The sequence below is a fragment of the Ornithorhynchus anatinus genome, chromosome 5, assembly GCF_004115215.2.
Source record: "Ornithorhynchus anatinus isolate Pmale09 chromosome 5, mOrnAna1.pri.v4, whole genome shotgun sequence".
In the NCBI taxonomy this organism is placed as follows: domain Eukaryota; kingdom Metazoa; phylum Chordata; class Mammalia; order Monotremata; family Ornithorhynchidae; genus Ornithorhynchus; species Ornithorhynchus anatinus.
In genome coordinates, this window is record NC_041732.1 from 108796755 (window position 1) to 108940933 (window position 144179).

The 144179-nt window shown below is 48.7% G+C and overlaps 1 protein-coding gene across 5 annotated transcripts; it reads right to left on the bottom strand.

Annotated features, from left to right (window-relative positions):
• Positions 1–18138: 18138 nt before the first annotated feature.
• PPP2R2A (protein phosphatase 2 regulatory subunit Balpha) lies at positions 18139–102859 on the bottom strand. Of its 5 annotated transcripts, none has more exons than XM_029065561.2 (10): positions 102755–102859; positions 99958–100032; positions 48401–48498; positions 26211–26376; positions 24942–25054; positions 23917–24094; positions 22236–22400; positions 21168–21337; positions 20723–20814; positions 18139–19213 (listed from the first exon to the last, which is right to left on the bottom strand). In XM_029065561.2, the coding sequence occupies exons 1-10, from the start codon at positions 102759–102761 to the stop codon at positions 18934–18936; spliced, it is 1344 nt and encodes a 447-aa protein (XP_028921394.1). In that variant the 5' UTR covers positions 102762–102859; the 3' UTR covers positions 18139–18933. The 5 variants fall into 5 exon arrangements, with proteins under 5 accessions (XP_028921394.1, XP_039768096.1, XP_028921393.1 ...); XM_039912162.1 differs by lacking the exon at positions 102755–102859 and adding an exon at positions 101829–101958; XM_029065560.2 differs by lacking the exon at positions 102755–102859 and adding an exon at positions 100741–100816.
• Between the last annotated feature and the right edge of the window lie 41320 nt (positions 102860–144179).

Sequence of the window (144179 nt, forward strand, 5' to 3'; positions counted from 1 at the left end):
CAGGGAAGGTCTCTTAAATGTGATTTTAATAAGACTTTGAAGGTGGGGAAAGTGATCGTCTGTTGGATATAAAAGGGGGATGGGGTGCCAGACCTGAGGGAGGACATGGGCAAGAGGTCAGCTGTGAGATAGATGAGATCGAGGTACAGTGTATATAGGTTGGCGCTAGAGGAGAGAAGCGAGGAAATGAGGATTTATCTTCTGCCGGTTACAAGCAGACCCAAAGTAAACAACGGATACTTTTATGAGGAGATTTCCAGGAGGGAAAACAAAAGTGATAAATCAATCCATAAATGGTATTTACTGAGGGTGTACTGTGTCTACAGCACAGCACTAAAGGCTTGAGAAAGAACAATACAACACAGTTGGTAGACGATAGCCCTGCCCACAAAGAGTATGCAGCCTCGAGGGGAAGAGAGACATTAAGATAAATTACAAGTAGGGGAAATAGTAGAATATAAGGATATTTTTCTGAAAAAAAGTTCAGTCCATATCTCCACATTCCTCAAGAACTTCCACTAGTTGCCTTTCCACCTCCACATTAAACAGAAACTCCTTTCCATTGGATTTAAATCAGTCAATAAGCTTGCCCCCTCCTACCTCACCTCACTCCAGGCCCAGCCCGCACATTCGATCATTTACACATTTGGACTTGTAACCCTTGGACCTTTGATATTCACCCCACCCTCAGCCCCACAGTACATATGTACTTATCTATACATTTATATGATAAATCATTTATTTATTTATATTAATGTCCGTCTCCCCCTAGACTGTAAGCTTATTGCAGGCAGGAAACGTGTCTACCAACTCTGTTGTATTATACTCTCCTAAGTGCTTAGTAGGGTGCTCGGCACACAGTAAGTGCCCAATAAATATGATCGATTGATTTATTGATATTGATGTAAGTACTGTGGGGCTGGGGTGAGTAACAAAGTGCTTAAGGGTCACAGAGTCAATGCAGGGGGGCACAAAGTAAGTGCTCATTAAATATAACTCATTAACTGATTGAGTAAAGGCAAATAATGGAAAGAGCACAGACTTGGGAGTCAGAGGACCTGGGTTCTAATCTTGGCTCTGACATTTTGTTTGCTGTGTAACCTTGGACAAGTCATTTAACTTCTCTGGGTCTCAGTTTCCTCAGCTGTAAAATGGGAATTAAATCCTACTCCCTGCTATTTACTTAGGACCATAAGTCCTAAGAGGGTCAGAGACCGTGTTCAACCCTAGTATATTACATTTACCCTGGTGCTTAGTACAGTGCTGGGTGCATAGTAAGCACTTAACAAATACCATAATTTTCTTTTTAAGGGGCAATGTGGGCTTAGTCAGGAAAGGACTCTTTTGGAGATGTGATTTTTAGAGGGCTTAGAAATGGGAAGAGGTGGTTTGTCTGATATGACAGGCCCAAGGGAAGGTATGGTCATGGGCTTGGCAGCAGAAAAGATGAGATCGAGTTACGAAGAGTAGGTTGGGGTTAGAGGAGCGAAGTTTGGAGGCTGTACTGTACTAGATCAGTGAGGTAAGGTCAGATGGGGCAAACTGATTGAGTGTTTTAAAGCTGATGGTAAAGACCTTCTGCTTGATGTGGAGGTAGATGGGCAACCACTGGAGGTTCTTGAGGGTTGGGGAAACATGAACTGAACCATTTTGTAGAAAAATGATCTGGGCAGCAAAGTGAAGTATGGATTGAGCAGGGAGATAAGGGAGGCAGGGCGGTCAGCAAGGAAGCTGATGGAGTAACCAAGGCAGAACAAGGAATAGTGATTGGATGAACATAGTAGCAGTTTGGATGGAGAGGAAAGGCTGGATTTTAGCAATGTTGTGAAGTTGAACTGACAGGATTTAGTGATAGATTGTATACTTGTGATGAATGAGAGAGGAGTCAAGGATAATACCAAGATTATGGGCTTGTGAGACTGGGAAGATGCCTGTCTACAATGCTAGGAAAGACAAAGGGAAGACAGGGTTTGGGGGGGAAGATGAGCAGTTCTGTTTTAGACAGGTCAAACAAGTGTAATAATGATAATTCTGGTATTTGTTAAATACTTTCTACGGGCCAAGTACTGTATTAAGTGCTGGGGTGGGTAAAAGTAAATCAAGTTGGACACAGTCCCTGACCCACAAGGGGTTCACAGTCTCAATCCCCATTTTACAGACGAGGTAACTGAGGCACAGAGAAGTGAAGTGACTTGCCCAAAGTCATGCAGCTGGTGAGTGGCGGAGCCCACGACCACTGACTCCTAAGCCCGGGCTCTTTCCACTGAGCCACGCTGCTTCTCTTCACTCCTTCTCGCTCAGAGAAGGAGCGAGGTCAGGGCTGGACAGAGAGATTTGGGAATTAATTCATTCAATCATATTTATTGAGTGCTTACTGTGTGCACAGCACTGTATTAAGCGCTTGAAATGTACAATTCGGCAACAGATAGAGACAATCCCTGCCCAAGGGGCTCACAGTCTAAAAGGGGAAGAGAGACAGCAGAACAAAACAAGTAGTCAGGCATCAATACCATCAAAATAGATAAGTAGAATCATAGATATATACACATCTTTAATAAAATAGAGTAATAAATAATATATATAAATTGACACAAGTGCTTGGGGAGGGGAATTGGGGAGAGCAGAAGGAGGGAATAGGGGCAATGGGGAGGGGAGGAGAGCCAAAGGGAGGGCTCAGTCTGGGAAGGCCTCCTGGAGGAGGTGAGCTCTCAGTAGGGCTTTGAAGAGGGGAAGAGAGATAATTTGGCAGGTTTAGGAGGGAGGGCATTCCAGGACAGCAGTAGCACGTGGGCCAGGAATCGAGAGCAGGACAGGCGAGAACAAGGCACAGTGAGGAGGTGAGCGGCAGAGAAGCGGAGTGTATCGACTGGGCTGAAGGAGAGAAGGGAGGTAAGGTAGGAGGGGGCCAGGTGATGGAGAACTTTGAAGCCAAGAGTGAGGAGTTTTTGCTTCATGTGAAGGTTGATAGGCAACCATTGGAGGTTTTTGAGGAGTGGAGTGATATGCCCAGAGCATTTCTGTAGAAAGATAATCTGGACAGCGGAGTGAAGTATAGACTGAAGCAGGGAAAGACAGGAGGATGGGAGATCAGAGAGGAGGCTGACACAGTAATCCAGTCGGGATATTATGAGAGCTTGTACCAGCACGATAGCAGTTTGGATGGAGAGGAAAGGGCGGATCTTGGTGATATTATAAAGGTGAGACCGGCAGGCCTTGGTGACGGATTGGATGTGAGGGATAAATGAGAGAGCTGAGTCAAGAATGACATCAAGGTTGCAGGCCTGTGAGACGGGAAGGAGGGTCGTGCCATCCACAGTGACAGGGAAGCCAGGGAGAGGACAGGGTTTGGGAGGGAAGATAAGGAGCTCTGTCTTGGACATGTTGAGTTTTAAGTGGAGGGCAGACATCCAGGTGGAGACGTCCTGGAGGCAGGAGAAGCTACGAGCCTGAAGGGAGGAAGAGAGAACAGGGGAGGAGATGTAGATTTGGGTGTCATCTGCATAGAGATGATACTTGAAGCCGTGGAAGCGAATGAGTTCACCAAGGGAGTGAGTATAGGTGGATGAAGCCACGGGAACAAATGAGTTCTTTGAGAGAATGGGTGTAGATGGAGAATAGAAGGGGATCAAGAACTGAGCCTTGAGGGACCACCTCAGTTAGGGAAGGGGAGAGGGAGGAGGAGCCCACAAAAGAGAGTGAGGTGGAGCAACCAAGGAGATAGGAAGAGAACCAGGAGAGGACAGTATCAGTGAAGTCAAGGTTTCATAATATTTCCAGGAGAAAGGGGTGGTTCACAGAGTCGAAGGAAACTGAGTGGTTGAGGATTGGAAAGGAGTAGATTTAACAAGATCAGGTATTGGTGATCTTAGAGAGGGCACTTTCTCTGGAGTGAAGGGAGTGGAAGCCAGATTGGAGGGGGTCAATCCAGGCACTCCAGTCCAGTTGATCAATTAATCAGTGGTCTGGCTTGCTTACTATATGCAGAGTCTTGTACTGAATGCTTGGGAGTGTACGATAGTTGGTAAACGTGATCCCTGCCCTTAAAGAGCTTACAGTTTAGAGAGGGAGCCAGATATCAAATAAATCAATCAGTAGTGTTTATTAAAATAAAAAAAAATTGAAAAATGAAAATTTAGATGTCAAAATAAATTACAGATAGGGGAAATGACATAGAATAAGAAATGAACATCAGAACTGTGAATGGGTTGAATTTCAAAATGCTTAATGGATACACAGCCAACTGCGGCCAAGTGAGAAGAATAAAGGACTAATGGAAAGTGCACAAACCTAAGTGTTAGAGGACCTGGGTTCTAATTCTAGCTCTGCCACTTTCATCCATTCATTCATTCATTCAATCATATTTATTGAGCGCTCACTGTGTGCAGAGCACTGTACTAAGCGCTTGGAAAGTACAATTCAGCAACAAATTGCCTGGTGTATAAGTTTGGGTAAGTCACTTAACATCACTTAACATCAAGACTGTAAGCTCACTGTGGGCAGGGAATGTATCTGCTTATTGTTGTATTGTAATAATAATAATGTTGGTATTTGTTAAGCACTTACTATGTGCAGAGCACTGTTCTAAGCGCTGGGGTAGATACAGGGTAATCAGGTTGTCCAGTTAATCCCCATTTTACAGATGAGGTAACTGAGGCACAGAGAAGTTAAATGACTTGCCTACAGTCACAGCGGACAAGTGGCAGAGCCAGGATTCGAACCCATGACCTCTGATTCCCAAGACTGGGGTCTTTCCACTGAGCCACGCTGTACTCTCCAAAGTACTTAGTACAGGGCTCAGCAGACAGTAAGTGCTCAATAAATATGAATGAATGAATGAACTACCCATTACTCATTTTTTTAGACAGAGAGCCCTCAAAACAAGAACTTAAGAAATGACACAGACACATATGGCCATGGGTTCTGTCTACAACAGTGGCAATGGGAGGCTTGGAAGTGTTTCAATGGTTTCCAGTCAATCAATCAAACAGTTGAATTTATTAAGCCCTCACTGTATGCAAAGCACTTTACTAATCATTTGGGAGAGTACAGTGCAACAGAGTTGGTACATAGGCTATCTGCTCACATGTAACTTACAGTCTAGAAAGGGGAGACAGACATAAAATAAATTATATACACATACATAAATGCTTTGGGGTTCAGGGTGGGGTGAATATTCATTCATTCATTCATGCAATCGTATTTATTGAGCACTTACTATGTGCAGAGCACTGTACTAAGTGCTTGGAATGTACAATTCGGCAACAGATAGAAACAATCCCTGCCCAATAACGGGCTTACAGTCTAAACGGGGGAGAGAGAGAGCAAAACAAAACAGAACAAAAAAAAATAGGTAGTCTGGAGTAAATATCATCAAGATAAATAGAATCAAAGATATATACACATCATTAACACAATAAAGAGTAATAAATAATATATACAAATATGCACAAGTGCTGTGGGGACGGGAAGGGGGAAGAGCAGAGGGCAGGAGAAGGGGGAATGGAGAGGGGAGGAGGAGCAGAGGGAAAGGGGGGCTCAGTCTGGGAAGGCCTCCTGGAGGAGGTGAGCTCTCAGTAGGGCTTTGAAGAGGGGAAGAGAGTTAGTTTGGTGGATGTGAGAAGGGAGAGCATTCTAGGACAGGGGTAGGACGTGAGCCAGAGGTCGACCGTGGGACAGGTGTGAACGAGGGACCATGAGGAGGTGAGCGGCAGAGGAGTGGAGCGTACGGGGTGGGCAGTAGAAAGAGAGAAGGGAGGTGAGGTAGGAGGGCGCAAGGGGATGGACAGCTTTGAAGCCAAGAAGGAGAAGTTTTTTTTGGATACGGAGATGGATAGGCAACCACTGGAGGTTTTTGAGGAGGGGAGTGACACGACCAGAGCGTTTCTGTAAGAAGATGATCCGGGCAGCAGAATGAAGAATAGACTGGAGCAGGAAGAGACAGGAGGAAGGAATATCAAGAATGATGCCTAAGAGAGGGGTAGGAGAGGAAATGAGTGCTTGGTTGGGAAAGGTGTCTTGAAGGAGATGTTATTTTAAAAAAGCTTTGAAGGTGGGGAGAGAGCTGGTCTGTCGGCTAAGAAGGGGTTGAGTGCTCCAGGACAGAGACAGAACAGGGGCAAGGGGTCTGCAGTGAGATAGATGAGATTGGGTTATAATAATAATGATGGTATTTGTTAATCACTTACTATGTGCAAAACATTGTTCTCAGCACTGGGGGGATACAAGGTGATCAGGGTGTCCCATGTGGGGCTCAAGGTCAAGCTCACCTCCTCCAAGAGGCCTTCCCAGACTGAGCTCCCCTTTTCCCTCTACTCCCTCTACCTCCCCCCCTTCACCTCTCTGCAGCTTAACCCTCTTTTCCCCCCATTTCCCTCTGCTCCTCCTCCTCTCCCGTCCCATCCCCTCAGCACTGTACTCGTCCGCTCAACTCTATATATTTTCATTACCCTATTTATTTTGTTAATGAAATGAACATCACCTTGATTCCATTAATTGCTATTGTTTTAATGAGATGTTCATCCCCTTGATTCTATTTATTGCTATTGTTCTTGCCTGTCCGTCTCCCCCGATTAGACTGTAAGCTCGTCAAAGGGCAGGGACTGTCTCTATCTGTTACTGATTTGTACATTCCAAGTGCTTAGTACAGTGCTCTGCACATAGTAAGCGCTCAATAAATACTATTGAATGAATGTCCATTTTACAGATGAGGTAAATGAGGCACAGAGAAGTTAAGTGACTTGCCCAAAGTCACACAACTGACAAGCGGCAGAGGAAGGGTTAGAACCCATGACCTCTGACTCCCAAACCTGTGCTCTTTCTACTGAGCCACACTGCTTCTCATAAGAAGGGTATACCAAGTAAGCTGACTTTAGAAGAGCAAAGTGTGTGGGCTGGGTTGTAGTAGGAAGTCAGGGAGGTAAAGGTAGGAGGGTCCAAAGTGAATGAGTGCTTTAAAGCCAATGGTAAGCATGGGGAAACATGGATTGAATTTTTTTTAGAAAAATGATCTGGGCAACAGAGTGAAGGATACATCTCAGTGGGGGAGAGACAGGAGGCAGGGAGATCAACGAGGAGGCTGATGCAGTGATCAAGTTGGAATAGGATAAGGTATTTGCATCAGTATAGTAATAATAATAATAATTATGGTATTTGTTAAGTGCTTACTATGTGCTGAGCACTGTTCTAAGCGCTGGGGTAGATAAAGGGTAATCAGATTGTCCCACGTGGGGCTCACATTTTTTTAATCCCCATTTTTACAGATGAGGTAACTGAGGCACAGTGAAGTGACTTGCCCAAGGTCACACAGCAAATGAGTGGCGGAGCTGGGATTAGAACCCACGACCTCTGACTCCCAAGCCTGGGCTCTTTCCACTAATCCACGAGTGGCACTTTAGATGGAGAGGAGAGGGTGGATTTTAGCAATGTCATGAAGGTAGAACCAACAGTATTCGGTGACAGATTCAATATGTGGGTTGAATGATAGAGATGAGTACAGGATAACACCAACGGTATGGGCTTGTGAGACATTTATTTATTCATTCATTCAATCGTATTTATTGAGCGCTTACTGTGGGGAGAGCACAACACAACAAAAAACGGTGACATTCCCTGACCCCAGTGAGCTCACAGTGTAGAATGGGGGAGACAGACATCAATACAAATAATTAAATTACAGATACTTACATAAGTGCTGTAGGGCTGTGAAGGGGGAGGGAAGAGCTAAGGGAACAAGTTAGGGCGAAGCAGAAGGGAGTGGGAGATGAGGAAAAGTGGGGCTTACTCTGGGAAGACCTCTTGGAAGAGATGTGCCTTCAATAAGGCTTTGAAGGTGGGGAGAGGACCTGTCTGTCAGATTTGAGGAGGGAGGGCATTCCAGGCCAGAGGCAGGACGTGGGCTAGGGGTCGGCGGCGAGACAGGCGAGATCGAGGCTCATTGAGAAAATTAGCACTAGAGGAGTGAAGTGTGCAGGTTGGGTTGTAGAAGGAGAGAAGCGAGGTGAGGTAGGAGGGGCCGAGATGATGGAGTGCTCCAAAACAAATGGTGAGGAGTTTTTGTTTGATAAGGAGGTGGATGGGCAATCACTGGAGTTTTTTGAGGAGGGGAGTGTTGTATACTAAATGTTTTTGTAGAAAAATGATCTGGACAGCAGAGTGAATTAGGACTGGAGTGGGGAGAGACAGGAGACTGGGAGGTCAGAAAGGAGGCTGATACAGTAATCCAGGTGGGATAGTATTAATGATAATAATAATGTTGGTATTTGTTAAGCACTTACTATGTGCAGGGCACTGTTCTAAGCGCTGGGGTAGATACAGGGTAACCAGGTTGTCCCACATGAGACTCACAGTTATTCCCCATTTTGCAGATGAGGTAACTGAGGCACAGAGAAGTTAAGTGACTTGCCCACGGTCACACAGCTGACAAGTGGCAGAGCCGGATTTGAACCTATGACCTCTGACTCCCAAGTCCGGACTCTTTCCACTGAGCCACGCTAGTATTAGTGACTGTATTAACGTGGTAGCAGTCTGGATGGAGAGGAAAGGGTGGAATTTTGCCATGTTGTAAAGGTGGGACTGACAGGATTTGGTGACAGATTGAATATGTGGCATGGCTTAGCAGATAGAGCCTGGCCTGGGAGTCAGAAGGTCATGGGTTCTAATCCCAGATCTGCCACTTGTCTGCTGTATGATCCTGGGCAAGTCTTCTCTGTGCCTCAGTTCCCTCATCTGTAAAATGGGGTTTGAGACTGTGACTGTGTTTGAGACTGTTGGACAGGGACTGTGTCCAACCCGAGTTGCTTGTATCCACCCCAGCGCTTAGTACAGTACCTAGCATATAGTAAGCACTTAAATACCACAATTATTATTGTTATTATTATTAATGACAGAGAGGGGTAAGGATAATGCCCAGGATACGGACTTGTGAGACAGTGATGGGAAAGTTGGGGACGACAGGGTTTGGGTGGGAAGATAAAGAGCTCTGATTTGGACATGTTAGGTTTGAGGTTATGGGAGGACATCAAAGTAGAGATGTCTTGATGTGAGACTGGAAAGAGGGAGAAAGATCAGGGCTGGAGATGTAGATTTGGGTATCCTCTGCATGGAGGTGGTAGTTGAAGTCATGGGAGTGAATGAGACAGGAAGGATGAATGGACAGTGATGGGAAAGTCAGGGGGAAAGCAGGGTTTGGATGGGAAGATAGGAAGGTTGGAATTGTTTGGAGGGACATTCAAGTAGAGATGAAGGCAGGAGGAAATGCGAGACTGCATAAAGGGAGAAAGGTCAGGGCTGGGGAGGGAGATTTGGGAATCTGCGTAGAGATGGGAGTTGAAGCGGTGGGAGTGAGTGAGGTGTCTGAAGGGGTTGCCCTCACTGACATCTCCAAGGTCCATGAGCTTCCCGTGAATAACCCTTCATGGATCCCATCCATGAATTTATCCCAGCTCCTCTGGACCCTTCACATGCTTTCCAGTGGTCATCTTCCTCGGTTCATCTTCCAGGTTTCTCGGTGTTGGGTAGAGAAGTGGTTCCTTTGCTCTGAATCCCCACCCTCAGGCTTCCACGAGCAGCAGCCCCAGAGAATGGCCAAGCTCGAAGGCCCCATTTGCCCTCTCTACATCCTTCATACTAATGATGGTATTTGTTAAGCGCTTACTATGTGCCAAATAGAGAAGCAGCGTGGCTCAGTGGAAAGAGCACGGGCTTGGGAGTCAGAGGTCTTGAGTTCAAATCCCAGCTCCGCCACTTGTCAGCTGTGTGACTGTGGGCAAGTCACTTAACTGGGCAAGTCACTTAACTTCTCTGTGCCTCAGTTACCTCATCTGTCAAATGGGGATTAACTGTGAGCCTCATGTGGGACAACCTGATTACCCTGTATCTACCCCAGCGCTTAGAACAGTGCTCTGCACATAGTAAGCACTTAACAAATACCAACATTATTAAATACTGTTCTAAGCAATGGGGTAGTTACAAGGTAATCAGGTTGTCTCATCTGGGGCTCACAGTCTTAATCTCCATTTTACAGATGAGGTAACTGGGGCTCAGAGAAGTGAAGTGTCTTGCCCAAAGTCACACAGCTGACAAGTGGTGGAGCAGGGAATAGAACCCACGACCTCTGACTCTCTCTGGCTCTTTCAACTAAGCCACATTGTTTTCCCTGAGTCTGTAAGCTTCCAATTCAGTCCCTCAGAGTTTGGGTCTTTCCAAACTAAAACCCTAATATTCTACTGGTCTGTGCCAGACTGATACTGGTGAAGGAACCAGACTATTCATTTGGCTTGAATCAACCCCTGCTCCTGTTCCTTCTCTAGACTGTAAGCTTGTTGTGGGCAGGGAAAGTGTCTGTTATATTGTTACATCATACTCTCCCAAGCGTTTAGTACAGTACTCAGCACACAGTAAGCACTCAATTGTTTAGACTGTGAACCCATCGTTGGGCAGGGATGGTCCCTATCTGATGCCGAATTGTACATTCTAATCACTTAATACAGTGTTCTGCACATAGTAAGTGGTCAATAAATACGATTGAATGAATGAATACATACAGGTGACTATCCTTCATTTTTGTAGTTTTATTTGTAGTTGTCAAAAGGGATCCACAGACTGGGCAGAAATCCGAAGTACCTTTTGCTAAGTCTCTTCGCTCATCTAAGTAAAAAGACTTTAGGCCATCACAGCCCTTTCAGACATTCCCTAAGAACTGTAAGTGTCTACTCTATAAAAAGTCAGTCTCATACATGCTATTTTCAGAGGCCAACCTCAAGTTAGAGATGCTTTCTGCTGGGCACACTCCTTCCTAGGGTTAGAAACTGGGCCTGAGTCTGTTTTGGGAAAGTAAAAAATATTAACTTCTTAGAGTTAACTAGAAGCAGGGTGGCCTAAAAGGGCACAAGCCTGGGAGCTCAAAGATGTAGGTTCTAATTCTAGATCTTTCATTTGCTTGCTGTGTGACCTTAGGCAAGTCACATCCCTTCTCTGTGCCTCAGTTTCTTCACCTGTAAAATAGGGATGAAATGCCTGTACTCTTTCCTAACCTAAGACTGTGAGGCCATGTGAGCCAGGAACTGTGTCTGTGGGTCTTACCGTTTTTTTTAATGCATTTGTTAAACATTTACTATGTTCCAGGCACTGAAGCAGCATGGTGTGGAGAGAAGCAACATGGTGTGGTAGATAAAGCAAGGGCGTCGGAGTCAGAAGGTTATGGTTGAAATTCCAGTTCTGCCACTTGCCTGCTATGTGACTTTGGGCAAGTCATTTCACTTCTCTGTGCCTCACTTACCTCATCTGTAAAATGTGGATTGAGACTGTGAGCCCCATGTGGGATAGGGACTGTGTTCAATGTGATAAACTTGTATCTACCCCTGTGCTTAGTAAAGTGCCTGCCACATAGTAGATGCGCAATGAATACCACTACTATTATTATCACTGGGGTAGATACAAATTAATAAGGTTGGACACAGTCCAAGTCCCACCTGGGGTTCACAGTCAAAATCTCCATTTTACAGATGAGAACATGAGGCCCAGAGAAGTGAAGGGATTTGCCCAAGACCACACAGCAGACAGGTGGCAGAGCTGGAGCTGACCTGATTATTTTGTCTTTACCTCAGTCTTTGGGACAGTGCTGGGCAGGTAGTAAGTGTTTAACAGATACCACCATTAGGATTCTGTTGTATTCTCCCAAGCGCTTAGTATAGTGTTCTGCACCTAGTAAGTGCTCTATAAATATGATGGATTGATTGATTATTAACCTCAACTCAAGGACTGAAGGACAACTTTTCCTATTTATGCATTCCGCAGGCCCCCGGCTGCTGCTCCTCCCTCCAGCTGCTCTTTTAGCCATTTGGCTGCTCATCAATCAACCAATGAGTAGTACTGACTGAGCACTTACTGTGTGCAGAGTACTCTAAAAACCTACATCTCCTCCCCTGTTGTCTCCTCCTCCCTTCAGGCTCGTATCTCCTCCTGCCTCCAGGAGGTCTCCACCTGGATGTCTGCCCACCACCTAAAACTCAACATGTCCAAAATTGAGCTCCTTATCTTCCCTCCCCAACCCTGTCCTCTCCCTGACTTCCCTGTCACTGTGTACGGCACAACCATCCTTCCCATCTCACAAGCCCGCAACCTTGGTGTCATCCTTCACTCAGCTCTCTCATTCAACCCACACATCCAATCCGTCACCGGATTGGTGAAGTGTCACCTTCATAATATCACCAAGATCTGCCTTTTCCTCTCCATCCAAACGGCTTTCGTGCTGGTACAGGCTCTCATAATATCCCGACTGGATTTTTGTGTCAGCCTCCTCTCTGATCTCCCTTCCTCCCGTCTCTCCCCACTCCAGTCTATTCTTCATTCCGCTGCCCGGATCATCTTCCTACAGAAACGCTGTGGGCATGTCACTCCCCTCCTTAAAAACCTCCAGTGGTTGCCTATCAGCCTCTGCACTGGGGTGATACAAGGTAATCAGGTTGTCCCATGTGGGGCTCCCAGTCTTAATCCCCATTTTACAGATGAGGCAACTGAGGCACAGAGAAGTGAAGTGACTTGCCCAAAGTCACACAGCTAACAAGTGGCAGAGTGGGATTAGAACCCATGACCTCTGTTTCCCAAGATCTAGCTCTTTCCACTGAACCACACTGCTTCTCTATAAAAATGATAATTATGGCATTTGTTAAGCACTTACTATGTGCCAAGCACTGTTCTAAGAACTGGGCTAGATACAAGGTAACCAGTTTGTCCCACATGGGGCTCACAATCTTAATCTCCATTTTATAGATGAGGTAACAGAGGCACAGAGAAGCTAAGTGGCTTGCCCAAGGTCACACAGCAGACAAGTGGCAGATCTGGGATTAGAACCCATGTCCTGCAGATATGTTCCCTACCCACAAGCAGTTTACAGTCTAGAAGGGATGACAGACCTTAAAATGAATTAACGATATGAGCTCTTTATGGACAAGGTTCATATCTATCGAGAAGCACAATGGCATAGTGGACAGAGCATTAGCCTGGGAGCCAGAAGGCCATGGGTTCTAATCCTGCCTCCACCAGTTGTCTACTGTGTGACTTTGGGAAAGCCACTTAGCTTCTCTGTGCCTCAGTTACCTCATCTGTAAAATGACGATTGAGACTGTGAGCCCCACATTGGACAAAGACTGTGTCCACCCTGATTTTCTTGTATCCATCCTAGTGCTTAGTACAGTGCCCGGCATAAATACCATAATTATTATTATTCTCCCCAAGCACATAGTAGAATGCCCTGCATTCAGTAAGCACTCAATAAATACACTTAATTGAAAATTCAATTGATAAGTGCTGTGGGACTGAGGGTGGGTGAATATCAAATGCTTAAAGTGTTCAGATCCAAGGGACAGGAGAGGGAGTAGAGAAAATGAGGGCTTAGTTTATGCTTTCATTCATTCAATCATATTTATTGAGCGCTTACTGGGTGCAGAGCACTGTACTAGGTGCTTGGAAAGTACAATTCAGCAACAAATAGAGACAATCCCTATCCAACAACGGGCTCACAGTCTAGAAGTTTTAGTTGGAGAAGGCGTCCTGGAGATGTGATTTTAATAAAGTTTTGAAGGTGGGGAGAGTGGTGGTTTGTCAAATATCAAGGGGAGCGAGTTCCAGGCCAGAGGGAAGAGGTGGGCAAGGGGTCATCGGTGGGACAGAAGAGATGGGGTACAATGAGAAGATATGGGGGTTCAGTGAGAAGAGATGGGGGTACAGTGAGAAGACATGCGGGTTCAGTGAGAAGAGATTGGGGTAGAGTGAGAAGAGATTGGGGTACAGTGAGAAGACATGGGGGTTCAGTGAGAAGAGATGGGGCACAGTGAGAAGAGATGGGGGTACAGTGAGTAGGTTTGTTGGCCATAGAGGAGCCAAGTGACATTAGCTCTTCTACCATTAGGTGGCGCCAGGGAAAGGGAAAACAATGTTTTTGGCCATTTTAGCAGCTCAGAAATATAGGTAGTGAAGGACGAAGGTTGAAGGGAACAGCTAAAATGATTTTTTTTGGATGAAGAGGGAAATCTGTACACCTCCATTAGGCACGCTATCTCTGTCCCCCTTTTTACCATAGCCAGAAGTTAAGTGGAGGAAAAATCTTATTTTTACAGGCAATCCAATCTGTCGGCTGGGCAGGGAACGTGTCTGATGATTCTATTGTACTGGACTCTCCCCAAGGACCTAGTGTGCTCTGCACAAGGTAAGTGCTCAAAAAATACCAGTGACCAAGAGGATATAATTAAGCAACTGCAGCAATCAATGGTATGTATTGAGTACTTGATGTAATAATAATAATAATGGTGGTATTTGTTAAGGACTTACTGTGGGCAAAGCACTGTTCTAAGCGCCGAGGGGATACAGGGGGATCAAGTTGTCCCACGTGGGGCTCACAGTCTTAATCCCCATTTTACAGATGAGGTAACTGAGGCACAGAGAAGTGAAATGACTTGCCCAAAGTCACACAGCTGACAAGTGGCAGAGCCGGGATTAGAACCCATGACCTCTGACTCCCAAGCCCGGGCTTTTTCCACTGAGCCCTGCTGCTTCTCCAAATAAATGGTATTTGTTAAGCGCTTACTACGTGCCAAGCACTGTTCTAAGTGCTGGGGTAGATACAAGGTAATCAGGTTGTCCCACGTAGGGCTCAGTCTTCATCCCCATTTTACAGATGAGGGAACTGAGGCACAGAGAAGTGAAGTGACTTCCCCAAGGTCACACAGCTGACAAGTGGCAGAGCTGGGATTAGAACCCATGACCTCTGACTCCCAAGCCCGGGCTCTCTCCACCGAGCTACGCTGCTTCTCATGTGCTTATCTCAGGTGTGCAGATAAGCTTGTTGTGGGCAGGGAAATATGTCTGTTTATTCCTTCATTCAATCGTATTTACTGAGTGCTTACTGTGTGCAGAGCACTATACTAAATGCTTGGAATTTACAATTCGGCAAGAGCTAGAGACAATCCCTGCCCAACAACGGGCTCAAAGTCTAAATGTTTATTGTTATATTGTACTCACCCAAGGGCTTGGTACAGTGCTTTGCACAAAGTAAGCACTCCATAAATACGATTGAATGAATGCAGATCAATTGTATTTATTGAGCGCTTACTGTGTGCAGAGCACTGTACTAATCTCTTGAAAAAGTACTATAATGATAATAATGATGGTTTTTGCTAAGCGCTATGTGCCAAGCACTGTTCTAAACGCTGGGGTAGATACAAGGTAATCAGGTTGTACCACATGAGGCTGCTATACTTCATCCCCATTTTACAGATGAGGTAACGGAGGCCCAGGGAAGTGAAGTGACTTGCCTAAAGTCACACAGCTGGTAAGTGGCCCAGCTGGAATTAGAACCCACGGCCTCTGACTCCCAAGCCCGGGCTCTTTCCACAAAGCCACGCTGCTTCTGTGCAATACGATGAGAGTTGCAAAACACCATCCTTGCAGTCCATAAGCACTCCCATTATCTCTGTTTCTAACCCAGAAACCACTCAATAAATATGATTGAATATGCCCAAGCCCTCCTGTCCCTTCAGTACAGATTTTACCGGTGCGATTCAGACAGATGGATGCTGCACGAGGAGGCTCGACATGAAGACATCTCTTTCACCCAAGGATACTTGGCCCTCAGAAGCAAAGGGCAAAGGGAAGCGAGACACACAGTAGCTCTGTACAACCTTAGCCACAGCAGCCTCTTGCTTTTTTCTATTTTTTTTCCACTTCACAGCATTACAAAAACCTTCCTCCGCACCCCCAACTCATACGAGCCGGTCTCTTCGGCTCCTTTCCGGAACACTTTTTCCAGGGGCTGGGGAGTGGGATGAGTGAGAGGGAAGGGGGCGATGATACAGGAGCCAGGGGACACGGTTGGAGGTTTATTTTATTCCACGTCTTTTTATTAAGGAAACTATTCAGCGGGGCCAACCACAGAAACCGAGTGGCTGGATTTAGCGTCTGAGACACCAAAGAAAATAAAAATAAATCCATTTGAGAAACATGTTACATTGACCAGTCAACAGCAGTCCTTCGAGGCAGCATATTGATTTTCTTCCTGGTGTTTCGGGAAACATGAAGTTTCAATCCAAAGGATCGATGATGGCAGTGTCTTCACTGACACTGATCAATCAAAACCCAATATCCAAGAACCATTTTGTTCGCTCACACTCTCGAGCCTAGGAAGGAGGCAGTGGCCAGGGAGAGAAGAATCCTTCTGGAAACAGTCCTGATCTGCTCTACTGTAATATTAATCGCGGTATTTGTTTAGCACTGTGTGCCAGGCACTGTACTAAGCGCTGGGTGGGTACAAGTAAATCAGGTTGGACACAGTCCCTGTCCCACACAGGGCTCCCAGGCTCAATCCGAGCCTGTCACTGGGCAGGGACTGTCTCTCTCTGTTGTCGAATTGTACATTTCATACAATTGCACATAGTAAGCGCTCAATAAATACGATTGAATGAATCCCCATTTTACAGATGAGGTACCTGAAGCACAGAGAAGTGAAGTGACTTCCCCAAGGTCACACGGCAGACAAGTGACAGAGCTGGGATTAGAATCCAGGTCCTCCCTTTTCCAGGCCTGTAGCTCTAGCCATTGGGCAGTACTCTCCCAAGAGCTTAGTACAGTGCTCTGCACACCATACGGGCTCAATAAATGATTTGATTGATTGTGGACCTTAGATTGTGGAATTCCAGACCCTTCTGTGCCAAAGATTTTCCCCAGCTCCATGTTAAGGGTAACAACCCCTCAGTCTTAACCAATCTGTTCCAAGAAAACCTTTCCGGCCTTGGGCTGCGGACTGGATCTCCAATATTAAGCCTGGGCTCTACTAATCCTCCTTCTGACAAGAAGTGGCACCAGGAAGCCTCCTCTCTCTCTCTGCCTCCACCACCCTGGTTTCCCCATCCCTTTGTCCTCCCCCCTCCTCCTGGTCCCCCATCCCCCGTCTTCCCTCGCCCCATTCCCCCCTTACCCCCCAATACTCAAACTCGTTCCCTCCCAGACATCATAGGAGAGAGCTAGTGAGTGAACCAATGAGAGGTGTCAGGGAGTGAAATGAAGGCAATTCTGCAGCCAGGTGACCTTGAACATTCTATTTTTCACAATCCAAAGGCTAAGTTTGTTAATGGGTAATGAGTAGAGGACTGTATTGGCTACTGTCCAGCTTCCCACAAGCACTCAAAAATCATGATTGCTCCTCCTAACCTAAACACATTGTTTGCATCCACTTAAATACCTAAAATATCTTTTTTTTTAAAAAAGTCAAAATCCTTCCATTAACGCCTCTGGCCAGCTCCCACTGAAACAGTATTACATGGAGACACACCAGGTATAAAATGTTTACGTTTCCCTATTCACCTATTTGCTTAAGGAAAGGAATTCCTATCCCGAAAATTACTAACATTCCATGCAATTCCTAGACTCCACAAAGCACTTACCCAATGCCCACTGCAGTTTGTCTTCAAGTGTAAAAGTCTCGGGAAGCCGGAGAAAAAGAGAAACGGGAATGGCAGAGACCGTTAAGGAAAATACAGGCTTCCTAAAAGCAGCAGTAGCAGCAGCATTTTTCTAGCGTACAGAAAGTGACTTGCTATCTGTTGTCTGCTACAGTCTGCTACAGTGAGCCTGAACCACTATGGGCGGGAGGGTGTCTGCCAACTCTGTTATACTGTACTCTTCTCAGTGGTTAGTAAATATAACCGATTTAAAAAAAGTTATCCCTGGTGGTGAGCCTCTAATTAGCAGGACCCCGAATGCCAATAAAATGAGATTAAAACGAGTTAACGAGCAGCCCGATCCAGGCAAGGTCGCAATCAAGGCCCTAGTTACCCAAAGGCTGCGGCCGGCAAACCACGGCCACCGACACCCCTTCGTCCTCCTTCTCCTCCTCCCCCAAACTAAACCAGGGAGCCCCTCAAAGTCTCAGAAAAGGGTCAACAAACAAGCCGTCGCTCCCTCCCTCTTCCCCCCTCCCCGGAATCCCCCTCAACCGGGAGGCATTTAGTTAAAATCACGTCCCAATCATTCACCCTCCACCCTGCGGCCCGTGAGGAAACGGACGGCTGGGGTTCTTACACCTTTACTGTCCAACAGAAAACACTGGTGTGAAAAGGTAGATTAAAAGGGGAAAAAAAACCCAGATTCTCCATTCTTTGTCACTTTTATTCAGTAGTTTTTTTTTTTTTCGGATTTTTTTTTTTTCGGTTTTGGTGCCAGACATGGCAAGGAGTGATCACAGTCAACTGTTATTAAAACATTTGTTCGCAACACATTCCCCCTTCACCGCCGACCCCAGCTGACCCATTTCATGTGCTTTCTTTCGGTTTAAAGACCACCACCAGGCCTGAGGTGGAGGGGGCGGGCGGGGGGGAGGAGCGGGAAGAAGAGGAGCCCAGGAGGAGGAGGAGCGGGAGGAGGAGGCGGAACGCTACAAGCCACAGTAAGAATGAGCTGTATTTAATAAAAAAGGGCCACAAATGATACAGTAATGAAGTTACACAATTAAATCCCATAGCATGACCGAAGGCTTTCACTGTGTTTGACGTCATCACAATGGAAGGCATAAAAAGTGGAGTAAACCAATGTTGATACAGTCCAATCTAGTCCATTAGGCAAGATGGTGCAAGTAGTCATTTAAATTAAAAAGTGCCCTGCCCTACCCTCACCTAACTGGCTGGCAGACATGGAGAACAGCATGGCGATTAATCAATCCCCGGGGCTTTCTCCATGGAGCTCGAAAAGTGTGTTATCACATGGCACATTTTTACACACTTGGAAAGGGGAGCCTCAGTGAGCCTGCCTCTCTCTGCCTCTCTCTGTCTCTCAGTCTCTCTCTCTCTGTCTCTCACTCTCTCTCTCTCACTCACTCACAGATACAAATGCTAGATTCAACTATCTCAACTATGCCGGACGTGGACTCTTCTGCGTGGGACGCCAACCCTAATTCACTTTGTCTTGAAATATATACAGGTTGTTTGTGGTGGCCACGGCGATGATGTTCTCCTTGGGGTGCCAGGCAGTGTGCAGGATCTTCTTGTTGAAGTCTAGGCTGTCGACGCTGATCTCGTCCTTCTTCCGCTTGCCGCTGGCGCAGACTTTGCGGGGCTTCAGGACGGTGCGCGGCTTGTTGTTTTCTCTTGAGGCTTCTAGGGTGATGTCGCGCTTCGTGTTTCTATCGAACATTCTGAAGAAATTATTGTACGAGCCCGTCATCACGACGCTAAAAGGGAAAGGAGAAAAGGAAGTCGATCAGCATGGTTAACTTTCCCAGAGATTACAAAAGGCTCCTCCCCTCCCCTCTCCCGTCCCAAACTTAGTTTCCTTCCAGAGCGTGAGGCCGGAGGCCTGGTGATTCGGGGGCTGATGGGCAGAGCTCACATCTCGGCCTCGGCCGCTCCCATCATTTTGGGCAAGGTCGACCCCTGCCCCTCCTCTAATGCTAAACTTCTCAGTGTACCTCCATCTTTTCTATCTCGCCACCGATCCCTCGCCCACATCCTGCCTATGACCTGGAATGCCTTCCCTCCTCAAATCTGACAATTACTCTCACTTAATTCAAAGCCTTATCCAAAGCATCTCCTCCTCCTCCAAAGCATCTCCTCCTTCCCTAAGTCCTCCACTCCTCTTCTCCTGTTCCCTTCTGTGTCGCCCTAACTCACTCCATTTATTTATCCCCCTCCCAGCCCCAGAACAGTTATGTCCGTATCTGCAACTTATTTATTTATATCAATATCTGTCTCCCCCTAGAGACGGTAAGCTCGCTCTGGGCAGGGAATGTATCTATTTTTATACTGTTCTTTCCCAAGCGCTTAGTACAGTGCTCTGCACACAGTAAGTGCTCATTATACATGACTGAATGAATGAATCAAGTGTGGAACAGGAACTGTGTCTAATTGCCTCTACACTGTAAGCTTGTTGTGGGCAGGAAATACTGTTCTCTCCCAAGGGCTAGTACAATGCTCAGCACACAGTTAGCACTCAATAAATACGACTGACCGACTGATTTCCACCTGAAACGTTTTCCTGGCCCTCAGGACAGTAGTCTGCGCACAGTAGGCACTTAATAGATGCTACTACCATCCCAGGTGTGCCCATCCCACCTCTTCACCGAGCTACTCTCAAAGGGGCCCTGGTGCGAATGTGACCCTTGTGGAATTGGAAACAGGAGTCCGGGGTGAGGACACTAAGGAAAAGCAACTCCCATACTGCATGGAGGACACAAGAGGGAGATTTGGGAGACCCAGGACTAGGATGCTTTCCCTAAGACTTGGGGAAGCAGTTTGGCCTAGTGGAAGGAGCCTGGGCCGGGGAGCCAAAAGACCTGGGTCCTAATCCCGGCCCCGTTAACTTGTCTGCTGTAATAATACTACTACTAATAATGATTATGTTATTTGTTGAGCACTTACTATAAGCCAAGCACTGTTCTCAGAGCTGGGGTAGATACAAGGTAACCAGGTTGTTCCAGGTGGGGCTCACACTTTTAATCCTCATTTTACAGATGAGGGAACTAAGGCACAGAGAAGTGAAGTGACTTGCCCAAGGTCACACAGCAGACAAATGGCAGAGCCGGGGTTAGAACACACGACCTGACTCCCAAGCCCAGGAAAGCTTATCTGTCAGATTCCAGCCACTCCCCCCTCCACCTGACAATCATCAACCCCTCTAATGCCACTTCCTTCCTCTAACAGAGTTCACCCTGTGACAAAAGATCAAAAACAATATCACGTACCTGTCAGACCCATTCCAACAACACTCAAATTTGTCAAAAATGCAGTCATTTTCATAAAGTGAGCAAAGTTTGCTTCTGAGGTATTCATGCACCTGGAAATGAAAAAGAAAAAATCACTTCCATTGCAGGGACTGTCACTGGGCTTTATCTGAGAGCAGCTAGCTAGTCCACATGCAGTGAATAAATGTTACTGATTCCAGAGACCCTAGGCATGGAATTGGGGAGAAGCAAATGCCAAGGCCGGCGGGATATGACGATAACGTCTCAAAGGGGGAAAACGCCCAAGAACTTGGGCCCGGGCCCATCCCTGGACAGCCAGGCCTCAGAGTGGTCAGGAGCCAGACAGCTGTCATTTTGGGAGCTGCCTACACCAGGGCTAGGGGGGAGAGAACCACCACTTCCCCCAAATGTAGACAGGCTTGGCGAATGAATCCATGCGAGGTACCTGATAGGTTTCCACAGGTCTGTTTTCCATATTCAAATCCCAGATTTTCACCGACAGATAATCTCTCGTCATCATATAGCGACCACTGTGGCTGAATTTGACGTCAGAAATGGAGGAGATGATTTCAGAGAAAAACGATCTGTTACTGGGATCTTCCGGTTCCTCAAACACTGAAAAACAAAAACCAAACCTGATTCTCACCCTGTATCGATAGAGGCAGGCAGAGAGTGGCCCCCAGGTTTCGGCCCTCCCCGCCGCCGGCTCCCCCAGCACGACAGCACGACCCCACTTTCGCTCACCAGTCACCCAAATGAATGGCTACAAACGGATTCACCCAATGCAAAGCACTGTGGCTCGTTACTCCGGGAATTTCTAACAGAGTTCTCCAACAGAACCCCACTGGGGCGGCCGCGCTGGGGCCCTGTGGTTGTCCCACTGGAAGAACGAGCTCTGCTCCTGGGAAACTAGAGGAAGCACTTGGAAGCCCGGTGCTCTATGAAGTCATTTCTGAGACCCCGCTGAAGAACTGATAAAAAATGTGGGGGAAAGGACTTAATGAAGCTCGGCACCAGCCCCGGACGGAAACTGGTCTGCAAAAACGTGGCCACCGCCCCGGACGTCCTTACCTCAAACCTACTGTCTAACTGCCCACTGGAGCACAAATGCTTTCTTCCCCTACGTGAGATCAGTTCCAACTTCTGAAAAACGGTTTGCTCTCGGCCCCGCTTCCGCTCACGCGTTCGGCCCGCAAGGAAAACTCTGTGGAAGCTCAGAAGAACAACGAGAGCTGGAGGCTCGTTGCGGGCAGGTAACGTGTCTGTTAATTTTGTTGTAGCTTGCTCTACCCAGCGCTCAGTGCAGTGCTCTGCACATAGTAAGCACTCAATAAAAAAAAATACTGACTGGTTGAGAGCTATGCGATGGCAAGGGGAATGGCGAGGTGGCAGCAAAAGCTGCTGACCTCCAGCACGAGAGTTTGTGCCCTCTGCCCCCACGGGTTCTCTCTCGGCTCCAGGGTGGCGGTGGGCGCTCGAGGGAGGCGCCCCGATCCCCGGATGAGCGACTCACGCTTGGAGTGCCTGTCGCAGAGGGCGGAGGCTCGCATATCGCACAACCGGATGGTCCCTTTGCTGCTGCTGTAGACGAACGTGCTGCAGCTGTTGGGGTGGAACTCGGCGGCGGTGATCACCTCCGTCAGCTCTTCCATGTTGGCGGGCTTGATGTCCACGATGTCTGCACGGCGCCTGGTTAAGGACCGCACTGCCCCGCACCGCCCCGATGCCCGGCCTCGCGCCCGTACACACTCCGCCTCTTGAACACGCTCCACCAGAACCAGAAGGCCCAATACACATTGAGTACACAGTACCCACAGTGCCACATCGCCACCCTCTTGGACCCTTACCGCCTTAACAAGGTCCAGAAAGCTGGCCGGCACAAGGGCTTCTTCCATGGTTCAAACCCGGGTTTGTCCTACCAATCAGTCGGCTAGAAGACTAAAACAAATGACCTCCTCTACAGCCAACTTTGCACTTCGTACAGTGCTCTGCACACAGTAAACGCTCAATAAATACAACTGATGGGTAACTTCTGTGTGCATCTCCTCCTTGGTATGAAACAGCGTGGCCTAATGGAAAGAGCCCGGAGCTGAGTTTCAGAGGACCTGGGTTCTAATGCCGGCTCTGCCATTTACCTGCTGTGTGACCACCTCACTTCTCTGTGCCTCAATTCCCTCATCTGCAAAATGAGGATGCCATACCTGTTCTCTCTCCTACTTAGACTCTGAGCCCTGTGTGAGTCTGATTATCTTGTGTCTACCCCAGTGCTTAGAACACTGCCTGGCACATAGTAAGCTTCAAGCACTGACTTGAAACAGCCTGCTCTAGTGGACAGAGCATGGGACTGGGAGTCAGAAGGACCTGGGTTCTAATCCCAGTTCTGCCACTTGTCTGCCGTGTGACCTTGGGCAAGTGACTCAAAGTCTCTGACTTAGCTAACTCATCTGTTAAATGGGGATGAAGACTGTGAGCACCTCTGTGGGACAGGGATGGTCTCACCTGATGACCAGATGGTGTATCCTCCTTTGCCCCCCCAGTTCTTAGTACATTACCTGGTACTTATTAAGCGCTTAACAAATACCACTGGGGTAGATACAAGCTAATCAGGTTGGATACAATCCATGTCCCACATGTGGCTCATGGTCTTCATTCCCATTTTACAGATGAGATAAGTGAGGCACAGAGAAGTCAAGTGATTTGCCCAAGGTCACAGAAAAGAAAAATGGCAAAGTTGGGATTAGAACCCAGGTCCTTCTGACTCGCAGGGTCTTTGCTCTAACCACTACACCCCATGTGGACAGGGACTAGTGTCCAGCCTATCTCGTATCTACCCCAGCGCTTAGAATGTGCCTGGAACAATAGTAAGCGCTTAATGAATACCATAATTATTATTACTATACCATGCTTAATGAATAACATAATTATTATTACTATACCATGCTGCTTCTATAACTTAAATACCACTATCATTATCATTGTTATTATTAATAAAATATGTAAATTCCCCCCAAGGCATTATTTTATCACCCAGGAGCCAAAACAATATTTCACAGACACCCCTCCCCTTGGCCCCCCAAGACCCACCTCCCAGTGGCAAAAGTCTCTGGAACAGTGAGGAACCTGGGCAACCAACGAGTGTACCAAGTTTCAGGGGAATTAGAGAAAGAAAATAACTATAAAACTGAAATGGATACTAAAACTTCTGTCTGTAATTTCAAGGTGCCAAAGATTAATCCTCAAATCGTCAGCAGACAGGTACGTTTCATAGTCACTGTTGATGGAGATGGAGTTGATGTGGTACGTGTGAGCGTTGGCAAATATCCTCCGGGGACTGGCCTCCACCATCAGATCCATGGGCCTGAACACGGGCACCTGTCGGGGGTGGGGTGAGGGGGAGGCGGGGAGACAGCGGAACAGCGAGTCCGAGGTCAACCACTGGACCTGGTGGCCACCGGGGACTCATGGACAAAGACCAAAGGTTGCAAAACAGAACATAACGGGTCTCGGCCAAATGGTCGCTCAACCCTCTCCTCCTGATATCCAGGCACGCTTCGTTTGGGACAAACCACTTGCTAACATTAATAATCCGTTCCCCACCTCCCTGCTTTGTTTTGATGTGAGTGCGGGTGTGTTTGAGGGGGGAGAGGAGAGAGGGCAGGGAAAAGAGGGGAAGAAAGGTAAAAGGGCGGGGGGAGGTGTCCAGGTTCATAAGCATGTTATATTACGACACAGTCCTTTACCATCTGAGAAAGGAGATCAGGAGGAGGAGTTAGCTCAATCATTGATTCAGGTCGAACTGCCCCGATCCTTGCTTAAAACTCCAATTTTAACTTAGGTAACCTACGATTATGCTTGAAGGGGGCATGGTACTTATTTAATACATATATATATATATATATATATATATATATATATATATGTGTGTGTGTGTATATATATGTATATATATGAAGTGACTAAGCAAGAAACTCAAAACATCCAATTCATGGTCCTCTTTCCTGAGAATTAGATTACCCCAGTGGCAAGTTTGAAATGACCAAATTCTCCTCTATAGAGGATGCAAAAACTCACGATGAAAGTTCACCGGTCCAGAGAACGGCTGTGAAATTACATCGAAACTCAGAGAGATGACTACAGCCGTGGTTTCAGGTTCAAAACATTCCCCGAGGACATGAGAGAGAAACTCGGAGAAGACGGAAGCGGCCTGCGGCCCACTCACCCGTAGTGTAGTCACTGTAGTAGGGTCTCTATACCTTCCATCTTCCTCCTTCAAGTTATACCCCTCTGGTCTTTTGTCCCTTTCGCTAATTTTCCATAATTTTATTGTTTTATCTGGAAAACAAAACGATCTTTCCTCACATCAAAGCACCAACAGGAAGGCAACTAATGATACATTCACCAGAGTTCTCAGTACAGGGCACGCTACCCAGTGGCCGCTCAGTAAATGCTATTACTGCTTAAGTGAATTCAGTTGCAAGACGCAAGAGATTCCTCTGGGCCCCAGCCCACCCATCAGCACATTTGTTACAACGGCAGTTTCGGTACGAAATGAGGGCCTCCCACAGCCGCTCTTTGTGTGTCCTCTGCAGCCCCGGGGGCATCAGAGCAAGCCGGCCCCCGAGGACTTTGGGGAAGCATTGAGGAGCCCCAAAATGGCACAGAGTCGGGTGGGAACTCTGGAACCCAGCCAACATGCACACGGGGGACACACCAGAGGGACATTTACACTCGGATAGCCCGGACCCAATTAACACCCCCACCCCTTAGTTTCAACTAATTCCTCAATTGTATTTTTTGAGCACTTACTGTGTGCACAGCACTGTATTAAACATTTGGGAGAGCACACTATAACAGCGTCGGTAGACCTGTTCCCTGCCGACTCCCTCCACCCTCCTTGAAAGTCTTCCCTAAAAGCCAGGGCTACAGAGGGGCATCCCCTAATGAACATTCCCCACGCTACTTCCCAGATCCACCCTACTATCAGGTATCTCTGGCCTAACGCGTTATCTGCTCATCTGTCTACTCTTCACTTGGGGAGGTGGCGGGGTCTAGCGGAAAGAGCACGAGTCTGGAAATCAGAGGACCTGGGCTCTAATTGCGGCTCTGCCACTTTCCTGCTGTATGACCTTGGGAAAATCACTTAATTTCTCAAGGCCTCGGTTTCCTCATTTATAAAATGGGGATAAGACATTTATTCTGCCTCCCCCTTCAACTGTGAATCCCACAAAGGACAGGGATTGCGTCCAACCCGATTACCTTATATCTACCCCAGTACTTAGTACGTGCTCGGCACATATGTACAACGTTTCACAAACGCCACAGTTTTACTGATAGTGCACTCTTCAGTGCTGGGTGCATGGGAAATCCAAAGTAAAGAAGGGAGAGGTTCCCTGCCCTCAGGGGGCTTAATCTCCATCAGGGTACCAGCTTTGAGACCTTCAAGCGCCCAGCAATATGCTTCCACAGCCGGATGACTTCTTTTACTTACCATTAGTAGATAATAAAAACTGAGCAGCATTTTTCTGGGGCAACCACCTAATTTTGTTGATCTTTTCTTCGATTTCTAAACTTTTCAAGTAATCAAACTCTGGCTCATGGCTCTGGAAGGTACTGTAAACATTGTATTCTCCTCTGCTGCGAGACGGAGTTTTGTTCTAAACCAAAAACAGAAAGGCAGATGGATTAAGGTCAGAATGGTTTTCAGAAGGCATCAACTATCGGAAGATACAACAACGAAGCACTTTCCAAAATGGCCAAGCCCCTGCCATCGCCATGGCAAAGGACCCAAAGGGACCCAAGGGGCTCAGGGTAGGAGGGCTGTAAGGCTAGAAGACAGTCTCCTGGGATGTACCTGATGGACGCCACCGGCAAGGGATGAGTCCCGCGACAGTGCAAGCTCGGCCCACCCCCCCCAGCCCCGAAAGTTGGACTGCTTCTGGCTGAGCACCAGACCCAGACCCCAATCATCTGGCGCAAAGCGGGGTTCTCTTCTCGATGGCGTCAGAGGTACGTGATTCCCAGCAACCTCTGAGGGGAGGAGATGCCGAAAGTCCCGTCGACACGCAGACGGCCAGCTGGGCTTGCGACAAGAGGAAGGTTTTGAGGTTGAACCTTCCGATTGGCTCCAAAGCCGATCAGTGGCACGGACCACCCGACGATTCTGGCGGTTCTGCCCCCGCCGGACCTCGGGTGGGGAGGGCCGACGAGGTCAGTGGTCTAGGCCAGGCTGAAGCGCCCGGGCCCCCCGGGCAGACGGGCGCCCGGACCCACAACCCTGTGTTGTATCTGCTGCGGGTGGGTGACCCTAGGACTCTCCCAGGGACCCAAGAGGCTTGGGCGGTGGCCAGTGGGCCCGCCAGCCGGAGGCCTCTCGGGCGACCAGCCGACTGCTTGCAGCACTTAAACCTGGATCGGACCGAGGCCCGATGCACCACCTCGCCATAGTCCCAAACGCCATCCTGGGGGTGACGCTGGAAGACTTACATGTACAGAAATCCAGTATGCTGCTGATAGACCATCTCCTTGCTTTAAAGTGAAACTCCAAGACCCACTGAAGTACGGGCTTCTCGATTAATAATAGTAATAGTAATAATAGTAATAGTAATAATAACAATAATTATGGTATTCGTTCAAGCGCTTCTTATGTGCCAAGCACTGTTTTAAGCACTGGGGCAGATACAAGATAATCAGGTTGCCCCACGTGGGGGTTCATGGTCTTAATCCCCACTTTACAGGTGAGGTAACTGAGGCACAGAGCAGTTAAGTGGCTTGCTTAAGGTCACACAGCAGACAAGTGGCGGAGCTGGGATTAGAACCCATGTCTTCTGACTCCCAAGCCCGGGCTCTCGCCACTGAGCCACTAGGCCCATATGATGGTTGCCACATTCTGTTGCTGAATTGTACATTGCGCTTAGTACAGTGCTCTGCACATAGTAAGCCCTTAATAAATATGATCGAATGAATGAATGAATGGTCTACCTGAAAACAGGCATTAACCAAACGATTACCATTATTATTAATAATGGGTGAAATATGCACAGAAAACACTAGGTGGTGACAGTCCCAGGGCACAGGAAGTCCAAAAGAAGTTGAGGAAAAAAACTGCAGAGACTCCCGCAGAAGCAACAACCGGGCCTGAGGAGGACGCAGCCCTGGGCCCCAAGAGAAGCGGACCAGCCGGGTGCCGGTTGCAGAGTTCCCTGGTCTGGGGAAAAGGACCCAAGCCCAGAGAGTTTACACCCCCACCCCGAGTCTCGTGCCTACTGGAGGCAACAGACATACGCAGTGCACGTTTCTCTATACCACAAAGGACACGGGTAAAATCTCCCGGCGGAAACCCGCAGAACCTACAGCGTGTCACCCTTCCTCTCTCCTCCCCTCCCGGGGCCCTGTAACCATCGGCCCCGGCCCCGGCCTGACCGCGTCCTCTCGCCTCCACACAAAACCCTAGGGCTGCACATTCTGGAGCCTCCTGGAAACCAACGATACGGCTGGAGAGATGGATAGAGCAAGCGATTCCATTTGGGCTTCTCTGATTTCAAGCCAAATCATCCCAGGGGCTCTCTGCTTACTTCCCCTCCTCAAAGATCCAAAACGCTCTGACCGCCCAAGGCCAAGGGCCCCTGCCTTCCAGGTGCTCTGCCTGCAGCAGTGGCCCAGAGGACGATGGAAGGAGCAGGCTGATCTTTGCTCACCTGGACGCCCATCCTAATGCCACCGCCCTTCCCCCTAAAGGACCCATTACAGGCCTGCCGCCACCACCTGCGTGGATTTATCCCAAACCTCCCAGAACCGAAGACGTTCCCCTCGGGGACGGCACCGTGGGATGCGGGGGTTTGAGTGCTTACTGCCCTCCGTGTTGACCTCGGGCCTATCCAGTCTGCAAATTTCAGCGGAGCCCCAGGAGCCTGGGGCGGGACGCACTCGACGTGATCCCACAGCAACCGAGCAGACTTTGAAACGGACAACTGGACGCAGACCTTAACGTGATGATCATCTGTCGGCACTCGAGGGGAATGCTTTTATCAGTCGATCAATCAGTGATCTTATCGAGCCCTTACTGAGAGCAGAGCACAGGACTAAGCGCTTGGAACAGTACCATACGACAGAGTCGGGGACCACGGTCCCCATCCCCAACGAGCTTCCAGTCTAGAGGACTGACTGGTCCACAAGTTGCATGCATTCGGAAGCACCGACGGGATGACGGCTCCAACGCCTTCGGGGAAGTATGATGCTTAGGCTCCAAAGAGATGAATAATAATGATGATGATGATGATGGTATTTGTTAAGCGGTTACTATGTGCCAAGCACTGTTCTAAGTACTGGGGTAGATATACAAGGTAATCAGGTTGTCCCACATGGGGTTCACAGTCTTCATCCCCATTTTACGGATGAGGTACCTGAGGCACAGAGAAGTTTAGTGACTCACCCGAAGTCACACAGCTGATAAGTGGCGGAATCTCCACCCCACTCTCGCTGAGTGGGTTGCCCCCACTATTTACGATATCGTGGGCACGAATCGGGCCCCCCTTCCTGGGGTGAGAACACAGGGTTAGGCTCCTCATCTGGGGGCGGGGCCTGGAGACCAGACAGAAGGACAGAGGGTGAGACCCTCCCAGGTGGCTAAAAGTTCAACGATCTTCTGGAGGGTCAACAGGCAGTCCCTGGCCTGGCTCCCGGGCAGACCCCTGCGACCTGAGAACAGTTTAGGGGCTTGTGAACAGCCCCTGCCGCTGCGGATTAGCCCGAACCCAACACTGCCCAGAGCTGAAAGGAAGTCAAGAGAGGGGTGCCGTTTGTGTGACTACAAACTCCTCACTCAGGGTTCTTTAGATGCCCAAAGCTCGCACCCATCACAGGTGCAGCCTCTAGGGAACTGGAAAGAGTGAGCATTCATTCATTCAATCGTATTTATTGAGTGCTTACTGTGTGCAGAGCACTGTATTTAAGCGTTTGGAAAGTACAATTCGGCAACAGATAGAGACAATCCCTACCCAAAACAGGCTCAAAGTCTAGAAGAGGGGAGACAGACAACATAAAACAAGTAGAGAGGCATCAATAGCGTCAAAATAAATAAATAAAATTATAGATATATATACATCATTAATAAAATGAATAGAATATGTACAAATATACACAAGTGCTGTGGGGCTGGGAGGGGGTAGAGCCGAGGGAGGGAGTCGGGGCAATGGGGAGGGGAGGAGGAGCAGAGGAAAAGGGGGGCTCAGTCTGGGAAGGCCTCCTGGAGGAGGTGAGCTTTCAGTAGGGCTTTGAAGGGGGGAAGTGAGCGAGTTTGGCAGATGTGAGGAGGGAGGGTATGCCCGCTTGTGGTGGGCAGGGAATGTGTTTCTTTATTGTTGTATTTTACTCTTCCAAGTGCTGAGTACAGTGCTCTGCCCACAGTAAGCGCTCAATAGATACAAATGAATGAACAGCAGCACGATTATTTATCAGAACCTGATTTTAGTTGTGTTATTCCCCACACCAGACCATGGCTCAGAAGGGCCCCTGATAGGAGGGTGGCTTAGCGAAAAGAGCACAGGCTTGGGAGTCAGAGGATGCAGGTTCTAATCCTCGCTCTGCCACTTATCTGCTGTGACAACTTGGGCAAGCCACTTAACCTCTCTGTGCCTCAGTTACCTCATCTGCAAAATGGGGACTAAGACTGTGAGCCCCACGGGGCACAACCTGATTACCTTGTATCTACTCCAGCGATTAGAACAGTATATAGTAAGCGCTTAACAAATACCATTATTATTATTATTATTATTATTATTTACATCAGGCAGGGATAATGGTGATCATAAGAAGTGCTCAACATGTGCCAAGCACTGTACTAAGCACTGGGCTACACAGTAATTAAAATTACAGTATTTGTTAAGCGCTTATATGTCAGGCACTGTACTAAGCGCTGGGGTGGATACAAGCAAATTGGGTTGGACGCAGTCCATGTCCCACATGGGACTCGTAGTCTCAATCACCATTTTACAGATGAGGTAACTGAGGCCCAGAGAAATGATGTGACTTGCCCAAGGTCACACAGCAGACAAATGGCAGGGCCAGAGATTAGAACCCATGGTCTTCTGACTCCCAGGCCTCTGCTCTATTCACTATGCCATGCTCCTTCTCTAAGATAAGAGACAATCAGGTTGGACATAGTTCCTGTACCACACAGGGCTCACAGTCTAAGCAGGAGAGAAGAGATACTGAATTCCCATTTTACTTATGAGGAAACTGAGGCCCAGAGAGGTCAAGTGGGCACATGGTCCCACAGCAGATGAGTGGCAGAGATGGGAATAGATCCCAGGTCTTCTGACTCCCAGGCTTGTGCTTTTCCAACCAAGCCCTGTGGAAGGCTTCTCAACCATGTGAGAGCACGTGTGCTGGGAGGAAACACAATGGCATTCATCTCCGAGAGCGGGATGGAGAGAGGCCAAATGGTTTTCATCGTAAACGCAGCCCCATCCTGGAAACAACTCAGCACACGCTTCCCATTGGAGCCTGAGCTGAAGGCTGAAGTTGAACTCGCTGCCTCCCCAGCCCCGATCTCTAACACACACAAACCGCACGCCCCCCTCCTCCCCCCCCCTCGACCCACCCCTCCCATCAGGACTCTGCACTGCTAATAATAATGATGGTATTTGTTAAGCGCTTACTATGTGCAGAGCACTGTTCTAAGCACTGGGGTAGATAAAGGGTAATCAGGTTGTCCCACATGAGGCTCACAGTTAATCCCCATTTTACAGTTGAGGGAACTGAGGCACAGAGAAGTTAAGTGACATGCCCACAGTCACATAGCTGACAAGGGGCAGATCCGGAGTTCGAACCCATGACCTCTGACTCAAGCCCGGGCTCTTTCCACTGAGCCAAGCTGCTTGTCTAATTTGGAGGGGGAAAGACGATTGCACTGTCCCCCAACCCTCACCCCAGATTGCCAACTGAGCTGAAACCCAAGTTTACGTAGAAGGAAGCACCGTCCTCAAAAGGGGGAAAAGGAGGAAAGAGGGAGGGATTACCAGTGTTCTGCACACAGTAAGTGCTCAATAAATACTATTGAATGATTACCACAGGAGCCTTTCAGCTGGTCGCCGGCCACTGGCCCGGGAAGGCTGCAGTGCCCGCTGCAAGCGAGGGGAGCAGGAGACAAAGCGGCTTGGAGGACTTTTTGTAGGGACGTTGCGATGACTGCACTCTCAAATGCCTGCCTCACCGCCAGAAGGCTTTCAACTACTCCACTACTGCATGCTCAAAAATCCCCCCCACCCTGGGGACGACTTGCTCGACTAGCCTAGTGGCCTCTGGCGTGATGCTGGGGTGGGGGGTGGGGGGCAAGAGGCCTCTTCTAGGGAAGGGCCCAGAAATCTGGGAAGGGAGGTTGGGGGAGGATGGTTGAGGGGGTGAGAAGAGGGCTTAACCTGTCATCTGGGGAATGGCTCCTCACCCACCGGGTTATCTGACTTCCACTGCGACTGTCTCTAGCCCAGATGTTCAGGGGCCCGGCCCTTCCAGCCTCATCTGGTGGCCAGTTCTCCTACTGCCACTAAAACCCTACACCCCTGTTGGAGCCTACCATGGCTAGTGGCCTCTACTGGTTCAGGAGCCACGCCAAGGGGCAAGGACTGGCAGGACGGAGTGTGGGACTTGGCCCCAGCCCAGGGGCCAGCAGGGTCCCACCGCTGAGTTTGCGTTCCCGGTTCTCCCTCCTTCCCTGCAGTGGAGAGTCCAGAACAGGGCCCTGTCTGCCGCCACCAGGTCCCCACTCCGGTGGTTCCCCGCATCCACCATCAATCGATCAATCAATCCTATTCATTGAGCGCTTACTATGTGCAGGGCCTGTACTAAGCAATTGGGAGAGTACAATTCAACAGAAGTAGCAGACACATTTCCTGCCCACAATGAGCTTATAGTCCAGAGGGGGAGACGGACATTAATATGAATAATTTATAATGTACAATTTAAAAATATGTATATTAAGTGCTGTGGGGTTGGAGCCAACATCAACTGTCCATAGGTGACAGACTGAAGTGCACAGATGACACAGAAGGGAGAACGAGCCACGGAAAAGAGGGCTTATTTGGGAAAGGCCTCCTGGAGAAGATGCTACCTTAGTAATGCTTTTACGGTGGAGAGAGTGGCGGTCTGCCGTACTTGGAAAAGGAGGGAGGCTCTAGGCTGGGGGAGGACAAGGAAAAGGGGTCGGTGGCGAGATAGATGAGATCGGGGCACGGTGAGTAAGCAGGCTCCAGGGGAGCAGAGTATCTGGGGGCCTGTAGTAGGAGATTAATAAGGTGAGGTAGGAGGGGCCGAGCTGATTGCTTTAAGACTGATGGTAAGAAGTTTCTGTTTGATGTGGAGTTGGATGGGCAACTCCTGGAGGTTCTTGAAGAGTGGGGAGAGGTGGACTGAATCTTTATTGCTGATAAACGATCAGGGCAGCAGAGGGAAGTATGGATTGGAAAGGGGAGAGACAGGAGGCTCGGAGGTCGGCAGATGCAGTAGTCCAGGCCGGATAGGATAACTGCTTGGATCATTATGGTAATAGTTTGGACGGAGAGGAGGGGCGGATTTTAGCAGTGATGTGAATCCTGTGGGTTCGGTGACACACTGAATACGTGGGTGGAATGAGAGAGATGAGTCGAGAACAAGGCCAAGGGCTTGTAATACAGGAAGGATAGAGGTGTTGTCTACAGTGATAGAAAAGGCAGGGAGAGGACAGGGAGTTCAGTTTTGGACATGTTTAATTTGGTGCTGGAGGGACATCCAAGTATATATATCTTGAGGGTGGGAGGAAATGCGAGATTGCAGGGAAGGAGAGAAGTCCAGGCTGGAGATGTAGACTTGGGAATCTTCTGCATATAGATGGTAACTGAAGCCACTGGAGTGAATGAGTGCTCCAAGGGAGTGTGGAGGGAGGAAGAATAGAAGGGGACCTAAAACTGAGCCTTGAGGACCCACTTCCTGGCAGAGGGTGAGAGGCAGAGGAGGAGCCAGCAAAAGACTGAGAAGGAGCCATCACAGAGACAGCAGGGAACCAAGAGAAGAAGACAGTGTTAGTGAATCCAAGGTAGGATAAAGTTTCAAGGAGAGAGGGGTGGTCTACAATGTCAAAGGCGGCTGAGAGGTCTAGGAGGATTAGCATGAATTAAAGACTGCCAGTTTTGGTGAGAAGAAGGTCACCGGATATCTTATAAAGGGTTGCTTCTGTGGAGTGAAGGGGGAGCAAGCCAGGTTGGAGGGGAGTTAGGAGATAATTGAAGGATAAGAAGTGGAGACAGCGGTGAAGGCTAGAGGGACCCCGTTGGGGGCGGGGGACAGGGGGAGGAAAGGGGGCCCGGCACGCAGGAGTCCAGGAGGAAATCAGGCCTCCCGAGACCCGCCCGGGGCCGTGGCTTCCGAACCACCGAGTGACCGTGAGCCGGAGGGACGGCGGCGAAAGTGTGCTGAGTTGGGCATGGAAAACTGGCTCAACAACTGGAAACGGAGGACGGAGGGTGGAAGGCCCCGACTCCGAGCAGACACGGGTTAAACAGTCAGCCACCCGCACACCCCGCCGCCCCCGAGTAGGCCTAGGGTGCTCAAACTGGTTTTCGGTAACATCTTTATAAATCATCTGCAAGAGGGAGTGGGTGGTGAAATCTGCAAGTTGTCAGAGAACCTGAAACTCTTCCAGGGACTGAAGTGCCAGGCTGACGGCGACAAACGACGGGAAGATCTCAGGGGGCTCGTGGCCTTCACGGGGCCGAGCTGTGCTGTTATGCAACACCCAGGCAGGGCAACGGGGGACAAGCTGGCCAAGCCGAATATAGGGCCAGGGGCCCGGGGCCACCGAGAATCACAGACGAGGGCTGTCAGACTGAGCGGCGGGGAGGGGAGCTGGACTGAAATGGCTCACACTCGTGTGGAAGGAGGCTGGGGGTAGACCAGACTTAAGATCACAGACTGACAGAAGATGAAAGGGACTGACCTCAAGTTTCGGTTCCCCCAGTTCCAGAGCAGAGAACAAAGCTTGGTTTCCCCATATGGTGGAGGGCAAACATACGACATGCACGGCAACAAGAAGTTATGCAAGCCGAAATCGTCACTAGCTCCAAGGTGGGTTGGGATCAATTGACGGACAGGAGGTCTGTAAAGGACCAGCGGAGAGCAAGCTGGAATGCCTGGATGCTAATAATGAGAACTGTTTATCGAGTGCTCACTACGAAAGTGCCAAGCACTCCACTCCATTGCACAATGGCCGGGACACCTGTACCCACTGGAAAGGCTACCTGGGAGGGTCACCCTCAGCACCCTCTGGAATCTGTGCCAAACAATGATCTGGCTGGAACATCCAGCCCTAGCCAACAGAGTTCCTCATGCTTTCACACCTCTCTGCATCATTAATTGATGCTATTATTAATAATAATAATAATGAAAATGATAATTACGGTACTTGTTAAGCGCCTACTATGTGCCAAGCACTGGGGTAGATACAAGTTAATCAGGTTGGACACAGTCCCTGCCCACATGGGGCTCAGTGTGTTAAATCCCCAGGTGTACAGATGAGAGAACCAAGGCCCAGAAAAGTGAAGTGACATGCCCAAGGTCACACGGCAGACATGTAGCAGAGCTGGGATTGGAGCCTCTCGTGGGACAACCTGATTACCCTGTATCTACCCCAGGGCTTAGAACAGTGCTCTGCACATAGTAAGCGCTTAACAAATACCAACATGATTATGACCTTCTGACTCCCAGGCGCAAGATCTATTCTCTAGGGCATGCTGCTTCCCAATCCACAATAAGACAATATAGCAGATACATTCCGTCAGTTATTCGGTCAATCATATTTATCGAGCACTTACCGTGTGCACAGCACTGTACTAAACTCTTGGGAGAGGACAACTGCCGTCTCCCGTGGGGAAGCTGGAGCCGTGAGCAGGCTCTCGGCCGTAACCTCCAACCGGGGATGTGCCCGGGAGCAAGCTCCCCACCAAGCCCTGGCTGCTCTCCGCCCCTGTGCCCCTCTGTATGTGGCTGTGCCCCCACCTCCCCAGGTCAGCGAGTCTCTTTGGGGGCAGAAAATAATTTATACTGCACTCTCCCAAGCGCCTAGTCCAGTGCTCTGCACACCGTAAAGCGCTCCATAAATACGACTGACCGACTTCACCTTCCTCTGCAACCCTTTCTCCTGGGAGCTCAGCTGGAACTGAGAGTTTCTCTAAAATGATTTCTGCCCCTAGAGTTAACGTCCCTTTGGGCAGACAGGAAAACCACAGGGGCAGGCCTCTACGAGAAAATGAGAAAGGCACTGTGGCTGTGGCTGCCCTGGTTGGGCCTTTCACTGCTTTGAAACTAGACTGAGAGCTCACTGCGGGCAGGGAGTGTGCCTACCAGCTCCGGTCTACTGTACTCTCCCAAGTGCTTAGTACAGTGCTTTGCAAACAGTAAGCGCTCAAAACCGCTGACTGAAACAGACCGCCTGCGAGCTTGGTTGGGTCCTCAGATCTTGGCTTGTAGCCTCGATGCTCTCGTTGAAATCCCACCTCCTCCAGGAGGCCTGCCCTGATTCATTTGTCTTCTCCCCAGGGTACATGGCTCCCAAAATTACTCCCCTTGGTGGGGGGAAGCACATAGAGAAGCGGTGTGGCTTAGAAGAAAGAGCATAGGCTTTGGAGTCAGAGGTCGTGGGTTCTAATCCCGCCACTTGTCAGCTGTGTGACTTTGGGTAAGTCACTTAATTACTGGGGGACAGCTCTGCAGTCAGGTACTTTCAACCCCCTTTAACTTTTCAGTGTATACTGACTTAGCATTTAAGCCCTTACTCATCCACTTATCTATTCTGTTTTCCCCTCCTTGCTGTAGACCGTAAGCTCCTCATGGGATAAAACACATCTACCAGCTTACACTGTATGCCCCCAAGAACTTAGTACAGGGCTCTGCACATGTAAACGCTCAATAAATACAATCCACTGATTGACTGTAATGGTGCTTGTGCCTTCTTACTCAGCTGTACTCCTTCAAATGCTTAAATTAACCCATTGGGTCTACTGTAGGTGCTCTCGAGGCCTGAGGACTGGCTGCCAATTTGGGGCAGTGACCTCTGAGTAGCTAGCTCTCTGCTCCTGCTGCCAACTTTCAGGTGAAGGAAGTGCTCCAAGGTGGGATGTAGTGGGTTGGTTTTGGCCTTGGTTCCGTAGTCCCCAAACCCAGTTCCGTCTCCGGCACGTGGGCACCATAGTAACAGTGGTGGATCCACCCCGCTCCCCCGGAGGATTTTGCTCTGCGGCTTTTGGCTAAGGGCGAACTCCGGGAGCAGAGATCCTACCATGGGCCTTCTGGGAAAGGCTCAGCCATCCCGGAGAGACTCCATCGTGAACATGCACCTGCTTCCCGAGGGCTAATTTTGGCCTCTCTCGGCGGGGAGGGGCTCAGCTCCCCGGGGAAGCAGGGGACAGGACTCCAGGGTCAGCTGTTTCACATGGTTCAAAAGAGATGGGCTGCTCCAATGTGGGCACACCACGGCCAAGGGGCTCCTTGCCTCCAGACAGCATGAAGACCCCCTTTCGGCACAGTGCCTACCCTAACAGGCGGGATCGCCTCATGAGAGTGGCTTTCTCTACCCTCCACCTTTTGGTAGTTTTCAAGAGATCTGCGAACCCCTAAGCAATTTCTCTGGGATCTTGGGTTGGGGGAAGGGAACTGGGGCTGGGGGAGGGTAAGAAAGCCTAGAGAAAGACTGCCTGTTGCAGAAAAGGCAGGTTCTGTCCACAGAGCTATCACCTGGAAGCAAGGGCAGAGTTCCTTCCGTGACTCCACTCTGGGACCATCTAACCATGAAGGAAAACTTCAAAATATATTTAAGAACTCTACTAACTCACTTGGGGCAAACATCTTAGATAACAGCACTTGGGAACAGTGACAATCCATCAATACGAGCTTTACAAAGGTTAAGGCTGAAAGGGTAGGGGGCAGTGAGGTGGGGTGGGGGAAGAAGCAGGGCAGCAGTGCCAGGAGATGGAGCCCATCTGCTGCCCGCACAAGCGGCTTATGGCCTGACTCATATGGCGCCCGGGGCCCACTTGGCAGGAGCTAATGTCCCTCCAGTTGCCTCCCAGGTGGACATCTCCGAGAGTCCACCACCCCAGTTCACGCTGGGGCCTGCCCCCATCAGAGAGGGCTGGTCAACCAAGCTAGACTGCTGCTCCGGCTGTGGGCCCAGTGACAGCTCCTCTCAAATAGAATTAACGTTTGTGTGCGTGTTTGGGGGCGAGGGGGTGGCCCCCACCTTCACTTCCCTCCCTAGCCTGGCTCAGCCGGCAAATCATTTCCACAGCAAAACCGAAGCTCTCCAAGGGAACTTCCCCTAGATTCCCTGCCCTGCTACCCACAATTACTCTTACCACGTCCACTTTCTTCTTAGTTCTACCTGCTTTCCTACCCTTCCCTCAAAGACCACCTCTCCGTCGTGCCTTCTGACCCCCTCTCTCATCAAGCACCAGTGTTTTCCTCTGGCCCTCATTTCGGCCCTCTGAACCTCCCTCAGTGGGCACTGTACGTACCATTCTGGAGCGGCGGCCACTGCCCTGCCCCAGTAGAAACCCGAAGGACAGGGACCAGAGTGCGGATGACCCCGCGGACACCACCGGCACCTATCACCACTTCCCTCTGGCACTGGCACCGGCCCAGGCTTGTCTGGCATTTGCCAGGAAGACTCCACTGGTATTTATTGAGTACCTACCGTGTGCAGAGCACTGGCCTAAGTGCTTGGGAGAGGACCGTTACCTCTGGAAAATCCTGCTCCCTCTTTTCTCTCCTTTCTCTTACTGTATCCTCAAGCTTTCCCTTTCTTCCGGCTTCTTTTTCCTTCTGCTTTAAACATACTCAAGGTTCCCCTAGACTGGGAAAAAAAAAGAAAAAAACCTTTTCTAGGTCCCCTGACTGCCATCTAGTCTGACCTAGCGGACTGAATACACATTTCCCAATGTGCACATGCAGGCACTGCCCCCCCTCGCCGCCCCCGCCCCCAACCAACTCCACATGGGTCAACGGGGTCGGGGTGATTGTCCCCATGGACTTACTGGGCATGGGTGAGAAGTCAGTAAATCAGTCAGTGAGTCCCCCAGGGCCTCAGAAGGCCCCCGATCCGCAGCACCCACCAAGGAGCCACTATACCGTCGTGCTGCCCTCAGGAAAGCAGCAGCTCCAGCACCTGGGGGGGCAGCCGAGCCCAAGTTTCCTGTGCTGCCAGTGTTGGACAACACCGTAAGCGCTCAATCAATACAACTGACTGATTGTTGGAGCCGAAGCAGTGCAGGCTGCACGTCGCTGGACAGGAGAGACGCAGGGGCCCTTGACAGCTTGTCCTGGAGGGCCCCGGGAGAGTACATTCAGTCAGTCAATCATATTTAATGAGCACTTCCTGTGTGCAGGGCATTCTACTAAGTTCTTGGAAGAATACAATAGAACACAAGGTCCCTGCCCACAATGAGCTTAAAGTCTAGAGGAGACAGACATTAATATGAATCAGTAAGATTACAGATAGGGGGAGGAAATGATGGGGTATGGAACGTGATTTTGCAGTTGCTGCTTGTTTCTCTGCTCGTTTCTTCCCTAACAGTAGTCTCCCAGGGGGTGCCACTGGGCACAGGAGACGGGGAGGGGGATGGAGAGACAGAGACGGCAGAGATCAAGAGATAAAGGCGGGGACTGAGAGGGAGGCTCAGCACAAATCGTCCCCACTAGTGCAAACTCAAGTGGAGTGCAGGCCCGCTGGTGGTCGGACACGCCTCTTCCCTCTCCCCAGTGGCGTCGGAACAAGGCTCACTCAAATGGCAAGAGACCAGGAGAGGTACCCGGTTTATCTTCAGGACCCAAACGGGGACCTGGGCGGGAGATTCTCAGGCTGTCAAGAGACCCGGCGCTGGTCATGGAGTCGCCGAAACCTGCTCTGGTGTGGGACGGGGGGCCCCAGTCCCAACCACTCCAGACACCCCCGGCTCCCAGACTGCTAGGGCCATTCACTGCTCCACGCTGTGCGCGGAGCTGCTTCCGCTTTGCCCTTTGGGCTCCCAACCTCCCACAGGTGCTGTTCTTTACTCCGCTGTGAGACGTCTGGCTGGTGGGAGGGCCTCCTGCGGCTGGAATCCAGCTTCCGGCTGCCACGTTGGATGTGGACCGTCAGAGGCCTGGCAGGATGGGGCAGGTGTGGCTTTCTAGTGACAGTAAAATATTTTCCCCACCCCACCTCTGTTCTGATCAAACTGAAGGTGGCCCTCAGAGACCCCTCGCAGTCCTATCTGTTCTTCCTTCTTTCCCCTCACACTCGTGTCAGGGGCACGTCTGCACACACCGATTCAACCACCAACTCTGGAGGCAGGGGCCGGGTGGCCTAGTGGAAAGAGCACAGGGCTGGGAGTCGGGAGGCCTGGGTTCTAGTCCCAGCTCCACTGGCCTGCTGTCTGCCCCTGGACAAGTCACTTCCCTTCTTTGTGCCTCCGTTTCCTCATCTGTAAAATAGGGATAGAAATGCGTGCTCTCTCGCTCTTTCAGGCAGCCAAAACCCATGTGGGGCAGGGATCTCATTATCTTGTGTCGATCACAACACTCGGGACGGAATAAGGGCTCGGTAGAAGTTACTGTTATTATGGGCACAACCTCTTGCTTCCAGCTCTGACTTCTCACAAGCTTTCCAGTGTCTCAATTTCAGGATGTCTTCAATTGGCTGTCCTGCGATTAACAGGGCCAATGCCCACAGTGGTCGGGACCTGCCTTCCAAGGGGATTAGAACAGCAAATGCTCCCTCCCCAGGAGGTTGGTGCGTTGGCCTCTGGAACAGGGTCCCCTTCCAGAGACGTGATTTACGCAGGGGCCACCCTCCCTTTGGTGGAAAGCGAGGCCGCTCACCGAAACCACTCACTGCCCCCAACCTAGGCAACTCTCCTTACCACCTCAGCTCTGGCCCCGCCCCACCCTCCACCCCCCAGAGCCCCCCTGAAAAAACCAAACATACAACTCCTCACACAACTCCGGTGTGAGCCACATCAGTGCAGTGCACGTGACAAAGTAAAACAGAACCCAGGGCCCCCCAGATAGGAACCTAAGCCAGAGCCAAGTTAAAGATCAAAGTTTTTCCTTTTCCTTTGAAAACGCATAAACACCTAGGAGAATGAAAAAAAATCCACCTCTAACCCCAAAATCACTGGGCATAAATACGCAAGCGCAACCGGGAGCCCACGGAGACCACCCTAGCCCTATCGGAGGGACAGCTGGCCACAAGACAAAACTTAATAATGTTGGTATTTGTTAAGCACTTACTATGTGCCGAGCACTGTTCTAAGCGCTGGGGTAGACACAGGGGAATCAGGATGTCCCACGTGGGGCTCACAGTCTTAATCCCCATTTTACAGATGAGGTAACTGAGGCACAGAGAAGTTAAGTGACTTGCCCACAGTCACACAGCTGACAAGTGGCAGAGCTGGGATTCGAACTCATGACCTCTGACTCCAAAGCCCGTGCTCTTTCCACTGAGCGACACTGCTTCTCTGTTCAGCCTTCAGGGGTTTTCAGGCCAGTACTTCACAGGACCGGACTGGGATGGGGAGTTCAACGAGTACAACTTCTGCCTGGTCTGTAGCTTCTTGAGGTGAAATCATGTGACTAGAGTGTTGGTTCGCCTGCTAATTTTTCAACGCACCTGTAGTGCTGGCAGGGGCAGCAGGACTCAGACGGTCCTGGACTGGGTCACAAACTAGGTACTATCCCAGCTCTGCCACTTGTCAGCTGCGTGACTGTGGGCAAGTCACTTCACTTCTCTGTGCCTCAGTTACCTCATCTGTAAAATGGGGATTAAGACTGTGAGCCTCAGGTGGGACAACCTGATTAACTTGTGTCTACCCCCGTGCTTAGAACAGTGCTCTGCACATAGTAAGCGCTTAACAAATACCAACATTATTATCTGCTGGATTTCCAGAACATTGCTCACAGAAAAATCAAAACCGTTTCCTGGGTCTCCTAAAGAGATGGGGGCTCTAGTCTGCACCAGGATTTCTCCTTCCTTCTTGGCATTAGAGGCGGTTTTCGGTGAAAACTGAAGGTTTTATCCAGGGTCGCTTAGCAAACACTAGGTGGCACCTTGTGAACCTATTCCATTAATCCAACGGGTTTCACGGGTTCACAGTAATTTAGGACAGGCCAACCGCTTCACTAAAGAAACTGAGGGAACAAAGGCAGGAGGAATTTGATTATTTGAGAGTTCTTTCTATGGAGGGCTTTTAAAGAGTTGGGTAAATTTGATAATAATAATAATGATGGTTTTTTAAACGCTATGTGCAAAGCACTGTTCTAGCGCTGGGGGAGATACAAGGTAATCAGGTCGTCGCAAGTAGGGCTCAGTCTTCACCCCCATTTTACAAATTAGGGAACTGAGGCACAGAGAAGTGAAGTGACTTGCCCAAGTCCCACAGATGACAAGCAGCGGAGGTGGGATTAGAACCCATGACCTCTGACTCCCAAGCCCAGGCTCTTTACATTAAGCCACGAGTTTGAGAAGCAGCGTGGCCTAGTGGGAAGAGCTCAGGCCAGAGAGTCGGAGGACCTGCTTTCTAATTCCCCTTCTGCCAACTGCTTGCTGTGTCAACTTGGGCAAGTCACTTAACTTTACCATGCCTCAGTCTCCTCATCTGTAAAAGACGGCTAAATCCTACTCCCTCCGCCTTAGACTGTGAGTCCCAGGTAGGACAGGGACAGTATCCAATCTGATAATCTCGTACCACCCTAGCGCTTACAACAGAGCTTGGCACATAGTAAGCACTACACAAACACCACAGTTACTAGTAGTGTAAGTGGGTTGCCAGGTACAGGGAGAATATCACATACAGAAAGGTCTACAAGAGTGCACAGGATTCAAAATTTTATCAGGAGGCATAAGCTTAGTTTATAGAAATGGATCAATCGTAAACTCCTGTATTCTCCCACACACTTAGTACGATACTTTCTACAGAGTAAACATTCAAATTGGAGAAGCAGCGTGGCTCAGTGGGAAGAGCACAGGCTTGGGATGGAGGTCATGGGTTCTAATCCCGGCTCCTCCGCTCGTCAGCTATGTGACTCTGGGCAAGTCACTTGACTTCTCTGGGACTCAGTTCCCTCATCTGTAAAATGGGGATTAAGACCGTGAGCCCCACGAGGGACAATCTGATCACCTTGTATCCCCTCTAGTGCTTAGAACAGTGCTCGGCACATAGTAAGCACTTAACAAATGCCATCATCATCATCATCATCATCATCATCAAATAAGCCCGATCAATTGACTGGTTGACACAGCAATGCTATATTCTGAACTAGATGTGTGTATTACAGCCGGCAGGGTGGATTGGCAGGAGGAGAAAGAAGAGAATTTCCGAATTTTGAAACTTATTACTTAATTTAATCAATTTCTGCTCCCTGGTCTCTGCTTCCAGCAGGCAGTCGGGCCAGCAGAGGGCAGAGTGGCTCTCTCCACACTAAGAGCTGTTTGGTCTTAATTCTTAACTGAATTATGGAAATATATGGAGAATAATGTTGGTATTTGTTAAGCGCTTACTATGTGCAGAGCACTGTTCTAAGCGCTGGGGTAGACACAAGGGAATCAGGTTGTCCCACGTGGGGCTCACAGTTTTAATCCCCATTTTACAAATGAGGTAACTGAGGCACAGAGAAGTTAAGTGATTTGCCCAAAGTCACGCAGCTAAGTGGCAGAGCCAGGATTCAAACCCATGATCTCTGACTCCAAAGCCTGTACTCTTTTCATTGAGCCACGCTGCTTCTCAATAATAATGTTGGTATTTGTTAAGCGCTTACTATGTGCAGAGCACTGTTCTAAGCACTGGGGTAGGCACAGGGGAATCAGGTTGTCCCATGTGGGGCTCACAGTCCTAATCCCCATTTTATAGATGAGGTAACAGGCACAGAGAAGTGAAGTGACTTGCCCAGAGTCACACAGCAGACAAGTGGCAGAGCCGGGATTTGAGCCCATGACCTCTGACTCCAAAGCCCGTGCTCTTTCCACTGAGCCATGCTGCAATGAACTACTACTACTACTACTACTACTACTACTACTACTACTACTACCAATAATAATAATGATTATTGTGGAATCTGTTACACGTTTACTATGTGCTGGGCACTATTCTAAGCTGCAAGGTAGATAACAAGCAAATCAGGTTGGACACTGTTCCTGCCCCAAATTGGGGAGGCGGGGGGGCTGTCAAACTTAATCCTCATTTTACAGATTAGGGAAGTGAGGTACAGAAAAGTGATTTTTTTTTATGGTATTTGGTAAGCCCTTACTATGGGCCAAGCACTGTTCTAAGCGCTGGGGTAGATACAAGGTATTCAGGTTGTCCCACGTGGAGCTCACAGTCTTAATCCCCATTTTACAGACGAGGGAACTGAGGCACAGGGAAGTTAAATGACCTGCCCAAGGTCACACAGCAGGCAAGTCACAGAGCTGGAATTAGAATCCAGGTCCCTCTGACTCCCAGCCCATGCTCTAAAACAATAGACCATACTGGAGGGAACTGTCATTCTCCATCTACCCAGCCCCTCCACAGATTTCATTAGGGCTTATAGCTACTCATATCACTGTAGTAACATCAGCTTCTTAGAAACTATGAATTTTTAAAGCGCACCCTGCAGCCTCCTCCTATTTCTATTTTTATTTTTAGCAGCAGCTTGACAAACATTAAAAGCTTTAGGAGACTCTAAAATCAATCAATCATAGTTACTGAGTGCTTACTGTGTACGGAGCACTGTTCTAAGCGCTCGGGAGAGTACAAGATCCATTCCCTGCCCACAACGGGCTCACGGTCTAGAAGGGGCGAGCCAAAATGCAGCTAAATGAAATCAGCAGAGAAACAACAACAGACAATCAGTACATCAATCTACCATATTTATGGAGTGTTTACTCTGTACTAAGCATCCCAAGTGCTTAGTACAGTGCTTTGCACACAATAAGTGCTCCATAAGTAAGATGGATTGATTGGGAGAGTACAATATAACAGTGTTGGTAGATGTCTAAGATTACTTTTCTTAAAAATAATAATAATAATAATAATAATGTTGGTATTTGTTAAGCCCTTACTAGGTGTCAAGCACTGTTCTAAGCACTGGATAGATACAAAATCATTAGGTTGTCCCTCGTGCGGCTCACAGTCTTCATCCCCATTTTACAGATGGAGTAACTGAGGCACAGAGAAGTTAAGTGACTTGCCCAAAGTCACACAGCTGATAAGTGGCAGAGCCGGAATTAGAACCCACGACCTCTGACTCCCAAGCCCGGGCTCTTTCCACTGAGCCACGTTTAAAGTCATCTTTTTACTGATATGGAATGATTTTTTTTAAAAAACACTGTTTTCTTACTTTCTGCTTCTCCAAGAGGCCTTCCCCGAATACGCCCTCTTCCTTGCTCTCCCTTCTACATGGTCTATGCACCTGATTTTGTGACCTTTGGACATTTGATATTCATTCCATCCCCACCCCCACAGCACTTATGTAAATATCATTAAATTATCTATTAAAAATTATTAATTCATATTAATGTCTGTCCTCCCCTCTAGACTGTAAGCTCATCGGGAAACAGCATGGCATAGTGGATAGGGCACAGGCCTGGAAGTCAGAAGGTCATGGGTTCTAGTCCTGGCTCAGCCATATGTCTGCTGTGTGACCTTGGGCAAATCACTTAACATCTCTGTGCTTCAGTTACCTCATTTATAAAATAAGGATTGAGATTGAGCGCCCCAACTGGGATAGGGACTGTGTCCAACCCAATTTGCTTATATCCACTCCAATGCTTATTACAGTGCTTGGTACATAGTAAGCACTTACCAAATACCACAATTACTATTATAACCATTATTTTTATGCGGGCAGTGTCTGCTAATTCTGTTGTATTGCACTCTCCCAAGAGCTAAGTTCAGTGTGATGCACAGTAAGCATTCAAAAAATACCACTGATTGATTTTCATTACCATTCCACATTTTGGAATGTTCTATCTGGAATTCCTAGTTGCTTTTACAATGCATCCGCTTTTTTCTTCTTCTAGGGATCTTTGTTTTACCTCCCCAAAGCAATCAATCAATCATCTTTACTGATGCTTACTGTGTGCATAGCACTGTACTAAGTGTTTAGAAGACTCCAATAGAAGAGAGTTGGCAGACGAATTCCCTGACTAAAAGAGGTTCTAGTCTATAGGACAAACAAACAGCCAGGCCCAGGGCCTAACACCCACTTTTCTGCTCCTATCCTTGGCACTTGGGTCCAAATCAAGTCTAGAGCTTGGGTCTGGGCATCAGAGGGCCTGGGTTCCAAGCCCCCACTCTGCCACCTTGAGCAAGTAAGTCATTTTTGCTTCTCTGAGCCTCAGTTTCCTCAACGGTAAAATGGAGATTCAACCGCAGTTCCTCCTTTTAAGTAAAGTGTGAGTCCCATGGTGGACAGAAACTATGTGAGACCAACTTGTATCTACCCCAGTGCTTAGTGGAGTGCTGGGCACACAGCACTTGGCCAACATCACCATTATCAGAATTCTATTTATTTTTATTCATCTTGCCCTACTCTCCTTTATCATCATGTGTACTGTGCTTTTTCTCCAGTGCCCACTACTTGGAAGTAATGTGCGAATCCCCTGAGCGAGTGTAAGTTCCCTGAGAGTAGGGACTCACCCTGTTGGCATCTCCCTAGTGCCGCTGGCAGTGCCCTGCAGCATTCACCAGGCGCTCACTAGATACTCTTGGTCGCTTATCCTTGGCCCGGGTGCCACCCTTCTCACTCCAACCCAGAGGCCACACCTCAAAAGTAACATCTGGGCTGACCCCAAAATTAAGCAAGCTGGCTTAATGACTGGAAATGAGCCACACAGCTCTACTTCCTGTTGGCACCCTTAGCAAATGACGCTGGGGAGGAGACATGGTTGAAAAATGGTTGAAAACTGCCTGTTCACGCAGTTGTTTTCTAAGCCTTATGAAAGAAAAGGGACCGAACCCCAATTTTTTGAAATACTGATGACTTCTGAAATATCAGTAAAGCAAATTAAAGCTGGAAAATAATAATAATAATAATGGTATTTGTTAAGCGCTTACTATGTGCCAAGCACTGTTCTAAACACTGGAGTAGATAGAAGGTGATCCGGTTGTCCAACTTGGGGCTTAGTCTTAATCCCCATTTGACAGATGAGAGAACTGCGGCACAGGGAAGTTAAGTGACTTGCCCAAGTCACGAGGCAGACCAGTGGCGGGGCCAGAATTAGAACTCAAGACCTCTGACTCCCAGGCCTGTGCTCTTTCCACTAAGCCACACTGCTTCTCTTCTGTGGGAAAAGCCAGTCCAATCATCCACAACACTCACAAAATTCCTATTTACTAACAGTGGTCAGTTAGTAAAATGGTCCGAAACAAAACACAGAGAACGTGAGAGAGTTTCCAAAACCATTTGCATCCAAACCCAGTGACAATGAACTAACTACTTATACTTCTGGAAAGTTGCCACAGCAGCCTCACTCAACCCGGGGATTCCCTCGAGAATGCCAACTAATTTACTTAGCGGTGCATTCCAACCACGGAAGACAAATTGGGGAGACGGGACCGAGAATCGTGGCCTTTTGGAATCAAAATTTCTTAAATGCCACGTACAAGCAATAGTGAGATAGCCTCAAGTTTTTATCCAATGAAAACCAATAAAGCAAAAATATGAAAAAGAACATGGAATAGAATAAGGGACTTTTGTCAACTGAGCAAAAGCATCGGTGGCTTCCCGCTACCGAGAAGTTGCTTCATCAACAAAGGGAAAAACCTACAGACCCCAGGGTTTGTGCAGTTTCTATTGGACACCGTTGCTGGTTTGTTTCAAAGGCTGAATCTGGTCCCTCACCAAGGATGATTGTGAGGATAATTCATTACAGTTGGAAGTCCCTCTAAGAACCTCAGTTCTTAGAGGGCAGGGCAAGAGCCATGTTGTAGCATTAATCCTGGCTTTCCATGATGGCAGACAACACTAAATGCCTGTTCTGGTCTCTGTCCCCGGCAATGACTCAGTCCCTCTGGGCTTCATTGTGATTCTGAAGCTGCTTCACTGTTACTGGACTGAGACAGAAAGGTCCACGGGCTCACTGAGCCACGTGACAAGGCCGACAGGTGCGACTGGTGAATTAGATGAAGGGGAGGGTGAGCGGTGGGAAGAATTTCCCCAAGGGCAAGATCCCGCCAGGTCAAGGAAGTGCTTAACAATTGTGCTGGATGGAGGCTCTGCCCATCAACTGACACATCGGGTACCATGACAAACCACAATGACAACAAAATTCAGGGTTGGGAAAGTATAATGACCTAGTGAGAGAAGTTCTGATTTTTCGCTGCCTCATGTTGGAATCCCAAAGGCACCTTGTTTCAAGAGAATTCCCATTCCTTAGTGCTATGTTAGAGGCCTCCAACCCCCCGCCCCCAATGCAGGTGAAAAACCAAGGGCTGGAGGATGGCTGAGTTCAATCTCGCAATGGCCACTGCCCTTCTGAAAGTGGTGCACCTTCACAGGTACCCATCTCATAAGTATTGGTTTGATGTACAGCACTCAATCTTCCAAAGCCGAATCGGACCGAGAGGAGCCAATACAAGACCGGGGCCATGGGAGGAACCACGAGCTTACCCCGAAGATGGTCAGAGAACTTGAGACACTCACCTCTTGCTCCTGTTGAAAGATGACGACTCTACCGCCTTTATCACCCGTTGCTAGTAATTCTCCAGAATGGTTAAATTCTACCGTAGAAATTATGTCTGCTGTGTAACCAAAACAGAAACCACATGTCAGTACTTCCCTGTAGCTTTGTAAAACATTTTCTACAATTTACCATGCAAATTGAGAGATTCAAACCAGGCGGGCTATTTTGCAAGATAGGGCAATCCAAGAAGTGGTCTATTCGATGGGTCATAAACTGCAAATAAATTATAGAGGAGCAGAATTTCTTATGGCTGTATGAACCAGCCCAAAGTTCTTACCTAAGGATCTTCTCCTCTTCAAGGAGATGAATCTGATTAATTTAAGCCTCATAATAACCATTATATGGTATTAAAGCATTTACTCTGTGCCAAGCATTGCACTGAGCGCTGGAGTAGATACAAGCTATATGTGGGACTCGCAATCTAAGTAGAGGAGAGTAGGATTTAACCTCCGTTTTACATATAAAGAAACTGAGGCCCAGAAGTGAAGTGACTTACCTAAGGTCACACAGCAGGCAAGTACTGGATTATAATAATAATAATAATGATCATATTTTAAGCACTATGTGCCAAGCACTGTTCTAAGCACTGGGGTAGACATAAGGCAATCAGGTTGTCCCATGTGGGTCTCACAAACTTAATCCCCATTTTACAGATGAGGTAACTGAAGCCACAGAGAAGTTCAGTGACTTGCCTAAAGTCACACAGCTGGTAAGTGGCAGAGCCAACATCAGAACTCACAACCTCTGACTCCCAAACCATGCTCTTTCACTAAGCCACGCTGCTTCCCTAAACAAAATCTAAATAAAACGGGCCAATTTTTTTATGGGTACATTAAAGTAATATCAATGTTTAATTCTGTGTTTTCATAAACCAACTTACTTTACATTGCTTACTGTTACTAAATATAGGAATATAAGAAAAAACACATATTTTAATGCAACTATATGAGCTCCTAAATTTAAAGATCAGTTTGACCCAATTTCTCCACTTTTGCATTTAAAAAAATGTCAATTGTGATAAAATGTTAAGGTAGAATGTTTCTAGGACAATATAGTCAAACACACTCAATCAGCTTAAAAAAATGCAAAACTGCCAGTTAGCAGCAATGCCGGGTCAAAACCCACCAGCACCTCAAGCTTAAAATGGGCAAAGCTTAATCCATCTTCCCACCAAATCCTCACCCACTCTTCAATCAGTCGATGAATGTTATTTAATGAGCACTCATTGTATGGACAGCACTTGGAAGAACACAATACGGAGTTAGTAGACACAGTCCCTGCCCACAAGGGATTTACAGTCTAGAGGGGGAGACGGACAGCAAAATACAGTACAGTACATTATGGGATCTGCACAGAAGTGCTGTGGGGCTGAAGGTGGGGTGAATAATGACTATAGGGTACGGATCCAAGCTTAGGGATGCAGAAGGGAGAGGAAGTAAGGGAAAAGAGGGCTTTAATTGGGGAAGGCCTAACTTTGCCATCACAATTGACACTATCACCATCCTCCCCATCCCTCAAGCCTGCAACCGTGGCATCCTTCATATCCAGCTCCCTCTCCCTCGTGCTCCCTCCGGGCCCCACCACAGCCAATCAATCACCAAATCCTGGAAGTCCCTCACAACATCATTAGGATCCACCATTGCTCTCCCCGACCCTCAAAGCCCTTCCTGAATCCCACCTCCTCCAGGAGGTGTTTTTTGATTAATCTCTCAACTCCCTGCCGTATTCCCCCATCCCACTGCCACTTCAGCATTTCAGAGTCACCTAAGCATTCATCCCCCAACCCTGTGAGGCAGCATTTACGTACATATTGCTTCACCCAGCATCCACCTCCCCGACTAGCCTACTTCGGTCCCTCAGAGCAGGGACCATGTCTACTAAAACCTATCATACTCCCCCAAGTGTTTAGTGCTGCACACTAGGCCCTCAGCGAGTACTACTGACCTGGGATCTCCAGGCCTTTCACGGTCCCCACCACCATATTCCCTTTAAAATAAAATAAGGTGGTGTGCCAGCGGTCCTGTGCTTTGGATAGTGAAGGAGGGGTAGTTAGCGGGGCCAGGGGCGGAAGAACACAGTAACCAAGTGGGTATGAGCCCTATTACATCCAACACAGTGGGAAAAGCAGAGTAATAGGAAAAGGGAAGAGCACTGGGGATTGGAGACTGACTTTCTTAAGGAATACGAGGTGCTAAAATAGCTGCACAGTCACCGCCGACCCAAGGTGGTGTTTTCTCTTCCGTCACTTCGTCTCTTGTTCCCGACCGAGGTTTGGCTCCAACAGAGGCCCTCATTTCTGAGGGCAGTGCACCAGGCTGGTCTGACCTCAGGTACAGACAGACCCCGCTTCGTCATCCCCTCCATCACCCCCTCCAGTCGTCACCTGGGACACAGCACTGCCTGAGGCTTGGTTTTACTTGAACGCTGACTCTGGCTTTTGCTATCCAGGCCTCAGCTCTCCACACGACCACTGTTTGGGCCCCTTCTTGGGCTCATCCCTTCCATCCCACCCAGCGGAGCTGGGTTAAGGTGAACCGCACAGGTTGGAGGCAGAGACTGACCCTGTTCCAGAGTTCCATTGTTCGTCACCAGCCCATCGTCTTAGTTGTCTTCATCAGCCCAAAAGGCAATGTTTCTAAATCTCCACCTTTAGAGCTCTGACTCTGTAGTGCTTTGGCTTTATGACCCTGTTATTCCGACAGCCCCGCCTCCTTCACAAACATATATTCTATTTTGTAAAATCTTAAATGTACAGCATACGCTACAGAAACTACAAAATGAGGAGGCTGCCAACTGGCTTTGGCTTTTTTCTCTCCCCACTTATAGAAGTCTTCAAATATCTAAGCGTCCAATTTTTCAATTTTACCTTTCACCAAACATACATATTGCAAGAGCCATTAACCGAAATACATGTTCCGGGAAACCCGGAGAATCAAAGCCTGAAATATCTGATGCCAAGCCACTGCCTCTTTTTCAGGCGGAGCAACTAGATGAACTATGAGCAATTCTGTAAGTCGAGTGATGCCAGGGCTTGGGGGAGGAAGACAGTCTTCAGTCCAAAGCCCCAGATCGAGCCCAGATAACAGCCGAGAGAGATTGGAACTGCGGAATCTTCACTGTCGTGAGTCTGTGCCCAAAGTCAAATGGTCTTTTAAAAGTGTCAGCTTTAACCCCAAGGGGGGGAGCAAATGTTAAAGAGAAAACAGTGTCTTTCCACCTAAGTGGTGCTCATTTCAGACAAATATTCCAGTGCCTCTTCAGGCTTCCCAAAGCAGATTCAATGTGAGTTCAGTTTTCCAAAAGTAAAGATGTCAGCCCAACCTCTCCGATCAACACTAGATACCTATTTTTGCGAAGAAGAGAATTCCAAATCCGAATTCACTTGTTTTGTCCTGCTAAGGTGGTAAGGGATAATGAAATGTGTCCAAGTCCCACCACAAAACTCTAAGTGGACTGCGGCACATAAAGAAGTGGGAGCGCAGATTGGAGGAAATGGAGCCAGAAGGCATGAGAGGTTGGGTTGCTTTCTGCCCCACTGATGCCATGTCTGCAAAGACAATCCTCGCTGGGGATGGAACACGCTCCACCAATTTCAAAACAGCGTTTGGTGCGAGCACTGACCTGTGGCATTTTAATGGGAGGTCAACTTTTAACTGGCTAGAGAAATGGCTAGGCATAGGGGAAAGAGCTCCTCTGTTGCCAACCTTCTCTGTACCTCCATCTCACCTATCTCGTCGCAGACCTCCTGCCCACGTCCCGCTTCTGGCCTGGAATGCCCTACCTCTTCTTATCCGACAGGAAATTACTCTCCCCACCTTCAAAGTCTTACTGAAAGCACATCTCCTCCAAGAGGCCTTCCCTTAGCTCTCTTTTCCTCTTCTCCCACTCCTGCCTGTACCACTTTGACTTGCTCCTTTAATTCTCCCCCCGTTCCAGCCCCATAGCACTTATGTACCTATCTGTAATTTTATTTATTTATATTAATGTCAGTCTCCCCCAACTGTAAGCTTATTTTGGACAGGGAATATATATGTTACATTGTCATATCGTACTCTCCCCAGTGCTTAGTACAGTGCTTTGCGATCAACTGGCCGACTGACAAAAACGGCCCAGGCCAGGAGGTCAGAGGACCAGGGTTCTAATCCCAACTCTGCCACTTTTACCTGCTGTGTAACCTTGGGCAAGTCACTTAACTTCTCTGTGCCTCAGTTCTCTCAACTGCCAAATGCTCTCCCTCCTGCTCTCTGAGACCCTTCTGAGATCTGATTATCTTGTATCTACCCCAGCACTTAGTAGGGTGCTTGACACACAGTAGGCACTTAATGAATACCGCAGTTGTCACTATTACATTGATGAAACTTACCACCCATTTTGACGGTGATCACTGAACAAGGGAGGTGCCATCTGCGGGTATTAGTCAAGTGTCTCCTTGTACTTGCACGCACACAGATTCCACCTGTCTCCCCTCCACACCCCAGCCCTTGTGCTACCTCAGAACTGCCAAACGCAAGAGCAGCTTTTACTTAAGACAAGGAAGCCAGCTGAGCTGAAATGTCTGCCGTTTTCAGGTGAACAATTCAGTTACACTCATTCATTCAATAGTATTTATTGAGCGCTTACTATATGCAGAGCACTGTACTAAGTGCTTGGAATGTACAATTCGGCAACAGATAGAGACAAATCCCTGCCCACTGACGGGCTTACAGTCTAATCGGGGGAGACAGACTAAAACAATAGCAATAAGTAGAATCAAGGGGATGTACATCTCATTAACAAAATAAATAGGGTAATAAAAATGTATACAAATGAGCAGATGAGTACAGTGCTGAAGGGAGGGGAAGGGAGAGGGGAAGGAGCAGAGGGAAAGGGGGGGGAAAGGGGTTTAGCTGAGGGGAGGTGAAGGTGGGGGCAGTGAGGCAGCGGAGGGAGCAGAGGGAAAAGGGGAAGCTCAGTCTGGGAAGGCCTTTGGAGGAGGTGAGCTCTCAGTAGGGCTTTGAAGAGGGGAAGAGATGGAGATGGCAAACCAGGGGTTCATTCTTGTTCTCTAAGGCCCAATGTGATGTGTTCTGTTTTGTTTTGTCGTCTGTCTCCCCGCTTCTAGACTGTGAACCCACTGCTGGGTAGGGACTGTCTTTATCTGTGGCCAAACTGTACTTTCCAAGCGCTTAGTATAGTACTCTGCATACAGTAAACGCACAATAAATATGCCTGAACGAATGAATGAATAAACAGATCTACAGTTAGTCAGAGAGATTGGGAGCGGCAAGGTTCAGGCCTCTGTTCGGCATATCAAACATTCAATGGTATTTTTTGAGCCCTTACTGCGTGCCGAGCTCTGCCGGGGGCATTTGAGTGAATCCGGTCAGTCCATCAATGGTATCTACTGAGTGTTTACTCTGTGTTGAGCACAGTACTAAGTACTTGGGAGTGTAAAATACAATAGAGTTGGTGGACATGGCCCCTGCCCGCGAGCTTCCAGTTGGTCAAAAGGTCGGTCTAGAGTGCAGCAGTGTAGTAGACCCCACCCCTGCCAAGAGGCTCCCACCATGGCATGGTTTCACAGAGTAGAAAAGCAGTGCTTAGTGGCTAGAACCTGGGCGTTGCAAGAACCTGGGTCTAATCCCAGTTCTGCGATTTGTCTGTGTGTGACCTTGGGTAAGTCACTTCACTTCCCTGGGCTTCAGTTCCCTCATCTGTAAAATGGGGATTAAGATTGTGAGCCCTGCATGGAACAGGGACTGTACCCAAGCGATTATCTTGTATCTACCCCAGTGCTTAGTAAATGTGCCTGGCACTTAGAAAGTGCTGAACAAACACTATAATGATTATCATTATTATTATTTCACATACCGCAAAGCAGCCCTCTTCCCAGAGCACTGGAACTGTGCCCCACACACTGTATTAGTCTCTCTGCCCGCTTTGCTCACTCCCACCCTCTCCCCTTCATTTATCCAGCTTCAGTACTCTGCTCAACAATAACAATAACATAACAATAACAGCAACAATAACAATGACATATTAAGCTGTTAGTTACTTTTGCAAGTCATTTATTCATAGTTTTCTTTATGCTTAAAAAGTGACCCACACCAAAATAACTCATAAACAGCTTCTTCCCAGGAACCAGCCTGACGTGCCTGGTCTTAACCTCTAAGCTTCATGGGAGCAGCAACCACACAGACCCTCATTAAGTTTTTCTCACAGTTCTGAGGCAACAAGTAGGAGCTCCATAAACCTAGCCTTTCTCCAGCCAGTATCCTTGCTGGGTGACTTAACTGAACACTCTCCAAATGCCAGGCGGCCAAGCTCTCCAAGAGGGGAGCCTCGGTGTGAGGGTGGAGTGGGGGAGCCGAGGGCATGGAGGGTCAAGGATAGGGCCTCCCAGTTTTCTGCCTACACTGCTCAGTGCTTGGCAGGAATAATAAGAGGCACTACTGAGCAACCCCGGGGTGTAACATCCTGGGTGCCTGGGATGTTCAGAACCAAGAAGTGACCCACTCCCTCTCCGCAGAGAGCTAACCCCTTAAATGGGGACACGGACATAAACGCGTCTGCCACGAGACTAGTGGCATATATGGAAGCATATATGAGATGCTGTGGTTTGGCATGAATACGTTCACACGTGCTAGAGATGGTGGCTGGATTTTGGCGACTTAGGTTGCTGGGAAATCAATCAGGGACAGCATGTAGGAGGAGGTGGGCTTTCAGGAAGGCTCTGACTAGCAAGGCGGGTTGGTCTGTGGCCTGCCCTACATGGGGAAGGGAGAGAGAGTTCCAAGCTGGGGGAGCAGGGGGAGTGAGAGGACAGAGGCGGGACAGTCAAGGGCGTGAGATAGCCAGAAGTTGGGCTTGGGAGGCATCAGAGGAGTAATCTGGGGAAGAGTCGGTGGAGAGCCTCTAAGTCGACTGTGAGGAGAGACGCAGGAACTGGAGGAAGGAGGGTCGGGAGGAGAGATGTGGGTTGAAAGCTGAAACACAAAGATGATCTGTGTGGCAGCAGCAGTGTTGGAGCAGACTCGAGATTGGGGGGGGGGGGGGGGGGGGGGGAGGGGAGGCAGGTGAAGGGAAAGGGAGAGATTCTGGGAGTCCAGCAAGGCAGCCCAATGTGGCAGCAGTTCAGGGGCAGAGGAAGGGGCAGATCTCGGGGATGTCATATAGGAAGGACAGGCAGGATGTGGCACTAGACCATATGGGAGAGCTCAAAGAGTTGAGAAGCAGTGTGGCCTAGTGGATCCAGCATGGTCCTGAGAGTCAGAAGCAGCTGGGTTCTAAACCCGGCTCTGTTACTTGCCTGCTGGGTGACTTCGAGCAAGTCGCTTCATTTCTCTGTGCCTCAGTTACCTCATCTATCAAATGGGGAATGAGACCGTGAGCCCGTGTGGGACATGGGCTGTGTCTGACCTGATTAGCTTGTAACTACCCCAGTACTTAACAGTGCCTGACAGTGCTCAAATATCATTTAAAGGAAAGAAAAAAAACAAAACAAAATAGATTGAGAAGAGGTGAGGATGGCGCTGAAGGTGCCGTGAGCCAGGCTTGGCGGTGTCCGATCATCCCTCCACTCCTAGCTGCTTTCCACATGGCTCCCCAGTGCCAGCTCTCTCTGGTCCTTGACCCCAGAGGAGGGGGGCACTTCCATCACACCCGTAGTGGCTCCGGTCACCATCTGCTAAGGTCCTCGGACTAGCTGCAGTCAATCGGTAGCTGCAGTCAATCGACGGAGAAGTGTGAACGCTCAGACTTCAAAGACTTCCCAGAGACTTGCATAACGAGAAGCAGGGCTGGCAGATGGATGGATGTGTTTCCTTTCCACACACTAGGCTGCAATTTGAGAAAAGGCAGCGCAGGACTGATGTGTGGCCCCACAAGGACCAAAGCATTCAGACTCCTCACATCCCACCTACTGTTAATTCATCAGTGGTACTTTCATTCTTTCATTCAGTCATATTTATTGAGGGCTTACTGTGTGCAAAGCACTGCACTAATTGCTTGGGAGAGTACACTATAATAACGAATATATTCGTTATTCCGTGTTATTCCGTTATATTCCGTGCCCATGACGAGCTCACATGCTAGAGCACTTACTGTGTGCACATCCCTTTTCTACAGAAACGTTCAAGTTGTATTTCCCCCCTTCTCAAGAACCTCCAGTGGTTACCCATTCACTTCTACATCGAACAGAAACTCCTCACTACTGGTTTTAAAGCAATCACCTTGCCCCTTCCTATCTCACCTTGCTACTCTCCTACTACAACCCAAGTCCGCATGCTTCACTCTTCTAATGCTGACAGTCTCACTGTACCTTGAGGCCAACCTCTCACCCACCTTCTGCCTCTGACCTGGAATGCCCTCCCTCTTCATAACCAACAGACAATTACTCTCGCCACCTACAAAGCCTTATTGAAGGCGCATCTCCTCCATGAGGACTTCCCTAAGCCTCCTTTCCTCTTCTCCCACCCACCTCTGGGCCGCTTTGACTTGGGTCTTTAGTCTTCTCTCCAACCAGCCCAACAACACTTATGTACCTATTTATAACTTTATATTAATATCGGTCTCCCCCTCTAGACTGTAAGCTCACTGTGGGCAGGGAATGTGTCTGTTATACTGCTACACTGTACTCTCCCAAGCGCTTAGTACAGTTCTATGCAGGCGGTATACGACTGACGGCAAAGCACTGTATTAAGCTCTTGGGAGTGTACATTACAACAGAGTTGGTAGAACACATTCCCTGCCCACAACCAAGTTTACAGGCTACAAGAGCACAGGACCATTATTAAAACAGTGAAAAAGAAATGCCAACTTCCATTCCTTTCTACTTACTGGGACCCCTGCTGTAATTACTTTCTTTTCATGAGGGACGAGACTTGCAGGCTTTTCTTTGCACTCTAGAGAATGGAAAAATGGGTCATTTGTGTCAAAAGATTGCATGCTTAATGGAGGAAATGGAAATTTCACCGCTTTTTGGGTGACGGAGAAGGAAAAGGCGCTTTGGTGATTTCGATCTCACACTCTGACATGGGGCCAACAGGGGCCGACAAAGGCCATTCCTGTGCCAGAACGCCAGAGAATGGACAGATATGCACTGGGGGCAAATCGGATGCAGAGGATTGTTGGAAATTCAGAGCTTCCTGCTATTGGTTGGGGCCAGAGGAGGAAATGAGTCAGGGCTGCCGTGGTGGTGAAGGGGGCTGGCACGAGTACTGCATGGCAGCTTTTGCCAGACGGTGCCCGCTACCCCAGCCACCGAGACCCCAGGGTGAGGGGCGCCGAGTGGGCCTCCCGGCTCCGAGTGTGAATCGGAACCATGGGCGTGACTGCCAGGTGCCCAGTCTTCAAGAGTGGAGTGGGCATTCACGTAGCGGGGTCAATGGAAGCGGGTAGCAGGTCAGCCCACGGCCTCAGGGGCCTGATGTCTGTGGTCAGACCCTCCTCCCCTCCCGGGCCACGACCTTGCCGAGCACAAAATTGGGCTCTGCTTGACCACGGGAGGTCGGGGGAGGAGGAAGGTGTTGTCCAAACATCCAACCTGGTAGAGTCTTTGCAGATCAAATAGGATCATGCCTGTTTCCCTCTGGTTCAGAGTCACCTGATTGATGACTGCTGACGGTATGTCTGTGGCCTCACCCTCTTTTGACTGGAGTCTCTTGTGACCCTCAGAATCGGGGTGAAGTCTTCCTAGCACTTACTACGGGGCTTGGACAAGTTCTGCCTTCTGTTCATGGAACTGACCGGTTAAAAGAAGTTCAGTCGTGTTTCATTAAAAGGATGGCCAAGTTTAGATTTTTGAACACCTCCAAATTTACATTTTCCAACACAACTGGGCTTTAAAGGCAAACATCAAGACGAAGAGAAAAAATGATGAATCCACGAGTTGCCATTTGTTCCAAATTCATCGCGACCATGAGCAATGGGTTACTAATGTTAACTGAAGTTAAGTTAGAAGTCTGCCTATGGAATGCAGAGAGGCCTAGTGGCAAAAGCCCGGGCCTGGGAGTAAGAGAACCTGGGTTCCAAACCTACCTCTGCCACTTGTATGTTGTGTGATCTTTGGGCAGGTCACTTCACTTCTCTGGGCCCCAGTTTCCTCAGCTGTAAAATGAAAATTCCAACCTGTTCTTCTTACTCAGACTGTGAGCCCCATGAGGGACAAGGACTGGGTCCAACTTGTTTACCTTGTAAAACAGTGCCTGGCACATAGTGAGCGCATACCAAATACCATAAATAATAAGGATAGTGAAACTGTACCAGACTAGAGTGGACTCTGTGAGGATCCTGTTGTTGCCTCCTTTGTTCCCTGCACCTTTGAGATCAAAACTGGAGGCAACATAGATGGAGCATCATTAGGGAAAGCCCATTTGGTTAACAGCCGCGGTTATTATTATTATTATTGTTATTACGTAGTCAGGTCCCCTGGCCACAGACAAACTGGGGAGGTCTAAGTGGCCACTGGTTCCTAAAGTCAACACGAAGGAGCTAGGTATTGCACAATCAATCGGCAGTACTTATTCAGTCCTTACTGCAGGCACATAACTAAGAGCTTGGGAGAATAATAACAATAATAATATTTGTTAAGTGATTACTATGTGCCAGGCACTGTATTAAGCACTGGGGTTAATACAAGAAAATCAAGTTGGATACGGTCCCAGTTCCAGGTGGGGCTCACAGTCTCAATCCCCATTTTACAGCTGAGGGAACTGGGGCACAGAAGTGAAGTGACTTGCCCAAGGTCACATGGCAGACCAGCAGGATTTGGCAGATACAATTCCTGTCCATAAGCATCTTACAATCCAGTTGGGGAAAAGGGTATTAAAATAAATTACATATAGAGGAAGTGGCAGAGTATAGGCTAGCATATAATCAATGGTATTTATTGAATGCTTACTGTGCATACAGCCCTGAAGTAAGCCCTTGGGACAGTGCAAAACAACAGAGTTGTGGTAGAAACACAAGGAGTTTATAATCTAGAGGGGGAGGCAGGCATTAAAATTAATTACAGATGGGGAATGGCAAGCTATAAGGATATGTACATAAGTGCTGTGGGTGGAATGAGTTTCAAAGTGCCTAGAGGGTACAGACTCAAGCGCATAAGTGATGTAGAAGGGAGGGCAAATAATAGGTCAATCAGGGAAGGCTTCCTGGAGGAGAAATGATTTTAATAAAGCTTTGAAGGTGGTGTGGTCCGTCAGATACCAAGTGGCGGGAGTTCCAGGCTAGAGGGAGTAAGTGGGAGAGGGATTGGAGGTGATTCGGATGAGATGGAGGTACAGTGAGAAGGTGAGCATTAGAGGAGCCAAGTCAGCTGGGTTATAGTAGGAAATCAGGAAGATAAGGAAGGAGGGAGAGAGCGAATTGAGTGCTTTTCAGCTGACAGGAAGGAGCTTCTGTTTGCCGTCACAGTGGATGGGCAAACCAATGGAAGTTTTTGAGGAGAGGGGATATGTGGACTGAATGATAGTATTTATTGAGCTACACCTCCAGTGTGTGTGGTGCACTCACACAGACATACGCACGCATGTCCAGCTGCCCAAACGGGGGATGAAGCCCTCATTTTAAGGCCCCACAGGGTGTCCCATCAAAGGATATTCCACTTCTACTCAAGTGCAGAGGAAACAGATGGTCTTCTCGGGGCTGAGGGTTCCTCCCTCTCCTTTTACAAGCCCCCCTAAAGGCTTTGGCATTGGCTAATATGGGCAGAGTGGACCACCGGTCCTTAGAAAAACTGATTTATACGCATTCAAGACCGTTTGGGGTCAGATGACCGGCCATTATCTGAAGAGCAAAACAACATTAATGGAGGAACGATCTAAAAATTCCATTAAAATAATAATAATAATGAATGAACTAAAAAAACCCTGAACAGCAAATGTGTTATCAGAATATTCAGAGAGAGAAAGCAGGCTTCTGTGGTAAGGCCATAAAATTCAGAAAGGTGTGGAAGTTTTCCATCAAGAGAGGGAGCCCTTCCAGTCACCCACGAACCCCTCCTTTCCCATGATACCCTTGACTGTTTCCACCAAGAAAGAGCTTCCAGCCGACACTTTTCACGCTGACACTACTAAAGGAAAAAAACTATCAACCGCATGCAGTCGATGGGGACAAAGAGTAAATGTTTCCCGCTACCAGTCAGCAAAAAAATCAGAGGTTAAGTCCACCCACAGCGGTAGCTCCAAGGCCAACAGAGAAAACAAACCCTGGATTGGACAACCAGACTACTTTTGAGATACCCGGGGACCGTGAAGGAAGTTTATTCACTGATATACCTAATTCCAAAAGCATGATGTCTATAAATGAAAAGTATCAGCTAAAAACATTCTAGATGTGGAAAAGGAAAGTACCGGCTTTTGATTAACCTGTAACATTAATTTTTCATTCTGCAGCTCCTTCAGCAGAGCAGGTGGGGAATCATTGTCGGTGCTAACTACACACCAAACACTGTAAAGAATGCTAGAATAGAGACTAAAAATAATCAGTGCAGAATCAGTCCCTGTCCCACATGGGGCTTACAGTGTAAGTAGAGGGTGTACCATTTAATCCCCATTTTACAGATGAGGAAACTAATAATAATAATAATAATGTAGGTATTTGTTAAGCGCTTACTATGTGCCGAGCACTGTTCTAAGCGCTGGGGGAGACATAGGGGAATCATGTTGTCCCACGTGGGGCTCACAGTCTTAATCCCCATTTTACAGGTGAGGTAACTGAGGCACCGAGAAGTGAAGTGACTTGCCCAAAGTCACACAGTTGACAAATGGCCGGGCCGGGATTCGAACCCAAGACCTCTGACTCCAAAGCCCGTGCTCTTTCCACTGAGCCACGCTGCTTCTCAAGGGATAGAGAAGTGACTTTCGCCATGTCCCACAGCAGACAAGTTGTGGAGCTGGGTTTAAAAACCCACTAGGCTATGCTGATTAATAATAATAATATTTGTTAAGCACTTACTATGTGCCAAACACCGAACTAAGCGCTGGGGTGGATACAAGCAAATCAGATTGGACACAGTCCCTGTTCCATGTGGGGCTCAGCGTCTGAACCTCCATTTTACAGATGAGGAAACTAAGGCTCAGAGAAGAAGTAATTTGCCCAAGGTCGCACAGCAGACACCTGGCAGAGCCGGGGATAGGACCCATGACCTTCTGACTCGCAGACCGGTGGTCTACCCACCGTGCCAAGCTGCTCTGGGATGGGGCTGGGGCTTCTCATTCCAGCCCCAGAATCAGCTGCTCGTTGTCCACATTCTCTCTCTGGCCCAAGAACCAGCCAGGTGGGTGGGCTGGCTATCCCCCGCAGCTCAAGCTTCCCTCTGCTCAGGATGGCCTAAGCCAGCCCACGGTCATTGGAAGCAGTCACAGCTTCTCTCTTGTTTACAAGACCAGTTGCAATAACCTCTGTCAAGGAAGGAAGCTTCTGGCCCAAGCCTCCACCTCCTCCACACACCACCGCCCCAAACCCCCACCACCAGCATTTTGCTCACAGCACGTTTGCCCCATACAGGCCTAGAACCGTGCTTGTTTCAGAGAGGATACATGCGCCGTAGAGTCAATGGGTCTTTTGTCGGTCCTATTTCGGTAAGAATTTTACCTCTCTGCCCACCAAATACATCACTTGAAAAGGAAAGCATTGAGTTGTACAGCATCTATTTTCTGAAAGCCAAGCTCTCAAAGAGCCCTGACCCAGACCCACCAGAGCAGTTCTCCTCAAAGCTGGAGGTTCAGAGCGACGAAGCCGGGCCTGCTGAAGGCCGACGGCGGACGCTTTCACCCCAAGAAAGGGCCACAGAGCTCAGCAAGCACTTGAAGAGGAAGGACTCACCATTCTCAGTACTGTTTTCCCAGACCTGGGTCAAAAAGCAAAGCAGAAATGAGCACGCTGCTGCTGTTGCTGCTGCCACTGAGGCTGGGCCGGGCCGGGGCGAGCCGGGCTGGGGAAGCTTTTTGTCTCGCGCAGCCGCTGAGTGGGTTGAGAATTCTCACGTGTGACAGCCTCCCGGCTGTCCAACAGTCCACACGCTGGCCGTTTCCGGGACACAAACAGCGCTTGGGATCCCAGGGAGAATTCTGGCGGGGTACAGTACGGTGGGGCTCGGCCGCCCCTGCCGCAATGGGAACTGGCACCTCCCCCATTTCTGTTTGCTGGCTACTGTTCTTGGTGGGCCGGGGGTGGGGAGAGACATGGGCGTGCGCAAGCACAGTGCTCAAGTCACTCACTGGACAGCACAGCCCCCTCAAACCCCACCACTCCCAGGTCAAAGATCCCTGGGGATCGGGATGCCTTCAGACGACTGGAGCCGATTAACTGGAGCCGGTTAACCCAATCGAGGTTTGGATGTGCAGCCTCCAGCGAAGCATTACAATCCAACACTGAAGACACGATGCTCTCTTTCTACCTATCCTTTAAGAGCATCTGACACTAACTGTTATTTATCATCCCTGCATCCTACCTGGGGGGAACAGTCTCTTTAAATTAGAAGCAGCTTGACCTAGTGGATAGAGCAAGGGCCTAGGAGTCAGAAGGACCTGGGTTCTCATCCCAGCTCCACCACTTGTCTGCTGTATGACTCTGGGCAGATCACTTTACATCTCTGGGCCTCAGTGCCCAGATTATCTTTTACCTAACCCAGGGTTTAGTACAGTGCCTGGCACATAGTAAGCGCTTAACCAATATGGTAAAAAAAAAAATTGACAAAAATTTCAAAGAGAATAATTTTCTTACAGAATAATTTGCAGGGATCAGAGTATTTTAAAAACAAAATAAAGTTGTGAGGTTACTATATGTAGACTGTCTTCGAGGCCAGAGAACATCTAACCAACTCTATTAAAGTGTACTTTCCCCCAAGTGCTTAGTACACCCAGTAAGTGCTCAGTGACTGCCATTGATTCCACCAGTTACAAGCACACCCAAATTAACCTGAGCGGAAATACCAAGTGATTCAAGCAAAGTAATTTACATATAGGACGGGATATTCTAAAATCACAAACTCTGGGTGTCCCCTGCCACGCTTTGGTATTTATCTTTGGTCAGAGTGGCAGGGGGAAATGTTCATTTTCCTCGGTGATGATTGATTTGTTTAAATATTGCTCCAAATTGTTCAGGGCTGACCGTGTGTTTGTGTCCATAATCAAATGGTATGTGTCAGTCAATGGGGATAGCGCCTAGCAACCGGGAGACACTTTCCCAATTGAAGAAGGAGTAACCTGAGGCGGGGGGAGAGGCGGCTGCAAGGGGGCTGAGCATGAGGGGCGGCGGGAAGGTTGGCTGTCTTGGAAGGAACCGAGAGAGTAGTTGACAAGATCGGGTGAAGTGAGCAGATGATAGGGAAGGTGGGGGAGAGTCGGTGGGAAACCCAGCATCCGACGGTGAGGAGCTGTTGTTTGATGCTGAGGGTCAGGAAAAGCCACCGGAGCGTTTCAAGGAGAGGCGAGGCCTGGTGAGCCGAGCGATGCTTCCAAGGATGTGGGAGGTGGTGGCGGCAGCGATGCCAGCATCGGGGAAGAGGCTGGAGGCTGAGAGACCAGCGAGGAGGCTGAGGGAACCCAGACCAATAGTCTAGCCATGGTACGACCCTAGAGCCTGTACCAGGTGGTAGTGGTATGGGTGAAGGGGGAGGGAAGGGAGCCAAAAGAAGCGGTAGCATCTGGCTGTAAATCCAATATGAGTGTCAAGGAAGATGTCGAGGGTGTTGGTTTCCAGGAACAGCGAGTATGGGGCTGTGACACTGAGATGGGAAAGTAAAGACCAGTGGGTTTATAGGGGAAATGGGAAGCACTTCTGATTTTACATCCGCTCAGTTTGACATCCAACTGAAGCACAGGCCTGGGAGTCAGAATGACCTGGGTTCTAATCCTGGCTCCTCCACCTGCTGGCTGTGTGACCTTGGACAAGCTATCTAGTTTCTCTGTGCCTCAGTTACCTCATCTGTAAAACGGATAGTAAGACCGTAAACCCCATGTGGGACAGGGATGACTGTGTCTGACGTGATGACCCCAAATCTATTCCACAGCTCTGCACAATGCTTGGCACGTAGTGAACGCTTAACAAGTACCACGGTCATTATTGGAAGTCAGTCCGGAGGCTGGATTTCTATCAACTCCATTAGAAGCACAAAACTTGGTCAGCTGCTACTCTCCCAGTATTGTACTCTCCCAAGTGCTTTATAGAGTGTGCTGCACAGAGTAAGCGCTCAATGAACACCATCAAATGGTCCACGTGGGACCGATTTAGGTATCATTGTTGTCCTGAAACAAGACACAAAGATTTCTTAGCTAAGATGAGTACAGCGATGGGGCAAGCTTCCTGGCCAAAAGAATGACTCGCAGATGACTTGAAGAAATGAACAGGGCAGCCTGGTACGTCCAAGCTGGCACCAGGTTCTGTGTGGGGCACACTGGCCGGCGGGGTTGTGAGGGGAGAGAGACCAGAGTGCCCCTCGCCCAGATAATAACGACAATAAAAATAATAATAATGATGGCAGTTCTTAAGCGCTTACTATGTGCCAAGCACCGTTCTAGATACAAGGCAATCACGCTGTCCCATGCAGAGCTCACAGTCTTAATTCCCATTTTACAGATGAGGTAATTGAGGCACAGAGAAGTTAAGTAACTTGCCCAAAGTCACACAGCTGAGAACCCAGGACCTCTGACTCCCAAACCTGTGCTCTTTCCACTAAGCCACGCTGCTTCCCTAGATCAGATCAGTCTGAGAACTGCTGCAGTGCGAATGCTGACTGACCAGCCTCTTACCGTTGGGGTCACTGCATTAAAATTGCAATTTACAACTAAAAAACTTAAGGATGAGGTCACGTAGACAGGGACTTTTTGTTTTTCTGTACAACTGGCCGATGAGTCACTTTCTTAAGGAGTAACTTTTAAGGAGGAACTTTGAGAGGTGGGGGATGGGGGGTCGGGAGGGGGGCAAGTTAGCGGAAATTTAAAATTAAGTCTTGGCTTTCACGCCCAGCAATTAAGGCTGCAGTATTAGATTAGAACGTGATTCACAATTCTAAGGATTATTTGACATATTCTTTGGGAGAATTAATCAGAGTACCTCATTAAGTAAATTCTACCCAAGAAGGATGTCAATTATCATCATCTATGTGTACTTATGCTGAATAAGCACCCAATCATCTGACTTAAAAAGATATTTAAACAAAGCAGTTTCAGAGTGACTCTGGGAGCACCTAATGCAAACCATTGGGGTGCACTTCACACACCACTCCCTCTTGGGACTCTGCCTCCAGGACTCGACCCTGCCCAGCCGCTGACAGGGAGCACACTCTGCAACAACTTGGACAAGGGCCTCGGCCCTCAGGTGGTGAAGAAGGAAAAGATCGGTTCGACAATGGCCGAAGAATTGACAGTGCTGATCAAGTCAGGCATTGGCTGGGTTGGAAGGCCTATTGCTCTGGGAGATTTTAAGGTGTCAGGTGTAGGCCAAGGTCTGAGGGAGTAAAATGATGCTATGGGGGGGGGTGCACAAAGACCGGGGGAGCAGTGGTTGGGGGGAGGAGGCGCGCAGGGAGTCAAAGGAATAGCCTGCTAGACTGGACTGGAGGGATCACCTGAGCCCCGGCACCAAGGAATCCAGAGGGACCTTCTGGACAAGGGAGGGTAGCAAATAGGAGGAGGCAGAAGGGAGAGGTCGGCCCACCTCTCCTCAACCCCGACCTTCCAATGACCATCAGATAAGGGGCTCTCCAAGCATCGAGGTCCAGGCAGCTGAACTGGTGGTGACTTTTTGAAAGGACTGGAAGGGAAAATATCCTACCCACCCCTGCCCCCACGGGACCCTCGGCCAGGAACCTGCCCCAGACCACCCAAGAAGTGGTGTCAGAGATGAGGAGACCAACTCTGGGGCAGGCCCAGGGAGGAGCCGGGGATGTCAGAGGTAGAGCTTGGGAGATGTGGCCTGTCGCTCCACTCTGCTGGATGGGAACCACTGGTCAGCTGGGTGAGGTGGCCATGCAAAGCTTCCATCCAACATGGACTAGTGGATAGACCATGGGCCTGGAAGTCAGAAGGACCTGGATTCTAACCCCAGAGATACCTACATGCAAACTGTTGCCCCTCTCTCCATCCCAATTGAGGTGTAAACTAGCTCCTTGTGGGTAGGGAAAATGTCACTTGACTTTTGGAGACCTGGGTTCTATTCCTGGCTTTGCAAAATGGCCTGTTATGAGAGATCGGTCAAGTCACATCCCCTCTGTGCCTCGGTTTCCTCATCTGTAAAACAGGAATTCAGTAGCTGCTCTCCCTCCTTTAGATTGTGAGCCCCAAGTGGGAAAGGAACTGGGTATGACCTGATTGTACTGTATCTACACCAGGGTTTAGCAAGGTGTTTTGCCAAGGGTATGCACTTAAAATACTAAAATTATTACTATTAGCAAAATAGTTATCATGAGCAAAATACTGTTCCCACCTGATTATCCTGTATCTACCCCAGCACTCAGCACACAGTAAGCGCTTAATAAATACCACCACCACCATCATCATTTCACCACTCTGGCTGAGGGATTACTCCACCCGTTTCCCCTCAAGGAAGACCAATCCTCAATCCAGAAAGTAGGTCAACTCTGATCTTCCACCGAAACGGGAAACTGGGAAAAACCGGGCAGGCAGGAGAGACGTGCATTCATATCCCGTGATAAGGACAAAATGTGTTCCTTAAAAACATGGTGTGTGGACAACCACTGTTTCCCCATCCATCTACATGTGATAAATAAGGATCTGCTACAAAACCTCTGAAGTAAATAGCATAACATTTCTCTTTGCAGACTGGAAGGTCTTGGAGGGCAGGGATCATGTCTTCCAACTCTATTACACTGTACTCTCCCAAGCAGCCAGAACAGGGCTCTGCACACAGTAAGTGCTCAGTAAATACCACTGAGTGGTTTATGGCCTATCTACGTTACAGTAAGCATCACTAAACTATTGTTTAAGCTGTGCTGATGCAAAACGCAACAACACACTATCTGAAAGAGCTGTTTTATGACTTTTTTTGGAGGAGGTAACCAAAGTAGAACCTTGTTGAACTTAGACTAAACCACCACTTTCTTCTGGCTTCCCAAAATATCTCCTCAACTGCTCTTCATGCCCCTTGCCATTATTCCATCACTGCGATAAATTCATCTGCTTTCCTGAAAACTGATGCGAACCTTTTCTATGCCCAAATCTTGTGTTGTGGCGGAGGGAGGGCCCACAAGTTCTCCACCCATTTGGGCCCGTGGCCCCGAAGCCTGGGACTGGAATTGAGTCAAACCGCAATGGCTGGATCCCCAAGGCAAGGGGAGGCCGTACCCTCGGGTGCCCCCACACCTCACCACCTTCTCCTGAACCGCTGGGGTCGGAGCCGACTGAATGGGTTGGCTCCCGGTCCCGCTGACCGGGCCAGCTCTGCGGCGGCTTCTGTAGCCCGTGGTCTTCCTTTGCGGCTCTGTGAGGCCAGCCCAGGCCAGACCTCACCCTTTATTAACTCACTCTTTCCTACAGAGTTTCTCCTTCATAACCAAGCACATGGAGCTCATGCAAATAAGAAGTGGCATCAGCCAGGACCTGGGAATTGGGGGACCTGGATTCTAATCCAGACCCTGCCACTTGCCCTCTGTGTGACCTTGGGCAAGTCACTCACCTTCTCTGTGCCTGTTTCCTCATCTGCAAAATGGGGGTTCTACACCCATTCTCCCTCTTAGACTGTGAGGCCCATGTGGGAAATGGAGTGTACCTGGCCTGATTATCTTGTTATCTGCCCCAATTCTTGTACAGCGCTCAGCCCATAATAAGCTCTTCACAAGTACAATGGCGATGATTATGATGCAACATGGCTTATTGGATAGAGCACAGGCCTGGGAGTCAGAAGGACCTCGGTTCCAATCCTGGCTTGCCATATGTCTGCTAAGTGACCTCGGTCAAGTCACTTCACTTTTCTGAGCCTCAGCCACCTCAACTGTAAAATGGGGATCGAGTGTGTGAGTCCCATGAGGGATAGGGACTGTGTCCAACCTAATTAGCTTGTATCTACCTCAGTACTTAGAACAGTGCTTGGCACACAGTAAGTGCTTAACAAGTACCATAATTATGATGACGATGTCTTCTCTAAGATTTAAGCTGTTCCCTGCATGGCCTGGGAACTGGGAGGTGGGACACCCACCCATTAATGGCTAATGGGAGGGAATCAGCATCCTCATTTAGGATCACACTCCTGGGCGAGGAAAGCAAAAGACCACAAGAAAGTTGACATTTTTCTCCAACTCCCAAGCAGTGTCTTTGGGAGAAGAAAAGTTCTCATGGCAGGATAGCAGAAAATATGGAGCCCTGTGCCCAGCGTGGTGGTGAAGACATAAAAGGAGCATGGTCCCTGCCTCACATGCTCCTATTGGGGTGCCATCCCGGGGAACCTGGACAGGACAGCGTAATGTGCTGCTGCTTTGGGCCAGTCACATCCAGGAGTGGACTGGCACACACTCGGGAGTTCCCCTCTCCAACAAGCTGTCTGCCAGCCAGGAACCTACATAATAATAAGAGTAATAATAATAATATGTGTGGCATTTGTTAAGCATTTACTAAATGCCAGGCACTGAACTAAGCACTGGGGTGGATACAAGCTAATTGGGTTGGACATAGTCTCTGTCCCACGTGGGACTCATGGTCTTAATCCCCATTTCAGAGATGACGTAACTGAGGCACAAAGAAGTCAAATCACAGAGCAGCCAAGTGGCGGACTCGGGATTAGAACCCTGTTCCTTCTGACTCCCAGGCCTTGTTCTCTCCACTATGCCAGGTTGCTTCTACAGCACGCAGGGGAGAGACCAGGGCAGGGGCCAGAAGTGCGAAGGGGAATCAGCGGCTCCAGGGCTGGGGCAGTGATAGGACAGGAGGACAGGGAGAGGGCCGGACTAGAGAGGCTGGGATAGGAAGAAGGTGGCGGGTGGGGTCAGGTAGAGCCGGACTGACTGGGTATTTAGCCAGAGGCAGTTTTGGCTCCACTCAAGACATGAGACAGCCACACTATGAGGGCATGGCTCGGTTTCTGCCACGGGCAGATTTTGGGGGACCAGGCCTTGCTCTCTCCATATCTTGTCCTCAGCTTCACCCACTCCTCTAGCGGCAGAGATCCGGGGCCACCTGTCTTTTCAGACGGACGAAGAAAGGAAATAAGAAGACAGAATTTGGAGGTCAAAGGGGAAAAAAAAGGGGGGGAAAGGAGAGTGGATTGGAACAGAAGAGACAAAAATGAAAGCACACTACTGGGGTGAAACAAAAGGAAAAAGACCCAGCCCAACACTAAAGCCATGGGAAAAACAGGCAAGGGCTGACCAAACCCAACTCCTGCCAATCACTCACTGCCCACCCCTGACTATGGTAGCATCATCTCATCTCTATATTAACCCCCTGGACCAGGGCGGGCCTCTCGTCTCTCCTTGGCCGCGCCCCAAGAAGGGCAGGGTGAGGCCAGTGCTGGACATACTGTGGTCTCATCTGGTGCCCACGACTCACCGTCAATCAGTCCATCAATGCTATTTAGTGAGCACCACTATTTAGTGAGCACTTACTGTGTATGGATCACTAGGAGAGTACAATGAGCACTTGGTGAAGTGCTCCATACACGGTAAGCACTCTCTAAATGCCACAGATTGAACAGAGTGGGTAGACCCACTTCCCCATCCTCAAGAAGCTTACCTATCCCTGCCCATCTTGGTTGCTCTGGTGGGCATGCATGTATGATTTCTTTCTCTTTCTCTCTCCTTCTCCTATTACCCCCCGTCCCCCCAAGAATCTTCGTCGTTCAATCTCTCTGCATCTAGATGATGAAGTTTCCGGCGACCTGGCTGGATCTGCTCCCTGGACTCCAATTAAGAAGTTGGTAACTAAATGGGATGGGCAGGGGCAGGGCAACTGTTTACAGATCATCTGGCAGAGAAAACACTTTAAACAAACTTTAGACTATCTTATGATCGTCATGTTTTCGTCCACAACACTTCTCTTTACTTACTTGCTTCGGCTCCCGCTTCCTGGCCCCTTCTCCATAATTCCAGTTCAGTAATGGGCAGAGAGAAAGACAGTCTTAGTAAACCGAGAGCACTGCAGTCTGCTACCCTTGGAGAAGAGAGCCGGATCCAGGGAGCAGCTGGTGGGGTCGTGTGCCTGTGTACCCCCTCCCACATGGTGCAACCCCACCACGGCACTGACCGTCAGGATGTGGGAAAGCCCCGGAAGGCGGCACGTCCCTCTCCTTCCCTCTCGACGACAGGGCGACCCACAGGCCCTTCCTCAGAAACAGACTCCCAGTGTGCAGCTGGCACTCAGCAACAGGGAAAAAGGCTGGTTTTTACCCCTTCCTTGAAAAGCTTCTTCTGCCCCCCAGGCTTTTGGGCTCCCAGTTTCAGTTCTAACCTAAAAGAACTCCTTGCTTGCTGGTTAATTCACTTTTAGGATTTAGCTCTCTGCTGAGTGAGATTTCCCTTTCTGGTTCTACTCCCGCCCTTCCAAGACCGAGGAGGTGAAGTGTTGGGCATTGGCAATGAGGGGCGGAGAGCACCAGGAAAGAGGGAGCCTGGAAGCAGATCAAACACAAGGTAAGCATCACACAGAATCTGCTGCAAGGAGAAACTAAGAACCCCACCCCTTTTCCAGGAAACAACAAAGATGACTGGCATTTTTTTTTTCCACCTTGAAATGCCAACCAACCTGAGCCTAGAAAAGTGAGAAAGCACAATACAAGAACAGGTCAACTCTCCTCCATGCAACACAGGGTAGCGATGGTCTACCGCAAACCCAGGAAACGGTCATTCCCTAATAATGAGATGTGGCACGCCGCCTCCCGAGCTTGACCGGGAAAATTAATACAGTGCTCTGCGCACACGAGGCGCTCATCACTGATTGATCGAGAGTTCTGGTCTCGCTCCGGAGGGAAGGGCGGGAAAAAGGAGCTCCTTATGTTTGGTTTATCGTAAGCCTGTTTCACCCTATTTGGTTTCTGACCCCAAATTCATTTTGCTTATTTTCTAGACAAACATTCTTTCATACCTAGCAAGGCTAATGTTAACAAACAAGGGAGAATAATGAACAAGATGCTTCACGTGGACTTTAAGTGGCTGGTAGCTTCTTAAAAATACAACAGGAAATGCTTATTTGTTTTTCCTATTCAGAGTAATTCGGCACACTATTGTTGGAAGAAACAAAGGTCTTTCAACCCACACCATCAGTTCCCAGGACATCTGACACAAGTTTATTAATATCGCAGGCTTAAGAGACGTTGAGTAGCAGCTCTCGGGAGCCAGCTCCTGTTCCAAACATAAATAACTTTAAAGAGAAGGGCCGTCGGGCCCAGCTGAGAAAAGCTGTGGCCAAATGTGGTCCCAAAACAGACCAAATCTACGCACCAACTTAAACGGAACTGCTCTACCCAGAGTCCGATCAGACGCAAATGTTTATGCTATCTACTCTTTACCTAGCAGCGGGTCAAGTATGAACCAAGAGGTGTCCTGGATTTTAATAAACTAAGGAGCAGTAAGGCCTAGTCGACAGAGCACGGGCCTGGGAGTCAAAAGGACCTGGGTTCTAATCCCAGCTCTGCCCCATGTTTGCTGTGTGACCTTGGGCAAGTCACTTCACTTCTCTGGGCCTCAGATCCCTCATCTGTAAAAAGGGAATTAAGACAGTAAGCCCCATGTGGGCCATGGAGCCTGCATCTACCCCAGTGCCCCAGTGCTTAGAATAATGCCTGGCACATAGTAAGCACTTAGCATAATACTATTAAAAAAAAAAAACAGAATAACCGAACCCAAAGCCAGCCTGCCATTTGGTCTAGTCGAAACCCAAATCCAGAACCCTGTTTTTTAGCCTAGGAGCAGAACCAGTTATTTTATGACCCACGCAAGGCTACTTTCACGAGCCCAGTCAATCACTCAGTGCTATTTATTGAGCGTTTATTGTATGTACAGCACAGTATTAAGTGCTTAGGAGTGCACAATATTGCAGAGTTGGTAGATACATTCCTTGCCTACAACTTGCTATGGTCTTGTCGTGAGAAAAGTCAATGGCTTCTGCCAACAGTTTGGGGCTCTCTGGTCATCTGGCTGGTTAGGGCTGCCTTCCGCTGGAGACCCACTGGGCAGCCGCCCTTCGCCCAGACAGACCAACTCCAAGACTGCCTGCATCTGCTTGGTGACTCTAATTTTGCCAAAGCACACTCGCATCACAGAACCAGAGACCAGAATCAATCAATCAATGGTATATACTGAGTGCTTACTATGTGCAGAGCACTGTATTAGGGGATTGGGAGAATACAACAGAATTGGCAGACATGTCCCCGCCCATAAGCAACAGCATCCCTGGGCCAGGTAGGGAGTGATCCACCACAGCCCTCTGCACCGTTTCAACGGCAGTGACGTGGGACTGGCTGGAGGAAGCGTGGGGCGGCTACTCTGGGAAACAGGCACTCAGCTGACTGTTTGGAAAAGATCTACCTACCATCCTTTAAGGCATTTTGGACTATAACTCAAGAAGCAGCATCCGCCTAGGGGATAGAGCATAGGCCCGGAATCAGAAGGACCTGGGTTCTAATCCCAGCTCCTAATCCCAGCGGCTCCACCGGGTCTGCTATGCGTGAGCTTGGCCAAGTTGCTTCGCTTCTCTGTGCCTCAGTTCCCTCATCTGAAATTGGGGATTATCACTGTGAAAGCCCCATGTGAGCCACGGACTTTGTCCAACCTGATTAGCTCGCATCTAGCCCAACACCAATCATAGGAAGCACTTAACAAATACCATAAAGAAACAAGACTTTGAGCCCCATGTGGGACAGGGGCTTGTATCCACCCCAGCACTTAGTACAGTGCCTGGAACATAGTAAGCACTCAAACAGTACAATTATTATTAGTAGTAGTGTTAAACAAAACACCAAAGCAAACAAAACCTCCTTTGACCATGAGAGGTGGGGCAGAAGGGGTTCTGCCTTCATAGGGCAGCAGAAGGATCAGCAGCTGCCTGGTCTCAGGGGAAAGGAGCTGTCAATCACTTCCACTGACAGCTCACCTGGCGACATCCCCTAGAACCCATACTATTCCCAGGGAGGATGGGGCCAAGGGGAACCCAGAATAATAATAATAATATTTGTTAAGCACTTATTATGTGCCAGGCACTGTACTGAGCACTGGAGTGTATACAAGCATATCCAGTTGGACACAGTCCCTGTCCCATGAAGGGCTCACAGTCTCAATCCTGATTGGACAGATGAGGTAACTGAGGCCCAAGGAAGTGAAGTGACTTGCCCAAGGCCTCGGAGCAGACAAGTGGCGGAGTGAGGATTAAAACCCTTGACCTTGTGACTCCTAGTCCCATGCTCTATCGACTACGCCATGCTGCTTCTACACGTAACCCAGAAGAAAGGGTAACGCATAAGGAGAGCCAGAGGATGGACCACTCTCAATTCTTGTGCTCCAAACTGGAGCTGGTTACCTTAGCTCTCAATCCATCAATCAACGGCATTTATCGCGTGCCCTTACGCAGAGTGCTCAATTAAGCACTTGAAAAAGTACCACTGAGTGGACCTGATAAACCACATGGAGGGCTTCCCCCCACAAGAATAGGTAAGTACACATAGCTAGTTTTGATGATGATGATGGTATTGTTAAGCACTTACTATGTGCAAAGCACTGTTTTAAGTGCTGGGGGGGGGGGAATACAAGGTTTCAGGTTGTTCCACGTGGGGCTCACAGTCTTAATCCCCATTTTACAGATGAGGGAACTGAGGCACAGAGAAGTGAAGTGACTTGCCCAAAGTCACACAGCTGACAAGTGGCGGAGCTGGGATTAGAACCCATGACCTCTGACTCCCAAGCCCATGCTCTTTCCACTGAGCCACGCTGCTTAGGCCATGTTAAATTAAGAACCAGAATCAGGCTACGGTTAGATGACGGTAAGCCACAGTCTTCTGTTTAAAAATATTTATTGCCTATTTACTGTTGCAGATGAAACCACCCAAAAGAGTCCTGAACCCTGATTTTGTCCTGGGGCAGAGGGTAGTCCCAGGAGGGGCTGCAAGAGGCTGCCTGCACAAGCCCCAGCATCAAATCTCTTCCCCCAAAACGACGTGGAAGAACATACCCTCTCAGAGTTGTTTAAGGATTCCTCTGGAACCCATCAGGATCTTCGGCCTGCACAACTCACTGTAGCATCTGAACTTATCCTACCCTCCCACCACCCATGCTGCAATGGGCAGAGGTGTTTAGATAACAGAAAGACAAAATAAAACAAACAAAAAAAACACTTCACTCCACTTGATGAGAAAACTTCTTCACCACTTTCACTTTGGTGGACAAACATTAATGGAAGACCCACATTTCCCCAGAGCATTAGAACAAGACTGGTCTTAAAAGGCCAGTAAGACAAACGACTCACAAGAAAGGGCTCCCTCCCTCTAATCCCCCAGTAATCGGGGGGTGGGGAACTGACACCTCGGTGAATGGAAACTAGAAACTAGTTGGGAGAGAGGGGGGCAGGTCTCTACAGTCCAGTTGACCAACCCAGACTTTCAGACCAGGCCGGCCCATGGCACGAGGTCACAGGGGCCGCAGAGTGGCCTGCAGGTTCCTCCCCTTCAGACAGTGCTCAGGGTGGGATGCCTCCCCTCGGTTCCAGCTCCGAGAGGGGGGCAGTTGGTGGCAGGAACGGTCACCGTACTGCACTGCCAGTGCCTTGGGCCCCTGCGATGGACCAGGAGGACTGGAGGAGGAGAGGAAGGGCACAGCCCTGGACTAAGCCCCAAGCTGCCATGGCTTGACACTTCCCAGAAGGCGGTTTGGCCCACATCAACAGAGACGGGGATGGGGAGAGGGAGAGAGGTCCAGAAGTGGAGAAAGCAAACGAGAAAGGAAGAAGGCTCCTCTGATCCCCATCCTCTCAAGCCCACCACCCACGCTGCTTGCCAACTTTCCCTCTCCTCCCCTTCTGCTGTTCCCTTTCATCACCCTCAAATCATCCTCCTGCTCCAAGTGGATGACCCTGCCCCCATTAATCTCGACGGGTAGGACCACCCAGCCTTTGCTCACTATCCAAATGGTGTCACACACACACACACACTTATGGGCTATATACAGAGATTCTATCCTTCAGTGGTATTTACGGAGCACTTACTGTGTGAGAGTACTGGGCTGAGAACTTGGGAATAATAATATTGGTATTTGTTAAGCGCTTACTGTGTGCCGAGCACTATTCTAAGACCTGGGGTAGATATAGGGTAATCAGGTTGTCCCACGTGAGGGTCACAGTCTTAACCCCCATTTTACAGATGAGGAAACTGAGGCACCGAGAAGTTGTGACTTGCCCAAAGTCATCCAGCTGACAAGTGGCAGAGCCAGAATTAGAACCCGTGACCTCTGGCTCCCAAGCCCGGGTTCTTGCCCCTAAGCCAGGCTGCTTCCCATAACAATGGTGATATTTGTTAAGCGCTTACTATGTGCAAAGCACTGTTCTAAGCGCTGGAGGGACACAAGGTGATCAGGTTGCCCCACAAAGGGCTCACAGTTTTAATCCCCATTTTACAGATGAGGGGACTGAGGCCCAGTGAAGTGGCTTGCCCAAAGTCACACAGCTGATAAGTGGCAGAGGGAAGGTACAATACAACAGAGGTGGTAGACACAATCCCTGCCCACAAAGAGCTTACGTTTCCCGGGAATGACCCACATTGAAATAGATTATGGAAAAGAGAAATAGAGTATAATATAAGAATCTCTGCCACTTACTTGCTGGCAGACACTTTGCTTCCCTAGGCCTCAGTTTCCTTATCGGTAAAATGAGGGTTAAAACTGCGTACTCTATGTGAAACAGGACTGTGCCCAACCTAATTAACTTGTATCTACCCCACTGTGTAGTACAGTGCCTGGCACATAGTAAGCACTTAAATGCCATAAAAAAAGAATATTTAAATAAAATACTGTGGGTCAGGGGTAAGTATCAAAGGAGTATCAAAGTGATTAAAGGGTACGCAACTAAGTTGGCAGTTGACTGCCCTTTCTATGGTCACCAATGACCTTCTTGCCAAATTCAAAAGTCTCTACTCCATTTTCTCAGCAGTACTCAACGCTGTGGACCACCCCCTTTTCCTGGAAACATTAACTGGCCTTGGTTTCACTGACACTGTCCTCTCCTGATTATTAATAACAACAGTAATAGTATTTGTTAAGTGCTTACTATGTGCCAAGAACTGGGGTCAATTCAGGTTATTCAGGTCCCACATGGGGCTCAAAAATCTAAGTAGTTTAGTAGTAATAATAATAATAATAATAATGGCATTTATTAAATGCTTACAATGTGCCAAACACTGTTCTAAGCACTGGGGTACATACAAGGTAACAAGGTTGTCCCACGTGGAGTTCACAGAGAAGTGAAATGGCTTGCCCAAGGTCACAGAGCAGATAAGCAGTGGGGACGGGATTTGAACTCAGGTTCTCTTGACTCCCAAGCCCGTGCTTTTTATTAGCTTGCCCAAGATCATCCAGAAGGCAAGTGGTGGAGCCAGAATTAGAACCCAGGTCCTCTGACTCTCACTGCTGTGGTCTTTCCATTAGACCACGCTGCTCTTTGAACATTCCTTTTCTGTCTCTTTCACAGGCTCCTCCTCTGCCTCCCTCCTTCTAATAGTGAGAGTCCCTCGTGGCTCAGTTCTGGATCCCCCTCTATTCTCCGGGGACACCCACCTCTCAGAGAATTATTCACTCCCACGGCTTCGACTACCATCTCTTACATGGGTGATTCATTCATTCAAATGTATTAATTGAATGCTTACTGTTTGCAGAGCACTGTACTAAGCACTTGGAAAGTATAATTCAGCAATAGAGACAATCCCTGCCTACAACGGGCTTACAGTCTAGAAGAGGAAAGGCAGACATCAAAACAAGTAAACAGACATCAATAAAATAGAATTATATACATATCAAAACAAGTAAACAAGCATCAATATAAATAGAGTTTTAGTTAGAAACATATATACTTAAGTGCTGTGGGGCAGGGAGGGGACAAAAGATCAAAGGGAGCTAGTCCAGGTGTCGCAGAAGGGGGAGAGCTGAGAAAAGGGGGGATTAGTCTGGGAAGGCCTCTTGGAGGTGAGCCTCCAGGAGGGCTTTGGGGGTGGGGGGGTGGGAGAGTGAGTGATTGGAGGATTTAAGAAGGGAGGGTATTCCAGTTCCGAGGTAGGAGGTGGGCCAGGGGTCGACGGTGGGACAGGCGAGATCTACCTCTCCAGCCTGACCGCTCTCCTCCCTGCAGTCTTGCTGAAAGGGGAGCTGAAGTTAGGAAAGGGAAAGCAAGGAGGGCAGAGGGAAAATTTAAGGGTGGGAGTAAAGAAAACAGCTCAGCCAGTGCTGCAATACTCCAACCCCCTTCATTGATTTTAATGTCTCTCTCTCTCTCATGAAAGTATTCAAAATCTTCTCACATGGCAGAAAAGCCCACTTATGACTGTATTTCTTTTTAGATCAGATAGCACACATCATTAAATCAGATCCACAAATACAAGTAAAGACTGTGGGCCCCTGGCCCACCATGATTTAATCCTCTTTCTTCTCATTCTCAAGAGGGGTGATTCTCCCAATAACGGGGCCATGGGACATTTGCTAATAATGCCCCTGGGGGTGATTCTACTGCCCTATGGAAATGCCCAGATCAGGGATTCACATGCAAGGTGAACGCACAAAGGACATGCGACAAAGCTCGGCCCTTGAGGACCTTCCCCGTCTCATTCTTGGGCAGTCTGCTGGATGCCAGAGGAACACTGAGTGAGCTATTTATGGAAAACGCCTCTGCGGAAACCACAGTCAGAATTTCAATAGGCTGCACACCGCCTCAGAGCCAAGAACTGAGCTGCTGCTGGCCAAAGCTGAGACACAGTTACCGCTCAACTGTACCGAGCAGGAGTTAGCTTCGAAAACATGAAAAAGACTCATCTGTTGCAATTAAAGCTCATTTTTTGCATCCCAGGGGAGGGGGAATACAGGAACGTGGATATTATGATAACCACTTCCAAGAGCCCTTCTAATTCACACACAGTCTCAGGAAAAGCATGTTTCTGCAGCCCCACACATCTATCCTAGACATAGACGTCTACATGGCAAGTTAAAGCTTTGCGTATCCTTTCCACAAAAATGGAGCATGGCAGGATTCTGTGGGGAGTGGGTGGTTATTTTGAGATTTGATTTTGGGAGGGGCTTGTTTTGCTGCTGCTGGTCTTTTTTTTTTTTAACTGATTTGGAAAGCACTCCACCAGGAAGTCTAAATGGAATTCAGTACAATCCAACTACAGGCCTGAAAAGTAAGCTTCTTAGAAAGTGAAAGGAATTGTATTGCCCCCCAAAACTAAAGGACGAGCCAAATCCCTCTTACCTGCCATCGTAGTAGGGATGTGAGAGGCAATGACGGAGGGTGAGCAAGAGGGTGCGAGGGAGAGAAAGGAAGAGATACCAGATGGAGTTTCCAGCAGCTCGCTGCAAAGATTCAGCATTTGAAGGTCACAACTTGCACTTCCTATAGCATCAGCTATATGGCCTACATACACCAAACACCTAACAAATCCAGATCCTTGGGATTGTTTGTCACACTTAGAAAGGACAACTGGTAACATAGTTCAAAAACATTCAGGTTAACGCCGTTATTTGGAAAACTGCTAAGATGCTGACGAACAGGCAAATGCCAGAAGGAAAATTCCGATTCGGCCAATTGAATTCAGAAGAAACCACTGAAGTTTAAATGGTCTTTCCTTGCTAGAGCCCTGAGAGGGAGCAGAATCTTGGGAAGGCCATGATGGCTGCCCTCCTTGACCTTGACTCCAACAGCTGGGATAGGGTAGCACTCTTGCACCCAGTAAGCCAGCCCTTATTTAATCGTATCACTACCATTAGTACTTTCTTAGAATGGCATTTGTTAAGCGCTTACTATGTGCCAGGAACTGTCCTGAGCATATATCAAGTACTGTTCTAAGCACGGACACAGTCTTTGCCCCACATGGGGCTCACAGCCTTAATCCCCATTTGACAGATGAGGTAACTAATAATAATAATAATAATAATGTTGGTATTTGTTAAGCGCTTACTATGTGCCAAGCACTGTTCTAAGCGCTGGGGTAGACATAGGGGAATCAGGTTGTCCCACGTGGGGCTCACAGTCTTAATCCCCATTTTACAGATGAGGGAACTGAGGCACAGAGAAGTTAAGTGACTTGCCCACAGTCACACAGCCGACAAGTGGCAGAGCTGGGATTCGAACTCATGAGCCCTGACTCCAAAGCCCGTGCTCTTTCCACTGCGCCACGCTGCTTCTCTAAAGCACAGAGAAGTGATAAGACTTGCTCAAGGTTACACAGCAGTCAAGTGGCAGAGCTGGGATCAGAATCCAGGTCCTTCTGACTCCCAGGCCCATGCTCCAGCCACTGGGTCATGTTGCTTCTCCAACATGCCTAAGCCTCTCTCCAGTAACCAATTACGGAAGATGCATCTGTAAGTTTACCCACGCTCCTTTACAACTGTCATTTCTGGGCTTCAATCAATCCAACAAGAGCATTTACTGAGTAGCTACGCAGCACGTCCTTCTGAGTCCTAAGCCTGTGCTCTATACACTAGGCCATGCTGTTTCTTCAGTTTAAGAAGCGGCTGCCAGGGGCTAACTGGGTTACCAGCCCGAGGGCAGCCGTGCTTAGCCAGATCTGACCAGTGTCCACCCACCCCTCTGTGGCATCTGCCCTCAACTCATCTCTTTCTTTCAATCCTTACATTCAGTTCCATCAACAAATCCTGCCGTTCCTCCCTTCCCAACATCTCCGGAAACTCCCTCCCCCAGGAGTGTGTGCGTGTCTGGAAAGACTAATGAGGGACACCCCCCCCTCCCCGCCCCCCCCCCCCCCCCCCCCCGGTTTTGGTCACACAAAAAGGCTGCTCCACTATACGCTTTTGTGTGGAGTGCCTGGAGGTGCTGTTTTCTCTTTGGCCTCCTCGCACCTTTCCAGAACCACTTCCCTACAATAGTGCCCCAGGCTGCTCTGCCCACAGCGGCTGACTCCCAGACTCCCAGATTTCGGTGGGGATGCAGCATGTATTGATGCCTACTTGTTTTGTTTTGTTTTGCTGTTTCCCCCTTTTAGACTTTGAGCCCATTGTTGGGCAGGGATTGTCTCTCCTTATTGCTGAATTGTACTCTCCCAAGCGCTTAGTACAGTGCTCTGCATACAATAAGCGCTCAATAAATATGACTGAATGAATGAATTGCCTGAGTTTTGGCTTTATGATTTTTTAAAAAGTGATGGTACTTGTTAAGTGTTTATTCTGTGTCAGACACTGTTTTAAGTGCTGGGATGGCTGCAACTACTCAGGTCAGACACTGTCCCTGCTCCACATAGGGCTCACAGTCCTTGACATCCCTAAAATGCTTTCTCTGCCCTCCCTGCTTTCAGGGACCCAATTTTAGCTCTCCATCCAGCAGCTCTTTAAGCCTCTTGCTATCCCTCACTCTCCTCAAGTGCACTCAAGGAAGTTCTATTGCTTGACTGATGATACAACCAGTCTAACTGGGTAGAGGTGAGCCTTATCTTTGATGCTAAGAGACTGACCTTTCAGACCTCCGTTGTTTCCGATCAAAAGTTGCCATTTGATATTGAATCTGGCCCGTCAGTGATGCTGATGGAACCGGTCAAGGAGCCGGACACAGTGCCTGTCCGAGGCACAGGCCCCACTGCCATAGAGGAGATTGGACGACACCCCAGCTCCGTAGATCTTTGGCTCATTCTGGAGTCTGCCTCCATAATGCCGCCGCACTCCGACACTCTTCCAAAGTAGCTGGCTTTTTTGAAATTAATTTCTATTTCTTATCTAGCATTGTATCGTCGGTCAGTGGGCGGCCTAAGTAGCGAAATTCTTTCACAGCTTTTAGCTCTCTGTTTCCAAGATGTCTTTTTTGACATGTGTACGGCTTCTTTGGTGCAAGCTGAGAGGTCACCTCAGTTTTCTTGACCCTTATTGTTAGTCCGTAAAGGCTGGCTGCTTCAGTGAAGCTGTTTACCACTGTCTGCTTATCTTCCTGGGTGTAGGCTTGTAGACCTCAGTCATCTGTGTACAGTAATTACTGAATGGTTGTTTCCAAGACTTTCGATGACACTCTAAAGTCTGGGTGAAGAGTTTCCCAGAAGTGCAAAAGCATGTCCCCTCATCAGCTTCGAGGTCTCTTGCTGCATCTTCCAGCGTGGCTGCCTGGAACAAGTTCAGAAGACCAGGCCCACTATCCACCTACTGCCACGGGGAATGGCTCAAAATCTTTCCCAAGAAGCCCAATTTGCTTAATGGCTTCCAGAACCCAGATGTACTGATCATCTCCCGCTTTCATAAGGTCTCCAAAAACTGGGTACAAGTCCCAATGCTGTTCCCTGCATAAGACGAGAACTCAATAAATCCCTCCAACAGATTGACTGATTTCACACCTGCATTTGCTGCCCAGCAAGATCACTTCGGTCATTCCATGCTCCGGTCTGAAGCCCAACTGCCACCCCAGATGGCCCAAGTCCAACCCAAGTCCAGCCATGGCTAGTCTTTGGCGGTCGACCTAGGGGGATCCTGGATCGGGTCTTGCCGGCAGTGGTGAGCAACGAAACACCTCGATGTTTGCCCCGATCTGATCTTTCACCTTCCTTCTTGAGGTAACCCTTAACTGATGCCATCATTAATACTGGGCTCTGTGCCAAGCAGAGGCGGTTTGATCAGAACACAGGTTCTTCCCAAGCATTTTGGCTAGACCACAAGGGCGAGGATGGGGGACAATCTTCCGACAAGGTGCATCACCTGCTAGGAATGTGATGCAGTGGTGGAGTGTGCAAGTGCACAGTGTGGGGTATGAGGTGGGTGCACAACTAGACTGCAAGCTCCTCGAGGGCAGGGTCCATGGCTACCACCTCTACTGGACTGTGCTCTCTCGAGCACTTAGCACTCTCCTGCACATGGTAAGCACTCAGTTAAACACCATGGATTAACTGGGTAAGTGCCATAATGCAAGCTTTCCTTATCAAGGATCCTCTAAGGATGTCCCCCCTTTCCCCCTACCCCAACCAACTCCCCGCAAGAAGCAGCATGGCGTAATGGATAAGGCACAGGCCTAGGAATCAGAAGGTCATTGTTTCTAATCCCGGCTCCACCACCTGTCTGCTGTGTGTCCTTGGGCAAGTCACTTCACTTCTCTGGGCCTCAGTTCCCCCCATCTGTAAAATGGGGATTGAGACTGTGAGCCCCTCAGGGGCCTGGGACTGTGTTTACCATGATTTGCTTGGATCCACCCTAGCGTTTAGTAGACAGTAAGCACTTAAACACTATTATTATTTGTATCTATTCATATATTCCCTAGTGGAGAATGTGTCTGTTATATTATACTGTACTCACCCAAGCACTGAGTACAGTGCTCTGCACACAGTAAGTGCTCAATAAGCATGACTGACTGGCTGGACTACTGATGGTGGATGCAGCAAACAGTAAAACATGAAGGAGTAAAACCCTCCGCTTTCCACCTGGTGGTTCCCAGAGCCAGGCACAGTGGTTAGCTGGTCATGGAGGTGGGCTGACTCTCTGGGCCGTGGGTTAGGTCTCTCTAATCTAATCCGCATCGGGACACTGGGCACCGTGGACATACGATTTGTAAACTCTTGCCTATGCTTTAGCAGTTCAAATATCTCACCCCTAACGGCTTCTCACGCTTAGTTTGTCTTTTTTGCTTAAAACTTTTAATTGAAAACAGGATCCTCTGTATTTGTACACTGCCCACTTTAATTCCCACCAATAAATGTTTTGAGATCCTGGAGGAGATCACTTAAAAGGGTGGTCGTAAACCCCATATTTCACATACAAAAGTTTGGCCATTGCCACTTAGGTGAGATCTAGAGAATCGGTGAGGCAGAATGCCTAGAGGTTTGGATAATAACAACCTTCTCACTCCACAGCCCCAACACTAGCCGAGAAGCCAGGCCCATTTTCAATGGCCAAGTCCACTGGCCCCCTGCTTCGTTGTGCAGATTTCTCATTTATGACCTTTCCTCTTTGGCGAGCAGGCTACTTCTGTTTTGGCTAAAGGCTGTACTTGGCAAAGTTCATCACACAGAGCCTGTGGTTCCAGTAATTAAAAAACCTTCCCATCCCGCACCCGTGCTAATTTTCTGGTTGGCATTTCCCCTTGTACTTGCAAACTTCTGTTGGATGTTTCGTTAAATGCTTCAACCTGCAAGGGAAGTGCTGGGGGCGGGGAGGGCGGGCAGGCAGGCGGTGGAATCCTCCGCCTGCCTATTTGAATGCGTCTATTTTGAGGCTGCCTTCTACTGTAGCAGATTTACTAGGCCAGAGGACCCTTTCTTTAAGGTGGTTTAAAAAGTTTGCAAACCTCAGCTGCAGTGTCGGCAGGACATCCCACCAAGCTCCCCTGCATCACAGAGCACAACTTTCCCGCTCTGTACTGGTTCGACACCTCAAAGCAAGGTGGTCTCTTCTGGTGAAGGCAGATATGCTCAGAAGCAGGGAGTCTCAGCCAATGCTGTGTTGGCGGGGGCTAGGGACTGGTGGTCAAATCCCAGCCCGGCCAACCAATCGATCGATCGATGGTATTTATTGAATTCTTACTATGTGCACGGCACTGTACTAAGCACTTGCCACAGAATCAGCAGACACATTCCCTGCCCATAATGAGCTTACAGTTTACAGGGGGAGACAGATGTTGTTAATTTAGAATATATAATTTAAAGATTTGTATGTTAAGTGCTGTGAGGTTGGGAGTGGGGCAAATATCTAATGTCCAAAAGTCACAGATCCAAGTGCTCAGACTGCATAGAAGGGAGAAGGAGCCGGGGAAAAGAGGGTTTCATTGGGGAAGGTCTCTTGAAGGAGATATGACTTTAACAATGTTTTGAAGGTGGAGAGAGTGGTGGTCTGGCAAATATGGAGGGGGTAGGAGTTCCAGGCTAGTGGAAGGATGTGAGAAAGGAGTCGGAGGCGAGACACATGAGATCAGGGTAGAGTGCTTAAACTGGCGATAGAGGAGTGGAGCGCTGGGGCTGGGCTGTAGATTAGTGATGTGAGGTAGAATGAATAGGGTAAACTGACTGAGTGCTTTAAACCAGTGGTAAGAAATTTCTGTTTTATGTGGAGGGGGATGGGCAGCCACTGGAGGTTCTTGAGGAATGGAGAGACCTGACCTGAATGTTTTTTGTTGATAAATGATCCACACTCACAACGTCCGCCCACCCACCAGACTGTGAGCTCGTTGTGGGCAGGGATTGCCACCTTTTATTTCTGTATGGTAATAATAATCATGTTGGTATTTGCTAAGCGCTTACTATGTGCAGAGCACTGCTCTAAGTGCTGGGGTAGACACAGGGGAACCAGACTGTCGCACGTGGGGCTCACAGTCTTAATCCCCATTTTACAGATGAGGTAACTGAGGCACAGAGAAGTTAAGTGACTTGCCCACAGGCACACAGCTGACAAGTGGCAGAGCTGGGATTTGAACCCATGACCTCTGACTCCAAAGCCCGTGCTCTTTCCACTGAGCCACGCTGCTTCACAGTATAGTACTTTCCCAAGCGCTTAGTACAGTGCTCTGCACGCATTAAGTGCTCAATAAATACAACTGAATGAATGAAAAAAGGGATGAAGCAGCCTCTGCAGGGATCCAAGGTCAAAATCAGTGTGTTTCTTCCTCTCCCTTCAGCTGTCCTTCTGGGCTGCAACCACTCTTTCCACCTGCAAACGCCCCTCTCCTTCCCCTGACCCAATAAAGGGCTCTTCTCTCCACTTCCTACACTTTCACCTTTCCAATCTTCTTCTTCCACCCGCTCCCCCCCACTTTTTATGGTATTTGTTAACAATAATAATAACAATGATGGTACTATGTGCCAAGCACTGTTCTAAGCGTTGGGGTAGATACAAGGTTATTAAATTGTCCCATGTAGGGATCACAGTCTTAATCCCCATTTTACAGATGAGGTAACTGAGGCACAGAGAAGTGAAGTGACTTGCCCAAAGGTCACACACCAAGCAACTGGCAGAGCCGGCATTAGAACTCAGGCCCTCTGACTTTCAGGCCCCCGCTCTTGCCACTAGGCCACGTTGCTTCTCCTTTCCCATTGTCAGCCTGCTATATTTTGCCTCCAAGTCAAACGCTCGTGGGCCCTAAACAAGCAACCATGTGGAATAGATAACGGCTGGTCATCTCTGTCAAGTTAGAAGGGCAAATCGCTAACTGGGTTTTACTGGCCACGATGCCTCCGGACTCCAAGGGCACATTCTGGCCCAAAGAATTCCTTAGACAGAGTTGACCAGCAGGGCCTCAGGGCAGCAGGAAACGGATTCCTCCCCTTTCCTGACCTGCACTGCTAACCGAAGGAAGCATGAATGCCACACTAAGTCACTGTAATAAGCAACGTATTAATCATATTTATTAAGCTTACTGTGTGCAGACTACTGTACTAAGCACTTGGGAGAGTATTAAATTCATCACTAATTTTTAATCTAATTGCAGAAGCCCACTGTTTCCTCTCCAATATTTTTTCAGGTAAAATAATTCTGAATTCACAATATTTCAAAAGCTAATCTCTGATTCAGCTCCAATAAAACACAAAGAACTTCAAAATGAGTTGGCTGCCAGATAATCCCAGAATGTTCCAACGCTTTGGCTCCACCCAAAGCCGCCTCAAGGGTCCGAAGCAACAAAATTAAGCAGGTTCTACCACTGTTTCTAAACCGGGGTGCAAATCTCCAATCGTTCAGACTGTGAACCCGTCTTTGGGCAGGGACCGACTCTACTGGTTGCCGAATTGTACATTCCAAGTGCTTAGTAGAGTGCTCCGCACATAGTAAGCGCTCAGTAAATATGATTGAATGAAAATATGGCTGAATGAATCGCCAGCCTCTCTCTCTGATGTGCCTGCCACTCAGTCTCTGGGCTCTCTCAGGCGCATAGATCCCCCAGAGGCTTCATGATGACATCACTGATCCCACTGGTCCCCGCCCAACCTCCACCTGGTGTGCATGCACACACATATACACACCCTTACCCCTCCTGAAAGCTCATCTCCTCCAGGAGGCCTTCCCAGACTAAGCCCCCGTTTTCCTCTGCTCCTCCCATCGCCCCGACTCCCTCCCTCTGCTCTACCCCCTTCCCGTCCCACAGCACTTGTGTATATTTGTACATATTTATTGCTCTATTTATTTTATTAGTGATGTGTATATACCTTTAATTCTATTTATTTATGCTGATCCTATTGATGCTTACTTGTTTTGTTTTGTTGTCTGTCTCCCCCACCCCTTCTAGATTGTGAGCCCGTTGTTGGGTAGGGATCGTCTTTGTTGCCGAATTGTACTTTCCAAGTGCTCAGTACCGTGCTCGACACACAGTCAGTGCTCAATAAATACGACTGAATGAATGAATGAATGAAAAGACACCTAAAAGCAAGGCAGACCGCACCCCACCCCCAAGGCCGCCCAGGAGACGGGGTTACTGCTCACCATCACACACAGCCACGGGTCCTCTGGGCTGAAATGGGTAACCTTCCCAGGCAGAGAGTCAAAATGTTTTCAATTCTCCACCAGTCCAGTTCACTGGACCCAATGCCCTGCGGCTTTTCTCTCCTCACTCCAAGCTCTCAGACCTGGCAGGCACAGAAGCGTTATCCAGTGGGGGCTCCTCCCAGCCCAGATGCCCCGGTGCGCCCTCCATCCCCAACCTCTTCCTCTAGCCACTTCACTGACCCCAGCGCCCTTACAACGTGGTGGCAAGCACACAGTAGCCCCAAAGACATCCACATCTTGGAGGAGACAAGCATCCTTCCTCTAGGGAAATGCTGAGTGGAAGGAACAAAGTGCAGGCAGGAAGCTCCTCTTTCTGGGAGTCTGGACTCCTCATTCCCAAAAGAAGACACCCCCTTCCCACAACACTGCGGAACCCAGAGAACCCCTTCTCCATCCTCCACCAAGCTCCAGCGGGTTCCAGAAACCAATCAGGCTCCCGTCCAAGTTCCGCCCGTCAATGGGCGGGGACTGTCTCTATCTGTTGCCCAATTGTACATTCCAAGTGCTTAGTACAGTGCTCTGCACATAGTAAGCGCTCAATAAATACCATTGAATGAATGAACAACAGCTACGGCCCGCCGGATCTTCTCGTAACAAGGGCCGGGTTGGGCAGGGCTGAGAGGAGCTCGGGATCCCCACCCTCTTTTAGGAGGGCACCCTGCTATCCGATGGCCAGGAGATGGGCGTTCTGTCCGAGCAAGGGAACGGCCATTTCCTTACTGTGGGTTCGCTGGCTTTTCATGCAAAAAGAATTCCATTTTGAGTGCCTTGCCTTGTCTTCTCCCTGCAGACTCTACAACCCCCAAAGGGCAGGCTGTGCTCACATTTTCTACATCTGCTTCAATGCTCTGCGTACAGAATGGACATTTGTACTGGTAATAAGAGGGTCCGTACCTCTCAAACTAAAGAAGACATTCTGCCAGGTACAGAACTGTCTTTTTTTTTTTAACACAATTTTTGAAACTAGGACACAATAGCTGCCAGATATTAAGGGCCCTGTAAAATGCTTAGGGAGAGAGGGAGGAGAGGGGCATGACAAGCACCATAAAGTGTTCAGATACTGTAAAAGAAGGCGAACTTAAAAAAAAAAAAAAAAGGAAAAGGAAGGGGTGGGGATTGTCACATCATAAGCACCTGATCTAAGGACCGGAGTTAAAAGTTCAAAGCAGCGTCCCCAACGACTGAGTGGTTGGTGGAAAAGCAATATCCAAGGGAGGAGGCACCAAGGGGAAGAAGCACTAAGGCCCCGGAAAAGCTGAGCCGGGAAACTGGGCTGACCTAAGGAGAGCAGACCTGACAAGCAGCATTTCTGCCAGCATTTATCGGGCATCAAGACTGAGCCAAATTCCCTGTGCCTCTTCTCCAATAAAGAGGACGCCCCTCGCCTTCCCGATGCCCTCCGTACACGAGACCACAACCGCCTCCAAGGCCTAACTTTCCTCCCTCAGACCGCAAGGGAGGCAGGAGTTGGAGGGGCGGGAAAACGATGGGACAGACGGACAAACGACAGCCTCTCCTCCGATAAGATAAAAAAGCCCCTCCATATCAAACGCCTGGTCAGGTGTGGTTTCCGGGACTTCCTGTGCAGAGGATTCCCAGGGTGCGACTCCCAGCCGGGTGGGCCGCCTGGGGTTCTGTGTGAAGTGCCCTGCCCACCACCACCGAGGCCCAACCGGCTGAACATTTGCCTAGAGGCCTTCCTCGGCTTTCGACTCTCCTCAAGAGACTGCGGAAGCGCCGCCAACCTCCAAACCTCCCCCTTGACCGTGTCCGTCCCCGGACCAGTGCAATGGTGGACAGTGGGCGGAGCTGCCTGCAGCTGTGTGACTTTGGGCAAGTCACTTAACTTCTCGGTGCCTCAGTTACCTCATCTGTAAAATGGGGATTAAGACTGTGAGCCCCACGTGGGACAACCTGATTCCCCTGTGTCTACCCCAGCGCTTAGAACAGTGCTCGGCACATAGTAAGCGCTTAACAAATGCCAACATTATTATTCCAGGTGGCAACAGATGTGTGAATGTGCTCCAACCCATCCGCTCAAACTTCATCTGTGACCGACTGAGCTGCGCTACTGAAAAGCAAAAAAAAACCCCAATCTCCTTGGAAGCAGCATAGCCTAGTATACAGAGTAAGGGTCTGGGAGTATGAAGCCCGGCTCCACCTTGGCCTGCTGGGTGATCTTGGGCCGGTCACTTTAACTTCTCTGGGCCTCAGTCTCCTCACCTGTGAAATGGGAGATTTAATGTCTGTTTTCCCTCCTACTTAAGGGGGGAGCTCTTATGAGACAGGGACTATGTCCAGCCCGATTAACTTTTATCTATCTACCCTGGTGCTTAGTTCAGTACTTGGTGAATATAAGCCTTTTATCAGATGCCATCTTTATTATTATTAGCAAATCAAACATACACGAGTTCAGTATCCCCCACGGATCCTCTCAGATGATGGTTTACAATTTTTTATTACTATTTTGTTATTTCATTTTATTATTATTTTGATTTTTCCCTAAACCATTCAGGGATGAACCCACTTTACAACTCGTGAAACTCAGCGGTTTAAAAGTAAATCATTTACAAATAAAACCACTGACTGGCCCCGATGTTTCCGAAGAACTCCAATATTCCGCTTGATGTGGGTCCCACACACCCTGGACAATGGAGTTCTTACTGTACTGCAAATGTTTTCAGCTAAGGAACCTCATGCTTGGTTTTTCGATGATAGGGAGTGGGGAGGCGGAGGCACCTAGGCTGCTCCCTATTATTATTGTTATTGTTTTACAATCTCTGTAATAGAGTAAGCGGTTTAAAAATAGATACGGCATTCGTCTACATTCACAAATGTCCAAATAATTATTTTGTTAATGAAATGTACATCGCCTCGATTCTATTTAGTTGCCATTGTTTTTACGAGATGTTCTTCCCCTTGACTCTATTTATTGCCATTGTTCTTGTCTGTCTCCCCCGATTAGACTGTAAGCCCGTCAAAGGGCAGGGACTGTCTCTATCTGTTGCTGACTTGTTCATTCCAAGCACTTAGTATAGTGCTTTGCACATAGTAAGCGCTCAATAAATACTATTGAATGAATGAATGAAAATAAAAACTTTGGCCACAGTGCCGATTACAGATGAACATTCTAGTCCTCCCACAGGCCAATATTCATGCGTTTTTGAGGGGTTTTTAATGGTATTTGTTAAGCACTCACTATGCGCCAGTCAGTCACTGAAAAAAGCAATAATAATAATAATGTTGGTATTTGTTAAGCGCTTACTATGTGCAGAGCACTGTTCTAAGCGCTGGGGTATACAAGGTAATCAGGTTGTCCCACATGAGGCTCACAATCTTCATCCCCATTTTACAGATGAGGTAACTAAGGCACAGAGAAGTTAAGTGACTTGCCCACAGCCACACAGCTGACAAGTGGCAGAGCTGGGATTCGAACCCATGACCTCTGGCTCCCAAGCCCAGCACTGGGGTAGGTACATGAAAATCAGGTTCGACAGTCTCTGTCCCACATAAGGCTCACAGTCTTAATTCTCATTACACAGAAGAGGTTCCTGAGGCACAGGGAAGTGTCTTGCTCAAGTGGTGGAGAATTAGAACCCAGGTCCTTCTGACTCCCAGGTCCATAGTCTACCTATCAGGCCACGCTGTGAAATGCAGTACCCAAGGAAGCAAACGAAATATGAACTGTGTGCTTTACCATCTATGGTCCTTGAGCCGGATGGAACAGGACATCTGGAGAATTGGCAAGGCTGAACCGAGATGCTGCAAACCTCACTAGAAACTCCCACATGGCTAGTGCCCAGGGCAGGGCTTAGCAGACAATGGGTGCTTAATAAATGCTACTGGTAATGGTAAGGTCCTCCTTGTGACAATCGCTCAATCCACAGCTTGTAATTTTTAAATTATATTATTTTTACTAGTGTATTTGTAGCCACTTCCTGTGTGTCGAGCACCGTTCTGAACAGTGGGATAGATAGATACGAGATAATCAGGCTGGACCCGGTCCCTGTCCCGCATTTTGTAGTGGGACTGAGGCACAGAAGTGAAGTAACCTGTCCAAGGTCACAAAGAAGGCAAACGGCAGATCCAGGATTAGAACCCAGGTCCACTGACTCCCAGGCTGGAGCTCTTTTCACTGCTGCTCGTACTCCATTTACTGTTCAATCCCATTTCCCCAGGGACCGACTACTTTCCAGTCCTGACTGCCCACCGGCACCGATCCAGTTTCCTCCCCGCTGAAGACTCTACAGTCTGAACACTCCCACAGTCTTGTTTGGCCTCTTGTAGAGGTGCAGGGGAAAAGTTGCAAAACCCAAATCATTGCCACAGCATGGCTCTACTTAGTAGCAATTTCGGTAATGGTTTTATTACTACTACCCCCCAACCCATTCCCCCTTTGCTTCTCTAATGTCTCTCACTCCAGAGTGTAAGCGCACTCTAGGCAGAGAAAACGTCTACTGACTGTTTCAGTGGACCCTCCCAAGCGCTTAGTCCAACGCTCTGCACATGATAAAAGCACAAAACACACTACCGATGGGTGGGTGAAGGAGGTCTGAAGTACTGGCTAAAATGAGAGTGGAGGATGAGCTGTGGATGCAGGATGGGCCTGCACGGCAACCTTCCCCCATCAGCACTGAGGAGAGCCGAGAGCCAGGGGCACACCTGTTCGGGGGCTTAAAGCAAGCTCCAATATGCGGCATGGGAAGTCAAACAATCGAGCCAATCGTTCCAAATCTCCCTCTCCAGTCCCCTTGCCCACATTCTCCCCAGGGCCTGTAACTCCTTCCTGCCTCATATCCTACAGTCCACCATTTTCCCAACTTCAAAACCCTCTTTAAATTACATCTCTTCCAAGGGGCTGTTGGTGGGAGACAGCCACCACCGGGGAAGATTGTTGAGCAAATACCACCTAGGTCAACTCACATGGCTGCAGCGACGACTGATAATAATAATAATAATGTTGGTATTTGTTAAGCGCTTACTATGTGCAGAGCACTGTTCTAAGCGCTGGGGTAGACACAGGGGAATCAGGTTGTCCCACGTGGGGCTCACAGTCTTCATCCTCATTTTACAGATGAGGTAACTGAGGCCCAGAGAAGTGAAGTGACTTGCCCAAAGTCACACAACTGACAAGTGGTCGAGCCGACTGAGACACCAAAGGCTCAGTCACGTGCCCGTGGCAAGGGGCTGCTCCCTTGTTCCAGAGGGAACACTACGGGTAGGGACCAGAGAAGGACAAAAGCGCTCCACAATCAATCAGTCAGTCGTCAGTCAGTCAATAGTATTTACTGAGCGCTTACTGTGCACACAGCACTGTACTAAGTGCTTGGGAGAAGATAATCCAGCCAAGTTGGTAGACATTCCCTGCCCACACTGAATTTACAGTCTAGAAGGCGACAAAGACGTTAATATAGGTAAGCCATGAACCACTGACTCAAGAATCAATCTTCTCAGACACCTTCTTGGCCCAAAGTCTTTGTGACTGGGTCTGGGCTCACTCCAGCCCCAAGAGGACAAGTCAGGGAAGGGAAGGATGGAAGGGAAGAGGGCAACCAGGCAGCTAATCCTGCCTGTTGGCACCTCGGGTATTAAAGATAGAGAGAATTGAAGAGATCGAATAAAATCCTATTATGGATAATAGGACAATAATTGGGCAAATCACTTCACTTTTCTGTGTCTCAGTCACCTCATCTGTAAAAATGAGGCTTAAGACTGTGAGCCCCATGTGGGACAGAAACTGTGACTAACCTGATTAACTTGAACCTACCCCAGCACTTAGTATACTGCCTGTCACATAGTAAGCACTTAATAAATCATTTAGTTCCAACATTTGGGTAAATCATTACCTTGCACCTACCTCAGCGGTCAGGGCAGTGCTTGGCACTGAACAAATACCACACTGATTATTCCTAACCAGGTTCTGAGGACCTCAGTCAGGTTGCTACTTTGGTACCAGCAGGACCTTTCCCACACCTCAACTGGGGCCTGGATAGTCCCCACCTGTAAAACACCACGATCCCCGGGACCGTCTATCTGGGGGGAGTGGGAGAGGTGGGGGAGGGAGGGGAAGGCAGAGAGGAGGGTGGGTGATTCATTCTGGGGTCCTTCCCATCTCTAGACTGTAAACCCATTGTGGGAAGGGATCGTCTCTCTTTATTGCTGTATTGTACTTTCCAAGCACTTAGTACAGTGCTCTGCACACAGTAAGTTCTCAATAAATATGACACCGAATGAATAAATGAATGAAGGGTCGCCCAGAGATTCACATGCTCACTCCGCCCCACTTCTCAAAATCCCAACTGCTTGAAGCAGCGTGCCCTAGTAGATGGAGTACAGGCTTGGGTTCTAATCTTGGCTCTGCCACTTGTCCACCATGTGACCTTGGGCAAGTCACTTCACTTCTGTGGGCCTCAGTCCCCTCATCTGTCAAAAGGAGATTAAGACTGTGAGCCCTGTGTGGGACAGGGACTGTTTCCAACCAGATTACCCTGTATCTACCCCAGGGTTTAGTACTGTGTCCGGCACCTAGTAAGCGCTTAACAAATACCACAATTATTATTGTACTTTCTTCACAGCCGGTAGAATGAAAACACACTTGTAAAAAGTCCCGCCGTGCTGAGACAGTACCAGAGAACCTAAGGAGGGCTTGGGGGGGGAGGGGGGAAGAAAGCAAGGGGCCTCCAGGGGGCTTGGGGAATTCTCCAACTGAAATCTGCAGCAGTGCTCACTTAGGGGAGTGTCCACTCTTGGCGAAGTAATCAATCTGTTAATGCTGGGAAATCCAGACTTTCAATTTGTAATTGACAGGGAATTGGCTAAAAACAGACATAAAACACTACGTCAAGCCACAGGTAAGCATGTTTAATCAAAAGCAAACACCCTCCTTAGTAAATGTGTTTAAAAAGGGGACAAGCAGAGTGATTTAACTCGCACTTCTAAAATCTTCCCCCTCGACAACTTGAAGTCCTGCCTAGCTTGGCTAACAAGGCCAAAAATAGAGTCCAACGTACAATCGATCAATGGCATATGAGCACCTACTGTGTGAAGAGCACAATCTTAGTGATTCACTTTACTAATAGCAGTAGCAGTAGTATTTATGGAGCTCCCAGTTAGTGTAGGGCACTATCCTGAACGCTTGGGAAATACAGACTAAAGAAATGACAACACCTCTGCCCACTGTGAGCTTCCACTCTAAAAGGGGAGATGCTATAAAAAAAAATACAACTAGAATGATAAAAATACATGAAGTGAACATATACACAAAAAGGATGAGGTCAGATATAAAAAAATTCATATGTGCCAGAGCTGGCTGAAGGGATTCCACAGGCATTGAGAAATTAATTGAGGTGAGGTGGGTTTTTTAGGAGGGCTCCGAATGAACGTCACAAGCAGAGAGAATCAATGGTATTTATTGACCCCCGACTACGTGCAGAGCACCATACTAAGCGACTGGGAAAGTACAACAGAATTAGCAAACACGTTTCCTGCCTATAACGAGCTTACAGTCTAGAGGGGAAGCAGACATTAACATGAATAATTTATAATAGATAATTTCAAGATGTGTACTTAAGTGCTGTGGGGTTGGGGTGAATGTCAAATGTCCAAAAGTCTCAGATTGGAGTGCCCTGATGACTCAGAACAGAGAGCCAGCAGGGGAAAAGAGGGCTTAATCCGGGACGGCCTCTTGGAGAAGAAGCAACTTTAATAACTATACTAGGCGCTGGGACACACACAAGATAATCAGGTCCCTCAGGGGGCTCATAGTCTAAATCAGAGGGAGAACAAGTATTGAATCCCCATTTTGCAGATGAGGGAAGTGAGATCCAGAGTTAAGTGACTTGCTCATGGTCACATCGCAGACGAATCCTGCATCAGAACCCAGTACCTCTCTTTCCAATAGGCAACTCTTGCTTCCACGCAGAGTAAACACAAGTGAAGTCTTCCCTGCCTAATCTCTCACCCCCCCCCCCATTTTACCTCCTTTCTATGTCACCGATGCACTCAAGAACTTGTACCCCTTAGACAATTTAGTACTTACCCCATTGCATTTTTACACAGACACAGAGACTCTGTTGCTTCCCCTATCTTCCCCTTTGGCATCTGTTGCCCCTGCTAGACTAAATTCCTTGAGGACAGGGATGTGTCTACTTACTCTATTGTGCACTCCCAAGTGCTTAGTATGGTACATGGTATAAATCCTCAGGAAATACCATTGACTGAGGACTGACTGGCAGTTGACGGATAAACGGGGGGATGATGCAATAGGACAACCGAGGCAAGGCCGGAGCTTGTCCTCCAGGATAGTAGCAGTTTGGGTGGAAAGGAGGGGGGCAGATCCAGGAGATACTGGGCAGGAAGAACTGGCAAGATCGGACCAGTAGCTTAATGTGAGTTGACAGAGAACAGAGAGTCAAGGCCGACGTCAAAGTCTTGGGCTCCTGGGATGGGGAGAATAGTGGCACGGTTAAATGAGGAGGGCCTCCTAGCGAAGATGAGATTTCACAAAAGACTTTATCCATTACAGAGAAAACCATTCTGTCAAGTTGTTCAACCATATTCATTTCAACACCCATACCCACACTCACCACCCCAACAAAAAAAACCCAAAACTATAACCTCCCAAAATGACAAAATGTTCATTTTTACTTTATGATCAAAGGACACTTCCACAGTAACTGATTTAACACTTTCTGAAAGCTTCGTACCTGTCAGAGAGATACCTCCAAAGTTTTGGAATCTGAGAGTTCTAGCTTCACGGACTTGGGAAAGGAATTTCCTGCTAGAAGGTCATGGCAGGTGCAGACGCTGTCAATCTCAGAAAAGCCAGCAGTGAGGGGTGCTACTGACCCGGTCTGCCACCACAACAGGCCTAGGCTGAGGAATTCCCTGTGTGCACCCATGAGCCTCCTGAATGACAAGTCAGCATGATCAACAGCTGGCTGGTGGGGTTTTTTGGGTTTTGTTTTTTTAAAGCATTTACTCTGTGACAGGCATTATACAAAATGCTGGGGTAGATACAACCTAATCAGGTTGAACCCAAACTACGTCCCACAAGGGGCTCACAATCTTAATCTCCACTTTTTAAGATGAGATAACTGAGGGACAGAGAAGTGAAATGACTTGCCGAAGTCACACAGCAGAGACAAGTGGCAAAGCCAGAATTAGAATCCAGGTCCTTCTGACCACCAGGCCCGTGCTTTCTCCACTAGGCCACACTCCTTGCCCTCTCACTCAGTAGCCCTCCAAAGCAAAGAACTGCCAGCATTACATTGGCCCAGAGCCTTGCTCGGTACTGACTGCGTCACGGCTAGAAGATTTCCACTGCTCCCATCACAATGGGTCACCGGAGAGAAGGTTAGGGATGCCAGCTGGCATACCCAAAACCATTACGCAGAATACCAAGAAGAAGTATCGCCGTTATCTCTCCCCCCCTCCCCACAGCATCCTGGAACTCTGTCAGAGGCAGAATAAGGCAGAACAGCGGGCTGGGTGGTCCAGTGGTCTGACCGACCCAGTAGTAAAGGCGTCACATGGCCTGAGGGTTCCGTGGTGGGAGAATATCACTTCCTGGGAGAGAAAAGGTGTCCCCATTTTAATGCCAAAACTCAATGGGGGAGCTCAGTGTCCACATCTGGCTACTCTCACTGGACTTGGTAGCTTTAGGCACCTGGTTCCTACTCCAATTCTGCTGAAGCCCTCCAGCTGCACGACTGATCTGCTGGGCTTGCAAACAATTCACCTTGTTAGTGGAGAAAACCTTGCTGTGTTCCCAAGGTTTTGCACATAATGCACTTTCCTTGGCCACTGTTTAAAGAGCCCTAGTACATCTGGAGCTGGACTGAACACAAAACACACAGATCTGACACTCGGGATGCAATGATAAAAGTTACAGAGTAAATAGATGAAACCCAGGTCAAGGATGGCCACGAGCCTCAACTGTGTGAGAGAGAGAGAGAGAGCGGGAAGGGGGTGGGGAGGAGGCGGGGAGAGGGCAGACCTTAAAACCAAGACAGGCAGGGTGGAGGAGTGCGGAAAGTACGCTCAAGAGAGCAGTGCTTGTGGGAGCGTGGGAGCAGCGGCCACAGCCTGGATCCTTTGGGAGACTTATAAGGATGGCCCAGACTTGACCCTGGCCCCCTTCTCAGCCGACCCCTCCCCTTTCCCCATGGTTAGAAAAACCCAGGGCCCCACTGCCTTTGTCTTGGGGACAGAGGAAGTGACCCAACAGGGAAGCTGGGGCTGAAGGCAAAAGAGGGGAAGGGGAGACAGGAAGTGGAAATGGGAGTGGGAGGGGGGAGCAGAGAAAGGAAAATGGAAATCGAGGTAAGGGAATGGGTGTGGGGCTGAGACAATGGCATTCCCAACTAGCACACACCCAGTGCGGCCGCCAACAATTCCCACTCTTCTGGCCTGGCCACCACTTCCCCCCTACCCTTTCCTGCCTGCCATGGGCTGGGAGGGATGACCGGAGGCCCAGGTGGGGGGGCGGGGGGGACTGCAGACCCTGGTCTACAAGAGGGCAGCTCCGACATTATTACCATAGTTATTAAGGGATTTCCATGTGCCAAAGCCCTGTGTTAAACTCAGCTCATCAGAGCAGACGCAGTCACCATCTCACTCACCCCACCCCCTCAGTCTATGAGGTGTGTGTGTTTGGGGGGGGGGGGGGAGAGAATGGGGCAGTCACCACAATTCTAGCCTCCGGGGGCCAGAGGTGGGAAAAGGGGAATTTCAAAGGGCACCAGGATAGGGTGTGGTTTGAGTGGGTTTCCCAGGACCTCTCCTAAACACCATCCAATAAATGCTGCTTACTGGGGTAACTGCTGTGTGCAGGACACTGCACTAAGCACTTGAGCGTACAATCGAGTTAATAAACAATCATAAAGTTTGAAAAATGCCTCACATCAAACATCCACATCTGCATTTTAGATCAATACAATTTCAACAGAAACAAGGTAAACAAAACCAAGGTACGCTTCCTCTAGATCTAAAGCCGACTCGGTGTAGAGCAACAGAATCACTGAGAAAGAGAAAGCAAATAAAGTTCTCATGACTTCTAAACCAAAACTTACTGGAACACTTTCACAGAATATTAGTTTGAAAGATTGATGATGCCCCAGATATTCTAAAAAGAAAAGCATGCACTAATGACCTTATTTTTAAAAATGTTTCCAAAGTATAGAGAGAAGAATCAGCAACAGATAAAACGGAATGACTGATAAACCAAAGTTCATTTCAATCTACTGCAGGCCAAAGATCCATTAAGTAGGGCCAGGTTCGTGCCCAAGAGCTTAGGACAATGCTCTGCACAAGGGAGGCACTCGGTAAATACGCCTACTTACAATCTCCAAAGGAAAATGAGGAGTTTTGCAGTGATTTTCCAGACTGCATTTTATTCATTTACTCATTCAATCGTATTTATTGAGCGTTTACTGTGTACAAAGCACTGTACTAAGAGCTTGGGAGAGTACGATGCAATTTTATTATGCGTATTCAGTGAAACCAGCAGCTCATTAAACCGTACTCCTAGTCCGCGTTTAGTAATATCCCTCATCCCTTTAAAATGCCTGAGCAGCGTGCACTGAAAAATCCAATTGTAGCTAAAGTGAAGACTACAAAGTTAATCTGACTCATAGCAGAACCACTCCTTAGCCCCACCAGGCTTGGGTTCTGGGTGCCAGGTCAAAAGGGCTGAGGCGGCCTCCAGCCTGCCCACCCAGATCCCCTCGGTGCCAAGACCCACTGGGGGGAGGGAAGCAAAGGGCGATGCCCGAATCCCCCTTCCAGCTGGTTCTCTGCTCGCCAGGAGTTTAGGGAATTCTGAGAGCAACCGGGGCCAAGGTGCTTGTTCTCTGAACCTGGGCACATTGGATGGTACTGGAAAAAGAGTCCCCACGCCTGTGCTGTGCAGAGGAAACCTTCCCCCCATTTTGCATTCCACAGAAGAAGCAAAATAGCCACAGAAGTCAAATTAACAATTGAACTCCAGAGATTGAAGTTGGAGTGGAACAACCTCAATGTAAAACTCATAACTAGTTCTTGTCGCCTTGAAAATGGGGGGGGGGGGAGGAAACCACGCAACAATAAGAACACCCACATACAGCTCCTGAATAGTATAAGGCAGTTGCCCCACAGGAAACCTGTTGAAGACACTTTAAAAAAAAAAAAAAGAAACCTGACTATCCAATCCTCCAAATGCCAGTAATTCAACTAAGAACAAAAAAGGAAGTTTTAAGGTGTGCTATATAAAAACCAACATAATTGAAAAATCAAGCCTACAATGTTTCATCTTCCTGAAGCAGATGTGAAATTTTAAAAATACCTGACATTTGAAAGTCTCCCCAAATATTTAAGAAAATGTACTGCTGTGCATTATTTCTCTTAATACCTGCAGATGAGTAAAATAGAACATACACAAAATGAGGTAGCAACTGCTTCCCGCACAATTCTCCACTATCCAACTGTGAAAGTTAAAAAAAAAACCAATCTTCTCAACACCAGGCAAAAACACGTTTAATGCCAAGTACCTGGTATTTCTAGATTGAATGCTGGAGGGGCTCATCTTAATTTTAACAAGTTTAAGTACACAGTACAACCAAAACCAGGAACACTAGATCCTTCAGGGTAAGACCCGACAAGACAAGGCCCCGAAGGTTACCCAGAACTGCACATTGCATTTCCAGGCTGATGGCTTCAGCCTTGAATTTTTCCTACGATGGCTTAAGTAGCCTAATGGGAAATGTGACAAATAAATAAAACCAGAAATGGAAAAATGTCATTTTGTCTTACTTTGAGTAAACATTGGTCTGAGTTACTTTTTAAAATTCTTAGTTCCTCCCCATTTGGGTGGAGGGGAGGGGGAGAGAAGGGGAAGAGGAGGAGGAAGGTGCAGAAACTAGGCTTAAACACAAAAATCATCTTCTCAAGAAAATCCTTTTCCAACAAATGCATTCTTACCTTCTGCAACATCATCATCTACCGCCCCTTTCACCTGAGAAAAACACCACTGAATGTCATTCCCTCCTCCAGCTCCTAGAAGAAAAAACACCCAATTAAATTCTCGTCTGAGTTGGGTTCATGTTGATTCTTGCAGACGCGCGATGGTATCCAGGGTTGGCATTATACTATTAGCACAGAGCTGCCCACACCTATAACCACCATCCCAACCCAAACTTGGCCTGCCCAAATAGCAAGACAGAAGACGTTTTCATCGAGTTTGCTATTTTTCCCCCCAAACCGGAGAACAGACCACCCCTCAAAAGAGTCTGAGTTATTCCTGACACTTCTCCTTAACCCTCACCCCAAATCAGGTCTAACTGCATTTTCCCCAGGTTAGAGCGGCAGATTCACGGCCGGCTGGCCGATTTTCTCTTCTCTGCCTTAGTACAGTACAAGCACTTAGTTCAGTGCTCTGCACGTAATTCAAGTGCTCGGTAAAGGCCATCGATGGATTGGAAGCTCAAACACAACACCGCCGTGAAAAGCAGTCCTCCTTACCCAAGTTTTCAGAGTGCAAAGCAAACCTGCCGTATGCGCCCACGTACTTTCCATACATTTCGATCACTGCACTCTTGTTCCAACGCTTTCCTTTCATTTTTGCCTCCCACCGGACAAACTACATGCTCCGGGCACCTCGGGGCAAGGAAGGCAGAGGCCAAATCCTGTTCCGAAAAATCGATCTGCGCAGCCCCCCGAGCGAAAGAGGGCCGGCCGGCCGAAGGCTGGAAGAAATGCAACTACCATAAAAGGTGGAGCGGAGAGCCAACTTGAGGAACATCGCTGGCTCGGTGAAAGGTGGGGATGATTCATTGGAACCTCGTCAGCGAGACACCCAGAAAGAAGGAAACCACCCCCCCCATTCACCCGTCGGGCCTGGCCTGGCAGCAGATCATTGGGTCAGCCCTGCCGGCCGGGAAAAGGAACTGGATGAGGCGCCCATAAAGAGGCCGCCTCTCCCACCCCGCCCTCCCCATCTCAAGGGCGACGGGGCAGATGACATCCGCAAAGCTGTCATCTTGTGCAATTCGGATTTTCGACCACCGCCGAGGCCGAGCGGCTACTGAAACCCCAGGGGGGACTTCCACGGGGCGCGTATAATAATAACGATGGCATCTGTTAAGCACTTACTACGTGCAAAGCACTGTTCTAAGCGCTGGTAGGGGGGAGATACAAGGTGATCAGGTTGTCTCATGTGGGGCTCCCAGTCTTAATCCCCATTTTACAGATGAGGCTCCCAGTCTTACCCCCCATTTTACAGATGAGGTAACAGACACAGAGAAGTGAAGTGACTGGCCCAAAGTCACCCCGCTGACAAGCGGCGGAGCCGGGATTAGAACCCATGACCTCTGACTCCCAAGCCCGGGCTCTTTCCACTGAGCCACGCTGCTTCTACACACAACTGGCTCTCTGTCCGTCCTTGGGTCACTCCAGAAAATGGAGTGAAGCTGGGCCCTGACCACACACCCCGGGAAGAATTGGCGCTCGGCCCCCGCCTGCTTTCCCTCCTCCCTCCCTCATTCATTCATTCAGTAGGATTTAGTGAGCGCTCACTATGTGCAGAGCACTCTACTAAGCGCTTGGAATGGACAATTCGGCAAAAGAATTCCTTCCTCCCGCACAGAATCCCGGTCTACGTTCTCCCGAGGGGTGGGAAGCTCCTCCGGACGTTTACCCGTCAATCAATCAATCGTCCTTATTGGGCGCTTCCTATGTGCGGAGCACTGTACTAAACGCTTGGGAGAGTACAATCCAAGAGAATCGACGGACACGTTCCCCGCCCCTGAATCTGTGCCGGGACGGGAGAGGAAAAGAAAAAAAAATAAATCGACCGGGAAACGATTCCTTCTCCTGGTCCTCCGGGCCCCCTGCCTCGCCTCCGAATCCCCGAACTCTGTACTCGACGCCCCCCCGGCCCCCTCCCCACAATTGGGGAAGGGTCGCCATTTAGATTGTGAGCCCGTTACTGGGCGGGGATTGTCCGTCGCCGAAATAGAGATTCCAAGCGCCGAGTCCGGGGCTCTGCACATAGTAAGCGCTCCATCCATAGGACTGAAGGAAGGGTCGGCACCCAGGCCCCGAGGGCAGGACCGGCCCAAGTTGGACGGCCTCTTCCATCGCCAGGCGCCGCACGGAAGGCCTGGGACTCCCTCATCGATTTGGGCACCGGGATGCCGGGGGGGCCAAGGGGGTGCCAGGGGGTGCCAGGATGCCCAGCCGCTTCTGCCAGCGGCACGCGCCCCCGCAGGCCCGCACCCCCGGATTTGGTGGGGCGCACGTCGGTGCCTGCCCCCTGCACGGAAACTTGGCCTCCTTCCTTCCCGGCCCAGTGGCCTAAATTAGGCTGCCGACATGATGTGCGGAGATCAAAGAAAGGCAAGACGACCAGGCTCCCGAACGGATCGGGGCGGGGGGGAAGGGCGACGACGAGGAGGAGGAGGAGGGAGCAGGGAGCAGGGAGGAGGTGCAGCAGCAGCAGGAGGAGGAGGAGGAGGAGGAGGGGACGGGGGGGAGGGGAGGAAGGCTCCCGACAGCAAGAGATCGCGGCAGCCTGCACCATCTCCTCGTCCCTCGGCCTCCCCCCCCGTCCATCCCTCTCTTGTCTCTCTGTGGCTCCCGCTCCAGCGCCGCCCCCGTCGCAAAAGCCATCTTGGTGGCCGGGGCGAGCGCCGGACGGACGGACGGAGGGACGGAGGGATGGAGGGGAGCCGGAGGGAGGGGCCGGACGGCCGGACGGACGGCCGGTTTCTGCCCTTACCTGCCATGCTGGGCTGGAAATGGTGACCCCGTCGAGCTCGGCGGGGCCTGGGCTTCCGGAAGCGGCCCCCTGACCCGGGCCGGGGGCGCGGGGCGGGCGGATGGCGGCCGATGCCCCGGCGGGGTCGGGGCCGGGGTCGGGGTCGGGGAGGACCGGCCGGCGGGAGGACGGGAGGACCGGCCGGCGGGAGGACGGGAGGGAGGGAGGGAGGGCAGGAAGAAGAGCCGGCTGCAGAGCGGGAGGGCGGGATGGCGGATCTCCCCGTGGGGCCTCCCCGCTCTCGCTCTTCCCCCGGCGACGGCGGCGATGGCGGGGCGGCGGCAGCGGCGGCGGCAGCGGCTCCACTTTCAAAATGGCGCCCGGCAGCCTGGGCGGTGACGTCATCGGGGGCGGGGTGGGGGGGAAGGCCGGGGGGAGGGGCCCGTCCTGAGGAGGAGGCGACGGCCCAGGGGCGGGGAAAAGAGCAGAGGGGGAGGAGGAAAAGGAGGGAAAAGAAAGGGGGGACACGGCAGTTCCCAAAATGAGGAGGGCAAGGAGGCAGGGGGATGGAGGGGCAGAGGAGGGAGGAGAGGAGCTGGGAGCACCGGGAATGGTCATCCCCGATTAGACTGTAAACCCGTCAGTGGGCAGGGACCGTCTCTGTTACCGAATTGTCCATTCCAAGCGCTCAGTACAAATGCTCTGCACATAGTAAACGCTCAATAAATACTATTGAATGAATGGTGGGGGGGAGCCGAAATGCCCTCCCTCCTTACCTCCGCCCAACTCACTCTCTTCCCCCCTTCAGAGCCCCACTGAGAGCTCACCTCCTCCAGGAGGCCTGCCCACACTGAGCCCCCCCTTCCCCTCTGCTCCTTCCCCTCTGCTCCTTCCCCTCAGCACTGCGCTCACTTATCTATCCTATTTATTACCCCATTTATTTTGTTAATGAGGGGCACATCCCCTTGATTCCATTTATCTTGAGGGTGCTGTCTTGTTTCTGTTTGGTCCTGTTTTGCTTTGCTGTCCGTCTCCCCCTTTTAGACTGTGAGCCCGGTGTTGGGCAGGGATGTTCGAATCCCAGTTCTGCCACTTGTCAGCTGTGTGACTGTGGGCAAGTCACTTAACTTCTCTGTGCCTCAGTTCCCTCATCTGTAAAATAGGGATGAAGACTGTGAGTCCCACGTGGGACAACCTGATTCCCCTGTGTTTACCCCAGCGCTTAGAACAGTGCTCTGCACATAGTAAGCGGTTAACAAATACCAACATTATTATTATTATTATGTTCTCTCTCTGTGGCCGAATTATACATTCTAAGCGCTTAGTCCAGTGCTCTGCACATAGTAAGCGCTCAATAAATACTATTGAATGAATCAATGAATGAGGAAGAGGAGGGGGGAGATGAGCCGGCAGCACCAAAAATGAGGAGGGGAAGCAGTGGGAAGAAGGGAGGGGGGAAAGAAGACCAGGGGATGGAGGGGAAAAGGGGGGGGAAGAGGATGGAGGAGAGGAGCTGGGAGCACCAGGAATGCGGGGGGAGCAGAAATGCCCTCCCTCCTCACCTCCACCCAACTCACTCTCTTCAAAGCCCCACTGAGAGCTCACCTCCTCCAGGAGGCCTGCCCACATTGAACACCCCTTTTCCCACTGCTCCTCCCCCTTCCCCTCCCCTCAGCACTGTGCTCATTTGTATATACTATTTATTACCCTATTGATTTTGTTAAGGAGGGGGTACATCCCCTTGATTCTATTTATCAGCTGTGTGACTGTGGGCAAGTCACTTAACCTCTCTGTGCCTTAGTTACTTCATCTGTAAAATGGGGATTAAATGTGAGCCTCATGTGGGACAACTTGATTACCCTGTATCTATCCCAGTGCTTAGAACAGTGCTCTGCACATAGTAAACGCTTAACAAATACCAACATTTATCTTGAATTTATTGAATTGAATTGAATTTAAGAAGCAGCGTGGTACAGTGGAAAGAGCGCGGGCTTGGGAGTCAGAGTTCATGGGTTCGAAGCCCGGCTCCGCCACTTGCCAGCTGTGTGCCTTTGGGCAAGTCACTTAACTTCTCTGTGCCTCAGTTACCTCATCTGTAAAATGGGGATTAAGACCGTGAACCCCTCCTGAGAAAACCTGCTTACCTTGTATCTACCCCAGCGCTTAGAACAGTGCTTTGCACATAGTAAGCGCTTAACAAATACCACCATTTTTTTTTTTGATGATGTTGTCTTGTTTCTGTTTTGTCCTGTTTTGCTTTGCTGTCTGTCTCCCCCGTTTAGGCTGTGAGCCAGTCATTGGGCAGGGATTGTCTCTATTTGTTGCCGAATTGTACATTCCAAGTGCTTAGTCCAGTGCTCTGGACATAGTAAATGCTCAATAAATACGATTGAATGAATGAAATGAGGAGGGGGAACTGTGGGAAGGAGGGAGGGGAGAGGACACCAGGGGAGGGAGGAAAAGTGGGGAAGAGAGAATGGGAAGGAAGGAAAGAGAAGGAGAATGGGGAGGAGGAAGAGAAGGAAGGAGGGGGACAAAGGAGTGAAGGTAGAATGAGGGAAGAGGGGAGGAGGGAATGACCTGGGAGAAGGAAGGGCAGAAATGGGAGAAAGAGGAGAGGAAGAGAAGGAGAAGGGAAGCGGGGAGGTTGGGGTGGGGGGGGCAAGGAAGGAAAGGAGGAGGAGGGAGGAGATAGAGAGGAAGGGAGAAAGAAGGGAGTGGGTGAGCTAGGATAAGACAAGCAGGAGGAAAAGAAGTGAGTTATCCTGGTGTGGCCTCTTCACTCTCTTCCTCCTACTTCTCCTTCATTCCTCTCGCCTCTCCGGACCCATGCTCATTCATTCATACATTCAATCGTATTTACTGAGTGATTACTGTGTGCAGAGAACTGTACTAAGCGCTTGGGAGAGTACAATTCAGCAATAGAGACAATCTCTGACCACACCAGCCTAGGAGTCTAGAAGACTGTATGCTTATCTGTATGGTGACCTCTACCCTCTGCCAAACAACCATTATGGAAGCAGCATGGCGTAGTGCATAGAATACGGGCCTGGGAGTCAGGAGGTCAGGGTCCTAAGCCCCACTCCACCACTTGTCTGCTATGCGGCCTTGCGCAAATCACTTTAGACTGTGAGCCTGTTACTGGGCAGAAATTGTCTCTGTTGCCAAATTGTATATTCCAAGTGCTTAGTACAGTGCTCTGCACATAGTAAGCACTCAATAAATATGATTGAATGAATGAATGAATGAATGAACTTCTCTAGGTCTCAGTTACCTCATCTGTAAAATGGGGATTAAGATCGTGAGCCCCATGCGGGACAAGAACTGTGTCCAACCCGATTTGCTTGTATCCACCCCAGCGCCTAGTACAGTGCCTGACACATCATAAGCGCTTAACAAATACTGTAATTATAATTACTATATAGCCCAGTGCTTAGTACAGTGCTTGGCACATGTTGAGCACTTCCTATGATCACCATTTCCCCTGCCCACCAGCTGCACCCCAGCCAACCTCTCTGCACCTCCCCACACACACACACCTTGGACTCCCCACTCCTGCCCCTCCATTCCCAGCACATCTGCACAGCTGGGCACAGGATCCCCGTGCCAGGATTTGCCAAGTCTGTGTGACTGTCACAGAACAGTAACCTTTGGCACCCTATATTCACCTCCGACTCAACCCCACGGCACTTATATACAAATCTGTCATTTATCTATATTAATACCTGTCTCCTCCCTAGACTGTAAGATCGATTTGGACAGGGATAATGTCTACCAGCTGTTATTTTGTTATTGGTAGTGCTCTGCACACAGTAAATACTCAAAAAATATGATTGATTGATTAGGAATGGGCCACTTCTGCTTCCCAGTCCTTTCCTCTTCTCCCTGAGGCAGTAATAATAATAATAATAATAATGGGGTTTGTTAAGCGATTACTATGTGCTACACACGGTACTAAGTGCTGGGGTAGATATAAGCAAATTGGCTTGGACACAGTCCCTGTCCCACGTGGGGCTCACAGTCTTGATCCCCATTTTACATATGAGGTAACGGAGGCACAGAAAAGTTAAATGACTTGCCCAACGTCACACACCACACAGGTAAGTGGTGGAGCTGAGATTAGAACCCATATAGAGAAGCAGCGTGGCTTAGCGGAAAGAGCACGGGTTGGGGAGTCAGAGGACATGGGTTCTAATCCCGGCTCTGCCACTTGTCTGCTGTGCGACCTTGGGCAAGTCACTTAATTTCTCTGTGCCTCAGTTCCCTCATCTGTGAAATGGGGATTAAAAGTGTGAGCCCCATGTGGGACAACCTGATTACCTTGTATCTACCCCAGCGCTTAGAGCAGTGCTTGGCACATAGTAAGCGCTTAACAGATACTAAAATAATAATTACCCAAGACCTTCTGATTCCCAGGCCCATGCTGTAACCACTACACCACGTCCCCTTGTCTGCTGAAAAGGGGTGAAGAAGCTGAGGCTGCGGATTAACCCCAAGGCTGGGGACCCAGATAAGAAAAGTTGGGCAGACATTTTAATGAACAGAGGGTGAAAGTTCAGTGCGGAGAGAAAGCTCTTGCAGCTGAATCCACGTGAGCGAATTGAATTCCCCTCCTCTCCCTCTCTCTCCCGGAGAATAGAGGGAGTCAAGTGAGGTCTGAGCTCTCTGTGAGTGACAGCAGCAAGTGTAGTTTTGAAAGACAGCCTGAGCCTGCCCGCCCACCCGGCCCCGCTAAGAAGAGGAAGCATGGGAGGCCCCAGGGCTGTGGAAAGTCCTCAGCCTCCAAGACAGTGGATGGGTGGCGGCAGAGCCAGGCAGGGAAGCAGCAGCTTTGGTTGGGAGGATGGGCCAGTCCCGAGAAAGGGCTCCCACTGAGCTGGAAAAACCAAATCCAGATTGCAGGGGAATGATCAGGACAGGTGACTGACTCTTAGCTGTCTTGCTGGAAGTAAATGGAGAAGTCGTTTGTGATGCCAGATACATTCAAAGCAGTGTTCTTGCCTGGGGTGCTTTTTAGAGACCGTCCCATGACAACAAGGGGAAAAGTTACCCAATCTGTCCATCACTTTGGTTGCTTAGCAACATGTTCCCTTAGCTCCTCTTCCTTCCTTTATCCTTGGGCCTTAAAGCAATCCATCGAATTTATTGAGCCCTTACGTGCACGGAGCACTGTACTAAGCTCTTGGGAGAGTACAGTGTAACAGAGTTGATGGACCCATTCCCTGCCCACAGTGAGCTTATGGTCTAGAGGAGTTGACAGACATTCATATAAATACATTATGGATATATATATAAGTGCTGTGGGGCTGAGGGAGAGGTGAAAAAAGGTGCAAATCCAAGTGCAAGGATGATGCAAAAGAGTGTGGAAGAAGAGGAAATGAGTATTTAGTCAGGGAAGTACTCTTGGAGGAGATGTGCTTCCAGTAAGCCTTAAAAGATGAGGAGAGGGAACATCTTTCAGATATGAAGACAGAGGGCATTCCAGACCAGAAGTGAAACGTGGGCAAAGGGTCAGCGTGATATACGAGATCGAGGTAGAGTGAGTAGGTTGGCATTAGAGGAGTGAAGTGCATAGGCTGGGTTGTAATAGGAAGTCGGGAATGTGAGGTAGGGAAGATCAAGGTGAGTGAGTGCTTCAAGAGTGGTGGTAAGAAGCTTCTGTTTGATGTGGAGGTGGATGGGCAACCACTGGAGGTTCTTGAGGAGCGGGGAACTTGCCTAATTAAATTTTAAGCAAAAGTGAAAGCAAAAAAATCCTCAGAGCAGTTGATCTGGTTTATTTTTTTCCACTTTTTTTTATGGTATTTGTTAAGCATTTACTATGTACCTGTGACTGTTCTGGGCACTGAGGTAGATACAAGGTAATCAGGTTGGACACACTCCCTCTCCCACGTAGGGCTCACAGTCTAGTCCCCATTTTACAGATGAGGTAACTGAGGCACAGAGAAGTGAAGTGAGTTGCCCAAGATCACACACCAGACAAGTGGCAGAGCTGGGATTAGAACCCATGGCCTTCTGACTCCCAGGCCCGTGCTCTATCCACTATGTCATGCTCCTTCTCACTTACGCATTAATATTCTTCATCTTTAAAAACAACAACATCAAATCTGGCAGAGACAGTATAGAAAATGTCTCCCGTTAGAGGGGACATCGTTGTGGGCAGGGAATGTGTCACTTGCTCATTTTGAACTTTCCAGGCACTTAGCTCAGTGTACCATGCAGCATGGCGTAGTGCAAAGAGCCCGGGCCTGGGAGTCAGGATACCTAGAATATCCTGACTCTACCACTCACATATTGTGCAATCTTGGGCCAATCATTTTAGTTCTTGGTGCCTCAGTTTCCCCGTATGTAAAATGGGGATTAAATACCCATTCTCTCTCCTACTTAGACTATGAGCCCCATGTGGGACAGGGACAGGGATTGATTATTACAATATGTAATATGTAATATGATCTACAGTCATATTTATTGAGTGCTTACAGTGTGCAAAGCACTATACTAAACGCTTGGGAGCCCAGTATGGGCAGGGATTGTCTCTATTGCTGAATTGTACTTTCCAAGCGCTCAGTACAGTGCCTCTGCACACAGTAAGCACTCAATAAATACGATTGAATGAATAAATGAATGACTGTGAGCTTGTTGTGGGCAGGGAATGTGGGAAGCAGGGTAGAGCAAAGGGAGCAAGTCAGGGTGTTGGGGAGGGGAGGTGGAGCAGAGGAAAAGGGGGCGCTTAGTCTGGGGCTTCGTCTAGAAGGGAGACAGACATTAATATGCATAAATAAATAAATAATCTTGTATCTACCACAGCCCCTGGAACATAGTAGTCACGTAACAAATACTGCAGTTATTCTTCTCTGTGCCTCAATTTCTTCACCTGTAAATAAATAAATACCTGCTATCCCTCCCCCTTAGAGAGTGAGCCCCCTGTGGGACAGGGACCGTGTCTGACCTGATTTCCCCTGTAAAAAGTGCTTAACAAATACCACAGTCATTTTCTTTCTCATGCTTTCTGTTGGTTCTTTCCCCTCTGCTTTCACCCATGCCCATGAGAAGTAGCGTGGCTCAGTGGAAAGAGCACAGGCTTGGGAGGCAGAGGTCGTAGGTTCTAATCCCAGCTCTGCCACTTATCAGCTGTGTGACTTTGGGCAAGTCACTTAACTTCTCTGTGCCTCAGTTACCTCATCTGGAAAATGGGGATTAAAACTGTGAGCTCCACGTGGGACAACCTGATTACATTGTATCTACCGGGTGCTTAGAACAGTGCTTGGCACATAGTAAGCACTTAACAGATACCAAATTATTATTATTATGAATCTCCTGTCCCACAAAACCCTCTTCTCAACCCCCTTGCTATGGCTACCCTCGAATGAGTTTGACTACACTTTTAGCCTACAGCTCATGTGGTTTCTTCCCTCTTCCATCCCCTTCCCTCCACTGTGGCCGCACTCTCCAAGTTCACTGGTCTCTTTCTCGACCTCTCAGTCACCTGTGATATTGTAGACCTTGTGTTGATCGGGTCCTCAGAACGCTCCCTCTGCCCTCCTTGCTTTTGGTTTCCCGATCTCAGCTCTCCATCCAGCAGCTGTTTTGGTCTCCTTCTGCAGTTCATTCTCCTCTATGTCCCACCCTGCACAGCTGTGTTAAGACAAGTAAAATAAAATAAATAAAAATAAATGATGCCATTTGTTAAGCGCTTACTATGTGCCAAGCACTGTTCTAAGCACTGGGGTAGATTTGAAGTAATCAGGGTGTCTCATGTGGGGGTCACAGACTTAATCCCTATTTAGCACATGAGGTAACTGAGGCATAGAGAAGTGAAGTGACTTGCCCAAAGTCACACAGCTAAGTGGCGGAGGCGGGATTAGAGCCCACAACCTCTGACTCCCCAGCCCGGGCTCTTTCCACTAAACCACACTGCTTCTCTAACACGTGGTTTGGCAAGTAGGAAAAGGGGTAGTGGCTCAGAGGCTCCTGAGAAGGCCTAGTTTTGTAGTTTAAGATCTGTGCAGTTTAGCTGGGAGAGACAGAGAGAGAAAGAGAGAGAGAGAGAGAGATGGAGTGGGAGATGAAAGGGAGAGATGGGGCCAAAGATCCTTAAGGATATGCCAGTGTGGCTCAGTGGAAAGAGGCCGGGCTTGGGAGTCCGAGGTCATGGATTCAAATCCTGTCTCTGCCACTTAGCTGTGTGACTGTGGGCAAGTCACTTAACTTCTCGGTACCTCAGTTACCTCATCTGTAAAATGGGGATTAAGACTGTGAGCCTCGCGTGGGACAATCTGATTAACCTGTAACTACCCCAGCGCTTAGAACAGTACTCTGCACATAGTAAGCGCTTAACAAATACCAACATCATTATTATTATTATTATATGCCAGCCTAGTCCCTCGTTGGGGGCAGGGAATATGTCTGCTTATTGTTATATTGTACTCTCCCAAGCGCTTAGTACAGTGCTCGGCACATAGTAAGTGCTCAATAAGTGTGATTGAATGAATGAATGAAAGAATGGTGGGCACCGGGGCATACCAGCATAATGACATACCCGGGCAAACTGTGGGCTTTCCACCAGCAGGCACTTGTTGGCCCCTAAGGTCTCTGGTCACCTCGCTCTTGAATTAGTACCGCCCTCCCCCCAAGCCCATCCAAATGGCGAGGGGTCAGGCAACTCAGCCTGCCTTCTGGGGGGGTACCTCTCCCTCCCGAGGGCCTCCCCACAGGCATCCCTGGGGCAGACACTCTCTTCAACCTACAGCATCCCATTGGCTCAATGCCCAATTCTCCATTGGGCATTCTCCACAGTCCGACTGTTTCCATTTCAGTGGTCACAGGAGGGACCCCCTGGGTCACCATTAGGATTTTGGGAAGCCCTAAATGGCAGGGTACCTATGACCGTTTGTCCTTCTGTAAGGGCCCTCCCAGGACAGAGGCACCTACAGAAATTCCCCAAAATGCCACACAACCTTTTGATGGGTGCCAACAATGGGCTTAGCTAGTTTTGTCTCATTCTGGGCCAGAGCCTTCTTCAATCAATCCATCAATTGATCAATAAATCAGTACTATTTACTGAGAACTTACTGTGGCAAAACCACATACTAAGCTTCTCTCCCTCATACCTCCTCCCTGCAAATCTGTCTGGTTCCCCCATAGAGACCTCCGATCTTTTGACTCCAACCAATTTTCTCAACTCATCATGCCCCATTTAGCCTCCATAACCAAACTACCTTCCCTTGATAAGCTAACTGATGCCCTAAACACCACTCTCTCTACTGAACTCAACTATCTAATAATAATAATAATAATAATGTTGGTATTTGTTAAGCGCTTACTATGTGCCGAGCACTGTTCTAAGCGCTGGGGTAGACATAGGGGAATCAGGTTGTCCCACGTGGGGCTCACAGTCTTAATCCCCATTTTACAGATGAGGGAACTGAGGCACAGAGAAGTTAAGTGACTTGCCCACAGTCACACAGCCGACAAGTGGCAGAGCTGGGATTCGAACTCATGAGCCCTGACTCCAAAGCCCATGCTCTTTCCACTGAGCCACGCTGCTTCTCGATCTCACTCCACTGTCCCTTTGTTGATCTTGTACCACTAACCCATAGCCCTGGATCACCTCCGTTGTTCCTTTGCATGAACCCCAGAGCTTTGTTAGCAGAAATCTCGATATTAAGTCAACCTCATCCACCTCTAGTTCATTGTTGCGTACTTTAACTCTGCCCCCTCCTCTGCCTGGTAAAATTATTTCTCCATCCTTATTGACACTCATGCCCATTGCCCTTACCAGTTGTTGCAGACATTTAATTCCTTCCTCAAATCCCCTGTCCCCTCAACATGCCTCCCCCATCCCTTGCCCCTAATGATCTCGCTACCTACTTCATTGAGAAAATTGAAACTATCAAGAATGATCTCCCCAAAATCTACCTTCCTCCTCCTACACCTTCTTCAACTCTCCCAACTTTCCCAGCAGTATCTCAAGAGTTCTCCTGTCTTCTCTCAAAAGCCATCCCCTTCGCACCTTATCAAAACACTTTTCTCCTCTCTTTCCTCTCTGACCACTGTCTTCAACTGTTTGCTCTCCAGTGGCTTCTTCCCCACTGGTTTCAAATGTGCTCATGTGTCACCTCTCCTAAAAAAACCCTCGACCCCACAGCTTTCTCCAGTTATCATCCCATCTCCCTCCTATCATTCCATTCCAAACTCCCTGAGCAAGTTGTCTACACCCGCTGTCTCAAATTCCTCTCCTCCAATTCTTTCCTTGACCCCCTCCAATCTGGTTTCTGTCCCCTTCACTCCACAGAAACCGCCCTCTAAAAGGTCACAAATGATTTCCTTCTTGCCAAATCCAGTGACCTCTACTCCATCCTAATCCTCCTCGACCTCTCAGCTATCTTTAATACTGTCGATCACCCCCTTCTCCTGGAAATGTTATCCAACCTCGATTTCACTGACACTGTCCTCTCCTGGTTTTTATCCTATCTCTCTGGCCACTCATTCTTAGTCTCCTTTGTGGGCTCCTCCTCTGCCTCCCACCCCCTAACTATGGGGATCCCTCAGGATTCAGTTCTGGTTCCTCTTCTACTCTCCACCTACACTCACTCCCTTGTATAACTCATTCGGTCCTATGACTTCAACTACCACTTCTACGCAGCTGATTCCCAAATCTATATCTCCTGCCTTGATCTTCTTCTCTGCAGTCTCACATTTCCTTCTGCCTTCAAGACATCTCTACTGGGCTATCATTCATTCAATCACATTTATTGAGCACTTACTGTGTGCAGAGCACTGTACTAAGTGCTTGGAAAGTACAATTCTGTCACCTCAAACTTAACATGTCCAAAACAGAACTCCTTATTTTCCCCTCAAACCCTGTCCTCCCCATGACTTTCCCATCATTGAAGACAACACTACCATCCTTCCAGACTCACAAGCCCATAACCTTGGCATTATCATTGACTCCTCTTTCTTATTCAATCCACATATTCAATCTATCACTAAAACCTGTCAGTCTCACCTTCACAATATCGCTAAAATCTGCCCTTTCTTCTCCATCCGAACTACTGACCTCCCTGCCTCCTGTCTCTCCCCAGGCCAGTCCATAATGCAATCTGCCGCCTGGATCATTTTTCTACAAAAGCATTCAGTCTATGTTTTACCACTCCTCAAGAACCTCTAGTGGTTGCCCATCCACCTCTGCATCAAACAGAAACTCCTCACCATCAGCTTTAAAGTACTCAATCACCTTGCCTCCTCCTACCCTACCTCTCTATTCTGCTTGCATTCATTCATTCATTCATTCAGTCATATTTATTGAATACTTACTGTGTGCAGAGCACTATACTAAGTGCTTGGGAAAGTACAATACAGCAATAAATAGAGACAACACCTGCCCACATCTAGCTCACAGTCTAGAGGGCGGGGAGACAGACATGAATACAAGTAAACAAATGCTCTGGGCATGTCACCCCGCTCCTCAAAAATCTCCAGTGGTTGCCTATCAACCTTCACATGAAGCAAAAACTCCTTAGTCTTGGCTTCACAGCTCTCCATCACCTTGCCCCCTCCTACCTAACCTCCCTTCTCTCCTTCTCTCCCTCCCTCCCTCCCTCCTCACATCTGTCAAACTAGCTCTCTTCCCCCCTTCAAAGTCCTACTGAGAGCTCACCTCCTCCAGGAGGCCTTCCCCTTTTCCTCTGCTCCTCCTCCCCTTCCCATCACCCCTAGTCCCTCTATCCCTTTCTCCGCCCCACCCCACTTGTGTACATTTGTACATATTCATTATTCTGTTTTATTAATGATGTGTATATATCTATAATTCTATTTACCCATTTTGATGCTATTGATGCCTGTCTACTTGTTTTGTTTTGCTGTCTGTTTCCCCCTTCTCAACTGTGAGCCCACTGTTGGGTAGGGATTGTCTCTATCTGTTGCTGAATTGTACTTTCCAAGGGCTTAGTACAGTGTTCTGCATCCAGTAAGCGCTCAATAAATATGATTAAATGAATGAGTAAACAGACCAATATAAATAAATAAAATTACAAATATATACATAAGTGCTTTGGGGTGGGGAGAGAAGGGAGGAGCAAAGGGAGTGAGTCAGGGTGATGTGGAAGGGAGTGGGAGATGAGGAAAAGTGGGGCTTAGTCTGGGAAGTCCTCTTGGAGGAGATGGGCCTTCAGGAAGGCTTTGAAGTGGGGGGGAGGGAAAATAACTGTTTGGCAAATTTGAGGAGGGAGGGCTTTCTAGATCAGAGGTAGGACATGGGCCAGGAGTCAGCGGTGAGATAGGAGAGATCGAGGCACAGTCAGAGGGTTAGCATCAGAGGAGTGGGCTGAGTTGTAGAAGGAGAGAAGGGAGATGAGGTAGGAGGGGGCAAGGTGATGGAGAGCTTTAAAGCCAAAGGTGAGGAATTTTTGTTTGATACGGAGGTGGATAGGCAACAAATGGAGATTTTTGAGAAGAAGGGTGGGATGCCCTGAATGTTTCTGTAGAAACATAATCCGGGCAGCGGAGTGAAGTATGGACTGCAACCCAGCCCACACACTTCAATCCTCTAATGCCAACCGACTCACTGTACCTCAATCTCGTATATCACACTGAACCTTCGCCCACATCCTGTCTCTGGCCTGGAATGCCCTCCTTCTTCACGTCTGAAAGAAAATTATTCCCTCCCGCTTCCAAAGCCTTACTGAAGGCACTTCTCCTCCAAGAGGCCTTCCCTGACTAAGCCCTCATTTCCTCTTTTTCTACTCCTTTCTGCATTGCCCTGACTTGCTCCCTTTATTCACCCCTCCCTCATTCATTCATTTATTCAATCGTATTTATTGAGCACTTACTATGTGCACAGCACTGTACTAAGTGCTTGGAATGCACAATTCGGCAACAGATAGACAACAGGCTCACAGTGCAAAAGGGGGAGACAGAGAGCAAAACAAAACAAATCGTCAGGCATCAATACCATCAAAATAAATAGAGTCATAGTTATATATACATCATTAATGAAATACAGTAATAAATAATATATACAAATATACACAAGTGCTGTGGGGAGGGGAAGGGGGTGGAGCAGAGGGAGGGAGTAGGGGGAGTGAGGAGGGGAGGAGGGGCAGAGGGAAAGGGAGGGCTCAGTCTGGGAAGGCCTCCTGGAGGAGGTGAGCTCTCAGTAGGACTCTGAAGAGGGGAAGAGAGATAATTTGGCGGATGTGAGGAGGGAGGACATTCCAGGTCAGTGGTAGGACGTGGGCCAGGGGTTGATGGCGGGACAGGCAAAAATGAAGCACAATGAGGAGGTTTAGTGGCAGAGGAGTGGAGTGTGCGGGTTGGGCTGTGGAAGGAGAGAAGGGAGCTGAGGTGGGAGGGGGCAAGGGGATGGAGAGCTTTGAAGCCAAGAGTGAGGAGTTTTTGCTTCATGTGAAGGTTGATAGGCAACCACTGGAGGTTTTTGAGGAAGGGCGTGACATGCCCAGAGCCTTTCTGTAGAAAGATAATCCAGGAAGTGGAATGAAGTATAGACCAGAGCAGGGAGAGACAGGAGGATTGGAGATCAGAGAGGAGGCTGATGCAATAATCCAGTCGGGATATTATGAGAGCTTGTACCAGCATGATAGCAGTATGGATGGAGAGGAAAGGGCGGATCTTGGTGATACTGTGAAGGTAAGACAGGCAGGTTTTGGTGACGGATTGGATGTGTGGGGTGAATGAGAAAGTAGAGTCAGGGATGACACCAAGGTTGTGGGTCTATGAGATGGGAAAGATGGAAATGCTGTCCACAGTGATGGAGAAGTCAGGGAGAGGACAGGGTTTGGGAGGTAAGATAAGGAGCTCAGTCTTAGACATGTGGAGTTTTAGGTGGCGGGCGGACATCCAGGTGGAGATGTCCTGAAGGCAGGAGGAGATACGAGCCTGGAGGGAGGGAGAGAGAACAGGGGAGGAGAAGTAGATGTGGGTGTCATCTGTGTAGAGATGATAGTCGAAGCCGTGGGAACGAATGAGTTCACCAAGGGAGTGAGTATAGGTGGAGAACAGAAGGGGACAAGAACTGACCCTTGAGGAACCCCTGCAGTTAGGGATGGGAGGGGGAGGAGGAGCCCACGAAGAAGACCAAGAATGAACAGCCAGAGAGATAAGAGGAGAACCAGGAGAGGACAGAGTCCGTGAAACCAAGGTTGGATAATGTGTTGAGAAGGGGATGGTCGACAGTGTCAAGGGCAGCTGAGAGGTCGAAGGGATTAGGATTGAGTAGGAGCCATTGGATTTGGCAAGAAGGAGGTCATTGGTGACCCTTGAGAGGGCCGTTTCGGTGGAGTAGAGGGGATGGAAACCAGATTGGAGGGGGTCCTGGAGAGAATTGGAGGTCCAGGAGAGAATTGGAGTTGAGGAATTCAAGGCAGAGAGTGTAGGTGACTCGTTCTTGGAGTTTGGAAAGGAAGGCTAAGAGGGAGATAGGACACTAACTGGAAGGGGAAGTGGGGTCAAGAGAGGGTTTTGTTAGAACGGGGGAGACATGGACATGTTTGAAGGCAGAGGGGAAGAAGCCGTTGGAGAGTGAGTGGTTAAAGATAGAAGTTAAGGAGGGAAGGAAGGAAGGGGCGATAGTTTTTATAAGGTGAGCGGGAATGGGGTCTGAGGCACAGGTGGAGGGGGTGGCACTTGCAAGGAGGGAGGAGATCTCCTCTGAAGATACTGCTGGGAAGGATGGGAAAGTAGAGGAGGGGGTTGAGAGCAGGGGGGATGGAGAAGGGGAGGGGTGACTTTGGGGAGCTCAGACCTGAAGGTATCAATTTTCGTAATGGAGTAAGTGACCAGATCACTGGGGGTGAGGGATGGAGGAGGGGTAGGAACAGGGGGTCTGAGGAGAGAGTTAAATGTCTGGAACAGTTGGTGGAGGTGATGGGCATGGGCGACAAGAGGGAAGAAAAATAGTTTTGCCTGGCAGAGGAGAGGGCAGAGTTAAGGCAGGAAAGGATAAAGTCAAAGTGAACAAGGCTGCCTTGGTGCTTAGACTTTCGCCGGCAGCGTTCAGCAGCTTGAGCATAAGAGCATAGGAGACAGACAGTGGCAGTGATCCAGAGCTCTGGGTTAGTGGAGTGAGAGAGTGATGGGGAGAAAGGGGAGCGAGCGAGTTGAGTTGAGTAGAGAGGGTGGAGTTGAGAGCAGTAATCTGATCATCAAGAGTGGGTAGAGAGGATAGGGAGGCAAGGTGGGGTGTGATGCTTTGAGAGAGATGGATGGGGACAAGAGAGCGGAAGTCTCTATGGAGGAGTAAAACAAATTTACGGGGGGGAGGGGAGTGTGAGAGAGGAGGCAGCTGAGAAGGTTATGGTCAGAGAGGGGGATTTAAGAGTTGGTGATGGTGGAGATAGTGCAGCATTAAAAGGTGATGGGATCGAGGGTGTGACCAAGTTGGTGGGTGGGCGAGGTGCGGTTGGCAGAGTCAAGTAGTGATAGAAGGCCGGTGGCAGAGGAGTCACCGGATACATCTATGTGGATGTTGAAGTCTCCTAGGATCAGAGTGGGCAAGGAAAAGGAGAGAAGGAAGGTGAGAAAGGGGTTAAGGTGGTTAAAGAAGTTGGAGGTGGGACCCGGGGGGCGGTATATGACAGCTATAAGAATCTGGAGGGGGTGGTAGAGGCGAATAATATGGGCTTCAAAGGAGGGGAAGGAGAGAGAAGGAGGAGTAGGGATGGTGTGAAAGTGGCATTGGGGTGCGAGAAGAAAGCCAACGCCTCCTCTTTTCCCGGTGAGTCTGAGGGAGTGGAAGAAGGAGAGACCTCCGCTGGAGAGAGCAGCAGAAGAGACCGTGTCCTCTTGAGTAAGCCAAGTCTCCGTAAGGGCGAGGAGAAGGAGGGAGCAGGCAAGGAACAGGTCAAGGATGAAAGGGAGCTTACCTATAATGGAGCAGGAGTTCCATAGGCCACACTTGGCAGCAGCTGTGGAAGGATGGGAGAGAGGGGGAAGGGTGCAGGGGGTGGGAAGGGTTTGGATGGGAATGAGATGGCGGGGACCTGGGAGGGGAGAGGGGGATGAGGGGTGGTGATGAGATGGGAGAACTGGGATGGGATGAGGGCAGGGAGGAGGGAAGGGAAGGGGTTGGAAGGGAGGGTTTTGGCAGGGAACAGCACAAGGGGAGGGGGAGTGACAGTTGGCAGTGGAATAGTGGGATTCAAGGGAGGGGGCATGGAGGAGGCGGAGGAAAGTGAGGGAAAGATCTGGGTGGGAGAGGGGAAGGGAAAGGTGAGGATTGAGAAGGGCAGATGGGAGCAGGGGACTTGGAAGGTCACGGTGAGGTCAGTGAGGTAAATGACAGCACTGAGATCACTTAACAATTAACATGCAATAGCAATAATATAATATAATATGATATAATATTAAAAAGCGGGTGATGCCCGGAGTAGAATGTTGAATTATCCATGGGTCCATCAAATCAAAAAGGTTAGTGGCAAGGAAAGTCCAGAGGGTCTTGGCCCAATTGTCTCTGAGGCGGTGGAGGAAATCCTGTGGATGGCTGATGTGGAGAAAGGTGGTGCTATTATGGGGGACATGGGAGAGGAAACGCCTGGGGAGAGGAGTAAATAACCACACAACGTGAGTTAGCTGAATAGGTGCGAATGCAGGTAGCAGATAAAAGTAATGCAGTGAGAACAAGGACACTGTAACCTGGGGAAGGGGGCGGGGGGAATCAGTCACATCCAGTCCGAGCACAGGGAAGGAGGGAGTGGGGGCTCCCCAAGGATGGTTGCTTCTTGGAGGGTGGGGGGGAAGAGCTGGGGAACACAATGTCCCACGGCCTTTGCGGGGAGAGCTGGGGAACACAATGTCCCATGGCCGTTGCTGGGGAGAGCTGGGGAACACAGCGTCCCATGGCCCTGCGGGGGGGGAGCTGGGGAACACAATGTCCCACGGCCCTGGACGGAGGTCCCTCAGCCCCACAACACTTGTACATAGCTGAAATTTATTTATATTAATGTCTGTCTCCCCCTCGACTGCAAAGTCATTGTAGGCAGGGAATGTGTCCGTTATATTGTTCCCAGAGCGGACCCTGGAGCACTCAGGCTTTCCTCCTTCCCATAAGCTGCTACTGCCTGTGTTGGGGGTGAGAGACCAGTAGCCCCCATGCCCAGCTCCCAGCGCTTCCAGCTCTGTTTTTATAATGGCGCTGGGCTAGCGGACAGAGTGTGGGTGCTAGAAGGTGAGGCCTGCTCCAGCCGACAACAGGGATGGTTTTGTCTCCCCTTGGGAAACAACCAGAGGGGCGGCACTAGGTGGGACAGCCGGAGGTCCTGGCCTCCGACTCCTCCATGACACACGCCTCTGTGGGGATCCATTCAGGCATGATTTTTGGCATGTCTGGAAGGAGGGAGGCAGGCGGAGGTGGCAAGGCAGCTTCAGGGAAGCAGACAGGAGAATGCCCAGCTTCTGCATCTTCCTCCTCAGACACTGCCACTGCTGCTTCTGTGGGCTCTTGGACTCCCATCCCTGCCGAGACTCAGAGCCTATTTGGCGTGTTTGTAGCTGTTGTGTTTTAATGCTTAATTACACCTGATATGGCCATCTTCAATCCGTTCTCCCCACTTAAACTCTTAGACTGTGAGCCCCCCAAGGGACAGGGTCCGTGTCTAATTCCCACCTTCGTAGTCTCTCCCTGAGCTTAGTACAATGCTTTGCACACAGTAAGAGATCAATCAACTGTACTACTATTCCTGCATCTGGTAGTCAGCCTTGCCACTTACCGACTGTTTCCTGGTGGATTCCAGAAAGGGATTTAGTTTGGCAACCCCCAGTCCCAGGGCCCAGGCACAGAACAACCTGCCTCATTTTCCAAGTTGGTTTATCTTTTGCTCGGTGCCCAAATCCAAATGACCTGAAAGATGGAGCGATTGTCTGGTTGAGCTGCCCCATGAAGATGCTTAAATGGGTAAAGCTGAGGGGTTTGGAGATGGAGGACCTGGGTTCTAATTCCAGTTCTGCCACTGTCCTGCTGTGTGATTCTTGGGCATGTCATTTCACTTTTCTGGACCTCAATTAATCAGTTGCATTTATTGAGTACTACTGTGCGCAGAGCAGTCAATCATCTTTATTGAGTGCTTACTGTGTGCAGAGCACTGTACTAAGCGCTTGGGAGAGTACAATATAACAATCTAATAGACACATTCCCTGCCCATGACAAGCTTACAGTCTAGAGATGAGCTTACAGAAAAGAGGACTCCTAAGCACTCAGGAGAGTACAGTGCAACAGAGTTGGTAGATAGGTTCCTTGCCCAGAAAGAGCTCACAGTCTAGAGGGGGAGACAGACATTAATGTAAATAAATAAATTACAGATATGGACATTAGTGCAGTGAGGTTCAGGGTGGGGTGAGTAGCAAGTGCCTAAATGGTTCAGTCTTTCTCAGGGTCGCATCTGGAGTTTCCAGGACTCTACCACTCTTGACTATGGGAGGGATAGTCAAGCAGAAGTATATCCATTCCAATCCTAGTTTGGGCAGTGGCTAGCAAGTGGAAAGCAATCTGCTATAAGTCAAAACTCCCCTGTGCCTGGCAGCAGCAGCATGGGAGAGAGTCGAGGGAAGAGACTCGAGTTTACTGGATGGAAGGAGGCAACGGTAAACGACTTCCGTAATTTTACCAAGACAACTCTATGAATACGCTACCAGAATGATTGCTGATGGAGGTGGGGCGTTCTGGGAGAGATGTGTCCATGGCATCACTATGGATCGGAGACGACTCAACGACATAAGACAAGACAAAGGGTACAGATCTAAGTGCAAGGGTGATACAGAAGGAAAAGGGAGTAGGGGAAATGAGGGCCTAGTTGGAAGGGCCTCTCGGTGGCATTGCGATTTTAGTGAGGCTTAGTTTCCCCATTAGTTAAATAGGGAGAAGACAGATTATGAACCCTGTATGAGAAAGGGAGTGTGTCTGATCTGATAAAGTTGTATCTACTTCCTCAGCCCACAGTAAGCACTTAACACATGTTATGGTTATGTTAATGATGATGATGATAAATGCAGTCTGGGGCCAGATTTAACTGGCTCAGTACATGGGTTCAGAGCACAGGACAATTGCTCCGTACTCCACTTCTCTTGAGCCGGGGAGAAACTTTTCTCCATTTTTTTGGTTGCAAAATTCCCCCCACATTCAGTAGACCAAGTCCAAAAGTAAATCTCTAATTCATTTGAATGTCTGTCTCCCCCTGCAGACTGTGACCTCCTTGTGGGCAGGGATCACAACTGTCAACTCTATTATACTGTATTCTCCCATGAGCTTAGTTCAGTGCTCTGCAAACAGTAATCGCCCAATAAATGCCATTGATTGATTGATGGATTCCTTTTTCGGCTCCCTGGGCAATGCCCACATTACCCAAGAACAATTCTCACATCCCACCGGTCTCAGTCCTATCACTCATCATGCTCTTCTGCTTTCATGTTTTCACCCTCCGAGCCAAGTATAGAGCTTTGTCCACACTGCATGCCCGCGACCCATAGGATTAGGAAAGAGCCCTTTCCCACAGAAGCAAGCAAAGTCCAGACGCTCTAGGAGCAGGCTTGAGAATCCTTCCTGCTCCTTCTCTCAATAAGGTGGTTCCAAAAACAACAGAGGCCTTCACCTGGTCCAGGACCTATGCAGAGGGTTCCACCATCAGGAAGGGATATGATATGGGCTTCCTGCTCATAACTTTAATCACTGGTATTAATGTCTTTCTCCCCCTCTAGACCATAAACTTGTGTGGGCAGGGAATATGTCTATTGTTCTATTGTACTTTCCCAAGCACTTAGTACAGTGCTCTGCACACAGTAAGCACTCAGTAAATTCTACTAACTGACTTTCAGAGCCACTGAGGCCCTCGGTCTGTGGGCCGGCGAAGCCTCCCACATCAGGAAAACTCAGCATCTGGACAAACTGGAAAAAGAGAGCCACAGCCTGTTGGGAGGCAATGTAGATTTGATTGTCCTTGGCTTTCTCAGCTTCCAAATGCTTCCTCCACCAAGCTGGGAAGTCAAGGGATTTGGACAGGAAACTCACTGAGCAGAGGTGGGAGAAGAGAGTTGCCCATGTTGCTTCTGAAGGATGGAAGTGTGGAGGGTGAACATATAAACCAAACTGGGCTTCATCATTCAAATCAAGAGATGCAGTGGGGCCTAGTGGAAAGAGCACGGGCTTAGGAGTCAGGGAACCTGGGGTCTAATCCCGGCTCCACCATTTATCTGCTGTGTGACCTTGGGCAACTCACTTAACTTCTCTGTGTCTCAGTTTCCTCATCTGTGAAATGGGGATTCTATCAATGTCTGTTCTCCCTTCTATTTAGACTCTAAGCCCACTGTGGGATAGGGACTGTCCGACCTAATTCTCTTGTATCTACCCCCGTACTTAGTTCACATAACAAACACTCAACAATACCATGTTTACTATTCTTGCCATTCTACTTACCCCAAGTTATAGAACTGGATGCGCTTTTCAGCCACTGACCTCTCGCTCACATCCTGCCCCGGGCCTGGAACACCCTCCCTCCTCATATCCAACAGACAGTTCAGGATTCAAAGCCTTAATGAAGGCACATCTTCTCCAAGAGGCCTTCCCTGACTAAGCCCTCCTTTCCTCTTCTCCCACTTCCCTCTGCCTCTCCTGGACTTGCTCCATTTATTCATCCCCACTCCTAGCCCCACATCACTTATGTCCATATCTTGTAATTTATTTATTTATTTACCTATTTGTGTCTGTCTCCCCTTCTAGGCTGTGAGCTCACTATGGGCAGAAATGAGACTGTTTTTTGTTGTATTGTACTCTCCCAAGCACTTAATACAGTGCTTTGCACATAGTAAGTGCTCAATTAATAGAACTGAATCATTTATTTATTGATATTAATGTCTGCTCCTCTAAACTGTAAACTCATTGTGGGCAGGGGATATGTCTGTATATTGTTGCATTGTGTTCTCCCAACTGCTTAGTACAGTGCTCTGCATACAGTAAGTGCTCAGTAGATGATGATGATGATAATGGTATTTGTTAAGCACTTACTATTTGCCAAGCACTGTTCTAAGCGCTGGGGTAGATACAAGGTAAGCAGGTTTTCTCAGGAGGGGTTCACGGTCTTAATCCCCATTTTACAGATGAGGTAACTGAGGCACAGAGAAGTAAAGTGACTTGCCCAAAGTCACACCACTGACAAGTGGCAGCGTGGTGATTAGAACCCACACCTTCTGACTCCCAAGCCTGTGCTCTTACCACTAAGCCACACTGCTTCTCCATAATAATGGTATTTGTTAAGTGCTTACTATGTGCCAAGCACTGTTCTAAGCGCTGGGGTAGATACAAGTTAATCAGTTGGACACAGTCCCTGTCCCACATGAGGCTAATGGTCTCAAACCCCATTCTACAGATGAGGTAACTGAGGCACAGAGAAGTGAAGTAACTTGCCCGAGGTCACACAGCAGACCCGTGGTGGAGCTGGAATTAGAACCCACAACCTCTGACTCCCAAGGCCGGGCTCTTGCCTCTAGGCTATGGGGGAGGAGATAGACTGACTGACTGAGACTCCAATGGCTCCCCAGGAAAGGGGACTTGGGCCAGATTCCAGTTCCTCAACCCTCCAGTCAAATCAAGATTTAGAGGAACGGAGTGTTCTGCTCCAGGGTGAAAGCCAGCCTCCTCCCCAACCTTTCAGGTCAGCCTCCTGCAGAGAGGACGCAGCCTACGTTTTAAGCCACTTAAACACAACAAGAAGAGCTATTTCTCCAAGGTGTGCTTTATTTCTTAGCTTTCTGCGGATGCAGCAACCCCACCTGGACTTATATTCTCTGCCCATCCTGCCGACCTGGTCCCTCTTGCATGCCCTGCTCACCTACATTTCCAGAACAGTGCTTGGCACATAGTCAGCACTTAACAAATGCCGTCATCATTATGTCCGACCATATCTGCATGCTGTCTCGCTTGCATGCTTTCCCCTCCTGCACGCATATCCTCACCTGCCTGCCCTGTTCTGGCTTGATCAGTCAATTGTATTTCATTCAATTCAATAGTATTTATTGAGCGCTTACTATGTGCAGAGCACTGTACTAAGAGCTTGGAATGAACAGGTCAGCAACAGATAGAGACAGTCCCTGCCGTTTGACGGGCTTACAGTCTAATCAATGTTGGTATTTGTTAAGTGCTTACTATGTGCAGAGCACTGTTCTAAGCGCTGGGGGAGATACAGGGTAATCAGGTTCCCACGTGAGGCTCACAGTTAATCCCCATTTTACAGATGAGGGAACTGAGGCCCAGAGAAGTGAAGTGACTTGCCCACAGTCACACAGCTGACAAGTGGCAGAGCCGGGAGTCGAACTCATGACCTCTGACTCCGAAGCCCAGGCTCTTTCCACTAAGCCACGCTGTATTTATTGAGTGCTTACTATGTGAAGATCACTGTACTAAGTGCTTGAGAGGGTACAATGCAACAGAATTAACAGACACATTCTCTGCTCATAACAAGCCTCTCCTGCATGCCCTGCTTCTCTTACATGCCCTATCCCAATGGCATGCCCTGCCCTACCCGCATACCCTGCCCCTCTGGCATGCCCTGCCCTACCAGCATGCCCTGCCCCTCTGGAATGCCCTGCCCTACCTGCATGCCCCACCCCGCTGGCATGCTCTGCCCTACCAGCATGCCCTGCCCCTCTGGAATGCCCTGTCCTACCTGCGTGCCCTACCCCACTGGCATGCCCTGCCCTATCGGTATGCCCTGCCCCTCCTGCATGCCTCCGCCCCGATATGTTATTCTGTTCCCTCTGTGACTCCTTTGGGCACTCAACTGACATTGTTGATTGACTCACCGTAAGATCTCCACCGAGTAGCAGGCTGCCTGCCAATTCTACCCATGGGAATCTCCTAGCCCAGGACTCACCAGGGATTTCATCGCTACTGTTGTTCTAACGGGGACTTCGAAGGCGAGGAAGTCGATGCTTCCGCAAGTGCTTAAAAATAACTTAAATGAATTAAAATCCCAATGAACAGAACCCATTTTATATTTAATTGAGTTTCTGAAATATGTCTGTCCCAATAAGGGGAATTTGTAATTTAATAACTTCTTTATTTGGAAAGTCAAGGAGCTAAAGTTAATCTTCATAATTGCCTCCAGCAAGTGAAATGAGCTGAGGCATTGACTCCAGATGCTATTTGAAGATCCCACCTCCACAGTCCCATCCTCCTCCATTGCCGGAGGCTTCCAGGCCCAAAGAAGGTGATGTGCAAATAAAGATGCACAAGTAAAAACCTGCCGATTCCTTAAAAGGTCATCTTAGAGGCACCACGCTGAGCTGCTTTCCCATTTCCCTACCTAAAGAAGTAAAGGGCAGAGACCCGTTGGGCTAACCAGACTGCCTCTCCCATAACTGTAAACCCACTGTGGGAAGGGATTTTCTCTCTTTATTGCTACATTGTATTTTCCAAGTGCTCAGTACAGTGCTCTGGACACAGTGAGCGCTCAATAAATGTGATTAACAAAATTCAACAGTGACCACCAAGTCATTGAAGCAGTGTGATTTATCAATCAACCAATCAAATCAATCATATTTATTAAAGATTTACTGCTGGCAGAGCAATAATAATAATAATGTTGGTATTTGTTAAGCGCTTACTATGTGCCAAGCACTGTTCTAAGCGCTGGGGTAGATACAGGGTAATCAGGTTGTCCCACGTGAGGCTCACAGTTAATCCCCATTTTACAGATGAGGTAACTGAGGCACAGAGAAGTTAAGTGACTTGTCCACAGTCACACAACTGAAAAGTGGCAGAGCCGGGAGTCGAACCCATGACCTCTGATTCCGAAGCCCAGGCTCTTTCCACTAAGCCGCGCTGCTCTACCAAGCATTGGGAAAGGACACTATAACAGAGTTGACTGACATGTTCCCTGCCCACAAGGATCTTACAGTGTAGAGGGAGAGACAGACATTCGAATAAATAATGGATGTGTATATAAATGCTGTAGGGCTGAGAGTGAGATAAATATCAAGTGTTTAAAGGGAACAGGTTCAAGTGCAAGGGTGTTGCAGAAGGGAAAAGGAGTAGGCGAAATGAGGGGCTCAGTTGGAAAAAGCACAGGCCTGGAAGTTCGGAGGCCTGTGTTCCAAATTCTTCCCTGCCAGAGGCCTGCTGTTTGCCCTTGGGTAAGTCACTTAACCTCTCTGGGCCTCAGTTTCCTCATCTGTAAACTGGTTATAATAATTCCTATCTCTCCCTATCTCACGCAGGGATGATGTAAAAATCAAATGAGGTAGTTGAAAAGCAGTGTGTCCTAATGGATAGAGCGTGGGCAGGGGGGTTCTAATCCAGGCACCACCACTTAACAGTTGTGTGACCTTGAGCAAGTCACTTCACTTCTCTGAGCCTCAATTACCTCATCTGTAAAATGGAGATTATGACTGTGAGCCTCATGTGGGATATGGACTGTGTCCAACGTGCTTGTCTTTTATCTACCCCAGCGCTTAGTATAGTGCCTAGCACTTAATAAGCATTTAACATTTATTCATTCATTCAGACAGTCAGTCAATCAGTCGTATTTACTGAGCGCTTACTGTGTCCAGAGCACTGTACTAAGCGCTTGGGAGAATATAATACAACAGACACATACATAGACACAAATACCATAAAAAATTGAAGTGAAGAAGTTTTGGAAAAAATAAAAGGGCTCTATAAAGACAAGATATTATGATTACAAGCATCTGAGAAGTGGTCTAAAATGTAGCAAGCTGATTGGATTGGCCAGATGCTGCATCAGAAAGGGTGAAGGAGGTAAGAAAAGGAGAGTATTCTTGAGAATTCCTGGACTTCAGGTCTTTTCTTATGTAGGGCTCAGATGAAAAATGGCACAAAAGGGCATATTAGTGTCCCAGGAACTGCCCACTTTGAAGAAATAGAGCACCCCGCCCCAGCACAATTTTCAGAACATACTTGACTCCTTGGAGCCAAAGTAGGGTGCCTGGGGACTCCAGAAATGGAGGGAATGGGGGTGGGGCAGCCAGAAGTCCATTTACCCATTGTGGGAGGACAAGTCCTCCAGAGGGCAAGAACTAAAAATGGGGAGCAGAGAGGGAATCACCGGTGGCAACAGGCGGAAAAGAAAGAGTGGGGAAGGGTGAAGAGGGAGAAAGAGGGAGAAGGAGAGACTGGGCTGGAGGGCGGGATGATCCGTTAAATCTCCAGGAGGCCCGTACTCACCCTGTGATACCTTCTACTGCTGCTGACCGGGCAGACCCAGCCACCAGGGCCCTGCCACCCTCCTGGCTGGCCCGGCCCTTCCCAGGACATTCTGGTCAGGGCGGAACCCGGGGCGGCCAGGTGGGGCAGGAAATGCAACTGCGGTGGCCATGGAGGGCAGACGAGGGGACCATTGCTGCCACCCTCAAAGAGGAAGAGGACAAAGAGGAAAATGAGAAGGAGAAGGAGGAGAAAGTGATGGAAGAAATGGATGAAAAAAGGGAGAGAGAGAAAGATGCTTAGGAAGAGGAGGAGGAGGAGGAGGAGGTGAAAAAAAAAAGGAAGAGGAGAAGCAGGAGAAGCAGTGTGGCCTAGGAGATGGAGCATGGCCCCGGGATCCAGATGGAAATGGGTTCTACTCCTGGTTTCGTCACTTGTCTACTGTGAAACCTTGGGCCTTTACTTCTCTGTGCCTCAGTTCCCTCATCGGTTAAACGGGGACAAAGGCTGTGAACCCCATATGGGACGTGGATTGAATCCAAAATGATTAGCTTGTACCTACCTCAGACTTTAGTGCAGTACCTGGCACGTAGTAAGGACTTAACAAATGCATTAAAAAAGAAGTGAAGGAAAAAGAGAATGAGGAAGAGGAGAAGGAGAAGGAAGAGGAGGGGAAAGAGGAAAAGGAGGAAGAGGAAGGGAAAGAGGAGGAAGTAAAGCCATTTCCCTGCTGCAGAGCTGCTGCTCTAGCACTCCAGCCTAACTGCTACCTTAGATGAAAGCAGGACCCGAATCGGGGCCACCAGAGGGTTTCCATGTGTCAAGACTGTCCCTTGTGATTGCATCGTGCCTAATTAGGTGGGCTGCTGGTTGGGATGGCTGCACAGGTGATTAGGACAGGGGCTCTTCTAGGGCAGGGCAGGGCTGGGCCAGGTGGGGCAGGGCAGGGCAGGGCAGGGTGGAGCAGGAAGAGGGGCAGCCTACTCCAGCCCCCAACTCCCTTTGCTTTGGTGACAGAAATGGGGGGATGCAGCACATGGTGCTGGTCTGGGCACAGACCAGTCTCGTTGGCTGCCGGTGCTGAGGCCGGCGGAGCACCGTGCGCCCAGAAAGCCGGTTGGGCACCGAACCGGAACATGAGGAGGGTGGTAAATTACCCACGTAAACTTGGTCCAAGACATCATGAACCGGGGTGGCCTAATCAACCTCCCTGTGGAAGACTGATTGCTCACTGCCGCCCACTCGGCCTCGGGAAGCACTGGGGGAGCCTTCCCCAGCCCAGCGACAGAACTTCATTCCTCCACTGCCGTCGTTCCTGCTTCTGCTCTCAATTCTTGACTCATTCTCAGCTGAATCACCTGCCCTCTGGAAACCCGGCTTACCTCCTTACCTTGCTCTCAGGGCTTTCTGTCCTAATAATAATAATAATGATGGTACTTGTTAAGCACTTACTAAGTGCCAAACACTGTTCTAAGCGCTGGAGGAGATACAAGTTAATCAGGTTGGACAAAGTCCCCGTCCCACAAGGGGCTCACACTGTTAATCCCCATTTTACAGATGAGGTAACTGAGGCCCAGAGAAGTGACCTGCCCAAGGTCATACAGCAGACAAGTGGAGGAGTCGGGATTAAAACCCAGGTCCTTCTGACTCCCAGGCCTGTGCTCTATCCACTAAACCACACCGCTTCTCCTACACAAAGGGTGTGATCAATCAATCAATCAATCCATCATATTCATTGAGCGCTTACCTTGTGTGGAGCACCGAACCAGTGCCTACTGGTGGATTTGCCGCTCCTTCAAGGTGAGTTTGCTGGGCCACTGATTGCCTACTAATTGTACTGTGTGCTCTCCTGTGCTAATACAGTGCTCTGCACACATGTCCTAGTGCACGCAGTACTTTGCATCCAGTAGATGGTTAATACCTTTTCTAGGTTCAAGATCTCCCTTATAACAATAATAATAATGATGATGATGATGATGGTGTTTGTTAAGCATTTACTATGTGCCAGGCACTGTACTGCTGGGGTGGACACAAACAAATCATTCCTAGCGCTTAGTAGAGAAGCAGCGTGGCTCAGAGGAATGAGCATGGGCTTGGGAGTCAGAGGTCACGGGTTCGTATCCCAGCTCCGCCACTTGTCAGCTGTGTGACTGTGGGCAAGTCACTTAACTTCTCTGTGCCTCAGGTCCCTTATCTGTAAAATGGGAATTAAGACTGTGAGCCTCACGTGGGACAACCTGATTACCCTGTATCTATCCCAGCACTTAGAACAGTGCTCTGCACATAGTAAGCGCTTAACAAATACCAACATTATTATTATTATTACGGTGCTCTGCACATAGTAAGCGCTCAATAAATATTATTGAATGAATGAAATCGAGTTGGACACGGTCCCTGTCCCATGTGGGGCTCACAGTCTCAAACCCCATTTTACAGAAGAAGGAACTGAGACATTGAGAAGTGAAGACTTGCCCAAGGTCATGCAGCAGACAAGCAGTGGAGCCAGAATTAGAACCCATGACCTTTTGACTCCTAGGCCTGTGCTCTATCCACTATGCCATGCTGCCCCTCAAAATGGAGTTTTTCCAAAGTTCCACGGCCTTTCCATAGAGGGAAATACGGAACAGTTATGGAAACTAGACTGTAAGCCTCTTGTGGGCAGGGAATGTGTCTGTTATACTCTTTTGTTATATTCTCCCGAGAGCTTAGTACCGTGGCCTGCATACAGTAAACATTCAATAAATACGATTGAGTGACTAAAATAAAAGCCACCTGAGAAGGCTGGATAAATTCCAGCAAGACTCAGACTCCCTATCAGTCTGGATACCTAGCTGAATGGGATTCACCCTTCAGGAACTGAAGCTTTGATTCATCATGGATAAACATCCGAGGGTGTTGGCAGAAACTGCTAAGAATAGTTGTGGTATTTATTAAGTGCTTTCTATATGCTAGGCACTGTTCTAAGTGTTGAGATGGATACAGATCTTCAGTTTGGACCCTGTCCCAGTCTCACATGGGGCTCGTAGTCTAAATAGGTGGGAGAATGGATATCGAATCCCCATTTTACGACCCAGAAAAGCGACTTGACTTATGTGACTTGCCCAAGGCCACACAACAGGCAAATGGCAGACCTGGAATTAGAACCCAGGTCCTCGGACTCCCAGCTTCAGGCTCTTTCCACTAGGCCATGCTGACTAGTGACCTGCGACCCCCATAGCCACATAGAAGGACAGAATATTTGGGCCCAAGTTCTGTTTTCACCAGTGGGTTACAACAGATGCCAAATAAGCCTTTCCTACCTCTGCTTTGGCTCACATCTCAGAGCCAAGTTAGACCAATGTGGCCACCCAACTGACAACCTGAAGCAATACCTGAGAAGGAAAGTCCGGGAGAAAGAAGGGGTTGGGGCAGACCCAGAGCATGGATCTGGGCCTCTGACCTTAGAAGGCCCTCTTCATCCACCCACACTGCCACCAGCAACTAGAGAGAGAGTGGCAAGTACATTTGGCTCAGGGCCAGGGGCCTGGAGAAACAAGCTAAACCAGGACAAAGGTCACAGGGCAAGGTCAGAGCGCCTTGGCACTCTAAAGATGCTATGTTTTAGGTAGTACATAGTACTGTTTCCACTCTGCTTGAGAGTCAGAGGACCTGCGTGGCTCAGTGGAAAGAGCGCGGGCTTAGGAGTCAGAGGTCGTGGATTCTAATCCCGGCTCCGCCACCTGTCAGCTGCGTGACTTTGGGCAAGTCACTTAACTTCTCTGGGCCTCAGTTACCTCATTTGTAAAATGGGGATTAAGCCTGTGAGCCCCATGTGGGACAACCTGATCACCTTGTAGCCCTTCAGCGCTTAGAACAGTGCTTTGCAAATAGTAAGCACTTAACAAATACCATCATTATTTATTTATTTATTATTTAATCCTGCGTCGGCCACTTGCTGGGTGTGTGACCTTAGACGAGTCACTTAACTTTTCTGTGGCTCAGTTTCCTCAACTTTAAAATGGGGATTAAATACTTGTTCTCCCTCTTACTTAGATTTTAAGCCCCACATAGGATAGGGTCTGTGTCCAACCTCAGTAATTTGTGTCTACCCCAGTGCTTAAAACAGTGCCTGACACTTAGTAAGAGCTTGACCAATGTACTAGTAATAATAATAGTAATAATAATGATAGTAATAATGAAAATAATAATAATAATGATCTAATATAATCTAATTTATTGAGTGCCAAGCACCGCTGTAAACTTTGGAGTAGATATAAGATGATCAAGTTGGACACAGTCCCAATCCAAATGGAGCTCATTGTCTAAGTAACTGCTGTCATACTGGTCCATGCACTTATTAGAAAAGCAGCTTGGCACATTGGATAGAGCACATTCCTGGGAGTCTGAAGGTCATGGGTTCTAATCCTGGCTCTGCCACTTGTCTGCTGTGAGGCCTTGGGCAAGTCACTTCACTTCTCTGTGCCTCTGTTACTTCATCTGTAAGACTGTGAGTCCCAGGTGGGACAGGGACTATGTCCACCCAGTTTGCTTGTAACCACCCCAGCATTTAGTACATTGCCTCACATGTAGGAATAAATTAACAAATCCATTATTGTTATTATTATTATTATTGTTGTTAGTATTGAGAAACAGCATGGTGTAGTTGTTAGAACACGGGCCTGCAAGTCAGAAGTTCATGGGTTCTAATCCCAGATCTACTGTGTATCTGCTGTGTGTCACTTCTCTGTGCCTGAGTTACCTTACCTGTAAAATGGGGATTAAGACTGTGAGCCCCATGTGGGGCAGGGACTGTGTTTAATCCGATTTACTTGTATCCACACCAGCACTTAGTACAGTGCCTGACACATAACAAGTGCTTAACAAGTACCATTATTATTATTATTATTATTCTCCAGAGCACTTATGTCCATATCTATAGAGATAGAGAAGCAGCGTGGCTCAGTGGAAAGAGCACGGGCTTTGGAGTCAGGGCTCATGAGTTCGAATCCCAGCTCTGCCACTTGTCAGCTGTGTGACTGTGGGCAAGTCACTTCACTTCTCTGGGCCTCAGTTCCCTCATCTGTAAAATGGGGATTAAGACTGTGAGCCCCACGTGGGACAACCTGATTCCCCTATGTCTACCCCAGCGCTTAGAACAGTGCTCGGCACATAGTAAGCGCTTAATAAATACCAACATTATTATCCATAATTTACTTATTCTTTTAATGTCTGTCTCCCTCATGGGGTCCGAATTGCCCTCCTCCTCTTCCTCGGGAGTGACCTGGGAGGGCCTTCATTGAGTCTGGCAGATGGAGCTGGCCTACCGGTCTCCTGGTCTACTGGGCTCCTGGCCCCCGGCCTGTATTGAGAAGCAGTGTAGCCTTAGGGAAGCAGGATAGGGCTGGGAGGCCAGAGACCTGGTACTAGTCTTGGCTCTGCCACTTTCTGGTTGGGTGACCTTGGCAAATCACTTAATTTCTCCATGCCTCAGTTTACTCATAATGTTTGTACTTGTTATTTGTTAAGCGCTTACTATGTGCCAAGCACTGTTCTAAGCGCTGGAGTAGATACAAGGTCATCAGGTTGTCCCACGTGGGGCTCACAGTCTTAATCCCCATTTTACTGATGAGGTAACTGAGGCCCAGAGAATAATAATAATAATAATGTTGGTATTTGTTAAGCGCTTACTATGTGCCGAGCACTGTTCTAGGCGCTCGGGTAGATACAGGGTAATCAGGTTGTCCCACGTGGGCTCACAGTCTTAATCCCCATTTTACTGATGAGGTAACTGAGGCCCAGAGAATAATAATAATAATAATGTTGGTATTTGTTAAGCGCTTACTATGTGCCGAGCACTGTTCTAGTTGCTGGGGTAGATACAGGGTAATCAGGTTGTCCCACGTGAGGCTCACAGTTAATCCCCATTTTACAGATGAGGGAATTGAGGCACAGAGAAGTGAAGTGACTTGCCCAGAGTCACATAGCTGACAAGTGGTGGAGCCGGGATTAGAACCCACGACCTCTGGCTCCCAAGCCCATGCTCTTTCCACTAAGCCACGCTGGTATTCGTTAAGTGCTTACCTATGAGTCAAGCACTTTACTAAGTGCTACATTATATAGAGAAGCAGCGTGGCTTAGTGGAAAGAGCCCAGGCTTGGGAGTCAGAGGTCGTGAGCTCTAATCCCAGCTCTGCCACCTGTCTGCTGTGTGAACTTGGGTAAGTCACAAACTTCTCTGTGCCTCAGTTACCTCATCTGTAAAATGGGGATTAAGACTGTGAGCCCCACGTGGGACAACCTGACTACCCTGTATCTACCCCAGTACTTAGAACAGTGCTTGGCACATAGTAAGTGCTTAACAAATGCCATTATTATACAAGATCAGTCCCATATGGGACTCACAGTCTAAAGGAGAGGGAGAACAGATATTTAATTCCCATTTTATAGATGAGGAAACTGAGCCTCAGAGAAGTGAAGCCAATCAATCAATCAAATTTATTGAGTGCTTACTGTGTGCAGAGCAGAGCCCGGGCTTGGGAGTCAGAGGTCATGGGTTCTAATTCTGGCTCCGCCACCTGTCAGCTATGTGACTTTGGGCAAGTCACTTAACCTCTCGGTGCCTCAGTTTCCTCATCTGTAAAATAGGAGTTAGGACTGTGAGCCCCATGTGGAACAACTTGATCATCTTGTATCCCTCCAGCACTTAGAACAGTGCTTTGCACATTAGTAAGTCCTTAATAAATACTATCATCATCATCATCATCATCATCATCATCATCACTGTGCTAAGTGTTTGTGAGAGTACAAAAAACCCAATGTAACAGAGTTGATAGACACGTTCCCTACTCACAACAGGCTTCCTTGCCCAAGGTCACACAGCAGCTAAGTGGCAGAGCGGGGACTAGGACTCCAGGTCCTCTGACTTTCAAACCCATCCTCTTTCTACTAGGCCATGCTGCATCTCCAGTAAGTAGGTTGGCATTAGAGGAGTGAAGCATGCAGGCTGGGTGCATCTGCCTCCTCATTGACCTCCCTTCCTTCTGTCTCTCCTCGCTCCAGTTCATACTTCATTCGTCTGCACAAATTACTTATCAATTTCAAGTTCAGTTCATGTCTCCCCACTCCTCAAGAAACTTCAATGGCTGCCCATCCACCTCTGCATCAAAAAGAAACTCCTTACTATTGACTTTGAAACATTCAATTAGTTCGCTCCATCCTACCTCACCTCACTAATCTCCTACTACAGCCCAGCTGGCACACTCCACTCCAGTGCTTAGAACAGTGCCCAACTCTCAGAACAGTGCTTGGCACATAGTAAGTGCTTAACAAATAACAAATACCATAATTATTATTATTTTTATTCTCTAGCGCCAGCTTGCTCACTGTGCCCCAATTTCATCTTTCTAGCCACCGACCCTTTCCCACATTCTTCTCCTATCCTGAAACTCCCTCCCCCTCCATATATGCCAGACCACAACTCTCTCCACCTTCAAAGCATTGCTAAGGTCACATCTCCTCCAAGAGGCTCTCCCAAATTAGGCCCACTTTTCTCCAGCTCACTCTCCCTTCTGTGTCATCTATGCACTTCAATCTGTAACCTTTGGACACTTGATATTCGCCCCAGCCCCACAGAATTTATGTGCATATCATTAAATTATACCTTATAAATTACTTACTTATTCATATTAATGTCTTTCTCCCCTCTAGACTGCATGCTCGTTATGGGCAGGGAATGTGAAGCAGCGTGGCGCAGTGGAAAGAGCACGGGCTTTGGAGTCAGGGCTCATGAGTTCGAATCCCAGCTCTGCCACTTGTCGGCTGTGTGACTGTGGGCAAGTCACTTAACTTCTCTGTGCCTCAGTTCCCTCATCTGTAAAATGGGGATTAAGACTGTGAGCCCCACGTGGGACAACCTGATTCCCCTATGTCTACCCCAGCGCTTAGAACAGTGCTCGGCACATAGTAAGCGCTTAACAAATACCAACATTATTATTATTATTATTAATTCTGTTGTACTGTACTTTCCCAACTGCTTAGCACAGTGCTCTGCACATAGAAAGCACTTGATAAAAATGATTTGTTGATTGGAAAGAGCACGGGCCTGAGAGTCAAAGGAACGGGGTTCTAATCTTGACTCTGCCACACACCACATCCAGTGCCTAGAACAGTGCTTAGAACATAATTATTATTATTACCTGCTATGTGACCTTGGGTGAGTGACTTAACTTCTCTGGGCCTCAATTCCCTCATCTACAAATTGGGGATTCAGTATCTGTTCTCCCTCTTACTTAGCCTGTGAGCCCTATGTGGGACCTGATTATCTTGTTCATTCATTCAATAGTACTCTGTGCAGAGCCCTGTACTAAGCACTTGTTTCTATTACAGTGCTTGGCACATAGTAAGCACTTAACATATACCACAATTATTAATAATGGTGGCATCTGTTAAGCGCTTACTATGTGCCGGGCACTGTATTATTATGATGATGATGTGGAGATGGATGGGCAATTGCTGGAAGTTTTTGAGGAACTGGGAGATGTGGATTGAATATTTTTTAGAAAAATGATTCGGGCTGCAGTGTAAAATATGAACTGGAGTAGGGAGAGACTGGAGGCAGGGAGGTCAGGGAAGAGGCTGATGCATTAGTAAAGGCAGGATATGATAATCAGAAGCGGCGTGACTTAGTGGAAAGAGCCCAGACTTGGGAGTCAGTGGTTGTGGGTTCTACTCTTGACTCTGCCACCTTGGGCAAGTCACTTAACTTCCCTGTGCCTCAGTTACCTCATCTGTAAAATGGCGATTAAGACTGTGAGCCCCACGTGGGACAACCTAATTACCTTGTATCTCTCCTAGTGCTTAGAACAGTGCTTGGCACATAGTAAGTGCTTAATAAATACCATTGTTATTATTATAATCAGTCGATAAATGAGAGAAGCAGCATGGCTTAGTGGATAGAGCATGGGCCGGGAAGCCAGAAGGACCTGGGTTCTAATCTCATGCTGCCACATGTCTGCTGTATGACCTTGGGCAAATCACTTCACTTCTCTGGCATTCAGTTGCCTCATCTGTGAAATCGGGATTAAGAGTGTGAGCCCCATGTGGTATAGGGACTGTATCAAACCTGATTGATTTGTATTTATCCCTGTGCTTAGAACAGTGCTTGGCACATAGCAAGCACTTAACAAGTACTATTATTATTATTGTCATTATTATTAATAATAATAGTATCTGTGAGTGCTTATGGTGTGCAGAGTACTGTACTAAGTGCTTGTGAGAGATGGTAGACACATTCCCTGCCTATAAGGAGCTTACAGTCTAGAGGGAAAGAAAGACATTAATATAAATAAATATTATGGATATATTCATTTATTTATTCAATTGTATTTATTGAGTTCTTACTGTGTGCAGAGCACTGTACTAAGTCCTTAGGAGGGTAAAATACAGCAATAAAGAGAGAAAATCCCTCCCCACAGTGAGCTCACAGTCTAGGGGGGAGACGGACATTAATACAAGTAAACTGGCATCAGTTTACTTAAATTTAATAAATAAAATCACAGATATTTTCATAAGTGCTGTGGGGTGGGGGGAGCAAAGCATAAGTGCTGTGGGGATAAGTGTTTGGACCAGCATGATAGCAGTTACTGAGATTGAGCACCATGAGAGACAGAAACTTTATCTGACTTGATTATCTTTTATCTATTCCAGAGCTTAGAAGGGTGCTTGGAACACAATAAGTGTTTAACAAATACCTCAGTTATTATTATTATTATTATTAATGTTATAATCATTATTACCATTATTTGGATGGAGAGGAAGGGGTGGATTCTAGAGATATTGTGAAGGTAGAATTGGTAGGATTTGGTGACAGAATATGTGGGTTGAATGAGAGAGATGAGTTGATAATGCCTGTATAACTGGGTATTATCAACTCATCTCTCTCATTCAACCCACATATTCTGTCACCAAATCCTACTAATTCTACCTGTTCTCCATCATACTTAAGACTGCGAGTCCCTTGCTGGGCAGGGATTGTGTCTGACATGATCATCTTCTATTTATCCCAGCACTTAGTACAGTGGTTAGCATATAGTAAATGCTTAACAAAAATCATTAAGGGAGGATGGTGACATTGTCTTCAGTGATGGCATAGTTGAAGGGGGGACAGTGTTTGGTGGTGAGATAAGGAGTTCTGATTTGGATATGCCAAGTAGGAAAAATGTTACATTTGCAGGTCAGAGACTCTTCTTTTCCTGAAAAGAAGAATTATTATAATTCTTTTTATTATTACAGTGAGCCTGACATAAGGTTCACAATCTATCTTTACCCCCATTTTCCAGATGAAAAAACTGAGGCTCAGAAAGGTTGAGTGACCTACCTTAGGTCATACAGCAGGCAAGTGCTGGAGCCAGGACTTGAATCAAGATCTCCTGACTTCATGCTCCTGAAAAGATGCAGAATTGTGTATTCAGTCAATTCTAGATGAGTTAGTGACACCTGCGAGTTTGGGCTGTGGCGGAGAGTGCTCGTGATTTAATCAGTCAGATTTATTGAATGCTCATTATGTGCAGGGCACTGTACTAAGCGCTTGGGAGACTACAATGTAATAGAGTTGGTAGACATATTCCCTGCCCAAAATGATATCTAGAGGGGGAGACAGACATTAATAAAAATAAATAAATGACAGATCTATGTATAAGTGCTGTGGGTTAGAGGGAGGGGCGAACTGAGGTTGCAAATCCAAATGCAAGGGCGATGCAGAAGGGAGTGGATGAAGAGGAAATGAGGGCCTAGTTGGGAAAGGCCTCTTGGAGGGGATGTGACCTTCAGTAAGGCTTTGAAGATAGGAAGAGTGAAGAGTGATAGTCAGTCAGATATGCAGAGGGAGGGTGTTCCAGGCTAGAGGCTGGACACGATGGAGAGGTCAGTGGCACGATAGATGAGACTCAGGTCCACTAAGCAGGTTGGCGTTAGAGGAGCGAAGCAGGTGGGCTAGGCTGTAGTAGGGCAGCCAACTTTACTTCATCAGAAGTAAAATGGACGTGCTCCCTGACCCCTGGTGACTCAGCCTGGAGATCACAGGGACCTCCACTCCATTTCCTTCCCCTCCTGTCCCCAGGTGGTGCTCAGGGCTGCAGGGCTCTGGAAAATACTTCGCAAGGCTGGCAGGCAGTGACCTACCTTAAGGTGGCAGATGATGGGGGCCTTGCCTCCTCCCTTCTTTCCTTCTTTCCTCCCTTCTTTCCTCCTGCCCATCCTCTGTTACCCCTCCCTGGAACTAGCTCAGGCCCTGGAGCTGATGCTGCCTTCAAGAATGGAGGCCCACAGTCAATCAGTCAATCAATCAATCAGTTGTACTTACTGAGCTCTTACTGTGTGCAGAGCACTGTACTAAGCACTTGAAAGAGTTCAATACAACAATAGACACATTCCCTGACCACAATGAGCTTACAGTCTATAGGTGGCGATACAGACATCAATACAATAAATAGATTACATATATATGTATAAATAAGTGTTGTGGGGCTGGGAAGGGGGGAAAGCAAAGGGAGCATGTCAGGATTGTGTGGGAGGGAGTGGGAGAAGAGGAAAGGGGTGCTTAGTCTGGGAAGGCCTCTTGGAGGAGATGGACCTTCAATAAGGCTTTGAAGGCAGGGGAGTGTAATTGTCTGTTGGATTTGAGGAGGGAGGGCATTTCAGGCCAGAAGCAGGACTTTGTGGAGGGAAAGCAAGCATGTTTACTCCGGTTGAGAAAAATGGCAGTGGTTCCTTGTGGGCTGGACGCTCCCCAGCCTGCCCCAGCGCAAACCCTTGGTATCATCCCAGCCCCCGCAATCCTCAACCTGGACAACCAGGCCTAAGAGCTGAGGGTGTCTGGTGTCCGGCTTCCAAGGACCATGGGTGTCTGTGACTCCTGCTTATCCCAAGGTTATCATATGGGTGCATAACCTTGTACTGGGCACCTACTGAGGGCAGATGGTTGTACTGGGCACCTATTTAGGGAGTAGAATGCTTTATCAGGTGCATGGTCTAGTGGCTAGATCCTGGGACTGGGAGTCAGAGGACATGGGCTCTAATCAATCTACAGTTCCAAACACTTAGTACAGTGCTCTGCACACAGTATGTGCTCAATAAATATGATTGAATAAATATAATAATAATAATAATGTTGGTATTTGTTAAGCCCTTACTATGTGCAGAGCACTGTTCTAAGCGCTGGGGTAGATACAGGGTAATCAGGTTGTCCCACGTGAGGCTCACAGTTAATCCTCATTGTACAGATAAATATGATTGAATGAATAATCCTGGCTTTGCCACGTATCTGCTGTGTGACCTTGGGCAAGCCACTTCACTTCTCTGTGCCTCAGTTACCTCATCTGTAAAATGGGGATTAAGACTGTGAGCCCCATATCGGACAGGGACTATGTCCAACCTGATTAGCTTGTACCTACCCCAGTGCTTAGAACAGTGTTTGGCACATAGTAACTGCCTAACAAATATCACAATCATCATTACTATTTTTATTTTACTGGGTTCAGTGAGCTATACTATGCTCCTACCGTGGGAAGAAAGCTGTACTGAGTACCTACCATCTGTAGAGCACTGTCTTTTTTTTCTTTAAGGTATTTGTTAAAGCGCTTACTATGTGCCAGCCACTGTTCTAAGCCCTGGGGTAGATACGAAATAATCAGGTTGGACACAGCCCATGTCCCACATGAGGTTAACAATCTTAATGCCTATTTTACAGATGAGGTAACTGAGGCCCAGAAAAGTGAAGTGTCTTGCTCAAGGTCACACAACAGGCAAGTGGTAGAGTCCAGAACTCTTTGTGCCCAGAGATCAATCAATCAATCAATCAATCAGTGGCATTTATAGAGTGTGTAGTACTAAACGCTTGGGAGAGTATACTAGAGTACACTATAATAGTATTCTGTATGATACAGAATACAAGCCAATCACTGTGGATGCAAAGCTGGATAGGGACCAGTAGCTACTGGTTCATTTCTGGCTCTGCCAAAAAAAAATGATTCTCACTTCACTAATAAAGTTCTTTAGGAAATAATCTCACATCTCCTCTGAGTGAGATCGAGCCAAATACATTTGGCTGCACGGGAGTTTTGTAAAGTGGGGGCAGGGTAGAGGCCAGAAACACCAAGGAAAATGATTCTGGAGCTGCAAGAGCTCAATAAATAGCACTGATTGATTGACTGATTGCCCGAGCCCTGTGCCTGGGCAGGACCCAATAATCAGGTCTTTGCGGGTTGGGCGGGAGGCGCCGGGAGATGGGGACATTGAGATAAGGCGCTGATGAACAAACGGGGAGGCGGAGAAGGCAAGGCTAGGCGGCTTCATTCAAGGAGGAAAACGTGTCACTTCCTTCCAGTTCCCAGGGCTAGGAGGAGGCAGGTTTCAGATCCGAGGGGAAGGCTGGAGGGGGCGGGGTGGGGGGCGGCAGTCTAATTTGAGCCTCAAAAGCCTGAGTTTTGCCAAAGGTCTGCAGAGGCAGAGCCCTGGGAAACACAAGGAGCTACTCAGGCTTGGTTTGGGCCCTGACTACTGCAGCTTGTTTTAAAGTTACTGCATATTCTCACGTCCTGGGTTTTTGCTGCTTTCTTTCAACTGGCCTTATCTTGCTTGGACTTGATTCTTGGCCGGAGTCTTAGCAACATTTTTCTCCTCCCCCATCTCCTTATCTGCACAGCCCCCTACTGCTGTCTCTTCCTCTCCCTCTCTTTCTTCCTTTGCTTGCTTCTCCCACCTTTCCCTTTTCCCTCCCCCTTATTTTCTTCCTCCTCATTTTCTCTTCCTCCTTTCTCTCCCCACTTCTTCTCTTCCTTCCTCCCTGCCCTTCCTCTTCCTCCCTCCTGCTCTTCCTCACTTTCTTCCCCTCCTGTTCTTCCATCCTCTCCTCTACCCTCCTCCTCTTTTGCTTCTCAACGGCAATAATAATAGTAGTAATAATAATGGTATTTGTTAAGTGCTTACTATGTGCCAGGCACTGTACTAAGCATTGGGGTGGATAACAAGCAAATTGGGTTGGACACAGTCCCTGTCCCACATGAAGCTAGAAGTCACAATCCCTGTTTTAAAGATGAAGTAACTGAGGCCCAGAGAAGTGAAGTGACTTGTCCAAGGTCACATAGCAGACAATTGGCAGAGCCAGGACTAGAACCTGTGACCTTCTGACTCTTATGCCCTATCTACTACACCATGTGGCTCCCCACCGGCTCCTCCGCCCCCACCACGCTCTTTGTCTTCATCATCTTTTCCCCTTGTGAGCGCTATATTCCCTCCACTTCCTCTCCTCCAACTCCATTGTAACCCCTCTTCAATCCAGCTTCCCTTTCCTCTACTCCGCTGAAACCTCTCTCTCCAGGTCACCAATGGTCTCCTCTTCCATTGGACACTACTCTGTGCTAATCCTCCTTGACTTGGCCATAGCCTTTGACACTGTGGTCCACTTCTTTCCCTCCAGGGAAACCCTACCTAGCCTAGTGACACTGCCCTTTGCTGCGTCTTCTCCTGCTTCTCTAAATTGTAAGGGCACTGTGGGCATGGAACATGTCCATCCTCATTGACTGTACTCTTCTCTAGACTTTAAGCTCACTGTGAGCAGGTAATGTGTCTGCCAATTCCCTTGTATTGTAATTTCCCAAGCCCTTTAGTACAGTGCTCTGTGCATAGTAAGCGCTCAATAAATACCAGCATAGCTTAGTGACAAGAGCACCGCTTGGGAGTCAGAGGACATGGGTTCTAATTCTGGCTCCGCCACTTGTCAGCTGTGTGACCTTGGGCAGGTCCCTTCACTTCTATGTGCCTCAGTTCCCTCATCTGTAAAATGGGGATTGAGACTGTGAGCCCCACGAGGGACAACCTGATTACCTTGCATCCACACCAGAGCTTAGCACATAGTAAGCACTTAACAAAAACCATCATTATTATTATCATTCCAAGTGCTTAGTACAGTGCTCTGCACAGAATAAGTGCTCAATAAATGTCATTGTTTGATTGTCCGACTGATTGATTCTCTGCCCTCTCCATTTCTTTCTCTGCTACCCACTCCCTTGGGAGAGTACAGTATAATAGAATTCATTCATTCATCCATTCAATAGTATTTATTGAGCACATACTGTGTGCAGAGCACTGTACTAAGCGCTTGGAATGTACAATTCGGCAACAGGTAGAGAAAAGCCCTGCCCAACAACAGGCTCACAGTCTAAAAGGGCTCACAGTCTAAAAGGTACAGTGAGAAGGTTGGCACCAGAGGAGCAGAGCGTGCGGGCTGGGATGAAGGAGAGAAGGGAAGTGAGGTAAGAAGGGGCAAGATGAAAGAGAGCTTTAAAACCAGTAATGAGGAGTTTTTTGCTTGATAAGGAGGTTGATAGGCAATGACTGGAGATTTTTCAGGAAGGGGGTGACATGCCCTGAACATTTCTGTAGAAAGATAATCCAGGCAGTGGAGTGAAGTATGGACTGAAGTGGGGAGAGGCAGGAGGCTAAGCATTCCCTGTCCATAATGAGCTTACAGCCCTCCAGTAGTTGCCCATAATTGTGGCATTTGTTAAGCACTTATTGTATGCCAGGCACTGTACTAAGCGCTGGGGTGGATACAAGGAAGTAGGATTGGACACAGTCACTGTCCCATGTCAGGCCCAGAGTCTTAATCCCCATTTTACAGATGAGGTAACTGAGGCACAGAGAAGTGAAGTGACCTGCCCAAGGTCACACAGCAGACAAGTGCGGAGCCAAGATTAGAACCCTTGGCCTTCTGACTCTCGATCCCATGCTCTATCCACTACACCAGGCTGCTTCTCAAGAAGCATATCAAGAAGGAACTCCTGACCATTGGCTTTAAGGCACCAATCATCTCTCCCTAGTGTTGGGTAAGACTTGGGCTCTTTCCCCAAGACCCTGCCCATTCCATGCCTTCATGGTCAACGGCCAATTTCTGATCCTGAAATGCTCACTCCTAATCCACTTCCAAAACCTGGCAGCTAACACATATCTTCAGTTGCCCGGGGCTCTGTTCCATGACTCCAGCCCTTCCATGTTCTGTTGTCCCAGACACTGACTCTGGCTCTCTCATGCTCCAGGCTCCCAGACACTAACTCCATCCTTCCCTTGCTCTGGTGTCCCGGACACTGATTCTGGTCCTTCCATGCTCCGATCTCCCAGACACTGACTCCTGTCTATGGAAGCTCAGGCGTCCCAGACACTGACTCTGCCCTTCCATGCTCCAGTCTCTCAGCCACTGACTCCACCCTGCCCATGCCCTGGTTTCCCAGACGCTGACTCCGGTCCTTCCATG

Coding starts and splice junctions, on each gene's coding strand:
- PPP2R2A (XM_039912162.1), bottom strand. CDS start 101,943: ATGGCGACCCTTCCCCAATTGTGGGGAGGGGGCCGGGGGGGCGTCGAG. Junction 48,499..99,957: donor AGATGATGATGTTGCAGAAG/GTAAGAATGCAT, acceptor TTGGTTACACAG/CAGACATAATTTCTACGGTA. Junction 19,214..20,722: donor TGTTGGAATGGGTCTGACAG/GTACGTGATATT, acceptor TTTCCCTTTTAG/CGTCGTGATGACGGGCTCGT.